Here is a 107,951-nt window from a genome sequence, read left to right on the forward strand (position 1 = left end):
TGGGAGACAGGTCTGGACTACAGGCAGGCCAGTCTAGTACCCGCACTCTTTTACTACTCTCGGGTAGGACAGGTCACGTGTTGGTAAAACGTTTTAAGTTTTGCCTCATTAAAGTCCCCAGCAACCACAATAGAAGCATCAACATGAGCTGTCTGGAGTTTATTTACCTGGTCGTAGAGCTCCGAAAGCGCGGTCTCAACGTTGGCCTGGGGTGGAATGTATACTCCGATGAGTATGACTGATGTTAGCTCCCTTGGTACGGCATTTGATGATGAGAAACTCCAGGTCCGGTGAGCAGTGTTCCCCTATCTTCTCCACACTGCTCTGTCCACACCAGTGTTTATTCACCATAAAACACACGCCTCCGCCTCTCGATTTCCCCGACGACTCGTTACTGTCGCTCCGGTACACGGAGAATGGCTCCAGGCTGATGGCGTGGTCTGGAACCTCCGGTGTGAGCCAGGTCTCCGTGAAACACAGGTCCTGATGTCCCGCTGGAACTTAATCCTCGCCCTGATGTCGTCCAGCTTGTTCTCAATTGACTGGACGTTGGAGAGCAGGATAGAAGGGAGAGGCGTCCGGCTCGCATGTCTTCTCACGCGGTTCCTTATTCCCCCTCGGCTGCCACAGTATCGATGGTGTGTCCGCCATTGTCCTTTGTTGTTGTTACCGGCATTAGGATGGACTCTCAATTCTGCCGGCAGTTCCTTCAAGAGGTCCGAGCTTCGTTGAAGTTGGTGAGTTGTTTTTGAATTTATGTCCAAAAGAGTCTGTCGGTCGTAAACGATTGTTGTGCCGTTGGTCGAAGTAAATCAAACAAAAAAAACCTACACAAATTAACCAAAATACGCAAATCTTGTGACGAGAGCATGGCGAGGCAGCCAAACGGAGCAGCGCCATCTATCAGATCTTGTTATTGTTTATGTGCCTGATGGCCTAGGGGAAAAACTGTTCAGGTGGCGGGAGGTGTGGGTCTGGATGGACCGTAGTCTCCTGCCTGAGGGGAGAGGGGAGAATAGTTTATGTCCAGGGTGAGAAGAGTCAGCTGTGATCCGACCCACACGCCTCCTGGTCCTGGAGGAGAACAGGTCCGGGAGGGATGGGAGCTTGCAGCCAATCACCTTCGCAGCAGCACGTACGATGCGCTGCAGTTGATGCTTATCCTGGAATGTGGCGCCGGGGAACTACACAGTGATGGAGGAGGTGAGGATGGACTCGATGATGGCTGAGTAAAACTGCACCAGCATCTCGGTCGGCACCTTAAGTTTCCTCATTTTCCGCAGGAAGGCACATCCTTTGCTGAGCCTTCTTGATGAGGAAGCTGATGGTCGCCTCCCACTTGAGGTCCTGGGTGATGGTGGTGCCCAAGAAACGGAAGGAGTCCACAATGGAGACGGAGGTGGGAGAGTCAATCAGGGTGAGGGGGGATGGTGGGGCTGTGACTTTCCCGAAGTCCATGATCATCTGCACTGTTTTCTGGGTGTTCATCTCCAGGTTGTTGAGGCTGCACCAGGACGCCCACCGGTCCACCTCTCTCCTGTAAGCGGACTCATCACCATCCGAGATGAGCCCGATGAGGGTTGTGTCATCCGTAAACTTGAGCAGCTTTATGGACTGATGAATGGAGGTACAGCAGTTTGTATAAAGGGAGAAGAGCCAGGGGGAAAGTACACAGCCCTGAGGGGTACCAGTGTTCGTAGTACGACTGTCCAAGACAATCTTCCCCAGCCGCACGTGCTGTCTTCGGTCTGTCAGGAAGTCATTGATCCAACTGCAGAGGGAGTCGGGCACGCTGAGCTGGTAGAGCTTGTCTCGTAGCAGTCAGGGGAGGATGGTGTTGAAGGCACAGCTGAAGTCCACAAACAGGATCCTAGCGTAGGTTCCTGGGGAGTCCAGATGCTCCAGGATGAAGTGGAGGGCCAGGTTCACTGCATCATCCACAGACCTGTTGGCTCTGTAGGCGAACTGCAGTGGGTCCAGGAGGGGGGCGGTGATGTCCTTGAGGTGGGGCAGGACCAAGCGCTCAAAAGACTTCATGACCACAGACGTCAGCGCAACCGGCCTGTAGTCATTAAGTCCTGTGATCCGTGCTTTCTTGGGGACAGGGACAATGGTGGAGGTCTTAAAGCAGGACAGCACGCGGCATAGCTCCAGAGAGGTGTTAAAAATGTCAGTGAAGATAGGAGCCAGCTGATTCGCGCAGTGTCTGAGGGTGGAGGGGGAGACACCATCCGGCCCGGGGGCCTTCCGCGTATTCAGCTTCAAAAACTGCTGGGGTACATCCTCCTCTCAGATGGAGAGGGCCTTTAAAGTCCTGTGATGTTCTTGGAGTCCTGTGATGTCCTTGGAGTCCTTTAAATCCTTTAATGTAGTGCTGGCGTTGGTGGGGAGGGTGATGAGCTTTGATTAGCTGAAGGCCGTTCATGACGACAGTAATGTATGTTGAAGCCCTGAGCGAGAGTCCTGTCATTCAGGGCCTGGGGGGGCTTTGGGCTTAGATTTCGTAAGGGCCCTTAGCCCTCTCCAAACGGCCGCAGAATCATTGGAGCGGAACTGTTCCTGTAGACGGTTAGAGTACACAGATTTTGCTTTCTCCACTTCCCTGTTGAAGTGGTACTTCGATTCTCTGTAGGTACTCCGGTCCCCGCTTCTCCACACAGTCTCCTTCTTCTTGCGCAGCTGTCGGAGCTTGGGTGTGAACCAGGGCTTGTCGTTGTTATAACAAGCGTTGGAATGATGCGCGCCTCATTGAACTGAATGTATGAGGTCACAGTGTCCGTATACTCGTCCAGATTGTCCGTGGCCGCTCCAATTGCCTCCCAGTCCTTTGTCTCCAAACATGCGCGCAGCTCTTCTACAGCCTCAGCGGTGAAACACTTTAATGGTCCTCATAACAGGTTTAGCCAGTTTCAGTCTCTGTCTGTATGAAGGGATTAAAGGCCTACTGAAACCCACTACTACTGACCACGCAGTCTGATAGTTTATATATCAATGATGAAATCTTAACATTGCAACACATGCCAATACGGCCGGCCGGGTTTGCTTACTAAAGTGCAATTTTAAATTTTGCGCAAAATATCCTGCTGAAAACGTCTCGGTATGATGACGCCTGCGCGTGACGTCACGGATTGTAGAGGACATTTTGGGACAGCATGGTGGCAAGCTATTAAGTCATCTGTTTTCATCGCAAAATTCCACAGTATTCTGGACATCTGTGTTGGTGAATCTTTTGCAATTTGTTCAATGAACAATGGAGACAGCAAAGAAGAAAGCTGTAGGTTAGAAGCGGTGTATTACGGCAGGTGTTGTGCCGGATAACGCACCCCCGCCGTAGAATGCACCCCCTGACTGTTATGCCGGATAACACAGCCAGTGTTTCATTGTTTACATTCCCGAAAGATGACGGTCAAGCTTTACTATTGGCCTGTGGAGAACTGGGACAACAGAGACTCTTACCAGGAGGACTTTGAGTTGGATACGCAGACGCGGTATCGTGAGTACGCATGCAGCTGCGGCTTCCAAACATTTGATCGCTTGCCCGTACGTGCGTGCCGCTATGTGCATGTCACGTACGTAACTTCGGGGAAGTTGGGGAAATATATGTGCTGTATGAACTTTGGGGAGGTGAACAGTACTTTGGGCTGTGGGATTGAGTGTGTTGTGCAGGTGTTTGAGTTGTATTGGCGGGTTATATGGACGGGAGGGGGGAGGTGTTTGTTATACGGGATTAATTTGTGGCATATTAAATATAAGCCTGGTTGTGTTGTGGCTAATAGAGTATATATATGTCTTGTGTTTATTTACTGTTTTAGTCATTCCCAGCTGAATATCAGGTCCCACCCGCCTCTCACAGCATCTTCCCTATCTGAATCGCTCCCACTGCCCTCTAGTCCTTCACTCTCACTTTCCTCATCCACAAATCTTTCATCCTCGCTCAAATTAATGGGAAAATCGTCGTTTTCTCGGTCCGAATCGCTCTCGCTGCTGGTGGCCATGATTGTAAACAATGTGCGGATGTGAGGAGCTCCACAGCCTGTGACGTCACGCGCATATCGTCTGCTACTTCTGGTACAGGCAAGGCTTTTTTATCAACGACCAAAAGTTGCGAACTTTATCGTCGATGTTCTCTACTAAATCCTTTCAGCAAAAATATGGCAATATCGCGAAATGATCAAATATGACACATAGAATGGACCTGCTATCCCCATTTAAATAAGAAAATTGCATTTCAGTAGGCCTTTAAGTGCACCATTCCTCAACTTTCTCAGTCTTTTTGCCACTTGTGCCAGCTATTTTGAAACATGTTGCAGGTATTAAATTCCAAGTGAGCCAACATTTGCACAAAAAAAAATGTCCAGTTCGAACGTTAAATATCTTGTCTTTGCAGTCTATTCTGTTGTGTTTTAGTGTGTTCCTGCCTTCTCTGTTGTCTGCACCTGTGTTTTAGTGATTCATCCTCGGCGAGGTGCGGACCTGGTGACACACCTGCTCGCAATTAGCCCGCCAGTACTTAAGCTCATCACCTACAGCTTGACCTTGCTGGTCATTGTTTCCTGAACTCCGCACGTGCATGCACCTACTTCGCCTCATGGTACGTTGCTTTCCCTTGTCCTGTTATTGCTAACTTCTTTGTGTTTGTTCCCTAGCCTCCTTGAGGCAACAAAGACTTTATGCAGTACTTGGTGCACCCTGGCCTCCCCCCTGCCAACCACTGAGGAACCTGTTTTGTTAATATACATGGTGTGCACTTTTTGCCCCATCGCTCTTTGTTACATTTTTGGACTTATTAAATATATTACTTTTTGTATTTCAAACTTGCCTCCCGTCTCTGCATCCCGGGATCACCCCCCCTTGACCAGTTCTTAACATAATGACCATCCACAACATGGATCCCGCAGAGACTGACCCAGTAAAGAGGGCGCTGCAACAGCAGGCCAAACGACTTGGTCAACAGGAGGAACAATTTGGCATGCTTGGGGCTTGCGTCAACACCATAGCGGAACGCCAAGCCGCCCGCCTTGATGCATTAGAGGGACAGTTTGGAAGTGTACTCACCGCGCTGCAGGCGATTTCTTCCCCTACTGTCGACCCAGCAGCCCAGCAGACACGTCCACGTTCCACAGATGTTCCGTTGCCTAACGACACCCCTCCTGCTCCTTGTCCACCACTCTCCAAGCCTGAGCGTTTCTCCGGCGAGTCAGGTGACGTGCGTCCCTTTCTCACCCAGTGTGAAATCTATTTTGAACTTATACCCACTTCTTTTTACACTGAAAGAGCTCGCGTGGCTTTTGTCATGTCCCACATGAGTGGCCCGGTGTCCGCCTGGGCCACCGCAGAATGGGCGCGTCAATCTCCGGTGTGTGCCTCGTACGCCGCTTTTTTCAAAGCCTCATAAATGATGTCTTGCGCGACATGCTTTACCGATTTGTGGTCGTCTACTTAGACGATATCCTCGTTTTCTCGCCTACTCCCGAACTTCACATCCAGCATGTTCGCCTAGTTCTCCAACGTCTTCTCGAGAATCGACTTTATGTCAAGGCCGAAAAGTGCGTGTTTCACTCAGAGTCTGTTCCGTTCTTGGGTTTTATTGTGGAGAAGGGTCAACTCCGAGCGGATCCCGCAAAAATCAAGTCGGTGGTTGATTGGCCCACACCCACTTCTAGAAAACACCTCCAAAGGTTTCTTGGTTTTGCTAATTTTTATCGCCGTTTTGTCCGAAATTTTAGTCAGGTAGCTGAACCACTTACGAGACTCACTTCCACTAAACTTCCCTTTTTGTGGACCTCTGAGACACAGACTTCCTTTGATAAGCTTAAATTGTTATTTACTTCTGCACCAGTTCTTGTCCACCCTAACGTTTCCTCTCAATTTTTTGTCGAGGTTGACGCGTCTGACTCCGGCGTGGGAGCTGTTCTCTCCCAGCGCTCCACCTCCGACCAGAGGCTGCACCCCTGTGCCTTCTTCTCACGCCGCCTGACCCCAGCGGAACGCAATTATGACATTGGTAATAGAGAACTACTTGCCGTTGTCTTGGCGCTACAAGAATGGAGGCACTGGCTGGAGGGCTCGGAGACACCATTTGTGGTATTCACGGACCACAAGAATCTGGCCTACATTCGGACTGCTTAACGGCTCAACCCAAGACAAGCTAGGTGGGCGCTATTCTTCGCCAGATTCAATTTTACCATGACCTTCCGACCCGGCTCCCAGAATGGTAAGCCAGACGCCTTGTCTAGAATGTACGCCTGCCCCGAGGAAGGGGTCAAGACCGAGACCATCATCCCTCCATCACAAGTGCTGGGAGCGCTACAGTGGGACATCGAGGGTCGCGTGACAGAAGGAATCAAGAATGTTCCCTCTCCCAAGAACTGTCCGCAGGGGCGCTTATTCGTTATCCCAGAACTCCGGCCGAAAGTCTTAAACTGGGCCCACAGCTCCAAGATCGCCTGCCACCCAGGTATCACCCGTACTACTTTCCTCCTAGCCCAGCGCTTCTGGTGGCCAACTTTCAGGGCTGACGTGAAAGAGTTTGTGTCTGCCTGTACCACCTGTGCCCGCAATAAGGCGTCACATCGGGCACCAGCTGGCCTTCTGCGGCCACTCCCCATCCCCTCCCGCCCGTGGTCCCATGTGGCATTGGATTTCGTCACAGGACTTCCACCATCAAAGGGCAACACTGTTATATTGACTTTGGTGGACCGCTTTTCAAAAATGGCTCACTTCATCCCTCTTCCAAAGTTGCCCTCTGCACTAGAGACTGCAGATCTGCTGGTACGTCACGTGTTCCGGCTGCATGGTATCCCGGTGGATGTGGTCTCGGACAGAGGGCCACAATTTTCTTCGGCGGTTTGGAAGGCCTTCTGCAAGGCGTTTGGGGCATCGCCGAGCCTTTCTTCTGGATACCACCCGCAGACAAACGGTCAGACTGAGCGCACAAACCAGGATCTGGAAGCTGCCATCCGCTGCGTTTGCCATCAGCAGCCGGCCTCCTGGGCACTTTGTTTACATTGGATTGAGTACGCTCACAACACACTCGTCAGCTCCGCTACAGGCATGTCTCCATTTCACTCCGCCTACGGGTACCAACCTCCCGCTTTTCCTTCCCTGGAATCAGAAGTCGCCGTCCCATCTGTTGCGGCCCACCCACACCGCGCACGGCAAGCATGGCAAAATACCCGGTCTGCTCTGTCACGCACCTCGGAGCGCAACCAGCGTATCGCTAACCGCCACCGCAGCACAGCACCGGATTACAGGCCCGGTCAGAAGGTATGGCTATCCTCTCGTGATTTACCTCTCCAGGTGGTCTCCAAAAAACTGCAGCCACGATTCATTGGACCTTACCCCATTGAGCGAGTCATCAATCCCTCATCGGTTCGACTACGCCTTCCGGACTCTCTCAAGATTCATCCCTCTTTCCACGTCTCCCTGCTCAAGCCTGTGTCCTCCAGTCCCTTGAGTCCTCCAGAGGTGCCTCCTCCACCTCCCAGACTTATTGATGGCCACCAGGCATTCACGGTCAAGGCCATTCTCGACGTGAGGAGAAGGGGCAGGGGTTTCCAGTATCTGGTCGACTGGGAGGGTTACGGCCCCGAGGACCGATCCTGGGTCCCGCGTTCACTTATTTTAGACCCTTCACTGTTAACTGCTTTTTATATTCGTTTTCCGGAGAAGCCAGGTAAGCCGCCAGGTGGCGTCCATTGAGGGGGGGGTACTGTTGTGTTTTAGTGTGTTCCTGCCTTCTCTGTTGTCTGCACCTGTGTTTTAGTGATTCATCCTCGGCGAGGTGCGGACCTGGTGACACACCTGCTCGCAATTAGCCCGCCAGTACTTAAGCTCATCACCTACAGCTTGACCTTGCTGGTCATTGTTTCCTGAACTCCGCACGTGCATGCACCTACTTCGCCTCATGGTACGTTGCTTTCCCTTGTACTGTTATTGCTAACTTCTTTGTGTTTGTTCCCTAGCCTCCTTGAGGCAACAAAGACTTTATGCAGTACTTGGTGCACCCTGGCCTCCCCCCTGCCAACCACTGAGGAACCTGTTTTGTTAATATACATGGTGTGCACTTTTTGCCCCATCGCTCTTTGTTACATTTTTGGACTTATTAAATATATTACTTTTTGTATTTCAAACTTGCCTCCCGTCTCTGCATCCCGGGATCACCCCCCCCCTGACCAGTTCTTAACACTATTCAATTGAATATAAGTTGAAAAGGATTTGCAAATCATTGTATTCTGTTTTTATTTACGACCTACACAACGTACCAACTTCACTGGTTTTGGGGTTTGTATTTATTTAGCTCCAAAAAAGCTGATTGTGGTAGCCATTTTTGTGTTATTTATATTTCTCTAGTCCTGCATATATTTTTAAGTTTAATTAATTATTCATTTGTTGAAAGATGTCCATTAAGGCCTGCTACGCTGCTACACTTTAGTGTTGGTCATTGTGGTGGTGCTTGATGAATGCTTGGGGCTACTGCGCTACTGCACTTTGATTTCGGTCATTGTGGTGGTGCTTGATGAATACTTGGGCCTTCTGTGCTACTGTACTTTCATTTTGCTCATTATGGTTGTCGTAGCCATTTTTGTGTTATTTATATTTTTCTAGTACTGCATATATTCATCCATCCATCCATCCATTTTCTACCGCTTATTCCCTTTGGGGTCGCGGGGGGCGCTGGAGCCTATCTCAGCTACAATCGGGCGGAAGGCGGGGTACACCCTGGACAAGTCGCCACCTCATCGCAGGGCCACTGCATATATTATTAAGTTAAATTAAATATGTATTTTTTGAACTGCCATGAAAATATATTTTGATATATTGCAAGTTAATTTATTGAATTAGAAACCATCGTTTACATTCTGTGTAATTAACAGCACCTGTTACCTGTAACAAAAGTTTGTCCAATCCATTTCATCTGTGCGCCCCTACATACTGGCTAAGCCCACAGATTTTGGTTTAGAACCTAGGAAATCATGGAAAGTCCAAAACTCTAATATTATTGAGAAAAGTGGTCCCGGTGCAACAGGACCGCACTTTAGTTCTGGTCTAAATTCATATTGTAAAGGAGTCTTGTATCATAATATGAATTAATCAAACATCTTAAATCCTTTTTTTTATGATAACGATTATTTATGTATTTAATATTTGTTTACTTACTATGGTATATTATTTATTTGTTCACTGTTCTGTTACAGAGAACAAGGAAATGGGATACAATTGCTATGGTATTAAAAAGGGTAGGATTAAATAAGCTTAGCTTCTTCCTACTCCTCTTCGGATGTGGTGGAATGGAACAACTGGAAATATGTGATGTATTACGTTGTATTGAATGCATGTTCCAAATAAACTGAAACTGAACTGAACTGAACTAAAGGTGCACAAGCAGCAACACACCAAATCCAGTCGAACTAAACATTATTCAACCTTTGATTGCAATCTTTAACATTGATATGTTTTTATTTCTGTGACTTTGCTGTTGACAGACGTGTAGAGAGTGTTGTTTTTGGACGCGCAGGATGTTTTAGAGGCAAAGTTACTTTTTCGGGTGAAATTAACTGGAACTTCTCAAAGTTTCTGTCATGAGCTCTGTGACGGTTGTTTTGTTTTTTCCAGTCCTGTCAAGTGCTCTTAATTTTTAGTTTCACTTCCCCTGTCTGCTACCGAGCCCTGGCTTCCGCACCACTCCCTGATTGGCGACCGGGACACATCTGTTCCTGGTTGCCAATCAGGCTTTTTTAAATGCCAGCCCTGTCTGTTTATCGGAGCTTGAACATTGTTGCTGTCAGATTTCACAGTCTATGCTGCTCTAGTCAGACTATGTAAGTTTCTTGTTTTGTGCACTTCCTAGTTGCACTCACCTTCTTTTGTTAACTAAATATCCTTTGACCTACATTCCGCATGCCATTCTTTGCATCCTATGCTACGCTTCCCAAACCTTAGAGTACAGTACTTTTTTTCTCAACTTGGTGCTTTCTAACCAGGAGCTAAAGAACAAATAAAATGAAATAAAACTGCTCCCACAGTGGAGTGTTTTAAGTCTCGTCTTGAGACCCACTTTTATTCTCTGGCTTTTAACACTTCGTGAGTTGTGTGGTCCTCTGTTTATAAATTTGTATTTCTATTTATTGTTTTAATTGGTTTTAACATTTAAAATAATTTTTAATCATATTTATTTTTATATTGTTTTTATATTGTTTTTATATTTATTCCATCCATCCATTTTCTACCGCTTGTCCCTTTTGGGGTCGCGGGGGGTGCTGGAGCCTATCTCAACTGCATTCGGGCGCAAGGCGGGGTACACCCTGGACAAGTCGCCACCTCATCACAGCATACTTGCCAACCTTGAGACCTTCGAATTCGGGAGATTGGGGGCGGGGTTGGCGGAGGTGGGGTTTGGTGGTAGCGAGGGTGTATATTGTAGCCAGGAAGAGTTAGGGATGCAAGGGATTCTGGGTATTTGTTCTGTTGTGTTTATGTTGTGTTACGGTGCGGACGTTCTCCCGAAATGTGTTTGTCATTCTTGTTTGGTGTGGGTTCACAGTGTGGCGCATATTTGTAACAGTGTTAAAGTTGTTTATACGGCCACCCTCAGTGTGACCTCTATGGCTGTTGATCAAGTATGTCTTGCAGTCACTTTCGTGTGTATGCAGAAGCCCCATACAACATGTGACTGGGCCGGCACGCTGTTTGTATGGTGAAAAAGCGGACGCATCAACAGATTGTAGAGGACGCTAAAAGCAGTGCCATCACGGCACACCCTTAATATTATTGTCCGGGTGAAAATCGGGAGAAATTCGGGAGAATGGTTTCCCCGGGAGATTTTCGGGAGGGGCACTGAAATCCGGGAGTCTCCCGGAAAAATCGGTAGGGTTGGCAAGTATGCATCACAGGGCCAACACAGATAGACGGACAACATTCACATTCACATTCACACACTAGGGCCAATTTAGTGTTGCCAATCAGCCTATCCCCAGGTGCATGTCTTTGGAGGTGGGAGGAAGCCGGAGTACCCGGAGGGAACCCACGCAGTCACGGGAGAACATGCAAACTCCACACAGAAAGATCCCGAGCCCGGTATTGAACTCAGGACTACTAAGGACCTTCGTATTGTGAGACGCATGCACTAACCTCTGTACCACCGTGCTGCCCTATTTTATATTTATTTATTTTGTTTTTATTCAGTCATTGGTGGAGCTAAGTATAGTATTTGAATCTTGTTTTTAATATTTTTGTGCAGCACTTTGGAAACATTTTTGTTGTTTAAATGTGCTATATAAATAAAGTGTATTGGATTGGATTGAAAAGTCCTGCTTCAATTTGAATTAGTATTCAGACGTCCTACTCATTGGGCTGTTCACGTTATGACACCATGACTAACAAAGGACTATAGAGTTAGGATTGACAGTATCGTTTTGGGGCGAAAGGCTTCACAAAATGTTGTGACGGTACAGACAACAGGGGGCATAATTTGGCTCTACGATTTAATATATATATATATATATATATATATATATATATATATATATATATATATATATATGTATGTATAATAACAAACAATAATAATATAAACTAGAGAATGTAGTGTGACAAATATCCAAGAGTGTGTCTGGTGTGTGACTAAGTGTGGGAATTAATTGTTGTGTGTTACCGGGAGTGTTGAGCGAGAGGAGGAAGTCCCGGAGGAGAAAGGCAGGCTTGAATGTCCGTGAGACAGGCAGGTAGTCGGGGGTATAGCGAGGCGTCAACAGGTCCGTGTCCAGGCGAGAGGTGGCGATCCAAGGGGGCAGCCAGAGAACCAGAGAGGAACAACGAGGAAGACGAGACGCACAGCTCGTCACGCAAGAAACGGGATTTGCTGCAGGAACGATACGATACAGAACAACGCACAATGAAACACGGAGGGGAAAACACAGAGAGAGCAGGATTGCATCAAGCATGAATACGGCTTACTGTACGCGAACAGAAGATTACGTTCTGTCCAAGAACGCAGGTCTGCACTGGCTTAAGAAGCCCAAGAAGCTCATCACTGACAGGTGCGCTAAGTGCTGATTGATTGCAACTGCTTGCTACCGCCGGAGTGACGCGGGCAGGAGATGAGCGGCCGTGGGCGTGTCCCGAGGTGCGCTCTGCGGGGCTCATTGATGAGTGCGCATTGGCATGCGCTCGGGCCGTGACACAAAATCTGCGATTCAGATTTTATTACAGTGTTGTGACAGTTTTCGGTCGAGTTTGGTGTACATTTGTGTTATTTTAACAGTATAGAATATCATATATCCCAATAATCCAGCATTATTTATCAGTAGTGGTTCTTACAAAAACGATCTCAAACTACAAGTAAAAAATGGCTCCTAAAGCGCTGACCCTTGATTTAAATGCAAAAGCGGATTGATACAGTACCCGATTGTCGGGCAAAATATTGTAAAAGAATAATAGTGAAACAATAAGTCCTTTAAGTTCATGTTGCACGTCATCCCGGTAGCTGTCGAGATCCCAAGATGTGGAGACATGAGACAACATGCAATCTATGACAATTCAAATCAGTGAAACAAATAATAATAATAATAATAATAATAATACCTGGGATTTATATAGCGCTTTTCTAAGTACCCAAAGTCGCTTTACATGTAGAACCAAACACAGTGTTTACCATTAACAACAATCCAGGCCCGACTGAAAGGCGAGCCTGATTGGCAACCCGGAACAGGTGTGCTCAGATTGCCAATCAGCAACAGGCGAGGGAGACAGCACTCAGGCCAGAGGAGCGGTGGAGCCGAAAAGGAAGTGAAATCAAGCGAAAAGTGCTGGAGAGGAACTAAACAAAGAAATTTGGAAATACAAAATTAAATCAGACCTTACATAAATAGGATAGACTTTATTCATCCCACACGGGGAAAATTACGTGGTTGCAGTGCTGATAATACGTGTGTATGTTAAAGTTAAGTTAAAGCACCAATGATTGTCACACACACTAGGTGTGGCGAAATGATTGTGTTTATGTTTGTGTGTGTGTGTGTGTGTGTGTGTGTAAAAATTTGCTTTTTAAAGTAAAACAAGCACACACAAAGATGCATCAGTTAATAATATAATGACAATAATACTAAAATATGCTATTTTGGTAGTAATTGCGTGTGAATGCTGTATGCACAAGCTGTGGACACCTGCGAGTCAAACTAACATGCTTGAATGTCCAGGGTGGGTGGAGTCTTTGGTTCCAATCATACTTGCCAACTTGAGACCTCCGAATTCAGGAGATGGGGGGTGGGGGGATATATTGTAGCCCGGAAGAGTTAGGGATGTGGTTCTGTTGTGTTTATGTTGTGTTACGGTGCGGATGTTCTCCCAAAATGTTCTTGTTTGGTGTATACTGTGGCGCATATTTGTAACAGTGTTTAACTTGTTTATACGGCCACCCTCAGTGTGACCTGTACGGCTGTTGATCAAGTATGTCTTGCAGTCACTTGTGTCTGTAGAAGCCGCATACGACATGTGGCTGGGCAGGCACGCTGTTTGTATGGAGAAAAAGCGGACTCGACGACAGGTTGTAGAGGCATGGCACGCCCTCAATATTGTTGTCCGGGTGAAAATCGGGAGAAATTCGGGAGAATGGTTTCCCCGGGAGATTTTCGGGAGTGGCACTGAAATTCGGGAGTCTCCCGGAAAAATCGGGAGGGTTGGCAAGTATGGTTCAAATAGCTTGACAAATGTGCGATGCGATATGGAGAGGTTTTTATTGCCCATCCATTTTCAATGGGGGAAAAATTCCTCATAATTCTGGGTAATTTAGGGAATTTAGGGAAGGGGGAAACTAGAATATCCAGGGTGAGTGGAGTGTGTGGATGTTGGAACAGTTTGAATCGAGTGAGAAATGTGGGAGTTGTTTAACTTTGAAAGTCCATACATATATATATATATATATATATATATATATGTACCGTATTTTCCGCACCATAAGGCGCCCTGGGTTATAAGCCGCGCCTTCAATGAACGGCATATTTCAAAACTTTGTCCACCTATAAGCCGCCCCGTGTTATAAGCCGCATCTAACTGCGCTAAAGGGAATGTCAAAAAAACAGTCAGATAGGTCAGTCAAACTTTAATAATATATTAAAAACCAGCGTTCTAACAACTCTGTTCACTCCCAAAATGTACGGTAATGTGCAAAATGTGCAATCAATAAGCATCAATAACTTAATGTTGCTCGAACGTTAATGTCACAACACACAAAATAAACATAACGCTCACTTTCTGAAGTTATTCTTCATTCATAAATCCCTCGAATTCTTCTCCTTCGGTGTCCGAATTAAAAAGTTGGGCGAATACGGGATCCAAAATGGCCGGCTCCGTCTCGTCGCAGTTCTGTGAATCCTGCCTTCCGGAAAGCTCGGACCACAGTTGTGACCGAAATATCCGCCCAGGCATTTACGATCCACTGGCAGATGTTGGCGTATGTCGTCCGGCGCTGTCTCCCTGTCTTAGTGAAGGTGTGTTCGCCTTCGGTCATCCATTGTTCCCACGCCGTTCGCAGTCGTGCTTTAAATGCCCTGTTGACACCAATATCGAGCGGTTGGAGTTCTTTGGTTAAATATTGCCTTAAGTTTAAATTCTGCGTTATACGCATGTCGCTTAGTAGGAGCCATTTTGTGGTCTTTACAGATGTAAACACACAAATGAAATGAAACGCAATATCCGGGGGCTTCTTCTTCTATGGGGGCGGGTGGTTGCTTACAGTAGAAGAAGAAGCGCTTCCTCTTCTATGGGGGCGGGTGCTTACCTTGGCGGTTGCTTACCATAGAAGAAGAAGCGCTTCCTCTTCTACGGGGAAAAAAGATGGCGGCTGTTTACCGTAGTTGCGAGACCGAAACTTTATGAAAATAAATATTTATATTAATCCATATATAAGGCGCACCGGGCTATAAGCCGCACTGCCAGCTTTTGTGAAAATTTGTGGTTTTTAGGTGCGGCTTATAGTGCGGAAAATACGGTATATATATATATATATATATATATATATATATATATATATATATATATATACGTACCGGTAATGGTGGCGTGGCTCAGTTGTTAGAGCTTCTGCCCCTCGAGTCACTGCAGTTGTGTCCTTGGGCAAGGCGCTTTACCCACCTGCTCCCAGTGCCACCCACACTGGTTTAAATGTAACTTAGATAATGGGTTTCACTATGTAAAGCGCTTTGAGTCACTAGAGAAAAAGCGCTATATAAATATAATTCACTTCACGTAAAGAGAATAAAATACTTACCTGGATTCAGAGGAGGAGCTACACTTCCATCTTTAGATGGCCGTTTCAGGCATTAATAACACAAAATGTGGATTGTTACAATCATGCTGTGATTGTCAAGTATGTTTGTTCATGTAATCTGTGATATTTAATATTCTGTAAATGACATGTTGTACAAGTTAATGGTCTTCATTTGCTGCATGACAATGTCTGAACTTTCTCTATTAATTAATCAAATGTCATATTCAGCCTGCTAATCATTCTGTAATTCAGGGTTTATACAATATTTAATCCAGCCAGAAACCATCCCTCCCCATCTCTCCCCGCCATTCCTCAACTGATGTATCACAGAAAAACATTACCAAACATCTTTGACATCGCAAGTTATAGTTAACGTATTATTATTGCATTAACTTTGACAGCCCGAATGTGTGATCCCGTGGGTGCTTCGGGGCCCGAGCACCCACTGACAATGCCGAGCACCCACGTGGGATTGATGGCAAATTCTTTCTCACCACCATGCAAAAACTGTGCATGCTCAGAAAAGTAGCGTCAGATTTACCGCCCGTCCGAGCACCCACTGGCAGAAATGTAGATCGGCGCCCATGTATATATACTGTATATATGTGTGTGTAATATGTATGCCTGGCAATCGAACCCAGTACCTTCTTTTATACATATTAATAATAATTAAAAATGATCAAGGTTAATTATAAAGTAATGATATACAATATACTAATATTATGCAATGTGCTAATAAGCGATATGACAATATAATATATTTTTTGTCGTGTACACACAATTTTTCCCCTCTGCTTGCTTTTTTCCCTTCTTTCTATCCCCTCCTGCTCCGACCAAACATTAAATAAAGTCAAATACAAAAAAAGGCAACAAGAGAAGTATCCCACATTCGTCTTTTGTAAAGTACTGTAAATGTGTACAACAGATATAGATCATCTACATCAAAAACATTAATTGTCTGAGTGGCAGGACAGGACAGATTTTATTCAAAATAATGTACAAACCCCGTTTCCATATGAGTTGGGAAATTGTGTTACATGTAAATATAAACGGAATACAATGATTTGCAAATCATTTTCAACCCATATTCAGTTGAATATGCTACAAAGACAACATATTTGATGTTCAAACTGATAAACATTTTTTTTTTGCAAATAATCATTAACTTTAGAATTTGATGCCAGCAACACGTGACAAAGAAGTTGGGAAAGGTGGCAATAAATACTGATAAAGTTGAGGAATGCTTATCAAACACTTATTTGGAACATCCCACAGGTGAACAGGCAAATTGGGAACAGGCGGGTGCCATGACTGGGTATAAAAGTAGATTCCATGAAATGCTCAGTCATTCACAAACAAGGATGGGACGAGGGTCACCACTTTGTCAACAAATGCGTGAGCAAATTGTTGAACAGTTTAAGAAAAACCTTTCTCAACCAGCTATTGCAAGGAATTTAGGGATTTCACCATCTACGGTCCGTAATATCATCAAAGGGTTCAGAGAATCTGGAGAAATCACTGCACGTACGCAGCTAAGCCCGTGACATTTGATCCCTCAAGCTGTACTGCATCAACAAGCGACATCAGTGTGTAAAGGATATCACCACATGGGCTCAGGAACACTTCAGAAACCCACTGTCAGTAACTACAGTTGGTCGCTACATCTGTAAGTGCAAGTTAAAACTCTCCTATGCAAGGCGAAAACCGTTTATCAACAACACCCAGAAACGCCGTCGGCTTTGCTGGGCCTGAGCTCATCTAAGATGGACTGATACAAAGTGGAAAAGGGTTCTGTGGTCTGACGAGTCCACATTTCAAATTGTTTTTGGAAACCGTGGACGTCGTGTCCTCCGGACCAAAGAGGAAAAGAACCATCCGGATTGTTATAGGAGCAAAGTTGAAAAGCCAGCATCTGTGTTGGTATGGGGGTGTATTAGTGCCCAAGACATGGGTAACTTACACATCTGTGAAGGCGCCATTAATGCTGAAAGGTACATACAGGTTTTGGAGCAACATATGTTGCCATCCAAGCAACGTTACCATGGATGCCCCTGCTTATTTCAGCAAGGCAATGCCAAGCCACGTGTTACATCAACGTGGCTTCATAGTAAAAGAGTGCGGGTACTAGACTGGCCTACCTGTAGTCCAGACCTGTCTCCCATTGAAAATGTGTGGCGCATTATGAAGCCTAAAATACCACAACGGAGACCCCCGGACTGTTGAACAACTTAAGCTGTACATCAAGCAAGAATGGGAAAGAATTCCACCTGAGAAGCTTAAAAAATGTGTCTCCTCAGTTCCCAAACGTTTACTGAGTGTTGTTAAAAGGAAAGGCCATGTAACACAGTGGTGAACATGCCCTTTCCCAACTACTTTGGCACGTGTTGCAGCCATGAAATTCTAAGTTAATTATTATTTGCAAAAAAAAATAAAGTTTATGAGTTTGAACATCAAATATGTTGTCTTTGTAGCATATTTAACTGAATATGGGTTAAAAAGGATTTGCAAATCATTGTATTTCGTTTATATTTACATCTAACACAATTTCCCAACTCATATGGAAACGGGGTTTGTATATCAAAGTCTTATTTTTTTTAACTTAGGACATCTCGCGGTCCGGATTGTGGTCATAGTTTAAGAATCCCTGATTTAGAGTCTCCAATGAACCTCAACATGAATATTTTTGGGGCGTAGGAGGGAGCTGTAGTACAGGGGAAACCCACACGCACAGGGAGAACCTGTAAATGCCACAGAGAGGTGTAAAAACTGAGGTTGGGAGACGCACGCGGCGTAAAGGTCGACGTCAATGTTGGTAGTAATGTCAAAATGAGGGCAGTTTTCACAGGCTTGATTAACGCCAAAGTTGGATGAGGTGCATGACCAGCTGTAGCGCTTATGCTAGCCAGGCCATTTGGATGCACCTTTTTAAAAATGAAGCATAGACATGTTTATGACGTTTGTGGTGACTATTTACAGCAAATCCGGTCATACACTCGTTCACTTTAGTTTGTTTTGTCATGGGGAAAAAAACTCACTTTTAAGGTGTGGCTGCTTTTATTTTGCCACGATGAACCCTAACCATGACAAAAATCCACAAATAGAAAGTGGGAGTCCAACAAGTAATTTTAGTGATTTCGCTGTAATTAGTGACTGAAGGAAGAAGGAACAAGGAAGTAGGTCCGCGCCTGATGACTCACTAATTGTCTGTGAGAAATGACAAACTTGTCAGACGAGTGTGTGATGCACACAGGTATTCTAAAGACACCTTTCATGTCTTTTCATACTTTCCTTTCTGCAGACACTCTCGCTGGAATAAGAGAACGTTATCGCTGACAGACAACACAAGGTAAATATGCACTTTTTGTAAGTGCTTTGGCTTCCAAAGAACGTTGTCGGATTGTAAATATATAAATATGAACTATTTGAAAACTATTTACAAATATCTATTCAACATTGGAAATAATGTAAATGGAAGACACTTTTTTCATCAAGATGTGCAAATACAAATGAGCATTTATGAAAATCGTAATTGTCATTCTCGATCTTGCAAGAATAAACACAAACGGCACATTAGCCTCGTTTGCTTGTCAGAACATTTACTATTTTACTTTCATCATTTTGCTAAAAACAGAAAGTCTACCCAAATACAAATAGAACGTGTGTTTATTTATCGTTATTCGATGTGACATCACAGGATCACATGGTTTATGTTCTCTGTGGTCAAGGCATTGTATTTGTTTGTGTTTTAATATGATCTAGACTACTATACTGTAACTATAAAGATCTATGGATGTTGTCAGTCATCAAGGTCATGGTATTCTCAAGACATTGGACTTGTTTATCTTTTTTTATATGATCTCGACCAGACCTGGGTAACTATTTTGTCTCAGGGGCCACATTGGTTGGTAAAAATATATTTTATGTGTTATGTGTATATGTATATATATATATATATATATATATATATATACATACATATACACACACATAGCAAAAAGACTCCGCAGCGGATCCCCCGCGGCGGTATTGTGCTTTCCGGAACGGACCCGCGAAACGGACCCGTATCGGAGTCCACTTGCTCTCAGGAACGGATCCGCTACGGAGACGGGTCGCGGACCCGCCGTGGCTCCGAGCTGGATCCGCTCCGCATCCATGATCAAAACCTAACCGCGGACCAGCAACGGACTCATAAAAACCCAGGCTCATCTTGGACCCGTTTATCTTATTTTCAAAATCCCTTCTGTTCTTGCTGTAGGATAAAATGGGAAACTAACACTATCACTAAAGGCCCTACTACAGCAATATAGGTTTAAATATGCATTGCCTTGTATTTTTAAACCAACAATATTGTCAATAGGCAGAAACAGAAAATGGTAAATTCACTCTATAAAGTAAATATATAATATATAAATATATATATATATATATATATATATATAAAAATAGTAAATATAGTATCCATCCATCCATCCATCCATCCATCTTCTTCCGCTTATCCGAGGTCGGGTCGCGGGGGCAGCAGCCTAAGCAGGGAAGCCCAGACTTCCCTCTCCCCAGCCACTTCGTCCAGCTCCTCCCGGGGGATCCCGAGGCGTTCCCAGGCCAGCCGGGAGACATAGTCTTCCCAGCGTGTCCTGGATCTTCCCCGTGGCCTCCTACCGGTCGGACGTGCCCTAAACACCTCCCGAGGGAGGCGATCGGGTGGCATCCTGACCAGATGCCCGAACCACCTCATCTGGCTCCTCTCGATGTGGAGGAGCAGCGGCTTTACTTTGAGCTCCCCCCGGATGACAGAGCTTCTCACCCTATCTCTAAGGGAGAGCCCTGCCACCCGGCGGAGGAAACTCATTTCGGCCGCTTGTACCCGTGATCTTGTCCTTTCGGTCATAACCCAAAGCTCATGACCATAGGTGAGGATGGGAACGTAGATCGACCGGTAAATTGAGAGCTTTGCCTTCCGGCTCAGCTCCTTCTTCACCACAACGGATCGATACAGCGTCCGCATTACTGAAGATGCCGCACCGATCCGCCTGTCGATCTCACGATCCACTCTTCCCTCACTCGTGAACAAGACTCCGAGGTACTTGAACTCCTCCACTTGGGGCAGGGTCTCCTCCCCAACCCGAAGATGGCATTCCACCCTTTTCCGGGCGAGAACTATGGACTCGGACTTGGAGGTGCTGATTCTCATCCCAGTCGCTTCACACTCGGCTGCGAACCGATCCAGCGAGAGCTGAAGATCCTGGCCAGATGAAGCCATCAGGACCACATCATCTGCAAAAAGCAGAGACCTAATCCTGCAGCCACCAAACCAGATCCCCTCAACGCCTTGACTGCGCCTAGAAATTCTGTCCATAAAAGTTATGAACAGAATCGGTGACAAAGGGCAGCCTTGGCGGAGTCCAACCCTCACTGGAAACGTGTCCGACTTACTGCCGGCAATGCGGACCAAGCTCTGACACTGATCATACAGGGAGCGGACCGCCAAAATCAGACAGTCCGATACCCCATACTCTCTGAGCACTCCCCACAGGACTTCCCGAGGGACACGGTCGAATGCCTTCTCCAAGTCCACAAAACACATGTAGACTGGTTGGGCAAACTCCCATGCACCCTCAAGGACCCTGCCGAGAGTATAGAGCTGGTCCACAGTTCCACGACCAGGACGAAAACCACACTGTTCCTCCTGAATCCGAGGTTCGACTATCCGGCGTAGCCTCCTCTCCAGTACACCTGAATAGACCTTACCGGGAAGGCTGAGGAGTGTGATCCCACGATAGTTAGAACACACCCTCCGGTTCCCCTTCTTAAAGAGAGGAACCACCACCCTGGTCTGCCAATCCAGAGGTACCGACCCCGATGTCCACGCGATGCTGCAGAGTCTTGTCAACCAAGACAGCCCCACAGCATCCAGAGCCTTAAGGAAGATCCGCCCGGAGTTCCACCACCCCGGCCTTGCCACCGAGGAGCTTTTTAACTACCTCAGCAACCTCAGCCCCAGAAATAGAAGAGCCCACCACAGATTCCCCAGGTACTGCTTCCTCATAGGAAGATGTGTTGGTGGGATTGAGGAGGTCTTCGAAGTATTCCCTCCACCGATCCACAACATCCGCAGTCGAGGTCAGCAGAACACCATCCTCACCATACACGGTGTTGATAGTGCACTGCTTCCCCTTCCCGAGGCGGCGGATGGTGGTCCAGAATCGCTTCGAAGCCGTCCGGAAGTCGTTTTCCATGGCTTCCCCGAACTCCTCCCATGTTCGAGTTTTTGCCTCCACAACCGCTGAAGCCGCACACCGCTTGGCCTGTCGGTACCTGTCCGCTGCCTCAGGAGTCCTATGAGACAAAAGAACCCGATAGGACTCCTTCTTCAGCTTGACGGCATCCCTTACCGCCGGTGTCCACCAACGGGTTATAGGATTACCGCCACGACAGGCACCAACTACCTTGCGGCCACAGCTCCAATCAGCTGCCTCGACAATAGAGGTGCGGAACATGGTCCACTCGGACTCAATGTCCAGCACCTCCCTCGTGACATGTTCAAAGTTCTTCCGGAGGTGGGAATTGAAACTCTCTCTGACAGGAGACTCTGCCAGACGTTCCCAGCAAACCCTCACAATGCGTTTGGGCCTGCCAGGTCTGTCCGGCATCCTCCCCCACCATCGCAGCCAACTCACCACCAGGTGGTGATCGGTTGAAAGCTCTGCCCCTCTCTTCACCCGAGTGTCCAAAACATGAGGCCGCAAATCCGATGACACAACTACAAAGTCGATCATGGAACTGCGGCCTAGGGTGTCCTGGTGCCAAGTGCACATATGGACACCCTTATGTTCGAACATGGTGTTCATTATGGACAATCTGTGACGGGCGCAAAAGTCCAATAACAGAACACCACTCGGGTTCAGATCCGGGCGGCCATTCTTCCCAATCACGCCTCTCCAGGTTTCACTGTCGCTGCCAACATGAGCATTGAAGTCCCCCAGTAGAACGAGGGAATCACCCGGGGGAGCACTCTCAAGTACTCCCTCGAGCGAATCCAAAAAGGGTGGGTACTCTGAGCTGCGGTTTGGCGCGTATGCGCAAACCACAGTCAGGACCCGTCCCCCCACCCGTAGGCGGAGGGAAGCTACCCTCTCGTCCACCGGGTTGAACTCCAACGTGCAGGCTCTGAGCCGGGGGGCAACAAGAATTGCCACCCCAGCCCGTCGCCTCTCATTGCCGGCAACGCCAGAGTGGAAGAGAGTCCAGCCCCTCTCGAGAGAACTGGTCCCAGAGCCCTTGCTGTGCGTCGAAGTGAGTCCGACTATATCTAGCCGGAACTTCTCAACCTCGCGCACTAGCTCAGGCTCCTTCCCCCCAGCGAGGTGACGTTCCACGTCCCAAGAGCTAGCTTCTGTAGCCGAGGATCGGACCGCCAAGTGCCATGCCGTCAGCTTCCGCCCAGCTCACAATGCACCCGACCTCTATGGCCCCTGCTATGGGTGGTGAGCCCATTGGAGGGGGGACCCACGTTGCCTCTTCGGGCTGTGCCCGGCCGGGCCCCATGGGGACAGGCCCGGCCACCAGGCGCTCGCCATCGTGCCCCACCTCCGGGCCTGGCTCCAGAGGGGGACCCCGGTGACCCGCGTCCGGGCGAGCGAAATCTGGGTCCTTTATTTTTATTCGTCATGGAGGTCTTCGAACTGCTCTTTGTCTGATCCCTCACCTAGGACCAGTTTGTCTTGGGAGACCCTACCAGGGGGCATAAAGCCCCCGGACAACATAGCTCCTAGGATCATTGGGACACGCAAACTCCTCTACCACGGTAAGGTGGCAGCTCAGAGAGGAGGTAAATATAGTAAATATAGTAAATATAAATATTTAATCTATTAGGCTACAACTTCAACAAAATGCCAAGACAAGACAAGAAGTTCAATAAAAGGTTGTTTATTGATACATTTCTATTCCTCCTGATCTGTCTGTGGAGGTGGAGGCGGTACTCGTCTCCTCGCTGCCCGATCCGCTGCCAGGTTGAACCACCTGATCGCGTGTTTGGTGACATCAGCGTCCGTGGCTGACCTTGTCACCACATTTTTTCTCACAGCACCTGTAATCAAACAAGATTACAAGACAGATACGTTTATGTTTATGGTATGTAGCATCCAAAGCCAAGTATGCTTACACAATACAAAATATGAGATAGGTATTAAGGAGATTACATTTGAAAAAGAAACATGACTTAAAGTTACAGGAGGTGGTTAAAATAAGAGGTGCGTTAACTATGAATTTGTGATCAGGGTATAGGTGTGCAAGACATCCAAAATGTTCAAACAATATCGTTATTTGGTTCCTTGATCAGAGTACTGTATGTGGATAGATCTGTGTGGTTTTGTCATGTTTGTTTGGCTCTGTTGGATGACGGTGGCGGGGGCGCATAAATAAATATCCATAACCCAACTTTGGGAAGTTGACATTGTTTTCTTATTATATTTGTACTATCATTCTATGATAGTACAAATGGCCCCATGAATATGCCAAGAGCTGCTAGAAAAATGTGTAAGCAACATTACATTTTAACAAACCAGCAAGTATCTTACTTGATTAAGCGAACGCAGCAGGAGCAATTGTAGGCAAAAATCCAGGCAATCCAGGCAATAGATGATGCTGCAAAACACACAAAATAGAAGATGGGACCAAGTTCCATACAGTAGCATAAGAAATTATGAACAGGCGCAAAATACATTAGTTGTCTGAACCGACGTAAACAGTGATTAAAATAATTAATTTCTAATTCATTAATTTTAATTATAAAGATTGCAGAGAGACACTTTACATTATACATTATATATGTAACAGTCACTGTTCTGCGTTGTGTCTTTTATAGTGATGCACACAAGAGTTGAGTCTTGGAGGCTTTATTCACCTTTTCTTTTTTTTGTGCTCACTCAACTCAATTATTTATGCTTACATGTGGAAATAATAATAATAATAATAATAAATAAAATAATAATAATAATAATAAAAGGTGCCCTGCGATGAGGTGGCGACTTGTCCAGGGTGTACCCCGCCTTCCGCCCGATTGTAGCTGAGATAGGCTCCAGCGCCCCCCGCGACTCCAAAGGGAATAAGCGGTAGAAAATGGATGGATGGATGGATAATAAAAGGTAAATAAAGCATACAATAGTCTCTAATAAATTAATTAAATAAAAAACAGTATATAAAATATATACGTCAGCAAATAACAAAAATATGTATTAAGAAAAATGATGTGCAGCAATATACCTCATTTTTCCCACTCACACCAACTCATTTGATATTTTTTTCTACAATTAACTATGCCAAAAAACTCATAACAGGCATACCTTCTTTTTTTTAATGGAAACAAAAACAGGGTGTCACACTAGTCCACAGTAAACAGGATCTCTCTCCACTAAAGAATAAAGAAATAAATAATACACACTCATATTAATACCACAACAGCGGCACACAAGATGTCCACACAGACAGAGTTTTTGGCCCGTGCGCAAACTCACGAGACCAGGAAACACCGTAATAACTGCCGCTAGAATTAAACTAATCCATGTGGATTAGTTTAATGCTAGCGGCAGCATTTAGCATATACAAGTCCGGTTTTTACAACAATTTAACAACGTGATTTACCAGCTCCGAGCGTCGCATCAAGAAAAATACACAGCAAAGAAACTTTACTTAACTACCATAACATATTCTGCCAAATTGCTATTCCATTTTAAATAAAATAGACTTTTTTTTAAAGAATATAAAGTTTTACTGCTAGTCCTAATATCAAACAATGTCATTACAATCATACATAAATGATGATGGAAATACAAAGGCCGGTCTTTAGCAATAAATCAATAAATCTATACTTACGTTCGCGTCCCAGCCAAGAAAATCCAGAAATGATCGATCTTGGCTCATGCGCGTACACACTAGTAGGCACGTCCACGTCCGAGGGTCAGACATTGGTCCGCTCAGTATCCGCGTAGGCAGAGCCTATACTCTAGGCGACGCGCGCCGGTTTAGTTTGCGCTTCCGCGTCCGCGAATCAGACACGGGTCCGCTCAGTACCCGCTGTCTGACCGTACAATTTTCAGAGGCGGAGCGGATCCTCTAGGCCAGCGTTTCTCAAAGTGTGGGGCACGCCCCACTGGTGGGGAATAGAGACATGACAGGTGGGGCGCGAGGAACGGGAGGAAATTTCACTTTAATTTTTATTTTTATTTTTATATAATCTTAGATTTTTTTTTACTTTGCTTTCATTTTCTATACACACTGTAAATCACTTTGTGATTCTGTCTGTGGAATCCGCTATATAAATAAATGTAAATTACTTTTTTTTCCTGTAGGCTTTAAATTTCTAGGTAGGAGCGAAAGTTTGACAGACATGTAACTAATGGGGGCGGGGCTAAGCGGAACAAACTTTCGCGCGGATGGGTAGCAGGCTAATGTGTGGACCACAATTACACAAAATGGATACATTTGTGACTCGCACCTCAAAGGTCGTCGAGCCAGAGCCAAAGCCTGCAGAGAAACACAAATCTGACGGGCCTAATCAACCATAAAGCCAACTGAAAAGAAAATATGATGAAGGATATCTTGCTCTTGGATTCACGGCAGCGGTAGTGGAGGCAGAGGAGAGACCCCTGTGTGTTCTGTGTCTAAACCCACTAGCAGCAGACAGCATGAGAGCCAACAAATGAAAGAGACACCTGGAGACCGCACACCCCAATCACGTCAAAAAGCCACTTGATTTCTTTCAAAGAAAACTGGCAGAGTAGCGTCAACAGGAGCAGCGCATGGTAAAAGCTGCATCAGTAAACAGTAACGCTCAAATGGCTTCATATAGAGTTGCATACACAATTGCACAATGCAAAAAACCACATGTTATGTCCTCGGTTTCACCTATGTGCTTATTTAGGTGTCTTCATTTAATAATAATCAGGCAACACGTTTCAACTCAATGCCTCGTATCGCTCCCCTTTATTAACAACTTCGAGAGTCCAAACTCCCTCCCTCCCGTGACGTCACACACTGAACACATGCTACGGTGGCTCGGACATGACAAAACAGTACATGACACCTCACACAATTGCTGAGCAGCTCATTCTCCCCGCTGCAATAGACATGGTGTCAGTCAGACATGGAACATATAATAGACATGATGTCAGTCAGACATGGAACATATAATAGACATGATGTCAGTCAGACATGGAACATATAATAGACATGATGTCAGTCAGACATGGAACATATAATAGACATGATGTCAGTCAGACATGGAACATATAATAGACATGGTGTCAGTCAGACATGGAACATATAATAGACATGGTGTCAGTCATGCTTGACGAGACAAAATGAAAAGCTGTCAAACGACACAGTTGCGAGACGTACGTATATGCGACATTGCAAGTGATCTTGAGGAACAACTCGTAGACAAATGAAAAAAACGTCGTTTTGCTTTACAAGTGGACGAAGCTACTGACAGTAATAAAGACTGCCTGTTCATCGCATACGTCCGCTTTGTGAATGGCGAGTCACTGTGCGAGCATTTGCTGTTTTGCAAATACATCAAAAATATAGCCACTGCTGATGAGCTGTTCAAGATAATGGACAGTTTCCTCAAAGAACACAACCTTAAATGTGTGGACTTTTGCTGTGATGGCGCACAGACCATGGCAGGGTCAAGAAACGGGCTGCAGGCTCTAATAAAGAGGGTTGGACGCACTGTGTCATTCACCGGGAAGCACTCGCGTCAAGGCAGCTCAGCTCCGAACTCAATGAGCTTTTAACAGATGTTGTGAGCGCGCTAAATGTGATCAAAACACGACCACTGAAAGTGCGACTGTTCTCTGCACTGTGTGAGGAAATGGGAGCTGATCATACAGCCGTGCTGTTTCACAGTGAAGCAAAGTGCTGTCACTTGCCCTGTCTTGCCAAATGCATTGCTCCTCCTTTTTTTTGCAAAGATTGCAAAGTGGCACTTTTATTTTATTTATTAATTAACTTGATGCAAGTTATTTGATTTATTATTGAACTTGATGCAAGTTATAACACTTTTTTTGATTTATTATTAAACTTGATGCAAGTTATAACACTTTTGTTTAATTTATTATTGAACTTACTGACAACAACTCGTGATCTGATTGGCTATCGCAACTGTCTGTCAAATGTTTGTGTCCGTTCACTTACAGTGCACAGATGCCTACATTAATGATTCTGAAGGCTTCGGGCAGATTTCGTACAGCATGGCAAACTTAAGATAGCTGAATTCTGATTGGATAAAAACTCTATAACCTAAAAACAACAGCGCTGGAAGGAGCACAATATGCCATTAAGAGAATATGAATACTTTTAGATATTTATCCATAATTCCATCCATCCATCTTCTTCCGCTTATCCGAGGTCGGGTCACGGGGGCAGCAGCCTAAGCAGGGAAGCCCAGACTTCTCTCCCCCCAGCCACTTCGTCCAGCTCCTCCAGGGGGATCCCAAGGCGTTCACAGGCCAGCCGGGAGAGATAGTCTTCCCAACGTGTCCTGGGTCTTCCCCGTGGCCTCCTACCGGTCGGACGTGCCTGAAACACCTCCCTAGGGAGGCGTTCGGGTGGCATCCTGACCAGATGCCCGAACCACCTCATCTGGCTCCTCTCGATTTGGAGGAGCAGCGGCTTTACTTTGAGCTCCTCCCGAATCACAGAGTTTCTCACCCTATCTCTAAGGGAAAGCCCCGCCACCCGGCGTAGGAAGCTCATTTTGGCCGCTTGTACCCGTGATCTTGTCCTTTCGGTCATGACCCAAAGCTCATGACCATAGGTGAGGATAGGAACGTAGATCGACCGGTAAATTGAGAGCTTTGCCTTCCGGCTCAGCTCCTTCTTCACCACAACGAATCGATACAGCGTCCGCATTACTGAAGACGCCGCACCGATCCGCCTGTCGATCTCACGATCCACTCTTCCTTCATTCATGAACAAGACTCCAAGGTACTTGAACTCCTGCACTTGGGGTAAGATCTCCTCCCCAACCCGGAGATGGCACTCCACCCTTTTCCGGGCGAAAACCATGCACTCTGACTTGGAGGTGCTGATTTCCATCCCAGTCGCTTCACACTCGGCTGCGAACCGATCCAGTGAGAGCTGAAGATCTTGGCCAGATGAAGCCATCAGGACCACATCATCTGCAAATAGCATATACCTAATCCTGCAGCCACCAAACCAGATACCCTCAACGCCCTGACTGCGTCTAGAAATTCTGTCCATAAAAGTTATGAATAGAATCGGTGACAAAGGGCAGCCTTGGCGGGGTCCAACCCTCACTGGAAATGGGTCCGACTTACTGCCGGCAATGCGGATCAAGCTCTGACACTGACTATACAGGGAGTGGACCGCCACAATCAGACAGTCCGTTACCCCAAACTCTCTGAGCACTCCCCACAGGACTTCCCGGGGTACACGGTCGAATGCCTTCTCCAAGTCCACAAAGCACATGTTGACTGTTTGGGCAAACTCCCATGCACCCTCAAGGACCCTGCCGAGAGTATAGAGCTGGTCCACAGTTCCACGACCAGGACGAAAATCACACTGTTCCTCCTGAATCCGAAGTTCGACTATCCGGCGTAGCCTCCTCTCCAGTACACCTGAATAGACCTTACCGGGAAGTCTGAGAAGTGTGATCTCACGATAGTTTGAACACACCCTCCGGTTCCCCTTCTTTAAGAGAGGAACCACCACCCCGGTCTGCCAATCCAGAGGTACCGCCCCGATGTCCACGCGATGTTGCAGAGTCTTGTCAACCAAGACAGCCCCACAGCATCCAGAGCCTTAAGGAACTCCGGGCAACTCTCATCCACCCCCGGGGCCTTGCCACCGAGGAGCGTTTTAACTACCTCGGCAACCTCAGCCCCAGAAATAGGAGAGCCCACCACAGATTCCCCAGGCACTGCTTTCTCATAGGAAGACGTGCTGGTAGGATTGAGGAGGTCTTCGAATTATTCCCTCCACCGATCCACAACATCCGCAGTCGAGGTCAGCAGAACACCATCCCCACCAAACACGGTGTTGATATTGCACTGCTTCCCTTTCCTAAGGCGGCGGTCCAGAATCGCTTCGAAGCCGTCCGGAAGTCGTTTTCCATGGCTTCCCCGAACTCCTCCCATGTCCGAGTTTTTGCCTCTGCGACCGCTGAAGCCGCACACCGCTTGGCCTGTCGGTACCTGTCTGCTGCCCCCGCAGTCCTATGAGCCAAATGAGCCCGATAAGACTCTTTCTTCAGCTTGACGTCATCCCTCACTGCTGGTGTCCACCAGCAGGTTCTAGGATTACCGCCACGACAGGCACCAACCACTTTGTGGCCACAGCTCCAATTGGCCGCCTCGACAATAGAGGTACGGAACATCGTCCACTCGGACTCAATGTCCAGCGCCTCCCCCGTGTCATGTTCAAAGTTCTTCTAGAGATGGGAATTGAAACTCTCTCTGACAATGCGTTTGGGCCTGCCAGGTCTGTCCGGCATCCTCCCCCACCATCGAAGCCAACTCACCACCAGGTGGTGATCGGTAGAAAGCTCCGCCCCTCTCTTCACCCGAGTGTCCAAAACATGAGACTGCTTTTAGATATTTAGGGAAAGTAAATAAAAAATTACTTTTATCTTTAATTATGATTATGATTTCGTGTTATGTTAGGCCAGCAGAGAAGGCCTTATTGGCCCTGACAGCACACCACTGCAAACTTAACCAGAGGACATTGGAATGGTAAAGCAAGTCCTGGTGGTCGGCGTCAGTCTCTTCAAGAAATTTAATAAACTGACGATGGTGAAGTGACCTCGCACGGATAAAGTTAACAAGCTTTATAACTACGTGGTCAAGCTGCAATACAGATTTGCACAGTGCCTCCTGGTGGATTTTGCAGTGTAAAAAAAGTACCTCAAGTTGGGGGGGTTGTCTTCTTTCACCCTCTCCTTGATTCTTTTTCGTAACTCAATGTTTTTTCCTGTGAGATTTGGCGACCCATCTGTGGTAACGTTAGCTAGCTTACTCCAAGGCAGTTTGTGCTTCATGACAACATCCGTCACGCTGTTAAATAAGTCCTCTCCTCGCGTTTTTCCTTTTAGGGATTCCATGGCCAAAAACTCCTCCGTTATCTCAAAATTGTTATTAATCCCTCTGATGAAAATCAAAAGTTGAGCGGCATCCGGAATGTCACCACTTTCATCCAGTGCCAATAAATATAATGTAAATGACTGTTTTGTTGTTGAACTTGCTTAGTTAAGTCTTATTAATTAGCTCCACACGGCGAGTCACTGTTGCTATTTGTTTGTATTTGTTTATTTGAAGGACAATGTGCAGTTACATTAAGAAGATGGCTGCACAAGATTTAGCACCATGCTAATTTCCATCTGTAGTCCTTTTATGGTGCATCTAACATCCACAATAAAATTACACAGCATTGAAAATACACAACAATAAATAAAATTACATAATGATAAACAATTTAAAATACAAGTACAATACATAGAGGGTATGTGAATTACAAATCAGTGGGTGGTCAAGTTACAGTATTTTAGCAGCTTCATTTAAAGTGCAGCAGTTTTTATCAAAGTCCACATACTGCAGTAGCCATCAGATGATACCCATAAAGGTATAATTCCGTAGCCATATACCCCATTGATATTGCATACATAAAAAGGTTTGCGATGTTACAAGATTGGATTGGTACTCTGGTGGCTATCAGACTGCTCCCGCTAGGGAATCATCTGATGGTCAACTACCTGCCTGGTATTGCTAATGTGAGCAGGACTGGTGGTCTAAAAGCCAGTCTTTGACTGCTTGTGAGAAGCTGTGAAAACTAGAGTTGTTCTTTAGATTGTCTGGGACACCATTCCATTCTTTGATGGCTTGATATGAAAAGGCTGATTGGGAGAAGGCAGACTTTATTTTTGGAACATTACAGTCACCCCTCGATACAGACCTTAACACTCTGCTTGCTAATTGAGAGCGTAGCTGTACGTATATTTTAAGGGAGGAGGAGCTGCATCATTTAAGATCTTATGTACCAGGCGGATATTGGAGAACCTGATCAGGTTTTCAAAGCTAAGTATACCGTATTTGTCAAGTATGTTACAATGGTGGTATCGCCTAGGCTTTTTATCGCGGATTTACAGTGCTTGATTATGTAATGATCTGAGAGAATTTAAAACAGTCTGTTTGGCTTGAGACCATGATGACATACAGTACAAGATATGTGATATGATCATTGCATTGAAAAACAATTTCACTGCTTCCAATGATAAAAAGCTCCTGATGTGCTGGAAGTTGGCAATGTTACATTTTAGAATATGACATACCTTTTTAACATGATTTTTAAAATTTAATGTGGGATCCAGTATCACGCTTAAGTATTTAACTTCCTCAGCATTACTGATCATGTAACTATTCACATAGATGCTTGGGAGAACACTTTGGTTTGGTTTGTTTGAAAAATACATTGTGACAGTTTTATCTGTGTTGAGCGTAAGGCAGGACTCGTTCAGCCACTTTGTTGCTTTGGTCATTGTCTCGGATACCTTAGCTGTAACCACATTTGCATCGGAGCCGTGAGTAAAGAGGACTGTGTCGTCAGCATACATTAAGATCTTCAAATCCTCACAGATGGAAGGTAGGTCATTAATAAACAAACTGAAGAGCAGTGGCCCCAGAATAGACCCTTGAGGTAACCCTGTATTACAGGAACTGAGCGGAGAAGTTTTGTTGTTTATTCTTACGCACTGGGAAAATTGAAACCACCTGATAGTGTTTGTGGAGAGATTGAAATTCTGTAATTTTGTTAGCAGCACTGAGTGATTAACTGTGTCAAACGCCTTACGTAGATCCAGGAAAACAGCCCCAATCACCCCTCCCCTGTCCAGGTTGGACTTGATCACCTCGAGGAAGTAACAGCATGCTGTGTCGATGGAATGTTTGGATCTGAAGCCAAACTGCATGGGATGTAACATATTTTTATTATCAAAGTTATCAAAGTTAGGCAACAATATTTTCAATAATCTTGGAAACAGCATGAAGCATACTGATTGGTCTGTAGTTCTTAAAGTCCTTTTTGTTTCCCGATTTGAAAATGAGTGTTTTAATTGCAGTTTTGAAGGAGGATGGGAATACACATTCTTTTAACGACTGGTTATTATGTAAGTTATTGGTCTTGCAAAAACCTCTTTGTATTTCTTTAGTAAAAGTGAACCAAGTCCCCATGAGTCTTTAGCTTTTGAGTGTGAGAGTGAGGAAATTATTGTATTGACCTTGCATTCACTCACACATTCCACATTCATCAGAGTGAGTTGTAGTCCTCCTGTGCCAACACTCATTTACACGCACATTCCAGGCAACACGCGTTTATTTCGAGAGCACGGTTTGTTCACAGAAATGACAAGAAGGCAAACATTAAATAAAATCACCCAAAATTATCACATTTTAAATACAAATGTGAGTGTAGACAAAATACTTTCAGTTGGATGTGAACATTGCCAACATTGAGGCCTGTCTCACTTCTTCTGGAAACCTTTGCCAAGTTTCCCCTACCTCCACCTTGTCCAAGTCTCTCCAGACTTTTGCCAATCCTTTGTGCTACGTTTGTGCTGCAAACGTGTCTGTTTTCTGCTGCAAAGCATTTTTGGTCTATAATCGTTTTTAAATTATTCTTGTTTTATGTTATTAATGTGTAACTACCGTGTAATTAACAAGTTATTAGCCATTAATTTGTGTGGCGTCGCGCGGGTTTCGCTTCCTGTTGGGTGGGGTCCGTGTCCATCTGTTTGGGCGTTGCGCTGTGGGGTTTGTGTGGATGGCAGCGAAGCCTTTTTGTTCCGTGTGGGTGCTGTGGCCCGGTGGTCATTGGCGTGTCCAGACTTTCTTTTCAGGGGTGGCACTTAGTTCTGCAGTGGTGGAACCCATGTAACAGTCGGCCTACCACAGGAGCAGCTGTAACTACTGTAGTAGTTTACCACGGTCATCAGCAGCAAGTATAGAGTCCATCTTCTTGTAATAGCTGGCATGAATTACTAAGTATTGAGCTATTACAGTACGTCAGACAACTTGCAACAGTTTGCACAAAATACAAATAATTTCCTCTTTATTAAGTAAAATTGTAACATTCATAAACCTTTATTTAAGTTTAAACAGATTAGGTCCTCATTCAAATGTACTACATTGCAGAATAAACAGAATCATTGAAATATTACACAGTGTGTCTTGAAGAGTGTTTGCACAACAAATCAAGTACCTGGACTGAGTAGAACGAGAACCACGATGGAAAAACACAATATGGTGCGACTGAGATAACGTTCAAAACAGACAAATGTTCATGTGTTGGCAGGCAAACACGCTTGTGTAAGAAATATAATGTAACTAAAATGATTCACGTTTAGTGAAGGACCACGGACATCTGGAACCTGGCTGCTCATAAATCAGAAGAGAATGCCCGCCACCCGGTATCAGATATGAGTTTGAAATGATTTAAGTCTTCTCATGTCCAAAAATTGAAAGAGTTGGCCATTTCTATGCTGTTAATCGTAAAAGATTGTCTTGGATCCAATGTTGATTTGCTTAAACCTCTTTCTTCTTTAGAAATTGCATTTAATATTAATGTTATTTGTTCATGCACATACAAATATTAATAAAGTGTTTGGATGTATTAATTAAATCAATGTATTCTTGGTTGCCAAAAAGGGATTTAAAAACCATTGCTGCTGGGTTTGTTGTGTCATAGTGGGACTGTAGGGTTGAACCGTACACTGCTACCAATAAGGTATCGTAGTACTAATGAATTAAAATAGTACTACTGCCTTTGGAAAATAAAGGTACTTTTTTTTCACCCACATACGTTGACGTGGGGCGGTGACGTTGCTTTGCAAGGCACATCCGTGTGTCAAAACGCACACATTGAGCGCATACAAGCAGAAACAGTGTGGAGAGGAAGAATGACAAAAAATGGGATTTCTACTGGTTAATAAAGAGGGTGCGTGAGGCGCAATATGGAGGTATTTGGGCTTCAAAACTATCGATTGAGATGATGCTTTAAACACGGAAGCACGGCGCTGCAGGTGCTACATTAAAATTTCAAATGTGTCAATACAGCCTTAGTACCTTTGCTTCAAACTTAGGTAAAAACAACAAACATCCAGATCTTCACAGGGAGTTTAAAGAGTGGCAGGTAATACAGTTAACAGTTCCCCCCGTGTACATATAGATACGTGGATGCGCACACAGCTGTTTTGCTTGTTGAAAAGGATTAGCCCAGTTCAAACCGTCCACGTAATGTAAACTAATGCAAGTGAATTGTCTGAATTTTGTAACAAATCCCCACTATTTAATAGCTCGGTTGGAAGAGTCGCCGTGCCATCAACTGGAGGGTTCCAGGTTCGATTCCGCCATCATAGTCACTGTCGTTGTGTCCTTGGGCAAGACACTTTACTCACCTGCTCCCAGTGTCGCCCAAACTGGTTTAAATGTAACTTAGATATTGGGTTTCACTATGTAAAAGCGCTTTGAGTCACTAGAGAAAAGCGCTATATAAATATAACTTTGACTTCACTAGGGCGGTGCTAAAGAGTCTAACCAATCAGACGTCTCCCTGTATCAGTGCGGGTGATTTTGCCGCAACTTTTAGAAAATGCTGTTGCAAAATCAGGCATTTTAGGGCGCAACAGTAACAAAACAAAATCCCGCAAAATTCATGAGGGACTATATGTTTTTTTTTACTTTTTTTTTTTTTTTACAAAAGTTCCCTTTCATTTGATTGCTATTGTTGTGTAGCAATAAATAAGAGAAACAAAGAGATATTTTGGTTCAGCGAGTGTAGAATTTAATTTAAAATGGCTTTCTGTCATGTCTGTGTGATCATGTTTTGTTTTGGTCATGTTTTGTTTTGTTTAGTTATTGGACTCTTTAGTTTCTGTTTACGCTCCATTGTTTTGTTTCCATGACTACCCATTAGTTTTCACATGTCCTGTCACGCACCTGTCTCACGCTTTGCACTCGCACACCTGTCACTAATCATGTCACTGCTATTTAAGCCTGTCTGTTTCTGTTGTTCCTCCTGGTGTCATTATCCTCTCATATCATGCTTCAAGCCATGTTCACAGTCCCATGCCACAGTAAGTGTTTTCGTTTTGTGTTCTTAGTTAATTGCCTTTGTGCTATAGACTTTTGGTTTCATAGTTTGTTCTCCGCCATTGTGCGCACCTTTTGTTTGCTTCTTTTTTTGTCCTTTGTTAGTGAAAAAATAAAAGATGTACTCACCTCCAAGCCATGTCCGGTCCAAGTTCACTTGCATCTCGGGAAAACAAAAACTCCAAAGTCCAGGTCTTGACACTTTCTGTCATGATCCGTGGTCCGGATCATGTTTTGTTTAGTTCTGTCCTGTTAGTTTTGGACTCCATAGTTCCTGTTTGTGCTTCCTTGTTTGTTTTGTCACCATGGCGACTCATTAGTTTCACCTGCCTCATTTGTTCGGATCACACCTGTCGCTAATCATGAGATCACTATTTAAGTCTGCCTTTGTTGATCACTCGTTCTGGCTTCATTGTTTGCGTCACGCCTATACCAAGTAAGTTTTGTTTATTCCATGCCATAGCCTACGCTAAGTCCTAGCTTCACGTGTTTTAGGCACGCTTGCCTTTTTTTTGTTCTTTGCGTGTGTTTTGGTAGTTGGGTGATTTATGTTTAATAAATCAAATCCTACCTTCACGCCCTGTCCGGAGCCGTCAGTTTGCATTAAGGAAACGGACCGTAGTGATCTGCGAACCCCCGCGTGACAGAATGAAGTCAGCTGTCAGTTTTCCCGCAACTGACCACAAGGAGATGGAGACGCGCTGGCGAAGACGGAAGCCAGCCAGAAAGGCTTTGTTTTGCCATCAGGACGCATCGTTCCCCCAAACTCCTCCTCCGAAACTCAGTACACCACAACCCGTCTCGACTGCGCCGATGTACGGTAATCCTCTCACTCATTTCGCCAAGCAGTATACCGATTGGTCTGTCAGTCAGCTGGAGACCCGCGCTGATGACATCACGCCGCCGCCTGCTGATGACATCATGGACCAGGATTTTTTTTTTCTGAATTATTATTTTGCCCCCCAAGATTCAAGCTCCGCCCACCCCTAAAGACGGTTCCAGACCGCAAAGAGCGCGTCTGGTATACGCTCCTTGAGGGGGGGGTCTAGGGCCCGGAGCTGTGCTAGTGGGGTGGCTCAGCTGCGCCCAGCCAGCCACAACCTCCAGCGAGGCCACCTCCGCCAAAGCTAAGGCTAGCGACCCTTTCTGCTCCCCGGCTAGCACCTGCACCTGCTCAAAGGCTAGCACCTGCTTCAAGGCTAGCACCCTTTCCTGCTTCAAGGCTAGCACCCCTTCCTGCTTCAAGGCTAGCACCTCTTCTGGCTCCAAGGCTAGCATCTGTCGCAGCTCCACGCCTAGCTCCTGTCGCAGCTCCCCGGCTAGTTCCTGTCGCAGCTCCCTGGCTAGCTCCTGTCGCAGCTCCACGGCTAGTTCCTGTCGCAGCTCCACGGCTAGTTCCTGTCGCAGCTCCACGCCAAGTGCCAGTCGCTGCTCCACGCCAAGTGCCAGTCGCTGCTCCACGCCAAGTGCCAGTCGCTTCTCCACGACAAGTGCCAGTCGCTTCTCCACGCCAAGTGCCAGTCGCTGCTCCACGCCAAGTGCCAGTCGCTGCTCCACGCCAAGTGCCAGTCGCTTCTCCACGCCAAGTGCCAGTCGCTTCTCCACGCCAAGTGCCAGTCGCTGCTCCACGCCAAGTGCCAGTCACTGCTCCACACCAAGTGCCACGCCAAGTGCCGCCGTCTGCCGCACCACGCCTGTTACGCCGACGATGCGTGCAGCTTCCACGCCTGCCACGACGACGACGCGCCCACCTCCTCGTCGGCCACAGATGTGGCCGTTCCCTGGTCGTCCGCCACGCCAAGTGCACCCACCTCCTCGTCGGCCAAGGATGTGGCCGTTCCCTGGTCACCCGCCTCGCCAAGTGCAGCGTCGCCGCCACCTGACCCTCCCTCGCTGGTTGCGGGGACACTTGGTCTGGCGACCCACCGTCAAGTCCCCATCCCGCCCTCCCATGACTCTTGATCTTGTTTTTTTTTGGTTTTGGACATCTGGAATCTGTCCCTAAGGGGGTTTGTTTTGTAACCATGGCGACTCATTAGTTCCACCTGCCTCATTTGTTCGGATCACACCTGTTGCTAATCACTATTTAAGTCTGCCTTTGTTGATCACTCGTTCTGGCTTCATTGTTTGCGTCACACCTATGCCAAGTAAGTTTTGTTTATTCCATGCCATAGCCTATGCTAAGTCCTAGCTTCACGTGTTTTGGGCACGCTTGCCGTTTTTTTGTTCTTTGCCTGTGTTTTGGTAGTTGGGTGATTTATGTTTAATAAATCAAATCTTACCTTCACGCCTTGTCTGGAGCCGTCAGTTTGCATTGGGAGAACGAACCGTAGTGAGCTGCGAACCTCGCGTGACACTTTCACTGGCAAAAAAATGAATAACATTGCTTGTTGCATCTAATAATGTTGAATTTAGAACATATTTTGCATGCATTCATTTTTTTGTTCTGTCAGAATTTAAATACAGTTATCAATATATAAGAAATAGCTCTCAGACACACAATATATTCAGGCTTTTGCAGGCCACATACAATGATGTGGCGGCACAGATGGGGCCCCTGGACCCTGGGTTTGACATCTGTTAATTCGGGAATTTAGGCAAACACGGAGCCTATTTTATGACATTTTAAGTGTTGGTTCTTACTTTGGGTTGAAACCTGTTGAGTAGTTTATGAGGATCATTTGCAAGAATGACTACATTAGTGTCATTTTCTGTTCCAGAAGAGTCCTTTTCAAGTGGCTTTCTCGTGGAGATGAACTCATCGAAGGCAGTCAAGCTCACCTTTGTTCTGCTTTTGGCCGAGTCCTTGTTGCATGACATCGGGTGGTCCCCGCAGTCTGCCATTACATTGTTCAAGGTAACATCACACATTTCATTTCATTCATAAACAAAACAATAACCCTTGATGAGTGAAAGCATGCACGTTTTTGATGGACGCACAGGTCACAGAATGAATTGTCAAGCCTTCGGGTTTGTCTGAAAGCTCATTGCAGTAAATATGATCGATTAATATTGACTCAAAGTTTTTGAAGACCTCCTAAAAGCCTTTTTTGCCTGCTGGGTCTAAGTCTTTTCAGTCGTGTTCATTACACTGCACACAGCCTAAAATCCGGATTATGCTCACTCATCCCCTTCCAAACTCACCTGTTTAGCTTGATGAGCACCTACAAAATATAACAACCTTGTCTCACGGACATGTGGATTTCCTGTTGCTATTCGACTTCAGCCCACTTTCAAACGCCTTCTCATCCGATTTGTAGTAGACAAATATATGCTTAACACTTGGATTACTTCCAGCTGCCATGATACTCCCTTTCTCCTAAATTAACATGAGCTCCCAAAAAAGGAAGCTAATGAGCCAAAAGGTCAACAAGAGTTGTAGTTGTTCACTGAGTAGTCTCTGGAAAACACTGCCTCTAGTGTTTGGACAGAGAATTATACAGGCTGATGAAGAGCTATACATTGAATAGAGTAAATTATATTTTTAAAGGGGAACTGCACTTTTTTGGAATCAAGCTTATGCTAGTGTTTATTTACAAGTTAGAATGCATACAAAAATAAAAACATATGTGATGGGACAAGCGGTAGAAAATGGACAAAATTCCAAAAAAAGTGCAGTTCCCCTTTAAGAATGGGGGGGGGGGGGGGGGGGGTGTCACTGTGTTAACGTAGTAGTATAACGCAGTCTTTATTAGTTCTTAATTTAGGAAGTATTGACTATTTTGCAAGTTATGTCCGACAGGTGTCACGATTTCGGTAAAGCTGCAAGCAAAGGATGTGATTCAACGTATTTACCCTTTTTTGATGTTTCAGTGGTGCACAGGATATTATTGCATCAAACAATTCCTTCATTAAAATCTAATATTTAAGGATTGTATTTTGAAAAAAATCCTTCTGTAATAATTGTAAGTGTGAATGCATGTTGTTTTCCAGGCGCTGACACGTAAACAACTTGACAGTCATGGCCGAGAGAAAAGAAGTGGTGAGAAATCTTTTTATGGCAACATACCTAAAATGAGACGAGTGAAGTCTAGTTCATTGCCTATTTTATTACATTGCTTATTATATTGTTGCCTTCTTTATTTCTAATTAATGTGTATATGAAGAGCAACGATAACGCTCCAATTTCCCCCCCTGGGGATTGATAAAGCATTTCTGATTCTGATCATGTTAGTATCATTAGTATCGTATCAACACAATCGATGTTGTATGGATTGGTCTGCCGGCGCCCATAAACTGTAGAGTAGAACAAATCTGTACATTTTTGATCATATTTACACGATAGCATGACATTTCTGTCTGTACATGGTGATGTGTTTACGTCTGCTCCCTTGACACATGCGGAGGAGCGATAGCACAAATCAAATGAACTGTTTTCTTTTTGACTTCATGGATTCGTTTGGATTCCTTCTATTATTTTCTATTATGATTAACTGTGGAGGAGCAATTGCAATACAGCACAATGCCTCTCAAGTCCCAATTGATAATGTAGAGAAGCGATTGAATTTAGCCTGTTTTTTTCTTTTGCGTTACGTTACTTGTGTAACTGACGCCATCTTACTCCCCCCCTGCATTCAATCTCGCAAACCCTGAATGTGACATTCTTTTTAACTTTTATTGCCAATCTTTTGCCAACAACAGGTTACATTTTGACACATATTCCTTCTCTTGCACACAACAATTCCTCAATCTCTGTCAATCATCTCTCAGGCACGGCGTGTTCATGAACATGGGAACTCTGAACATCAACAACACATGATCATAAACATTAACACCAGCAGGTCGTCACAATAGTTATTTAACAGTTTTGTAATTTACAATCATTTAGCGTTCTCTTGTCACATGTCCCAAACATTTTACTCTGGTTTATGAGTAAAACATCCATTAAAATCAGACCCTTCCTCACCATGGTAGGAGCAGGGGCAATGTGGAAAAGTAGGCCCAACTATGTCAGACAGGTCTGGCACTCAGCGGTATCAGGGCCGCAACCCCGGCTAACAGGGCTCTGGTGAAAACACAGAGACGTCAAACCTGTGTCTGTGGTAAATCTGTGGCAAGCAAGGTCGGAGTCATCGCAAATGGAGAAAGGATAACAACGTTGCTTTTGCACATGTGCAACTGCCATTCCTTAGCGTGGGATGAGCGAAACCTTTCCCTGATGTCATATGCAACCGGTGGGCCTTGCTGCTCTCGGTGTCAGGGGTTGACCTTTACTCCCGCAGATCTTACGGATTGCTACAGTCTACAAAGGGGACTTCAAACAGATAATCCTCGCTAGTCCTGAGCAGAGGTCCAGATCGCTTAACAACAACAACAATGACAGCAGCGGTTGCTCCTTCAGGAGACACTGCCCTAGTCTGTTGTCGCAGCTCCCACGCGAAGAAGCTGGACACTGCCCTCAATGACGCCTTACGGACTGTCTCTTACGGACGAGTCACTCCAATTTACCAACTACCTGTCCTAGCCGACATTGCCCCAGCAAAGGTCAGATGAGAAGGAGCTGGGCTGGCCCTTTCTCTGAAGGCACACATAAGATAATCCCACCTCCTTCACAAGACCATCACGGAGAGACCGCAGCGCAAGCGTATCAAGTTCCAGCGTCCTTGTGCAATACAGGCCCAGAAGTTGCTCAGTACAACACCAGCTGACATTAGCAAGGTTTCCAAGGCACAGGCACAGAAATAGTGGATAGCAGCAAAAGCATCTCAGCTTCACAAATACATCAAGAATCCCATAGATGTCCCTGGTCAGCACATGCCCCGTAAGCAGTGGACAACCCTCAACCACCTGAGGACAGGTGTGGGACATTTCGGTGAAACAATGCAACATTGAGGCCTCTCAAACGGTGCCCACTGTGAATGTGGAGACCTCCTAGAGACTGTGATCTAAACACCTTCCCAGGGAAGTGTTCGGGAGGCATCTTAACCAGATGCCCGAACCACCTCATCTGGCTCTTCTTAATGTGGAGGAGCAGCGGATTTACTCTGAGCTCCTCCCGAATGACAGTTTCTCACCCTATCTCTAAGGGAGAGCCTCCCTACTGTTAAAAATTGCTAAAATTGATAGCTTTGCCTTCCGGCATAGCTCCTTTTTCACCACGACAGATTGATGCAGGGTCCGCAACAATGCAGACACTGCACCGATCCGCCTGTCGAACTCATGATCCCCTTTTTCCTCACTCGTGAAACAAGACTTTGAGAGACTTGAACTCCTCCACTCGGGGCAGGATCTTCTCCCCAACCCGGCGATGGCACTACACCACTTTCCAGGCGAGAACCATGGACTTGGACTTGGAAGTGCTGATTTTCATTCCAATTCAATCTAATCCACTTTATTTATATAGCACATTACAAAAAACAGGGAGCCGTCCGAATATTAAGAGGGATATCGTTCCGAAGTTTTGGAGCCTCAACAGAAAATGCACAATCCCCTCAGGTGTTTAATCGTGTCTTTGGGACGACAAGAAGAAATTGATTTTCATCCCAGTCGCTTCACACTGAGCTGCGAACTGATCCAGTGAGAGCTGAAGATCCTGGCCAGATGAAGCCACCAGGACCACATCAAAAAGCAGACACCTAATCCTGCAGCCACCAAACTGGATGCCCTTCCACACCCTGACTGCACCTACAAATTCTTTGCATAAAAGTTATGAATATAATCTAAGACAAAGAGCAGCCCTGGCGGAGTCCAACCCTCACTAGAAACGGGTCCGACTTCCTGCCGGCAATGCGAACCAAGCTCTGACACTGATCATAAAGGGACTGGATGGCCACAATCAGACGGTCCGATACCCCCATAGTCTTTGACCACTCTCCAGAGGACTTTCTAAGGGACACGGTCGAATGCCTTCTCCAAGTCCACAAGACACATGTAGACCGGTTGGGCAAACTCCCATGCACCCTCAATGATCCTGCTGAGAGTATAGAGCTGGTCCACAGTTCAAGGACCAGGTTGAAAACCACAGTGCTCCTTCTGAATCCAAGGTTCGACTATACGGCATAGCCTCCTTTCCACTAAACCCGAATAGACCGGGAGGCTGAGAAGTGTGATCCCACTAAAGTTGGAACACACCCTCTGGTTCCCCTTTTTAAATAGAGGAATCACCACCCGAGTCTGCCAATCCACAGGCAGACTAGGTTGGTAATCACAATTTTATAAACATATAGTTTTTTTTTTAGTAACAAGTAGTGATAGATGTTACTATTTATCGTTACAGCTGTTACTTCATTTTATACTCATATATTAGACATATACAGTACATGTATTTTTTTGTACAAAAGAGGTACTTTTCCTGGTATTTATCACTCTAAAGTAACATGCCCATGGAGTCATGCGAGTCAACATTTTTGATGATCATTTGGAAGCTTACTTCAGACCGACGTCGCACTAAGCAACTCTATTAGTGTCAAGTCATTATTGTGATGAATTGTCTTCCTTCAATCCTTTTGTGTTCACGCATATATATATATATATATATATATATATATATATATATATATATATATATATATATATATATATATATATATATATATATATATATATATATATATATATATATATAATAAATCTGGTATTCTTGTTATCTGTTAGTTTATATGTAATTTATATGTAATGTTATATACTTATTGTCTGTTATTTTCTATCATTCTCCACTTTGTAAGACTGTTAAAAAGTGTTAAGGTGCACCTGCTTTTTTCTGATTGTAAATACAAATGTAATTTTCCTCCACAGGTGTCCAATGTCTGACCCCAATAGAAGGTATTTACATTCGTCCTTTCAAAATTATATTTACTCAAACACCTTTGTCACATAGTAAATATATGTACATGTAATATATAATAATACATTGTAATATTTATCCAATGAAAGGCTCGTATCTATTTGCTTAAAGTCTACTGCTGACTTTTTTTAGTTGAGTTGAGTTTGAGTTTATTTCAAACATGCATGTATACAACATGATACATCACAGTTTGCTTTGTGTATAATTTTAGCTGTTTGCAAATTCATTATGTCGTGAAATTTCAGTATTTTTGATTCAATAAATAAAGGGTTAGTATGTTCTCTATAGCCAACATTATATATTATTCTAACTATTCTTTTTTTTCCTCCTGGCATTCTTGTATGTACTTATCCATTATTTCAAATGACTCTAAAAGTTCACGACAAAGCCCTTAATATCGAGTGTGGTATTAAAAAAGATGTGTTTTAAGTCAAGGCTGGTCACATTGAATGCAAACTGATGTTCAGTCATAAAGAAAGTGTTGTCGTGTCCATTGTGTTCCTCCTCTGCTTCAGTGGACGTTGTCCTCAGTATGAATCTTCCAAGCAACACTGAGCCATCACAGATCATTGATCAACTAAGGATGTCCATGCAAGAAGTGGTTTTACCATCAAACTTCTCAAATGATGTCATGCTGACAAGACTCAATTTGACCACAGGTGACAATTGATTACCATTTATCTGTCACTCGAATATATCACCAAGGTGTTGTCAGTTCATGTTGAAACATCATTTTGTTTTCAGTCTGCCTCTCAAACTCTAATGAAGGACAGCAGTGTCAGTGTGAGGAACAATATGCATGGCCATGTTCATTCTGTGTTGAGTTTGGTGCATGCAACAATGAAACTACAGAAACATGCGACTGCATTAATGGACTTCCTTCAAACGGGCAATTCTGTGAGCTACAATCTCGTAAGTGCAGCTTGTAAGAAACTGTAATATCAGTTCATCTAGCAAGAGTCAATTGGACTGGATTTGATTCAACTCTTTTAAGTTGATAATTCATTTTGTTAATGGTTCATGGAGTCTGATGTCATTTTTAAATTTTGCTTCACAGTTTTCCCCTCATGTCAACCAACACCACCAACAACAACAGAAGGTATTGTATATGAGATGTATGACGGCTTGTACATAATTTCATCAGTTGAATTCTACAAACAGAAAGTGTTGTAATGTCCATTGTTCTTTCTCTACATCAGTGGACATAGTCCTCACTTTTCCAGACGACGCCGACCCATCAGATTTCATTACTCAACTGAGGATCTTTGTGATTACTCTGTCTTTACCAGAAAACATCACCAATGAAGTAGTGTTGGAAAGCCTAAATTTTACCACGAGTGAGCATTTTTTGGCACACTGATTTGTTCCTTCAACACTGGCTTATGTATTTGTATGTTTTTAAAAAATTGATTGATTAATTTGTTGAATTTGAATCCAGCCTGCCAGCCAAACTCTACTGAAGGACAGCAGTGTCAATGTGAGGAACAATATGCATGGCCATGTTTATTCTGTGAGGACTTTGGGGCATGCAATAATGAAACTACAGAAACATGCGACTGCATTAATGGACTTCCTTCAAATGGGCAATTCTGTGAGCTACAATCTCGTAAGTGCAGCTTGTATGAAACTGTAATATCAGTTCATCCAGCAATAGTCAATTGTATCATGTAGTGGACTGGATTTGATTCAACTCTTTTAAGTTGATAATTCATTTGTTAATGATTCATGGAATCTGATAAGTAATTTTAAAATTTTGCTTCACAGTTTTCCCCTCATGTCTAACACCAACACCAGAACCACCACCAACAACATCACCAGCACCACCACCAACACCACCAACAACAGAAGGTATTGTATTTGAGATGTATGACGGCTTGTACATAATTTCTTCAGTTGAATTCTACAAACAGTAAGTGTTGTAATGTCCATTGTTCTTTCTCTACATCAGTGGACATAGTCCTCACAGTGAATGTTCCAGACGACACCGATCCATCACAGTTCCTTAATCCACTGAGGATTGCTGTAGCTAATTTGTCGCTACCACAAAACATCCCAGATTCATTGATACGCTTAGATTTGACCACAAGTGAGCATTTTTTTGCCTACGAATTTGTCTCTTTGACGCCAGCTGGTCTAATTGTATCTTTTTATAAAGTGTATTGATCATTTTGGTGAATTTGGATACAGCATGCTTCATAACGACTGCTGGAGTTCAGCAATGTCGGTGTGAGGAACAATACACATGGCCATGCCAATTCTGTCAAAGTTTTGGTTCGTGCAGCAATGAACTCACAGCAATCTGCAACTGCATCGATACACTTCCTCCAGATGGGGATTTTTGTGAGCTACAAACAAGTAAGTGCAGCTTGTATGGAGTGTTTCTATACCTGTATGTAAACATTAAACACATTCAGGGCCTGAGTGTAGTAAGTTCCCAAAATAACAAGTGCTAAAAAGATAGCAGGGACTACAAGTGGGTGTGTTGCAGGTGATGTACTATGATTGGATGTGCAATTGATTAAAAATACAAAAGTGGTGCAGAAAATCAATCCATCCATCTTTTTTTCCGCTTACCCGGGATCAGGTCATGGGGGTAACAGCCTAAGCAGAGAAACCCGGACTTACCTCTCCCCAGCTACTTTGTTCAGCTCCTCCCAATGAATTCCAAGGCGTTGTTGTCTCTCCAACGTGTCCTGGGTCTTCCCCGTGGCCCCTTACCGGTCGGACATGCCCTGAACACTTCCACAGGGGGGCATCCTGGTTGTATCCTGACAAGATTCCCGAGCCATCTCATCTGGCTCCTCTCCATGTGCAGCGACTTTACACCGAGGCATTTACGAATGACAGAGCTCTTCACCCTATCTTTAAGGACGAGCCCTGTCACCCTACGAGGAAGCTCATTTCGGCCACTTAAATCCGCGATCTTGTCCTGTCATTCACAACCCAAAGCTCATGACCATAGATGAGGACAGGAAAGTAGACTGACTAGTAAAGTGAGAGCTTTGTCTTCCGGCTTACTACAACTCCTGCGCCTGGAACAAAATCTCATCCACAACCCGGAAATAACATTCCACCCTTTACCGAGCGAGAACCATGGACTGATTCTCACCCCAGTCACTTCACATTCAGGTGCAAATCGATGCAGTGATAGTTAAACATCACAGCTCAATGAATCCATCTGGACCATATCATCTGCTTCGTCATATTACAACATCCCTAGGAATGAAGGTTCAGACAGAGCCCCAGTGTGTCTTTTTTCCCTCACAAAATACTGCACGCCCCTACAACAAGCTCAATCTCCATGCCTCGCTATACCCGCGGAAAACTCACACAACCTTATACCCCGCAACACACGTCACTTCCCATCCATTCCCATCCCAGTCGCTCCCAGCTCAAAATGGGCGAAGTAGTGTTTGGAGGTTTTTATGCCTGAACTTTTCATATATTGACAGGCACATAGAAAAAATCTCTCTCTGACATCTGTCATTGCAGCGATTACCTCCTTTTCGCCAGATTGCACGTATCTTCCAAACGTGCTAAGTATATACGCAAATAGAACGGCCGCAAACTATAAATCACATTGTGAGTGCTAAATGATTATATTCGTATCCTCACAGTATTGTGTGTTGTAAAAATCAGCAACTATTTTCTGCATATACATGCATGCAAACACGCTGAATGATTATATTTACAGTTTTATGTTGTAATAATCAGCATATATTTTGCATACGAATGCATACAAACACGCTGAATAATTATATTTACAGTATTTTGTTGTAATAATCAGCATATATTCTGCATATACACGTATGCAAACACATAATGTCAATAGTGCCAAATGAGTCAACAAAACTATTAGTATCACTTTTGGGACTCATTCTGCCAATCCTTTGTCTTCTGGCTCCATAACCTTCCTGAGTCCAATAACTTATTTTGTCTGTCAACAATACAACTTATATGTAAATATAACAAAATCATTTGATGTGTAGAAAAAAAAAACGGTACACTTGATAGAGAATAGAACTGGAAAAAAAAACATAATGACCTGATACTTATACCACACTTGGTAGTGAAGTGAAGTGAATTACATTTATATAGCGCTTTTCTCTAGTGACTCAAAGCGCTTTACATAGTGAAACCCAATATCTAAGTTACATTTAAACCAGTGTGGGTGGCACTGGGAGCAGGTGGGTAAAGTGTCTTGCCCAAGGACACAACGGCAGTGACTATGATGGCGGAAGCGGGGATCGAACCTGCAACTCTCAAGTTGCTGGCACGGCCGCTCTACCAACCGAGCTATACCCCCCACTGTAATGGTACTATTAGGTGTACTAGTTTTTAAAATAAACACAAACACGAGTGTCATGTTTTTCCTTACAGGTGACTCTCTATGTCCAATCACTACAACATTCAGTACTCCATCAATCACGTCTACAACAACCTCTGGTATTGTATTTGTTCAACAATTCTTATTAGAATAAAGTCAATCTTTATAAATAATGCATATACAAGAAGTCCTCGGTATACACACAAGTTCTGTTCCTGGTTCAGTTTTGGTGAAGTTGGAATGTCGACCTAAACTTGTCCTAAATTCTCACCTAAAGTATCAGTAGAGTGTAAAATCAAATTGACTTTATATGCTTATTTGTGTTTTGTTGTATCCATTCAACCATATCTAGTTGTGTTTACAATCTGCAAAGTATGTGAAAATGTAACCCAAATGTCACAAAGTGACACACATTTAGTCGGCTTTTTTGAATATTCCACTCTGAAATTCCTTCGGTAATTTCCGTAAATTGACATCACAAGGGGAACGTTTCTGCACTCCGACCATATTATTAGATCAGTCATACTGGAAATACACAAAAATGTGAAAGAGATGTGCTGTTTATCATTCATAATCGTTATGTAAGACAAGAACACATTTGTTTGACTTTTTATGCATTCTAAATGGTAAATAAATATCTAACAATTGAGTCCTTTTCCATTTACATGTTGTGACCTGAAAATTAACCAAATATGAGAGATATTGTTATTATAAGTGCTAACGCAGACGGATTATTTTAGCCGCGCATTGATAGCAGTGAGCTAATGTTAGCTTATGCTGCTATTGTTGACACACTGAGCTTCTGCTTGGTCTCAAACTTACTAAAAGCATATTCTAAATTAAAGTTCATGCATCTCTCACCTGCTAGTAGACAAATGTGGCCACGGACCGACAGGCTGGTCCACTTTCACAGATGTCGAAAAAGACAGAACTAGTTGCCACACCTTTTTTTAACCCTTTGTGAGGATCGTGATTGATTCTTCATTTAAACGGAATTGTGTGAGCGTCCCGTTGGTCGGCATCCCCGCGAGAGTGGAAATATTACAGTGTTTGTTTTATTATGGTTTATTTGTTAGTTTGCATGTTTAGCACATAGCACTTCTACTAATGCTACATCGTCACAATGAAACTGCATTCATCACTTGGCTTCTAAAACTTATTGCTCATCCTCTTTGTGTTCGGTCTCAAAAATATAAGGTCCTGGATCATAATTGTTCCCAAAGTAATTGTTGTTGGCTCTCACAAAGTCTGCTTGATTAGCATTGTTGTTGATAGGGAAGGGATCTGTGGTTCCTCCTCTACGTCACGCAAGCGTGTGACTGGCTTCTCCATTATCTCTCAAAATGGCTTGGGAATCTCTGTAAGATTGAGCCTATTTTAATCATATCTATTTATTTGCAAACTTTGGAATTCTTTTGGTGTCATGAATCAAATATGTATGATAATAGCTTCAATATAGAGGCAACTTGTTTTCCCATTCTACTGGTACTTAAAGTCATTCACATTGTTCACAAAACGCACAAAGGACATATTAAATATGTGTATTACATTATATTTGAAACTGATTATTCAACGTTTGCCCTGCAGATTCTTTCCCAAATCCAACACCCACTTCATTATTTGGTAGGTATTTTACACCGTGACTTCATCTCACGAGACTCGATGTACACGTTTGTACTGAGAAGCTCTCTCTGTTTTTTAGTCCTGCCGGTGTCGTTCACCATCGACATGAACTTCGACCCAGAGTTCAACAACATAAACAACTTTGTTTACATGACGGTTAATGACTCAGTAAGTACATATGTCTCCATCACTTGACACGGACATGTTTGTTGAGTAAACATGTTTCTTATACTCACCGTCTCCAACAGATAACGAGACAAGCTCCAGAGCACATCGACAACCTTGTGTCAGCAGAGCTCATTAACTTCAGGTATTCTTCATTCTTGTCTTTGGAATATCCAGCCCTTTGTTAAATGAGTGATCCATTTGCCTGATGCTTTAAGTTTGTGTGCATGAACATAACACCTTGCTAATGTATTCAAAGATGACTTGAGTCCTGAGAAAAGTGTGTTGTTCCACTGAAGCTCTTCAGTGTGTCTACTATTGTATTTATGTTTTTATATATGTTTTATTGCCTAGGCATGTAATGTGTCTTTGGAAAGCTTGTTTGTTGACATTCTTATTATTTTGACCCACATGCTACCGTAGACTTTCAGAATTTATCAGTTGCAAATATTTTCCATTGGTTATTGATTGTAAATGAATTTGACCTGAATGCATTAGCTACACCGTATGATAGAAACAACTCTGAACTTAGAGCTTTGACTGACACCTCACTTGAGCTGATAGAAACGGTTCGCTTCAATAGCCACGATAGCCAATCAAATTCCATGATTGAAACATCCGAGTCTAAAGACCCAAGACGATTGTCCATTTTTTTCTGACTTATAAAAGTTGTTACAATGTTGGATAATCGTGTTAAAAAATGCCAAATCATCAACAAAAACGCATGCCTGGGTGTGAGCTTGTTGAGAGAGAGGAAGCAGATGATGCCATTTGGTGCCAGGCCCAAGACCGGAGGCCAGGGTATCTGAAACAGAAATCCAAGTGAGAATGACAATATGAGATTACATGTAAAAAAGGTGAAATCAATGAAACAAAAATCAACAAATAAAACAGATGGAACAATGAGAAGGGGTTAAAAGCAGCATTTGCTATCTTCAAGTTATTCTAATATAATGAATCTGATTTGTCTGTTTTCAATAGTTCTGGTAGCACCATCGTTAACTTCATCCTCACTGCAAGTGAGCCAATTGAAGACTCGGATGTTGAGGCCCTTTTGACCGGAATATTTAATGACCTGCGGGTCTTGTTTCCTTTAGTGCTCGACAGTAAGTCATTTTTCATCAAACTATTCTTTCAGCTGCAGTAGAACAAATCCATACCCTGTTCTCTTTTCTTTTGAAGGTGATGAGCCCTTAACTTTTCAGCCAGCTGAACTATTCATTGAGCAGACTCTGACTGTGATCTGTGGGCCACCACCAGATGATGCAAACTTTGCTGAGCCTATTACAGCTGAGTGGAGTCTCAATGGTGAAATAATAGCAGAAGACGCCCAACATATCATTTCAACAGTTGGTAGAAATTCAACGCTTACTATCTTGAACTTCTTTTTTACTGACAATGGTAAGAACAACTCCACGCTTTCAAAATAAGTCATCACATGACACCTAAATGCATCGCATATTTATTTAGCGGATCTGACTGGTGAATATGTGCTTTAAACACAAACATCCTTTATTTCAGGATTCTATGAATGTCAGCTGAGGGATAGCATTGCTATTTTCCGGCAGCGTTCTTCCGAATTCATGCTTAATGAAACACCACGAATCCAGGTACGGCCGCTTGATACGAGTAACTTGTGTCAGGTCGGGCAGACAGTGTCAGTGACGTGCTCAGTCCAGGACCCCTACATCGTGGAGTTTGACGTTGCAACCAGTTTCGGTAAAAGTCAAAAGTCTGCAAATGATTATCATGTATGTGTACTCTTATGACAAAATATTTTCCCTGGGCAAATATATATATATTTTTGTCCTGTCTAGCTACTCAGGCAAATCATATTGTTGATGTAGATGCTGTACAGATTTACTTTACAAAAGAGAAGTGTAGGATACTTCTCTTGTTGTCTTATTTGTCTTTGAATTTTATTAAATGGATTTATATTATACTTTGGCAAAGCCGGACTGGAGCAGGAGGGGATAGAAAGAGAAAAAAAACGAAGACAGAGGGGGAAATTGCGGGTGCAAGAGGGGGGTAAGATAAAGAGACAACAACAAAAACAACACCAACAACAACGACCACAACAAACACAACAACAACAACAGAACAGCATCAGCAAATAGGATATGTACAAATATGATAATAAAAGTGATAGCAAAGAAGCAGTTAGTGAAATAAATATTAATAACACAGAAATGACAATGAGCATTATTACACAACAACTGGAGCACGAAAAATACCAATAGAAATAGCACTATTGATAACGAACAATGATATTGATAATTACCTCAATTATCAACAATACAATTCTTTCAATTACAACAATACATACTGTATATGTAATGATAACTTGATATACAAAACAAAGCAGATAAATGGAGGGGAAGAAAGACAAGCAAACTGTATTAACCTTGTAGATTGTTATAGTAACAATCGGTTAAGCATTGTCAGTGTGCCATGTGTTACCCAGTTTCCCTAGGGGAACAACGTTAATATATGTTTGATGAAACGTGATTATATGCATGAGTGTATGTATGCATATGTGCTTTCATATGTACAGTATGTGTGTAAGTATGTTTGTACAGTGAATGTGTGTGTTGGATGTATGAACTTTGAGTGTGTAGGTATGTACTGTATTTGTGTATGTATGTGGGAGTGAAGCACGTGTGTATGTATAAATATATGAATAATTGTGTGTATGTGAGTATATATGTGTATTTGTATGTACAATATATTTGACTTCCGTTATGTGCGGGAGCCAGAGTATGGCCCCAGCCACACACAGAGCCAACCTCAAAACATCAGGTGTGGTGCCCAGGGAACAAGGGACCATATATATATATATATATATATATATATATATATATATATATATATACATACAAACCCCGTTTCCATATGAGTTGGGAAATTGTGTTAGATGTAAATATAAACAGAATACAATGATTTGCAAATCCTTTTCAACCCATATTCAATTGAATGCACTACAAAGACAAGATACAGTATTTGATGTTCAAACTCATAAACTTTATTTTTTTTTGCAAATAATAATTAACTTAGAATTTCATGGCTGCAACACGTGCCAAAGTAGTTGGGAAAGGGCATGTTCACCACTGTGTTACATCACCTTTTCTTTTAACAACACGCAATAAACGATTGGGAACTGAGGAAACTAATTGTTGAAGCTTTGAAAGTGGATTTTTTTCCCATTCTTGTTTTATGTAGAGCTTCAGTCGTTCAACAGTCCGGGGTCTCCGCTGTCGTATTTTACGCTTCATAATGCGCCACACATTTTCGATGGGAGACAGGTTTGGACTACAGGCGGGCCAGGAAAGTACCCGCACTCTTTTTTTACGAAGCCACACTGTTATAACACGTGCTGAATGTGGCTTGGCATTGTCTTGCTGAAATAAGCAGGGGCGTCCATGAAAAAGACGCCGCTTAAATCGCAGCATATGTTGTTCCGAAACCTGTATGTACCTTTCAGCATTAATGGTGCCTTCACAGATGTGTAAGTTACCCATGCCTTGGGCACTAATGCACCCCCATACCATCACAGATGCTGGCTTTTGAACTTTGCGTCGAAAACAGTCTGGATGGTTCGCTTCCTCTTTGATCCGGATGACACGATGTCGAATATTTCAAAAAACAATTTGAAATGTGGACTCGTCAGACCACAGAACACTTTTCCACTTTGCATCAGTCCATCTTAGATGATCTCGGGCCCAGAGAAGCGGGCGGCGTTTTTGAATGTTGTTGATAAATGGCTTTCGCTTTGCATAGTAGAGCTTTAACTTGCACTTACAGATGTAGCGACGAACTGTAGTGACAGTGGTTTTCTGAAGTGTTCCTGAGCCCATGTGGTGATATCCTTTAGAGATTGATGTCGGTTGTTGATACAGTGCCGTCTGAGGGATCGAAGGTCACGGTCATTCAATGTTGGTTTCAGGCCATGCCGCTTACGTGGAGTGATTTCTCCAGATTCTCTGAACCTTTTGCTTATATTATGGACCGTAGATGTTGAAATCCCTAAATTTCTTGCAATTGCACTTTGAGAAACGTTGTTCTTAAACTGTTTGACTATTTGCTCACGCAGTTGTAGACAAAGGGGTGTACCTCGCCCCATCCTTTCTTGTGAAAGACTGAGCATTTTTTGGGAAGCTGTTTTTATACTCAATCATGGCACCCACCATGCACCTGGGGATAAGTTGATTGGCAACACTAAATTGGCCCTAGTGTGTGGATGTGAGTGTGAATGTTGTCTGTCTATCTGTGTTGGCCCTGCGATGAGGTGGCGACTTGTCCAGGGTGTACCCCGCCTTCCGCCCGATTGTAGCTGAGATAGGCTCCAGCGCCCCCCGCGACCCCAAAGGGAATAAGCGGTAGAAAATGGATGGATGGATGGATGGCACCCACCTGTTCCCAATTAGCCTGCACACCTGTGGGATGTTCCAAATAAGTGTTTGATGAGCATTCCTCAACTTTATCAGTATTTATTGCCACCTTTCCAACTTCTTTGTCACGTGTTGCTGGCATCAAATTCTAAAGTTAATGATTATTTGCAAAAAAACTATTTTTTATCAGTTTGGACACTGAATATGGGTTGAAAATGATTTGCAAATCATTGTATTCTGTTTATATTTACATCTAACACAATTTCCCAACTCTTATGGAAACAGGGTTTGTATATATGTATATATATATATATATATATATATATATATATATATATATACACACGCATATACATACATACACATACACACATATACATATACACATATACATACATATACATATATACATACACACATTTACATACCTACATCCATACACACACACGCACGCACGCACGCACGCACGCACGCACGCACGCACGCACGCACGCACGCACACACGCACACACACACACACAGTTACAGACTCCGGAGACCAGCCAGTGCAGCTCGCCAGTCAGCCCAAATGCCAACACGCAAACAAGAGACATCAACACCTCCCCCACCAAAAGACTCCCTCTCCCCCAACCCAAATCCGCACAAACACACCACCACCCAAACAACTGAGACACAACACCCACACCAGACAAGAGGGCCGGGCTCCCATCGCATCAAGTCACCAACACAGGCAAATGGGCAAATATGTAATTAAAGTTTCCCTTGTTGGTGCCTAAACATCCATCCATCCATCCATCTTCTTCCGCTTATCCAAGGTTGGGTCGCGGGGGAAGCAGCCTAAGCAGGGAAGCCCAAACTTCCCTCTCCCCAGCCACTTCGTCCAGCTCTTCCCGGGGAATCCCGAGGCGTTCCCAGGCCAGCCGGGAGACATAATCTTCCCAACGTGTCCTGGGTCTTCTCCGTGGCCTAGGGTCGGACGTGCCCTAAACACCTCCCTAGGGAGGCGCTCGGGTGGCATCCTGACCAGATGCCCGAACCACCTCATCTGGCTCCTCTCGATGTGGAGGAGCAGCGGCTTTCCTTTGAGCTCCCCCCGGATGACAGAGCTTCTCACCCTATCTCTAAGGGAGAGACCCGCCACCCGGCGGAGGAAACTCATTTTGGCCGCTTGTACCCGTGATCTTGTCCTTTCGGTCATAACCCAAAGCTCATGACCATAGGTGAGGATAGGAACGTAAATCAACCGGTAAATTGAGAGCTTTGCCTTCCGGCTCAGCTCCTTCTTCACCACAACGGATCGATACAGCGTCCGCATTACTGAAGATGCTGCACCGAGCCGCCTGTCGATCTCACGCTCCACTCTTCCCTCACTCGTGAACAAGACTCTGAGGTACTTGAACTCCTCCACTTGGGGCAGGGTCTCCTCCGCAACCCGGAGATGGCACGCCACCCTTTTCCAGGTGAGAACCATGGACTCGGCTTCTGCATACACACAAAAGTGACTGCAAGACATACTTGATCAACAGCCATACAGGTCACACTGAGGGTAGCCGTATAAACAACTTTAACACTGTTACAAATATGCGCCACACTGTGAACAAGAATGACAAACACATTTCGAGGTAACATCCGCACCGTAACACAACATAAACACAACAGAACAAATACCCAGAATCCCTTGCATCCCTAACTCTTCCGGGCTACAATATAAACCCCCGCTACTACCAAACCCCGCCACCCCGCCACCCCAGCCCCCCCTCCCCAATCTCCCGAATTCGAAGGTCTCAAGGTTGGCAAGTATGAACTAGGATGATTTCCTTCGCTCTTCAACCAAATAAAAGCACGGCAAAAAATTTTCAAACAAGCTGGCGAACCGCGAAGAGGGCGGTCGGTTGATAAAGCGCGGTAGAGGCGGTCGTGAGTTAAGTGGTGTTCACTTGAAACTGTATAACTCTTATTAGCGTGCGTGACTTTTGAAGATTAATTGCTGTTACAAACGTTTGTGTTGTGTTGCTTCTTATTTGTCATTATTACAAGCTGATTTTTAAATTTTAATGTGGAGCAGCGGCAGCTGAACCAAATATGACAGTTTGTCACAATTTCCACTGTCAGATGGATAGTAAAGTACCGATAGCAGTATCATTAGTCCAAAATCTCCACGGTCCAGGAGGACCAACCCAATTAGGAACCGGTACTAGCAAATACTGGTACTCGCTATAAATCCCCACTGGTGAATGTTAAAGCCCTTCCAATTCACCTTCAATTTAAAGATGACCCTTCACAGTTTAGGTCTGGAGACATGGCGATTAAATGGGTTATACTTGTATAGCGCTTTTCTACCTTGATGGTACTCAAAGCGCTTTGACACTATTACATATTCACACAATGATGGCGGGAGCTGCCATGCAAGGCCCTAACTAGGACCCATCAGGAGCAAGGGTGAAGTGTCTTGCTCAAGGACACAACGGACGTGACTAGTATGGCGAAAGCTGGGGATCGAACCAGGAATCCTCAAGTTGCTGGCACGGCCGCTTTACTAACCGAGCCACGCTGTCCCCTAGGTCCCCAGTCAGTCCATCAGCTGGTTCCGACAATTAATTATATGTGGTCTGCCGCCTCATTTAAAGTGGTCCGCCACGCCATTTTATACGTTCCGCCACATCATTTAACGTCACCTACGACAACATTTTAACTGGTCCGCAACGTTATTGCATGCGGCCCGCCACACCTTTTTGTGTGTCCGCCAATGTTATTTTATGTGGACCGCCACAACATATAACATCACCCACCGCAACATTTTAATTGGCAATGTGGCGGGTCACTGATTAACAACAACTTTGTATTTCACACAACTTGCAAGACCACAACAATGGCGACCTTCATCCAAAACAGTATCAGTCGGAGAACAGACTGTCTTTTCCTTTGGAAAAACTCCTTCCATCAATCCACACAGCCTTTTGAATTAACTCCCACACATTCAAAAGTTTTGTTTCCATGATTCTCTGATTGATATATATATATATATATATATATATATATATATATATATATATATATATATATATATATATATATATTATAACAAAACAATAATAATATAATCAACTAGAGAAATGGAGTGTGACAAAAATCCAAGAGGCAGTCCGGGAAGCAATGACATGAGGAATGACGAGACACACAGCTCATCAACACGGGAACGAAGGCAGACTGCTTGGAGGACGATAAGAAAGACATGGGACCAATCAAACACGAAGGGAAAGAAAACACAGAAAGAGAGAGAGCAAGGTTGCAAAGAGCAAAAGGATCGCTTACGGTACAGGAACGGATGGTTACGTTCTGGCCCGGAACGCTGGTCTGCATTGGCTTAAGAAGCCCAGGGAGATCATCAACCAAAGGTGCGCTGAGTGCTGATTGCTTGCAGCTGCTTGCTGCCGCCGGAGTGACACGTGCAGGAGAAAATCGGCCGTGGGCGTGTCCCGAGGTGCGCTTCGCGGGGCTCTTTGATGAATGCGCTTTGGCATGCGCCCAGGCGGTGACAGTACCCACCCTCCTTATGGACCGATCCCAGATGTCATAAAAGTAGGGCAAAGTCAAGGGAGGGTGGAGGGGTGAACTGGAGGTGGGTCGCCGGCCCAAGTGTCCTCGAATCCACCGGGGATGAGTCTGGTGGCTGCGGCGACTAGAACGCAGCAGCAGCCGGCGAGGCAGATGACCAAGAAACGGCCACCTTCTTGGCCGTCAGCCATGGTGCTGAAACTTGGGTCTGCCATTGAGCAGAAGCGGACGCTGGCCATGGTGCTGAAGCATGGGTTGGCCGTTGAGCAGGAGTGGGCGCTGGCCATGGTGCTGAAGCATGGGTTGGCTGTTGAGCAGAAGCGAGTGCTGGCCATGGTGCTGAAGCAGGCGCTGCTGACACGGGGGCCAGTCTGGCTGATGGTGCTGACAAGGGGACCAGTCTGGGTGCTGGTGTTGGCTCGGGGACAAGTCTGGGTGCTGGTGCTGGCTTGGGGACCAGTCTGGGTGCTGGTGCTGGCTCGGGGACCAGTCTACGTGCTGGGACTGGCTCGGAGACCAGCCTTGGAGTGGGTGATGGCTCGGGGACCAGCCTTGGAGCGGGTGCTGACTCGGGGACCAGCCTTGGAGGGGGTGCTGGCCCGGGGACCAGCCTTGGAGTGGGTGTTGGCTCGGGGACCAGCCTTGGAGCGGGTGCTGGTACAGGAACCAGCCTTAGAGTGGGTGCTGGTACAGGAACCAGCCTTGGAGCGGGTGCTGGTACAGGAACCAGCCTTGGAGCGGGTGCTGGTGTGAGAACCAGCCTTGGAGTGGGTGCTGGTAGAGGAACCAGCTTTGGAGCGGGTGCTGGTACAGGAACAAAGCCTAGGAGCGGGTGCTGCTGTGGGAACCAGCCCTGGAGTGGGTTCTAGTGTAGGAACCAGCCTTGGCGCAGGTAGTGGTGGTCTGGCTGGGGGCTGCGGTTTGGTCTGTTGGAAAACAGGTGGTGGTGGTCTAGCAGGGGGTAGCCTGGCTGGGCACTGCTGTGCTACCACACCAGCACTGCCACCAGTACTATCTCCCCCTCCAAAAGCGGATGCCAGACGCTTCCTGCCGACTGAGGAACAGTCACTAAGGGTGGAAGGCAGGAGGCCAGGCAGCGGGTAAATTCTTCCATCCCAATATTACTGCTAAACAGTCCAAGATAATGTTGAGGAGGGCTAGAAAAAATTTCCAGGACGGTGTTCGAAAAAAAAAAGACATAGTAAGTGGGTCTAGTATCACTGGGGTTGGAGCTAGAGTCACTGGGGGCAAAGCTACAGTCACTGGGGACGGGGCTACAGTCACTGGGGAACGGTGCTAAGGAAACTGTGCCGTCTGGTCCCTAATTAATTGGCCAGAGCGTACTGTTATGTTTGCAGGAGGAGTGTAGATGGCACAGACCACAAGGGGGGGTAGTTAAGCTCTGTGTTTTATTGTATGTATATATATATATATATATATATATATATATATATATATATATATATATATATATATATATATATATATATATATATATATATATACAAACCCCGTTTCCATATGAGTTGGGAAATTGTGTTCGATGTTAATACAAACGGAATACAATGATTTGCAAATCATTTTCAACCCATATTCAATTGAATGCACTACAAAGACAAGATATTTGATGTTCAAACTCATAAACTTTATTTTTTTTTGCAAATAATAATTAACTTTCCTGGCTGCAACACGTGCCAAAGTAGTTGGGAAAGGGCATGTTCACCACTGTGTTACATGGCCTTTCCTTTTAACAACACTCAGTAAACGTTTGGGAACTGAGGAGACACATTTTTTAAGCTTCTCAGGTGAAATTATTTCCCATTGTTGCTTGATGTACAGCTTAAGCTGTTCAACAGTCCGGGGGTCTCCGTTGTGGTATTTTAGGCTTCATAATGCGTCACACATTTGCAATGGGAGACAGGTCTGGACTACAGGCAGGCCAGTCTAGTACCCGCACCCTTTTACTATGAAGCCACGTTGATGTATCACGTGGCTTGGCATTGTCTTGCTGAAATAAGCAGGGTAACGTTGCTTGGATGGCAACATATGTTGCTCCAAAACCTGTATGTACCTTTCAGCATTAATGGCGCCTTCACAGATGTGTAATTTACCCATGTCTTGCGCACTAATACACCCCCATACCATCACAGATGCTGACTTTTCAACTTTGCGCCTATAACAATCCGCATGTTTCTTTTCCTCTTTGGTCCGGAGGACACGACGTCCACAGTTTCTAAAAACAATTTGAACACTTTTCTACTTTGTATCAGTCCATCTTAGATGAGCTCAGGCCCAGCGAAGCCGACGGAGTTTCTGGGTGTTGTTGATAAATGGTTTTTGCCTTGCATAGGAGAGTTTTAACTTGCACTTACAGATGTAGCGACCAACTGTAGTTACTGACAGTGGGTTTCTGAAGTGTTCCTGAGCCCATGTGGTGATATCCTTTACACACTGATGTTGCTTGTTGATGCAGTACAACCTGAGGGATCGAAGGTGACGGGCTAAGCTGCTTACGTGCAGCGATTTCTCCAGATTCTCTGAACCCTTAGATGATATTACAGACCGTAGATGGTGAAATCCCTAAATTCCTTGCAATAGCTGGTTGAGAAAGGTTTTTCTTAAACTGTTCAACAATTTGTTCACGCATTTGTTGACAAAGTGGTGACCCTCGTCCCATCCTTGTTTGTGAATGACTGAGCATTTCATGGAATCTACTTTTATACCCAATCATGGCACCCACCTGTTCCCAATTTGCCTGTTCACCTGTGGGATGTTCCAAATATGTGTTTGATGAGCATTCCTCAACTTTATCAGTATTTATTGCCATCTTTCCCAACTTCTTTGTCACGTGTTGCTGGCATCAGATTCTAAAATTAATAATTATTTGCGAAAAAAAAAATGTTTATCAGTTTGAACATCAAATATGTTGTCTTTGTAGCATATTCAACTGAATATGGGTTGAAAATGATTTTCAAATCATTGTATTCCGTTTATATTTACATCTAACAAATTTCCCAACTCATATGGAAACGGGGTTTGTATAATAACGAAACATTAATAATATAATCAACTAGAGAAATGTAGTGTGACACAAATCCAAGAGTGTGTGTGTGAGTAAGACTATGTGTGGAGATTAGCTGCTGAGTGTTACCGTAGTGTTGAACGAGAGGCGGAAGATCAGGAGGGACAAGGCAGAGCTCGGAAGTCTGTGAGCAGGCAGGAAGTCGGGGGGGCTATAGCGGGGCGAAGAAGGTCGAAGTCCATGCGGGAGGTCGAGATCCAAGAGGCAGTCCGGGAAGCAAAAGAATGAGGAATGACAAGACACACAGCTCATCAACACGGGAACGAAGGCAGATTGCTGGGAGGATGACAAGAAAGACACGGGACCAATCAAACACGAAGGGAGAGAAAACACAGAGAGAGAGAGAGCAAGGTTGCATAGAGCTAAAGGATCGCTTACGGTAAAGGAACGGATGGTTACGTTCTGGCCCGGAACACAGGTAAGCCCAGGGAGATCATCAACCACAGGTGCGCTGAGTGCTGATTGCTTGCAGCTGCTTGCTGCCGCCGGAGTGACGCGTGCAGGAGAAGAGCGGCCGTGGGTGTGTCGCGGGTCTCATTGATTAATGCGCTTTGGCATGCGCCCGGACCGTGACACTTTCTTTGCTTGGAACCTGGATCTGCCCCGATACGTTCTTGGTATAGCGTCATGTTTGTAACGCAATCCAAGATAAGTTATTGATACTGTCTGCTATTTAACATCAGCATAGCCATTAGAAACCTAATATTTGTGCCAATATTACAGCAGACATCAATTACAACAGAACTAAACGGTGTGCCAGCAACTTGAGGGTTCCGGGGTCAATCCCAGCTTCTGACCTCCTAGACACTGCCGTTGTGTCCTTGGACATGACACTTTACCCACCTGCTTCCAGTACCACCCACACTGGTTTAAATGTAACTTAGATAATGGCTTTCACTATGTAAAGCACTTTGAGTCACTAGAAAAAAAGTGCTATATAAATATAATTCACTTCACACTAAACTGCTGTGACTTTAGCCACAGATGCCTGGTGGGACGTCATAGGTTGAACAGAAATACAAAACATTTATCCGCGCTAAAAGGAAATAAGTGTAGGGAGGCACACAGCGTGTGACCAATAGTCACATTCGAGAGAGTGCGTGGACACTTGGACTTCACACATAGGTGTGAAAATACAGAAAAACAAACGTTTTGAGAAATCAGACTAATTTAGTGCATGGAAACAAAGTGAAATTTGTTTGAAACATTTGGGCTTTTGTCCAAAGTGTCCAACAGTCCTTAAGTCAGTAAAGGGTGAATTCATGAGAGTCACTTGAGTCCTTAGGGTCCATTTCCCCTGTAAATAAAAATTCATAATTAAATGTCAGTGTTTATCACAAGCACATTAGATTTAGCGTTAGCCTCTTAGCCTTAGGTATTCTCGGGGTGAGGCGAATACCTACACAAATGGCATGCCACTCATTACTTTGAGTCTGTAACAAATTAAATAGTGAATGTTTGAGGCGATATACCCTCGTTCCACTTGTTTACTGCCTATTTTTTTGCACATTTATTTACTTTTATTTCATATTTTTTACAACGTGGAGTCTCTGTAAGCAGCTCCAGTTGCTGCTTTGAAGGCCCGCTGAATACTTTGTATTCCTCTGTGACTACGCTTGAGTCAGTCACTTCTTGTAACTTTGCGTATCAAAATGAAGTTTGAAAAAAAAAAGAATAAACAACATAAAACTGCATATTTTTTCAAAGCCATATCTGAGTAAAATAAACTGCAAGATAGTTCCACTCATCAGCGTTCTTCAGCACACAAAAGTTTAAGTCATATGTTTTTTTTGTTCTTCTTTCTCTGTCAAGTAAGAAATAAGAAAAAAAAAACGTTGTATGGTACTGGCAGCGACAATCAATGTTTGAAAACCCCCCTGTGTTCAACCAATCAGCGTTGGCCAGCACAGCCCAACGTCTAAAGCTCCTGTAGAAACTTTGGAAAGTCCCAACTCGCTATTAGGAACTAAAAGAGTTCCTGTGGAACTTTATTTTACCCGGGTAGTTTTTTGGTAGTAACCAGGTAAATGGGAAAGTTCCTGTAGAAGTTCCTGCAGTGTAAAAGGGCCTGGTCTGAACCAAATAGGTGTATCTTGCTTTCATCAGACCCCATGACATGGTTTCAGTAATCCAGGTCCATAGTCTGATTGACTTCAGCAAACGGTTTGCAGGTGTAATGCAATGAATCTACTCGGACAAGAACAATGTATCCAGAAATTACTGAAGTTAAAGTAACAGAGTAAATGTAGCACGTTACTACTCACCTCTGCTCAAAGATGATCATTCAACATTTGCCGGGTTTTGAAGATGTAAATAATCAGTTTTGCTTTGTCTATTCCATGTTTAGACCAAGGACCTTCAATCCAATACCAGCATGTTATCACAAACTGCAGCGAAACAGATTTTAGGGTGAATTGTCAAGTGATTAACTTCACTGATTTTTCACGAGAGATCAGACTGAGGTTTCTCACAAACGGTAAGCATTGATCCAGAAGTGCAAAGATAATCTCCTCAAAGATTCATGTTTTTTGTTCCATAACTAAGGTATTTTCTCCCCAGTTTCATTCACGTGTGTTAATGATCCGATATTTGGAAATGGGCTTTTAAACGACACGGGTAGCGCTGTCTGTCAAGACGAAGGCGATGTTGGACAGATGACAGCAATTTGCAGGGAAAGTGGAGAGTGGGAAGATGAAGAAGACAACTGTACCAACCACAGGATTGAGGAGTTACTCCGTCAGTCATCGGTGAGCACTGAGTTTAAACGGACATATAAGTTTTACTTACATGGCGACTGAGTCCTCATAAGTTGGTCTGTAACTAATACCTGCACGTACAGTTTAAAATAGGGGAGCAATGCTTCATTTTTAAGAACAATCATCTTTTTCCATGATTGTGATTCAGTTCAAGAATGATATTCAAGGACTATGAAAAGACAGTGTAGTGAAAATTAATCTTAAAGGTAACTGCTTTCTTGTAAAATGAGTTGAAATGCCAATGCAAAAACAAGCACAAGGCATTGAAACAACGTTGAGAACTTGTTGAATTAGGTCCTGACGTTGAGCAACTCAAACCTAATGTTGAAACAACATGCTTTTTGACGACGTTAAATCAATGTCAAGTTCTGACGTTGATTTGACCGTTGAATTTTGGTCATTTCCCGACCAACATTCTACAACACAAATACAACATTGAAACAACATGCTTTTTGACTACGTTTATTAAATGTCAGGTTGTGACGTTGATTGAATTTCGGTCCTTTCCCAACAAATAACATGGATCTAACATTAGACATCAACGTTGTCTATTTTTACGTATACAACTATTTTGAAACATAGTTTCAAAGTCAGTTTTAAAGGACATGTATGTATAATCAACATTGTATTGATGTCTTGTGCCTGCTGGGTAATTAGTTACACGGGAAAGGATTTACTGAGAAATGTTTGATGAGAGGAATGACTTCATGTGGACGTCACATATACAGTATGTTCTTGCCTTGTACATCAATCACGTCAAAGTCTGTACTTCTATCCGGAGAACGGCAGTTTTAGAGCAGAACAGCACACTTTGGCGCCCCTGCTTGATGCTACAATAATGTAGCGACCTGGCAGTGATGTGTAGTGCTAGGAGTTGAGGTGTCCGACCATCTGTGAGGCCGTACAGTGGCTGAGGAGTTTGTTCAAAGAGATTGTTGATGGACCTTACAATAATAGCGTGGTAACAGCATTTAAAAAAGTCTGTTACTGGAAAACAATACCCAACACTGTGCATCGGTACCTCAAATTACGAGTGCTCCAGCGCACAAATTTGTGCTAGCAAAAATTTGGGCTACCCAATTGCAAACGTAACATAGCTTGTTAGCATTACTCGCTAGCTTATAGCTAGAAATACACAGCTTTGTTTTTCCAAGCATGGTTGTGAAGAACATGAGTGTGAATGACAGTGCTGAAAAGAAAAAGAAGCGGATGATATTCATTGAATAAAATAAATAAATCATCGAAAAACACAGAGGTATAGCTGAGTTGGTGAAGCAGTACGAGGGTAGCACTGCTACTGTAGCCTGCGCCATACTGATGCAGGACGCCTTTAAACTTAAAAAAAAAGATGTAGATTTTATTCTGAGGTGAGGAAAATGATCGAATCTTTCATGCATCACGATTGGACCTTGGACGATTCTGAATCGATGGACACATTTCTAAATATCGATTATGTATGTTGAAATGAAGTCACACGGACCATTTAGTGCAGACAAACACGGGAGAAGGAGAGGAAGACAAGATATGCTAGCTTTAACGCTGAACTCCCTTGAATGTGAAGTTTTGAAATAAGAAAAGAATAAATACTTTTAACAAAAGTTTAACTGGAACTGCAATACAGCAGAGAGTAACCAGCTAAAAAGAGGAAATTTGCAAGTCGATGAATAATTCATGAGAGACAATAATATCCACACGTGTCACAATACACCTACATTTATATGTGTATGTACATGTTTATATATATATATATATATATATATATATATATATATATATATATATATATATATATATATATATATTTAACGGGAATATGTCCTGTAATTTACCGTCATTAACGAAAAAGTAAGCAACAAACAAACAGGTGAAAACTTGACAACTTGCCTCAGTAATTATGACAGCAGATTAATGATCACAATTCCTACTCAGCAAAATGAGATCGTATAAGTTGGATGATTTCAAAGTGGTTTTGTTTGTAACACCATTTCCTCCCCTGAACTGTCACAGCAATTGACTGAAAGTGGTTTGGAAGCTTTCCTGGATGGACTCAACAGCACCGTTGTGGAACTCGCTCTGGAGGTTGCCGAGTCTCCTAACGACATTGAGGCCATTGTTAGGATTCTCGACAATGTTGGAATCTTTGTAACAACACCGGTGTCAGATGTAATGACTATTGCCCTTAATCCATCTTCTATTGAGGTATGTATATTCATCCCAAGTAACCGAGCCATACTGTAGATATTAACATGAATATTTATTTCCCTTTTGATTTAGGATATTCTATCAACTACAAGTGTCCTCACCATAGATCAGGCTCAGGAATCATGGGACTTTCTTAACGCTCGAGCTGTCACTGAGGTCCTGGGAACAAGAATTATCAGACCCAGAAACGAAAGTATTAGTTCCTTATTATTGTTCTCCCTGGAGTCAGTAACAAGTCGGTTTATTAATGAAACTTTGAACATCGCGACACCTTTGGTTCTCCTGAACAAAACAATGTTCCTCAGCAATTTCGGTGGGGATTTTAACTCCACAGTGGAGATAGACGTATCAGACACTAATGCAATCACGACTCTAACTGTGCTGACCTTTGAGTCCATGGATAATGTACTTCCCCCAAGAGACGAGGACAACTCCACAGGCAGGGCGATTAATGGGAGAGTGGTACTTGTGCAGTCTGATACCACAGTTAACAACATCACGTTCGTCTTTGACATTATTAACCAGACGCTACGGAGGCCTCAGTGTGTGTTCTGGAACTTTACCCTCTTCGAAGGTCTTGGAGGATGGGATGATGAAGGATGCAAGTTGATTGCAATGGATAGTGAAACCGTCACATGTCGCTGTGACCATGTGACCTCCTTCTCGATGCTTATGTCACCCTTTGTTCCAGCGTTTCCTGCCTTGGCCTTCATAACCTACATTGGCGTCGCTGTTTCCTTGGCATCTTTAGTCATATGCCTTATTATAGAAGCAGTCGTATGGAAAAAAATGAAAAGGAATGAAATTGCGTACTTGCGCCATATTTCTATCGTAAACATTGCATTGTCTCTCTTGATTGCAAACATTTGGTTCATCATCGGTGCCGCTATCGCTGCTCAACAACGAAGAAATTTAGATGCATGCGTTGCTGCTACCTTTTTCATCCATTTTTTCTACCTAGCCCTTTTTTTCTGGATGCTAGCATCTGCCCTGTTGCTGTTGTACCACGCGGTCAACGTCTTTGGCACACTTACAAAACAGAAACGGTTGGCCATTGGATTTTGTCTTGGCTATGGGGGCCCTCTGATTATTGCATCCATTACGATAGCTGTAACTGCACCAACCAATACTTACATCCAAATAACCGGGGCCTGCTGGCTCAACTGGACCCAGTCCAGAGCTCTGCTGGCATTTGCCGTTCCGGCACTCCTTATAGTGTTCATAAACATTTTGATCCTAATTGTTGTGGCTACAAAACTCATTCAGAGTAACATTTCGACAAACGATGTATCGGAAGATACGAGGCAAAGCTTGAAGGTCATCATTCGGAGCTTGACTGTCCTCACACCCTTTTTTGGAATAACCTGGAGTCTTGGAGTAGGAACCCTCATAGACCCAAGAAACCTTGGAATCCACGTCACCTTTGCACTCTTCAATTCCCTGCAGGTATGTTGCTTGTGCTATTTTTTTTAATTTATATGTATAATACATGTATTTACATTGTTTCAGTGTTGTTTATTTTTACTTCCTTCAACCGTGTGAAAGAAAAAAATTATGAAAATAAAAATGAAAAATAAATACACTTTAATATAATTAATTAAATTATATATATATTTATATATATATATATAAATATATATAAACCCAACTGACTTTCAGGTCAAGTTCATCCAACCTGTTGTACAAATGTTGGCGTGGACATGAATGATTGCGAAAGGAGCAGAAACGATATTGAAAAGATGATGTTTTTAAAATAAAAGAGGACTTATGTCAACGTCACTCCACTCCTCGGTACAGATGTCACACAAATGATCAGCGCTATGATTCTCACCCCCTTCCTAAATCTCCTATGCGGAATAATGGATGTAGACTCTGGACTGACACCAATACCATGTGGGACAATGTTTACTTGTTTAGACCCTGGACTCTGGACTGACACCAACACCATGTTGGACAATGTTAACTTGTGTAGACCCTGGACTCTGGACTGACACCAACATAATGTGGGGCCATGTTTACTTGTGTAGACCCTGGACTCTGGACTGACACCAACATAATGTGGGGCCATGTTTACTTGTTTAGACCCTGGACTCTGGACTGACACCAACACAATGTGGGGCCATGTTTACTTGTGTAGACCCTGGACTCTGGACTGACACCAACTCCATGTGGGGCTATGTTTACTTGTGTAAACCCCGGACTCTGGACTAACACCAACACCATGTGGGACAATGTTTACTTGTGTAGACCCTGGACACTGAACTGACACCAACACAATGCGGGGCCATGTTTACTTGTGTAGACCCTTGACTCTGGACTGACACCAACATCATTTGGGACAATGTTTACTTGTGTAGACCCTGAATGTGGACTCACACCAACACATTCATTGCACAAATAATGTGATTTCAATGAACCATTTCCATGTATTGCAACTGTTATGTGGGGGCTATGTTTACTTGTGTAGACCCTGGACTCTGGACTGACACCAACATAATGTGGGGCCATGTTTACTTGTTTAGACCCTGGACTCTGGACTGACACCAACACCATGTGGGGCCATGTTTACTTGTGTAGACCCTGGACTCTGGACTGACACCAACTCCATGTGGGGCTATGTTTACTTGTGTAAACCCCGGACTCTGGACTAACACCAACACCATGTGGGACAATGTTTACTTGTGTAGACCCTGGACACTGAACTGACACCAACACAATGCGGGGCCATGTTTACTTGTGTAGACCCTTGACTCTGGACTGACACCAACATCATTTGGGACAATGTTTACTTGTGTAGACCCTGAATGTGGACTCACACCAACACATTCATTGCACAAATAATGTGATTTCAATGAACCATTTCCATGTATTGCAACTGTTATGTGGGGGCTATGTTTACTTGTGTAGGCACTGGATTCTGGACTGACACCAACACCATGTGGGACAATGTTTACTTGTGTAGACCCTGGACTCTGGACTAACACCAACACCATGGGGGACAATGTTTATTTGTGTAGACCCTGGACTCTGGACTGACACCAACACAATGTGGGGCCATGTTTACTTGTGTAGACCCTGGACTCTGGACTGACACCAACACCATTTGGAACAATGTTTACTTGTGTAGACCCTGCACTATGGACTGACACCAACACCATGTGGGGCCATGTTTACTTGTGTAGACCCTGGACTCTGGAATAACACCAACACCATGTGGGACAATGTTTACTTGTGAAGACCCTGGATGTGGACTCACACCAACACATTCATTGCACAAATAATGTGATTTCAATGAACCATTTCCATGTATTGCAATCGTTTCAAGATATTTATAGTCAACAAAAATGTTCTCCACTTCTCAACTATCCACTTCTTGTGCTGCATCGCTCACCGTGGCGGCCAAAAACAAAAAAAACAAAAAAAATATTTTTTTAGTTTTGAATAAAATAACGATATCGAGACATTATGTTGTTTGAAAACGTATCATGAGATGTTACCATATTTACCGTTTTTCCCCAGCCCAGACATAAATAACAAGTAAAGTAAATCAAGTAAGGAAATATTTTTAAAACATTCTGACTCCAGGTGGTGATTCCCTAAATAAAATCACTTGTTCCTTAGCCCATTTCGGACTTTCTTTGAACGTTTCATTAAAATTCACCCATAACTTCCTGACTCATGCTGCCGACTGCCTGGCGAACTCACCTGGTCAAAATACATTTCCCCTTGAAGGGAAAAAAAGACGACAAGTCCAAATCAGTTAACCCTTGGATGATCATTTATTCCTGAACAAGCCTGAAGGTGTAAACAGACAGGATCAGAGTTCTGCATGAAAATGTGTGTTTTGCAACACACACACACACACACGCACGCACCCACACACACGCAAGCTTTCATAAAGTGTATGATCAAACGGACTAATATTGATTTCTGGTGTCCTTGCTTCCGACTGCAGGGCTTCTTCATATTAGTATTTGGAACCCTGTTGGACAGAAAGGTATGTTCCTTTTGTTTTTTCTCCCATGATGCACTTATTTGACATATTTGGGAATAGTTCAATAATCATCACAATGTCCACAAAATAATCCCTAACGAACTCATCTGCATCACCCTTTTTACCTGAACATTTCAGGTGCGCGACGCCATCACAGAAATAACTAGATTTGGAACAACGGTGAGTCAACGTCTCTCATTGGGGACCTTTGTCTTTCTGGAATGATGTGTTGAAGTATGATTTTGTCACTGGTTTCAGAGCAACGATACCCGACCCGGTAGGAAGATCAATTCACAGGGACAAAAAGGTAAACCTACGTTTAGTGGATTACATGAAGTACATGATAACATGAAGTACATGGAATACATGTCCTGCTATCGAAACCCTGTTTTTTTAACATTTGGCTACTGTGACCACACCAATCTATGCCTAGATATACTAGATACTACTAAAAATATTACCCTTCATATACTCATATACTAGATACTAATAGATATACATCCCCTCATATGCTCATGTACTAAGTACTACATGTACTCCCCCTCATATAATCATACACTAAATACTAGATATACTCCCCCCTCATATAGTAGACATACTAGATGCTAGATTGTAACCCTCTTCTTGTACCAGATGTATGGATACTAGATGCACTCCCATCATGTAAAAGATATACTACAGACTAGATGTATTCCCATCATATACTAGATATAATACATACTATTATATCTATATCATACACAAGATACTTAATGTTCTCACCCTCAATACTAGATATACTGGATACTAGATGTACTCCCCCTCATATACTACACATATGAGAATCTACGTATATTCCCCCCATACACTAGATATACTAAATACTATATGTATTCCTAGATTCCTAGATACTCCATATGTGTTTATATATATATATATATATATATATATATATATATATATATATATATACACACACACACACACACACACACAAACTGTACATTAAGACATTGTATAAATGTATCAAGATGAAATAACATAACCCTACATATGTGATATCTACATGTGATATCTACATGTGATATCAACATGTGATATCAACATGTAATATGTACATGTGATATCAACATGTGATATCAATATGTGATATGTACATGTGATAACAATTTGTGATATCAACATGTGATAAAAATTTGTGATATCTGCATGTGATATCTACATGCGATATCATCCACCTTTAAGTGTTGTCAATGCTCCAGTGTGGTCATCATTTCTCTGGTGTTGTTTTTTGTAGTCGATACCGAGACAACACAACCCACGGATTTCACAAATAGCACAACTGGGATTCATAGTAACTTTCTGTCAACGACCGACGCTGAGGCCAGCAGTATGGGGTCATCAAGAGAACCTTCTGAAGGCGGCGATACATGACAGGCGACACAGAGATGCCTGGACGTGCGGGCCAAGCCACAAACTTATTACTGCTGCGCTTTTGTCCGCCATCTTGTTTCACTTGGAACAGTAGTCGTACTTATCACAAATGTGTGTATTCAAACTTGGAACGGTAGTATTACTGATCACAAATGTCTGTATTCAAACTTGGAACATTAGTAGTACTGTTCACAAATGTGTGTATTGAAGTACTCTGTAGCTCAAGGGGGGATTTGAAGTAGTCAATGCTTGTAATTATGCTGCAAATGCACAGATATTCAAACATCACATTTATGAATGTTGTGTATATGATGTAATAAGTATATGTATATACATACATTTACTCTTGTGTAATTATCACTGCACTTAGGTGTTATTTAAGGTGTTGATACTTTGGTCTGATCATGGAGATCTGGTGCAATCAAGCACTTTATGTTCATGTTATTAATTTGTCACGTGTGTCTTTACAGTAGCACAGGTAGTACAATGCATTTCATAATGTAACTATAATATTTTGTGTGTGTACTGTATATATCATTAATACACAATGTAATATAATTACACATGCAGTTAATGTGCATAACACTTGATTTGTTGTGTGTGTGTGTGTGTGTGTGTGTGTGTGTGTGTGTGTGTGTGTGTGTGTGTGTGTGTGTGTGTGTGTGTGTCAGAATGACACACTTAAAATGTATTTGTAAATTGTGTATGTGGGATTAATTTTATTAAATCTTAAATGTCAATATTGTGTGCTTGGAAATTGTTTTGTCTTCAAAAAACGCAACATGAAATTGACTTTTTTCTAACTGCTGCTACACACACAAACACGCACGCACGGACGCAAGCACGCACGCACGCACACACACACACACACACACACACACCATTCAAATAACATATTGCAAAGTAAACATAGTAACTAAGAGTCATAAAAAAAAGAGGAAGAGACAAATGTGTTGGGAGGAGGCATTGTGAGTAATGAGACCACTACTCTGCTGAGTTCATGTCACAGTTTTGCTTTCAGGTGTTAAAAAGCCGTGATGATGACCCAGCATGTTGTTCACATCACTTCTCACTTTACTTGTCTTTCACACACTGCCATCAGTAACTAGTAGTTCCAGTAACTCTTTTTTTGCACCGTAATAGTTGATGTGAGCGCACATAGCTACTTGTAATTACCTAGTATTTAGTACTGTTAGTAACTCGTTGTTGGGCGCAGTTATAATTGATAAGAGCATGCTCAACTAGTACTTAACAAGTAGCTAGTAGTTCTAAAATACTAGTTTTAAAAAAGTAATAATTGATTAGTTCTTCACTAATTGTAATTAACTAGTAAGTAGTAGTTCCACTAACTAGTTTTTTGCACATTAACACTTGATGAGAGAGCACATAACTAGTTGTAATTAACTAGAAACTAGACATTTGGTGGCAGCTCCTCTCTCTGAGCTGCCACCTTAACGTGGTAGAGGAGTTTGCGTGTCCCAATGATCCTAGGAGCTATGTTGTCCGGGGGATTTATGCCCCCTGGTAGGGTCTCCCAAGACAAACTGGTCCTAGGTGAGGGATCAGACAAAGAGCAGCTCGAAGACCTCCATGAATAATAAAAAAAAAAGGACCCAGATTTCCCTCGCCCGGACGCGGGTCACCGGGGCCCCCCTCTGAAGCCAGGTGGGGCGCGATGGCGAGCGCCTGGTGGCCGGGCCTGTCCCCATGGGCACAGCCCAAAGAGGCAACGTGGGTCCCCCCTCCAATGGGCTCACCACCCATAGCAGGGGTCATAGAGGTCGGGTGCGATGTGAGCTGGGCGGGAGCCGAAGGCAGGGCACTTGGTGGTCCGATCCTCGGCTACAGAAGCTAGCTTTTGGGATGTGGAACGTCACCTCGCTGGGGGGAAGGAGCCTGAGTTAGTGCGCGAAGTGGAGAAGTTCCGGCTCGATATAGTCGGACTCACTTCGACGCACAGCAAGGGCTCTGGAACCAGTTCTCTCGAGAGGGGCTGGACTCTCTTCCACTCTGGCGTTGCCGGCAGTGAGAGGCGACGGGCTGGGGTGGCAATTTTTGTTTCCCCCCGGCTCAGAGCCTGTACGTTGGAGTTCAACCCGGTGGACGAGAGGGTAGCTTCCCTCCGCCTTCGGGTGGGGGAACGGGTCCTGACTGTGGTTTGCGCTTACGCGCCAAACCGCAGTTCAGAGTACCCACCCTTTTTGGATTCACTCGAGGGAGTACTTGAGAGTGCTCCCCCGGGTGATTCCCTCGTGCTACTGGGGGACTTCAATGCTCATGTTGGCAACGACAGTGAAACCTGGAGAGGCGTGATTGGGAAGAATGGCTGCCCGGATCTGAACCCGAGCGGTGTTTTGTTATTGGACTTTTGTGCCCGACACAGATTGTCCATAACGAACACCATGTTCAAACATAAGGGTGTCCATATGTGCACTTGGCACCAGGACACCCTAGGCCGCAGTTCCATGATCGACTTTGTAGTTGAGTCATCGGATTTGCGGCCTCATATTTTGGACACTCGGGTGAAGAGAGGGGCGGAGCTTTCTACCGATCACCACCTGGTGGTGAGTTGGCTGCGATGGTGGGGGAGGATGCCGGACAGACCTGGCAGGCCCAAACGCATTGTGAGGGTTTGCTGGGAACGTCTGGCAGAGTCTCCTGTCAGAGAGAGTTTCAATTCCCACCTCCGGAACGACTTTGAACATGTCACGAGGGAGGTGCTGGACATTGAGTCCGAATGGACCATGTTCCGCGCCTCTATTGTCGAGGCGGCTGATTGGAGCTGTGGCCGCAAGGTAGTTGGTGCTTGTCGTGGCGGTAATCCTAGAACCCGTTGGTGGACACCGGCGGTGAGGGATGCCGTCAAGCTGAAGAAGGAGTCCTATCGGGTTCTTTTGGCTCATAGGACTCCTGAGGCAGCGGACAGGTACAGACAGGCCAAGCGGTCTGCGACTTCAGCGGTCGCAGAGGCAAAAACTCGGACATGGGAGGAGTTCGGGGAAGCCATGGAAAACGACTTCCGGACGGCTTTGAAGCAATTCTGGACCACCATCCGCCGCCTCAGGAAGGGGAAGCAGTGCAGTGTCAACACCGTGTATGGTGGGGATGGTGCTCTGCTGACCTCGACTGCGGATGTTGTGGATCGGTGGAGAGAATACTTCGAAGACCTCCTCAATCCTACCAGCACGTCTTCCTATGAGGAAGCAGGGCCTGTGGAATCTGAGGTGGGCTCTCCTATTTCTGGGGCTGAGGTTGCCGAGGTAGTTAAAAAGCTTCTCGGTGGCAAGGCCCCGGGGGTGGATGAGATCCGCCCGGAGTTCCTTAAGGCTCTGGATGTTGTGGGGCTGTCTTGGTTGACAAGACTCTGCAACATCGCGTGGACATCGGGGGCGGTACCTCTGGATTGGCAGACCGGGGTGGTGGTTCCTCTCTTTAAGAAGGGGAACCGGAGGGTGTGTTCCAACTATCGTGGGATCACACTCCTCAGCCTTCCCGGTAAGGTCTATTCAGGTGTACTGGAGAGGAGGCTACGCCGGATAGTCGAACCTCGGATTCAGGAGGAACAGTGTGGTTTTTGTCCTGGTTGTGGAACTGTGGACCAGCTCTATACTCTTGGCAGGGTCCTTGAGGGTGCATGGGAGTTTGCCCAACCAGTCTACATGTGCTTTGTGGACTTGGAGAAGGCATTCGACCGTGTACCTCGGGAAGTCCTGTGGGGAGTGCTCAGAGAGTATGGGGTAACGGACTGTCTTATTGTGGCAGTTCGCTCCCTGTATAATCAGTGTCAGAGCTTGGTCCGCATTGCCGGCAGTAAGTCGGACACGTTTCCAGTGAGGGTTGGACTCCGCCAAGGCTGCCCTTTGTCACCGATTCTGTTCATAACCTTTATGGACAGAATTTCTAGGCGCAGTCAGGGCGTTGAGGGTATCTGGTTTGGTGGCTGCAGGATTAGGTCTCTGCTATTTGCAGATGATGTGGTCCTGATGGCTTCCTCCGGCCAAGATCTTCAGCTCTCACTGGATCGGTTCGCAGCCGAGTGTGAAGCGACTGGGATGGGAATCAGCACCTCCAAGTCCAAGTCCATGGTTCTCGCCCGGAAAAGGGTGGAGTGCCATCTCCGGGTTGGGGAGGAGATCTTGCCCCAAGTGGAGGAGTTCAAGTACCTCGGAGTCTTGTTCACGAGTGGGGGAAGAGTGGATCGTGAGATCGACAGGCGGATCGGTGCGGCGTCTTCAGTAATGCGGACACTGTATCGATCCGTTGTAGTGAAGAAGGAGCTGAGCCGGAAGGCAAAGCTCTCGATTTACCGGTCGATCTACGTTCCCATCCTCACCTATGGTCATGAGCTTTGGGTCATGACCGAAAGGACAAGATCACGGGTACAAGCGGCCGAAATGAGTTTCCTCCGCCGAGTGGCGGGGCTCTCCCTTAGAGATAGGGTGAGAAGCTCTGTCATTCGGGGGGAGCTCAAAGTAAAGCCGCTACTCCTCCACATCGAGAGGAGCCAGATGAGGTGGTTCGGGCATCTGGTCAGGATGCCACCCGAACGCCTCCCTAGGAAGGTGTTTCGGGTACGTCCGACCGGTAGGAGGCCACGGGGAAGACCCAGGACACGCTGGGAAGACTATCTCTCCCGGCTGGCCTGGGAACGCCTCGGGATCCCCCGGGAGGAGCTGGACGAAGTGGCTGGGGAGAGGGAAGTCTGGGCTTCCCTGCTTAAGCTGCTGCCCCCGCGACCCGACCTCGGATAAGCGGAAGAAGATGGATGGATGGATGGATAGACATTTTGCTAACAATTTTTTTCACAGTTATAATTGATGAGGGTGTACATAACTCGTTCTAAATAACTGGTAACTAGTAGTTCCAGTAACTAGTCTTGGCATGGGCATAATGAATAACGAATAGTCATAGTAACTACTTTTGTGCAAAGTAATAAATGATGAGGCTGACACATAGTAATAATTAACTAGTAATTGTAGTAACTACTTTTGTGCGCTGTTTTAATGGATGATAATGTGCATAACTAGTTCTAATTAAGTAGTAATTAGTATTTCCAGTAACTAGTTTTTGCATGGTAATATTGCATGAGAACACACATAACTAGAGATCATTAACTAGTAACTAGTAGTGTAATTTGTTTTTGCAGTTATAATTTATGAAAGTGCACATAACTAACGAGTAGTCATAGTAACTATTTTTGTGCAGAGTAATAAATAATGAGGCTGACATAAATAGTTTGAATTAACTAGTAGTTGTAGTAACTACTTTTGTGCGCTGTTTTAATTTATGAGGGCGTGCATAATTAGCTCTAATTAACTAGTAACTAGTAGTTCCAGTAACTAGTTTTTGCATTGTAATAATTAATGAGAACACTCATAACTAGTGATAATTAACTAGTAACTAGTAGTGTAATTAGTTTTTGCAGTTATAGTTGATGAAAAAACACATAACCAACAAGTAGTCATAGTAACTACTTTTGTGCAGAGAATACAATTATGAGGCTGACGTGAATAGTTCTAATTAACTAATAGTTGTAGTAACTACATTTGTTCACTGTTTTAATGAATGATAATGAGAGTGTTTAAAACTAGTTCAAATTAACTAGTAGTCCCAGTAGGTAGTTTTGCATGGTAATACTGAATGATAACACACATAATTAGTGATAATTAACTAGTAACTAGTAGTGTAACTAGTTTTTGCACAGTTATAATTGATGAAAGTGTACATAACTAACAAGTAATCATACTAACTACTTTTGTGCAGAGTAATACATAATGAGGCTGACATGCATATTTCTAATTAACTAGTAGTTGTAGTAACTACTTTTGTGCGTAATTATAATTGATGAAAGTGTGCACAACTCGTTCTAATTAACTAGTAACTAGTAGTTCTAGTAACTGTTTTTTGCACAGTATTTATTAATTAGAGCGCTTATAATTAGTTCTAATAAACTTGAAACTAGTAGTCCCAGTAACTATTTTTCAGTTATAATTGATGAGCGTGGTTATAGCTAGTTCTAATTAACTATAAACTGGTAGTTCCAGTAACTACTTCTAATTGACAAGGGTGCACATAACTAGTTATAATTAACTAGTAACTAGTAGTCCCAGTAACATTGTTTACACAGTAATAAGTGATGAGAACACACCTAACTAATTTCAATTAACTAGTAACTAGTAGTTCTAGTGACAATTCTTTTCACAGTTGCAATTGATGAGAGCGCACATAACTAGTTCTAATTAACTAGTAGTTACAGCATCTGTTTTTTACAGAGTAATAATTGCTGAAAGCGCACATACCTAGTTCTAATAAACTAGTAACGAGTAGTTCCAGTAACTAGTTTTTGAAAAGTAATAAATAATGAGGGTGTACATGACAATTTAAAATTAACTAGTAACTAGTAGTTTTTTTAGTGTAGATAACAAGTTCAATTGAACTAGTAACTAACTAGTAACTAGTGCCATACCGTCTCAACAAAATGTTGCCTGCATTGCAGTTTAGTTTGTTCTGACTTTGGATTTATGATTGCACGTTTCTTGTTTATTGTCAAACCTGCCAGAGAGTTTGCTTGTTAGCTTGCATGGCTAAGAATGACCCATAATAAAAATAATTATAATAATAATGATAATAATAATAATAATGGTGAAATAATATCAATACATAGTATAAATGCAATAACACATCAGCCGTCTTTAGAGTACAGAGTGCAGAGTCATATAACTTCATATTTGACACTTGTTAACTGTTAGCATGATACTAATATGAACATGCTACCTTTTTAGCTAACTTTACGTTTTTTTCTGTAATTAGACAGCCATACACATTACAGTCATATAACTTGGTATGTGACACATGCTAACTGATAGCATGCTACCGTTAACTAGCTCACTTTTTGAGCTAGTTTTGCAACCGTTTACCCAAGTGTCATATAACTTGGTATGTGACACATGTTAACTTTTAGCATGCAAACGATAGCATTCTTTAACCTACTCAGTGGCCTTGTGGTTAGAGTGTCTGCCCTGAGATCGGTAGGTTGTGAGTTCAAACCCCGGCCGAGTCATACCAAAGATTATAAAAATTGGAGCCATTACCTCCCTGCTTGGCACTCAACATCAAGGGTTGGAATTGGGGGTTAAATCACCAAAAATGATTCCCGGGCACGGCACCGCTGCTGCCCACTGCTCCCCTCACTTCCCAGGTGGTGAGCAAGGGGATGGGTCAAATGCAGAGGACAAATGTCACCACACCTAGTGTGTGTGTGACTATCATTGGTACTTTAACTTTTATTCTAGCTAGCTTACTTAAGCATGCTAAGTTTTTCATCTAATTTTACACTTTTTTCTCACTTCCAAAGCCATACACCTTAATGAATTAATTGACATGTAAGACATGCTAACTGTTACCATGCCATCGTTAGCACATTTGCTAAGTGTTAGCATTGTAATGTGCGCATGCTAATGTTTTAGGCTAGCTCTGTGTTATGGATCAAACTACTGCTGTTTCTCTTCCTGCTGTACGTCCTGACAAGCGCACCACGGACCACGCCCACAGACGCATTCCCTCCGCTGCGGGCGCGCCTCCTCGCGCCTGCTGCCAATCTGTAATCTACACACCTGCCCGTGATGAGCGATCTGCCTTCAAGAGCCAACACAACCTGAGATCCGACGCCAGAACGTAGCTTCTCGTACCCAGTACAGTAAGCCCACACGTATCTCGCTCACCCACTTGTGCATTTTCTCTCCCTGTGCTTCCTCCCCGTCGTTCTCATCGTCTCTTGTGTTGTGTCGTTCTCCAGCTCCCCGTCATCCTTCCTCGTCGTCAAGCTGTGTGTCTTGTCACATTGGACCTCCCTGTGGATTCCCCCTTGCCTTCCTGGATTTCGACCTCACGCCTGCCCACTTACTACGACGCCGCGCTCCTGTCCTCGACCACCCGCCTGTCCTCCAACACTCGAGCCTGCCTTGCCCTTATTTGGACTTCCGCCTGGATCAACACGCACTCTCAACACCCTCTGGCAACCATACTCAGATAAGTTCCACATTTAGTCACACTTCATCTCTTTGGTTTAATTACACATCTCATTCACACACCAAGCTGTCAATAAAACACGCTGACAGCTAAACGACGTCATCGTCTCCCTGTCGTCTTCTTCTCTCGCTATCACGTCACAGTACGTTCTGGCCATGTCAGAACCAGACGGCAAAGACATGACGCGTACCCCGCTCACTTCCAGAACCTCCCCTGTATCCAACATCACAGGCGTGCACTCGGCACTCCAGCAGCACCAAGAGCGTTTTTGTGTACTAGAAAACAAGTTAGATGCTGCTTTTGCTGACATTTTAGCTCAACTTGAATTGATTTCTCCAGGCTCTTCCGCTCCATCGGTGCCCGAGCAAGCCGCCTCTGCCGCTGCAGCCCCCATACTGCCCCCTGCTTCCTGCGAGCCGAAGATCGCTAGTCCCAGAGCCTTCGAAGGGAATTTTGAACTTTGCCGTGGCTTCTTGGTCCAATGTGACATGGTTTTTCGTCACCAGCCCTCTCGTTACACTTCTGACGGAGCCAAAATAGCCTTTATTTTTTCTTTATTATCAGGAAGGGCCCTCCAGTGGGCCACGGCAGCAGTTGACCACAACATTGGCCTCAGCACTAACTTTGCCGCTTTTCGCTCTGAGTTCCAGGCAGTTTTTGATCACCCCACGGATGGAGGAGACGCCGCCTTACGTCTTCACTCCCTCCAGCAAGGTTCTCGGTCTGTTGCAGACTACACCCTCGAGTTCCGCACCCTGGCCGCTGACAGTGGGTGGGATAATAAGGCCTTGTTGAGCGCTTACCGTCGGGGCCTCTCCGACGAAATCAAGGACGGATTGTTGCGAGACCGCCCGGCCACCTACCATGACCTCATCCAGTTGGCCCTGCTCATGGACCAGAGGCTAAAGGAACGGGCAGCGGAACGAAGACTCGCAGCCCGCGAGAGGACCAGACGACCGGCGTGGGAGAATCGGACCGCGTCCTATTCCCCTACTGCTCCCAGATATCGGGCTGAAGGCGCCCCTTTGGTGGACCAGTCTGGGTTTCTTCCCGCACCTTCCATTGGGGTGGAACCCATGCAGTTGGGCAGAACTCGACTTGCCACGGAGGAACGGGAGAGGAGGTTCCGGCTGCGCCTCTGCCTCTACTGTGGTTGTGCGGGTCACATGATCCAGACCTGCCCCACACGACCAAAAGATCAGGCTCACTAGTAAGGGGAGTACTAGTGAGCCATACCACCTTTCCCCAGGGTCGCAGTGACCCTGGCAGTCTCTTCCCTGCTACTTTATCTTGGGAGTCAAAGAGTCTGAGGGTGGGAGCATATTTGGACTCAGGTGCAGATGAGAGCTTCCTGGACCATGATTTTGCCTGTCAAGCCGGGATTGAACTTCTTCCCCTGGAGAAGTCCTTACCAGCTCAGGCCTTGGATGGACACCCCTTGGGACCCATCACCCACCGTACAGCACTGGTCACACTAACTCTGTCAGGTAACCACACAGAACAAATCAGTTTTTTGATCCTCAACGCCCCCGTAGCTCCTCTTGTCCTCGGCCGCTCATGGCTTCGCCAGCACGACCCCCATATTTCCTGGGTCTCAGGAAGAATCTTGGCCTGGAGCATGGCATGCCATGCTAACTGCCTCAAGGCAGCAGCCCCCGTCTCGGAGAACCCCAAGCCCGAGTCATCCCCGTCCGACCTGTCCGGGGTTCCTGCTGTCTACCATGACCTTGCAGCCGTATTCAGTAAGGCCCGGGCACTATCCCTACCCCCGCACAGACCGTACGATTGTGCCATCGATCTCGTACCCGACGCAGTACTCCCTTCTAGCCGCCTGTACAACCTGTCCATACCAGAGAAGAAGGCCATGTCTGACTATATCACAGACTCACTCGCTTCAGGAATCATCACTCCCTCCAAGTCACCAGTAGCCGCTGGATTTTTCTTTGTCGGCAAGAAGGATGGCTCCCTACGCCCTTGCATCGATTACCGAAGACTCAACGCCATCACAGTCAAGAACAGGTATCCTCTTCCACTCATGAGCTCCTCCTTCGAACCTCTGGCCCCTGCAACAGTCTTCACCAAACTTGACCTCCGCAATGCTTACCATCTCGTCCGCATTAGGAAGGGGGACGAGTGGAAGACAGCCTTTAACACACACCTAGGCCATTTCGAGTATCGGGTCATGCCCTTCGGCCTGACCAACGCCCCAGCCGTCTTCCAAGCTCTGGTCAATGATGTTTTAAGAGACATGCTCGAGAAATTTGTTGTTGTTTACCTGGACGATATTCTGATCTTCTCTCACAACAGGCAGGAACATCAGCAGCACGTCCGTCTGGTTCTACAGCGCCTCCTGGAGAACCGCTTGTTCATCAAGGCAGAGAAATGTGAGTTCCATTCTTCTTCCGTAAACTTCCTGGGCCACATTATCGAAAGGGGTAACATCCGAGCCGACCCCAAGAAAGTCAAGGCAGTGGTGGAGTGGCCTCAACCAACCTCTCGTACTGAACTGAGGAGATTCCTAGGCTTTGCTGGATTTTACCGTCGATTCATACTCAACTTCAGTAAGGTAGCTGCACCTCGCCACGCACTTACATCTACACTTACTGCTTTTGTTTGGAACAAGGAGGCAGACATGGCGTTCCAGAGACTCAAGAGGAGCTTCAGTTCCGCCCCCGTTCTCGTACCCCCTGACCCGGACGTGCCGTTCACGGTTGAAGTGGACGCTTCTGACTCTGGGATTGGGGCAGTTTTGTCCCAACGTTCCAGTGGGAATAATGTGTTGCACCCGTGTGCATTTTTTTCTAGACGCCTCTCTCCAGCCGAGAGGAACTACGATGCCGGGAACCGAGAACTGTTGGCAGTCCACGAGGCACTGGTTGAATGGAGACACTGGTTGGAGGGGGCCAAGCATCCGTTCCTGGTCCTGACCGACCATCGCAACCTCATACACATCCGATCCGCTAAAAGACTGAATGACAGGCAAGCTCGCTGGGCACAATTTTTTTGTCGATTTAACTACACCCTCACCTACAGACTTGGTTCACGTAACGGCAAGGCGGACGCTCTTTCTCGGATCTTCTCAGAGGAACCCACCATTAAATCCACTCCTGAGACCATCCTTCCCCCTAACCGCATCATCGGGATAGTAACTTGGGAAATCGAGGGCTTGGTCAAGACGGCCCTACGTTTCGACCCTGGTCCCGGAAACGGACCGCCTGATAGACTGTTCGTTCCTGAACTTTTAAGGGCCAAGGTACTTGACTGGGCTCACTCAAGTTTGTTTACCTGTCATCCCGGTGTCCATAGGTCTCAAAGTTTTATTCAACGCCGTTTTTGGTGGCCTTCCATAGAGGCAGACACCCGTGAGTTCGTCGCCGCCTGCAGCGTCTGCGCCCGGAACAAGGCAGGCCACAGGCCTCCTGCCGGTCTCTTACACCCCCTTCCCATCCCCAGTCGACCTTGGTCCCACATTGCTGTTGATTTCATCACAGGGCTTCCCCCCTCTAGAGGTAACACCACAATCCTCACCATCATCGACAGGCTTTCCAAGGCGGCACATTTTATTCCATTGCCCAAACTCCCATCCTCTGCTGAGACGACAGACCTGCTGGTCCAGCATGTTATCAGGATCCACGGGATCCCCTCCGACATTGTCTCTGATCGTGGCCCCCAATTCATTTCTCGGGTCTGGCAGGCCTTCTGTAAGGGGGTTGGGGCCATGGTTAGTCTGACTTCCGGCTACCACCCCCAAAGCAATGGTCAAGCAGAGAGGGCTAACCAGGGGGTGGAGACCATGCTGCGCTGTATGGCTGCGCAACAGCCCAACTCCTGGAGCAAGTTTATTCCATGGGTGGAATACTCTTTTAACTCCATGACCTGCGCAGCTACTGGTATGTCCCCGTTTGAGTGCTGGCTGGGGTTTCAACCTCCCTTGTTTCCCTCCCAGGAGATCGAGGTGGCAGTTCCTTCCACCCGGGCCCACCTGAGACGATGTCGCAGAGTGTGGAGGTCCGCCCGTGCTGCCCTACTAAAGGCATCTGAAAGGATGTGTCGCAATGCCAACCGGCGGCGCATTCCGGCTCCCGACTACCAGCCCGGACAGCAGGTGCTGCTTCGGGCCAAGGACCTCCATCTCCCGATCTCCTCCCAGAAACTTGCACCACGTTTTGTTGGACCGTATACGGTAAAATCCAAGATCAACCCTGCTGCAGTACATTTGGATCTTCCACAATCCATGAGATCTCACCCTGTCTTTCATGTATCCCAAATCAAACCAGTAGTTAGCAGTTCCCTGTCCTCCCCCACCCCTGCTCCTCCCCCTCCTAGGGTCCTCGAGGATGGGGACCAAGTCTGGACAGTCAAGGAGATTCTCAGGGTCCGGCGACAGGGGAGGGGATGGGTCTACCTTGTGGACTGGGAGGGTTATGGTCCTGAGGATAGGTCCTGGGTACCGACTTCTTACATCGCCGACCCCTCCCTTATCGAAGACTTTTACAGAGCTCACCCTGAGGCACCCCGAAGCTCGCCGGGAGTCTCGCATAAGGGGGGGGGGGTCCTGTTATGGATCAAACTACTGCTGTTTCTCTTCCTGCTGTACGTCCTGACAAGCGCACCACGGACCACGCCCACAGACGCATTCCCTCCGCTGTGGGCGCGCCTCCTCGCGCCTGCTGCCAATCTGTAATCTACACACCTGCCCGTGATGAGCGATCTGCCTTCAAGAGCCAACACAACCTGAGATCCGACGCCAGAACGTAGCTTCTCGTACCCAGTACAGTAAGCCCACACGTATCTCGCTCACCCACTTGTGCATTTTCTCTCCCTGTGCTTCCTCCCCGTCGTTCTCATCGTCTCTTGTGTTGTGTCGTTCTCCAGCTCCCCGTCATCCTTCCTCGTCGTCAAGCTGTGTGTCTTGTCACATTGGACCTCCCTGTGGATTCCCCCTTGCCTTCCTGGATTTCGACCTCACGCCTGCCCACTTACTACGACGCCGCGCTCCTGTCCTCGACCACCCGCCTGTCCTCCAACACTCGAGCCTGCCTTGCCCTTATTTGGACTTCCGCCTGGATCAACACGCACTCTCAACACCCTCTGGCAACCATACTCAGATAAGTTCCACATTTAGTCACACTTCATCTCTTTGGTTTAATTACACATCTCATTCACACACCAAGCTGTCAATAAAACACGCTGACAGCTAAACGACGTCATCGTCTCCCTGTCGTCTTCTTCTCTCGCTATCACGTCACACTCTGTAGCTCATTTTGTACAGTTACACCTAAAACTGATGGATTTAGTTCACAGTACGGAGGCTTGCGGCAACCCCCGGCCACAGGTCCAGGGCACAGATAGCAGGTCCATCAAAATGTCCGCGTTTTCTAGTTTATATTATTTTTATAATTATTATTATTATTAATATGCTCTGTAGATTTTTTCGTTTGAGTTATGACACAATATTTCTAGCGATACTGACAGGGGCACGTGTGTCAGGCAAACACAAAAATCGGTTTGAATATTTGTGAACAATAATGACACAAATATGAAGCAATGCAACAACATCACAAATGTTGATACAAAAATCAAACATCTTGTGGATGTTGGGATGGACCCTGCAGCGAGCACATAGAAATGCAAATGAAGTTGTCAAAGAAGTGATGGCATCGCATGAACATGAAAATGAACGTGAACGTGAACATGAACGTGGACATGAAGATGAACGTGAACATGAACATGAAGATGAATGTGAACATGAAGATGAACGTGAACATGAAGATGAACGTGGACATAAACGTGAACATGAACATGAACATGAACATAAATATGAACATAAACGTGAACGTGGACTTGAAGATGAACGTGGACGTTGACGTGGACGTGGACGTGGTCGTGAACGTGAACATGAATATGAATATGAATATGAACATGAACATGAACGTGAACGTGAACGTGGATTTGAAGATGAACGTGGACGCGGACGTGGGCATGGGCGTGGACGTGGACATCATGACTATGATTATAACAGTGACGTGCGGTCACTGCCATCATGGAAAGAAAAAAAAAGTAAAAAGAAAAAAAAAATTAAATTGTTATATGATTATACTATAAAGTTATTTTCCATTTAACTTCACCAGTTTTAGATTATTTTTATTCAAAATTGCTGAATTTTCACATTTGCCGTTCAAATACTGAGAAGAGACGGTGCTGTGATCAGCAGCCAGTTGAGGCACGTCACTCAGTGCCTCAACATGGATTGCGGACTCGGCTAACTGCTGGCCTGCTGTGCAGTGAGACCGTATTGCTATATGAATTATATTATACATTTCCATAGTTTAGTTAGCTGAGGTATATAATGTACAGTGTACTTTGTCAACAACTGTATGTGTGTAACGTATTTCTTGTGCTGAGCAATCATAAAACTGCTGCGAAGACGCACTGGCTGAGGCTCGCGTAATCCCGCCTCCTGGTGCCGGTTAATGCACCCCCCGACGGGAGCGCCACACCAACCAAAGCCCACACCCAAACCCTCCACGTGCAAGACCGAATCCACCCAAAAAAAGTCACTTAACAAGAAGCCAAAAAGTGCAAAAACAACATTGCTCGCGCCGGAGGAGCCGTGAACGACTGCAGGGACACAACATTAGGTACACCTGCAGACTGCAGCACGGATTTCATATTTCATTCATTCACAACTCCTCCAACATGAACACCACTGTTCCCGCACTTATAAGTAAAGGTAAGACCATAATAACGTTATTTTTTATTAAATGTGCTTTTTTGTGTGCTACAGTTTGTATGTGTAAAGTTAAAGTTAAGTTAAAGTACCACTGATTGTCACACACACACTAGGTGTGGTGAAATTTGTCCTCTGCATTTGACCCATCCCCTTGATCACCCCCTGGGATGTGAGGGGAGCAGTGGGCAGCAGCGGCGCCGAGCCCGGGAATAATTGTTGGTGATTTAACCCCCAATTCCAACCCTTGATGCTGAGTGCCAAGCAGGGAAGAATGCTGGTATGAGCTTTTAAACATAACCCGTTAACTGCTGCCAATCAAATGGTGAATATGATACTCTTTAGGGTTCATATGTTTGTAAATCTGACTGTGATGAAGTCAGTGCCTCACCAGTCATGAACCTCACCGCACGTCACTGGGTTATAAATATATGAAGGACAAATTAAAGACATTTAAATGTTGAGAAAGTTCAAAACTACTTATTTTTTAATACAAAGTACTTTTTAAGCAGGTACTTTCAGCTGGCTCATCTTACCAAGTATGTGATCATTATATTGTAATACTCGTACAAGTACAGTAAAGTACATGTGAGAAACAATTGTAGTTGATTGAGTGTTTTTGAAGTAATATAATTTTCCAATTATCATGTTAGTCAGAAATATTGTTTAAGATTTCAGGTATGATTTTCACTTTTTGCTGCGTACAGTAGAATAATCCAAATAGCAATGATATCGATAGTATCAGAAACAGTATTAGCATTGCAAAGAGATAACAGTTTCCATCGCCATTGAAGTGAAATAATTAACTAATTATGTTTTTCATATGGTGAATGTTTATAATTATCTTGGAGAAAGCAAACCACCAATTTAAATGGTAGGTATTTCAGTTAATTGGATTAGTTCTCGCGGAAGAAAAGGCAATAAAATTGGACCTCGGTATGCAAAGGTGAATGTCCTATCCGTAAGAAAAGACTACATGTTTAGCTTAATGTCAACATCTAAGTTACGACCGGCATCTGTTGTTTTTCAGTCACTTATACACAAACCTCTCCTTTATGGTCAGGATGGCTCTCCTGGCCCAGCGCACACACACACACACACACACTGACAGGAGGTAGGAATATAAAAGCTGATGGTTTGGCTTCGCCAAGTTAGGAGTGCCTCATTTTTTGACCTGACCTCCTCCAGGAAATGCAGTCCTGTATAATGACGCTTGCTTGTAATAGAGCAACTTTTAGTTGAGTACAGCGTCTGCGATTTCTCTTTTGATCCAGCCGCACTGGCGTGTCATCTTTCTGTCCGGTCGAGGATGACAAGACCAGAAATACACATCACCATACTATTTGTATTAAACATGATCAATATTCATCCTATTTTTATTAAACACGATCAATATTCATTCTATTTTTATGAAACATGATCAATATTCATTCTATTTTTATGAAACATTATCAATAATCATTCTATTTTTATGAAACATGATCAATAATCATTCTATTTTTATGAAACATGATCAATATTCATCCTATTTTTTAAACATTATCAATATTCATCCTGTTTTTATTAAACATGATCAATTTTCATCCTATTTTTATGAAACATGATCAATATTCATCCTATTTTTTAAACATTATCAATATTCATCCTGTTTTTATTAAACATGATCAATATTCATACTATTTTTTAAACATGATCAATATAAATAAATGATAAATGGGTTATACTTGTATAGCGCTTTTCTACCTTCAAGGTACTCAAAGCGCTTTGACAGTAATATTCATCCTATTTTTATGAAACATGATCAATATTCATGCTATTTTTTAAACATTATCAATATTCATCCTGCTTTTATTAAACATGATCAATATTCATCCTATTTTTTAAACATCATCAATATTCATCCTGTTTTTATTAAACATGATCAAATTCATCCTATTTTTTAAACATCAATCAATCAATCAATCTTTATTTATATAGCCCTAAATCACAAGTGTCTCAAAGGGCTGCACAAGCCACAACGACATCCTCGGTACAAAAGCCCACATCATCAATATCCATCCTGTTTTCATTAAACATGATTAATATTCATCCTATTTGTATTAAAGACAATTAATATTCATCCTATTTGTATTAAAGACAATTAATATTCATCCTATTTTTATCAAACATGATCAATATTCATTCTATTTTTATATAACATGATCAATATTCTTTCTATTTTATCAAACATGATCAATATTCATCCTATTTCTATCAAACATGATCAATATTTATTCTATATTTATGAAACATGATCAATATTATTACTATTTTAATAAATATGATCAATATTCATCCTATTTTTATGAAACATGGTCAATATTCATCCTATTTTTTAAACACTATTAATATTCATCCTGTTTTTATTAAAGTGAAGTGAATTATATTTATATAGCGCTTTTCTCTAGTGACTCAAAGCGCTTTACATAGTGAAACCCAATATCTAAGTTACATTTAAACCAGTGTGGGTGGCACTGGGAGCAGGTGGGTAAAGTGTCTTGCCCAAGGACACAAAGGCAGTGACTAGGATGGCGGAAGCGGGGATTGAACCTGCAACCCTCAAGTTGCTGGCACGGCCGCTCTACCAACCGAGCTATACCGCCCACATGATCAACATTCATCCTATTTTTTTTAAACATCATCAATATTCATTCTGTTTTCATTAAAAATGATTAATATTCATCCTATTTGTATTAAACACAATTAATATTCATCCTGTTTTTATCAAACACGATTAACATTCATCCTATTGTTATCAAACATGATCAATATTCATCCTATTATAATTTTACACGATCAATAGTCTTCCTATTTTATTAAACATGATCAATATTCATCCTATTTTATCAAACATGATCAATATTCATCCTATTTCTATTAAACACGATCAATATTCATCCTACTTTTATTTTACATGATCAATATTCATACTATTTTTTAAACATGATCAATATTCTTTCTATTTTTATGTAATATGATCAATATTCTTCCTATTTTATTAAACATGATCAATATTCATCCTATTTTATTAAACATTATCAATATTGATCATATTTTTATTACACATGATCAATATGCATCCTATTTCTATCAAACATGATCAATATTCATTCTATTTTTATGTAACATGATCAATATTCTTTCTATTTTATTAAACATGATCAATATTCATCCCATTTTATTAAACATTATCAATATTCATTCTATTTTTATTACACATGATCAATATGCATCCTATTTCTATCAAACATGATCAATATTCATTTTATTTTCATGAAACATGATCAATATCCATACTATTTTTTAAACATGATCAATATTCATCCTATTTTTATAAAACATGGTCAATATTCATCCTATTTTTTAAACATTATCAATGTTCATCCTGTAAAAATAAAAATAAAAAAATAAAATAAATAAATAAATAAATAAATAAAAAAAATCCAAGATGGCGGCGCGCACAGATGCAGCGGCTTACGGCTCTCCATTTCAGTGCTCTTTCTTCCTTCTTTTCTTCATGTTTTTTTTCCTTTTGTGCACCACCTGTACTGCAAACACCCGGTACACCCGCCAGTCACTCTTGGATATCGGTAACTCGCACCAGATATCTGTTTCGAGCGACTTTCACCACGAGCACAACATCCCAGATGACATAGCGAGAGCACAGGGCTCTCCGTGGTTTGTTGTCGGGTCTGGGAGACGGCGCAGACGGAGGAGGGAGAGGAAGCAGAAGCGTGGCCGCAGGTCCGGCGTCTTGCTCAGGCTTAGGAAACAACCCCACAAGCCACCTCTACCGAGCCTGTTCCTCTCTAATGCCAGATCCCTTGTACAGAAGATGGACGACCTGGAGTTACAACTTGCTGGAAACCGCTATGTTCGGGACTGTTGTGCTATGATTGTCACCGAAACCTGGCTTCACCCGGAAATACCCGATGCTAGCATGCAGCTAGCCGGACGCACTCTGCTCCGCCGGGACAGAACTAAGGACTCCGGTAAGAGCAGAGGAGGGGGGCTCTGTATCTACGTGCATGAGAACTGGTGCAACAACGGGACAATCACTGAACAGCACTGTTGCCCGGACGTGGAGTACATGTCTGTTAGATGTCGGCCTTTTTTTCTCCCGAGAGAGCTGTCTGTTGTTATCATCACGGCTGTGTATATTCCACCGGACGCCAAAGTAAACACAGCGCTCTCTCTTCTGCTGAACACCGTCAACGAACAGCAGCGGGCCCACCCCGACGGTGTTCATATCATAGCAGGGGATTTTAATAAGGCCAATCTGAAGACTGTACTCCCTAAGTTCTACCAGCACGTGAAGTGTTCTACAAGGGGCAAGAACACCCTGGACCACGTGTATACCAACATAAAGCACGCGTACAGAGCTACACCCCTCCCCCAGCTTGGACAGTCAGACCATCTTTCCCTCCTGCTCTCTCCTACCTACACCCCCATCAGACGCCAGGCCAGGCCTATCACAAAGACTGTTATGACCTGGCCTGACGATGCACTCCCCAAACTTCAGGACTGCTTCCAACACACAGACTGGGACCTCTTCCAACAACAGGAGCTGGAGACAGCCACAGGAACGGTGCTGGACTACATAAAGTTCTGCATCGGGAATGTGACTGTGGAAAAAACCATCCGGGTTTACCCCAACAAGAAACCCTGGATGACCAGCCAGGTCCGCACACTCCTCAGGGCCCGCGATGCAGCCTTCAGGTCAGGGGACAGGGCACTGTACAGTGTTGCTAGAGCCGACCTGAAGAGAGGGATTAAAAAAGCAAAGGCGGACCACAGGAGGTGCATAGAGTCCCATCTGTCCAGCAAAAACTCACGGGAGGTGTGGCGGGGCATTCATGACATCACGAACTTCAGAGGCTGCAATATGACAACTGCGGATCAGAGTGCGACACTGGGAGAGGAGCTTAACTGTTTCTTTGCCCGTTTCGAAACCCCCCAGCGACACTCATCTGCTCCAGCCCTGCCCCCGCCCCCACCGGGCTCCGGCGCCACTCCACTCACTGTACAGGAGCACAGTGTCAGACGAGTGCTCCTGGCTGTGAACCCCAGGAAGGCTACCGGACCAGACGGAGTACCTGGAAAGGTGCTCAGGACGTGCGCCCACCAGCTCGCTCCCCCCCTCACCAGGATCTTCAACCTCTCCCTGGCTCAGGCAGTCATCCCATCCTGCCTGAAGTCATCTACAATAATCCCGGTGCCGAAGAAGTCTCCCATCATCAGCCTGAATGATTACCGACCAGTGGCCCTCACTCCGGTAATCATGAAGTGCTTCGAGCGACTTGTTCTCCAGCACATCAAGGACCATATCCCTCCAGACCTCGACCCCCACCAGTTCGCATACCGGGCGAACAGGTCCACAGAGGACACCATCGCTGTTGCTCTCCACTCTGCTCTGAACCACCTGGAGCAGCAGCAGAGCTACGTCCGGATGCTCTCTGTGGACTATAGCTCTGCCTTCAATACAATAATCCCGGACAGACTCTGCAATAAACTGGACACTCTTGGCCTCCCCCCTCTCACAAACGCCTGGATAAGGGACTTCCTAACGGACCGACCCCAGAATGTGAGACTTGGCCCGCACCTCTCATCCTCCCGCACGCTGAGCATCGGCTCCCCACAGGGCTGTGTGCTGAGCCCCCTCCTCTACTGCCTTTACACCCATGACTGCAGTCCGGCCCACAGTGACAACCTTACCGTCAAGTTCGCCGACGATACCACAGTGGTCGGGCTCATCTCCAGGGGTGACGAGGCTGCCTACAGAGAGGAGGTCCTGAAGCTGACAGCCTGGTCTTCGGAGAACAACCTCGCTCTCAACACCAGCAAGACCAGAGAGATCATCGTCGACTTCAGAAGGAGCAGCACCGACCCTGCCCCCCTCTACATCAACGGCGAGCGTGTAGAGAGGGTCCACACCTTTAGGTACCTTGGAGTCCACATCTCTAATGACTTCTCCTGGACAGTCAACACCACATCAATCATCAAGAAGGCTCAGCAGCGGCTACACTTCCTTAGAGTCCTCGGGAAGTACAACCTGAAGCCTGACCTGCTGCTGACCTTCTACCGCTCGTCCATCGAGAGCCTGCTGACCTACTGTATTACGGTATGGTACGGCAGCTGCACTGCAGCAGACAGGGAGAGGCTGCAAAGAGTGGTCAAGACGGCTCAGAAGATCATCGGCCGCCCTCTCCCCTCTCTGACGGACATCTACACCTCCCGCTGCCTCAACAGAGCCAGTGCCATCATCAAGGACAGCACCCACCCTGGCTCTGACCTGTTCCACCTGCTGCCCTCTGGGAAGCGCTACAGGTGCATTAAAACCAAAACAAACAGGCTAAAGAACAGCTTCTTCCCCAGGGCCATAACCATCCTGAACGGACTGCCCCATTGTCCCTCATAACTGCCTTCTCTTCGGTGCAATAACCCATTCCACCAACCACCCTGTTTTTTTTTTTGTTTTTTTTTCATGTATATATTCATTTCACACCATATTCATTGCACTTCTACATTTTTTATATTTTTATATATTTGCACATTGTTTTTCTAGCATGCACACATCGCACTGTATGGAATGGCCTCAATCTCGTTACCTTGCGTAATGACAATAAAGCTGATTCTGATTCTGATTTATTAAACATGATCAATATTCATGCTATTTTTTTAAACATCATCAATATTCATCCTGTTTTCATTGAACATGACTAATATTTATCCTATTTGTATTAAACACAATTAATATTCATCCTCTTTTTATTAAACACGATTAATATTCATCCTTTTGTTATCAAACATGATCAATATTCATTCTATTTTTATGTAACATGATCAATATTCTTCCTATTTTATTAAATATGATCAATATTCATCCTATTTTATTAAACATGATCAATATTCATCCTATTTCTATCAAACACGATCAATATTCATCCTATTTTTATTTGACATGATCAATATTCATCCTATTTTTATTAAACAAAATTAATATTCATTTTATTTTTATCAAAGATGGTCAATGTTCATCTTATTTATATTAAACGTTATCTATATTCATCCTATTTTTATTAAACATGATCAATATTTGTGGACCAGCTCTATACTCTCGGCAGGGTCCTTGAGGGTGCATGGGAGTTTGCCCAACCAGTCTACATGTGCTTTGTGGACTTGGAGAAGGCATTTGACCGTGTACCCCGGGAAGTCCTGTGGGGAGTGCTCAGAGAGTATGGGGTAACGGACTGTCTTATTGTGGCAGTTCGCTCCCTGTATAATCAGTGTCAGAGCTTGGTCCGCATTGCCGGCAGTAAGTCGGACACGTTTCCAGTGAGGGTTGGACTCCGCCAAGGCTGCCCTTTGTCACCGATTCTGTTCATAACCTTTATGGACAGAATTTCTAGGCGCAGTCAGGGCGTTGAGGGGATCTGGTTTGGTGGCTGCAGGATTAGGTCACTGCTATTTGCAGATGATGTGGTCCTGATGGCTTCCGCCGGCCAAGATCTTCAGCTCTCACTGGATCGGTTCGCAGCCGAGTGTGAAGCGACTGGGATGGGAATCATCACCTCCAAGTCCGAGTCCATGGTTCTCTCCCGGAAAAGGGTGGAGTGCCATCTCCGGGTTTGGGAGGAGATCTTGCCCCAAGTGGAGGAGTTCAAGTACCTCGGAGTCTTGTTCACGAGTGGGGGAAGAGTGGATCGTGAGATCGACAGGCGGATCGGTGCGGCGTCTTCAGTAATGCGGACGCTGTATCGATCCGTTGTGGTGAAGAAGGAGCTGAGCCGGAAGGCAAAGCTCTCGATTTACCGGTCGATCTACGTTCCCATCCTCACCTATGGTCATGAGCTTTGGGTCATGACCGAAAGGACAAGATCACGGGTACAGTTTCCTCCGCCGAGTGGCGGGGCTCTCCCTTAGAGATAGGGTGAGAAGCTCTGTCATTCGGGGGGAGCTCAAAGTAAAGCCGCTGCTCCTCCACATCGAGAGGAGCCAGATGAGGTGGTTCGGGCATCTGGTCAGGATGCCACCCGAACGCCTCCCTAGGAAGGTGTTTCGGGTACGTCCGACCGGTAGGAGGCCACGGGGAAGACCCAGGACACGCTGGGAAGACTATCTCTCCCGGCTGGCCTGGGAACGCCTCGGGATCCCCCGGGAGGAGCTGGACGAAGTGGCTGGGGAGAGGGAAGTCTGGGCTTCCCTGCTTAAGCTGCTGCCCCCGCGACCCGACCTCGGATAAGCGGAAGAAGATGGATGGATGGATGGATGGATGATCAATATTTATCCTATTTTTACTAAACATGATCAATATTCATCCTATTTTTATCAAACACGATCATTATTCATCCTATTTTATTAAACCTGCACGCTGTGTCTAGCTACTTTCTGCATCTTGACTTACAATCATCGCTATCTTGCCACCCAAACGTGAGAGAATTTTCCGACCACAAAGTGATTTAGTGGAAGTGTATGACAAGGAGAAAATGGAGGAGTCTGAGAGGAGATTGTTTGAGGGCATGGAGGCAGAGGCACGACTCTTCTCACCAGAGGTACATCCCTCCACTCCAACTGTGGTCGAATGTGGTAATTCCATTTCCCAATTTGCGTCACAATTCACGGCTTTTACTATTAGCCAATACAGCTCAAGCACGGCTTAGACGGGTGACGCCAAGCCACTAGCGCAAGGGTTCAATCGAGGGCACACACAGGGAAGCGCGTGCAGCAGGGAAACACGGCTGCTACATCCGGCGCTCCGCCCAGCCCGGCCGCCGCCTCCAGCGCTGTACCCAGCCCAACCGCCGCCTCCAGGGCTGTGCCCAGCCCAACCGCCGCCTCTAGCGCTCCGCCTAGCCCGGCCACTGCCTCCAGCGCCCTGCTTCGCACGGCCGCCGTCTCCAGCGCTCCGACCAGACCGGCCGCCGATTCCAGCAACTCCAGGGGGTCTGCCGCAGGTGCCACCCGCAACACCGGTGGGTCTGCGCTGCCGCTGCCAGTACTGGAGTTGTCATGTACGTGTTTGAAGGATGAGGCTGTTGATAGCAAGCAACTTAGTTTTTAATGACTCACGTTCTCATTCACATACATGTGTCTCTATGCAGTCTTGCTCTACCACCTTATGTGGCACGGTAAGCTGAATACTAACCAGTACTGCCCCCTAGCGGTCATACATGTAATAACATCTGATCATAACATCTCCCTTTTTCTAAGACAAAATGTATTGACATACCTTATCACATTAGCTGGGTCAGTTATTTTAACAACTTCACATATGTGCAGTATGAACAATTTCAAATTGCATAGGCTATCTCAAATCATAACACTTTCACAACAATCAATATACATTTTGTTCAACATATTTAACATGCATATTGACTTTTCTTTGTTTACAAGTTCAGTCTATCAGGCCTTTTGATTTATCTTGTGGACCTTCTTAACTCTGGTTCATTTGGAGTAGGTGTGTTACAGTCAGCGTTACAGTCCATAACAGGTGTGGGTATTACCTGAGATTCACCACAGGTTACACTGAGCTCACCAACAGTCCCTTGAGGAGTCTTTAACATACTGCGACAATTGCGTCTGAGGATTTGTCCATCATCAGTTCTCACCGTGTACGATCGTGGAGCAACTTCTTGCAGGACTGTTGCTTTTGTACTCCATCCATCTGTATCCTCAATCCTGACTGTGTTGTTGGTAGTCAGTGGAGGAAGACACTTGGTTGTTTTGTCATAGAATGACTTTTGCATTATCTTCAGTTGTCGTATCTTATATTCAATGTTTGAGGGATTATTTTGCTTTATTTTGTTGTTTGAATGACTCGGCAAGGTTGTTCGTAGCTTCCTCTTCATCAGCAGTTCAGCTGGTGATAGACCGCACTGAAGAGGTGATGCTCTGTAGCTTAATAAAGCCAGATACGGATCCGAGTCACTGTCAGCTGCTTTCTTTAGGAGTTGCTTGAGAATGTGAACTCCTTTTTCCGCTTGCCCGTTTGATTGTGCATAATGTGGGCTTGACGTCACATGCTGGAAATCATATTGCACGGCAAACTTCTGCCATTCTTTGCTGCTGAAGCATGTGCCGTTGTCGCTCACTACAGTGTGTGGAATGCCATGCCTGGCGAAGATAGATTTAGCATGTGTTATTACACAAGTTGACATTAAGCTTGCTAGTAGCGCCATCTCAAGGAAGTTTGAGTAGTAATCCACTACCACTAAATAGTCTTTACCTCTGAGATGAAACAAGTCCATTCCTACTTTGTGCCATGGTGCGGTTGGCACCTCAGCAACCACCATAGGTTCTTTGCTCTGCTTGTTCCTGTGTTTCTGGCATGTTTCACATTTATTCATGAGTGTTTCAATGTCTTTGTTCAGTCCGGGCCAGAAAACCGACTCTCTCGCCCTCCTTTTGTATTTTTCGATGCCAAGATGGCCTTCATGTATCTTGTGCAAAATGTCCATTCTCAAAGCCTGTGGAATAACAATCCTGCCCTTCTTTAACAGCAGTCCATCCACAGTACTGAGCTCACCTCTGACGTGGTAAAATTGTGGACATGAGCCAGCTGGCCATCCCTCATCCATGTTCCTCATGACATGCTGTAGTTCAGCATCCGTTGCTGTAACCTCAGCTTTTTGTCTTGACTTTGTGTCTGACACAGGCAGTGTAGCAGACACCCTGTTCACATGACACAGTATGTCCTCATCTGTTGCACTCACACTGTTGCCTGTAGTTGCTCTGGATAGGGCATCAGCAAGGACTAGGTGTTTACCTGGAGTATATATCAGTTCAAAATAATACCTTTGCATCTTCATCATTAACCGTTGAATCTGCGGTGACATTTCATTCAGATTCTTTTTGATGCTGGCAACCAGCGGTCGGTGATCAGTTTCAACTGTGAAGGACGGCAGGCCGTACACATAGCTATGAAACCGCTCCAAACCATATGCCGGTCCCAAATATTATTTTTCGATCTGAGCGTACCGACATTCAGATTTTGTCATAGCTCGAGATGCATAGGCTACCGGTTTCCAGTGCTCACCCTCAGGCTGGAGTAGAACGGCACCAATACCATCTTTGGAAGCATCTGTTGACTTTTTTATTCTCTTTGTGTGGTCATAAAATGACAACACAGGTGCTGTAGTCAGTGTGTTCTTGAGTTTTTGCCACTCATGCTCATGTTTCACTGTTTGAACTCCAGAGGTGGGTAGTAACGCGCTACATTTACTCCGTTACATCTACTTGAGTAACTTTTGGGATAAATTGTACTTCTAAGAGTAGTTTTAATGCAACTTACTTTTACTTTTACTTGAGTATATTTATAGAGAAGAAACGCTACTTTTACTCCGCTACTTTTATCTACATTCAGCTCGCTACTCGCTACTAATTTTTATCGATCTGTTAATGCACGCTTTGTTTGTTTTGGTCTGTCAGACAGACCTTCAAAGTGCCTGCCTTACTGGTGACGTTTCACTCCGTTCCACCAATAAAATGCAGTCACTAGTGACGTTTGACTCCGTTCCACCAATCAAATGCAGTCACTGGTGACGTTGGACCAATCAAACAGAGCCAGGCGGTCACATGACCTGACTTAAACAAGTTGAAAAACTTATTTGGGTGTTACCATTTAGTGGTCAATTGTACGGAATAAGTACTGTACTGTGCAATCTACTAATACAAGTTTCAATCAATCAATCAAAAGTGTGAAGGAAAAAAGACACGTTTTTATTTCAACCGTACATCCCGTCAAAAGCCTAAAGACTGACTGCACAGTTCCTGTCTTCACAATAAAAGTGCCGCTCTATCGCGCCTGCACTTACAAAATAAGAGTCTCCGAAAGCCAGCGCAAACAAGCTAGCAAGCTACGGAATTTGCCGCCAATGTATTTCTTGTAAAGTGTGTGAAAACGAATATGGAAGCTGGACAAATAAAATGCCAAAAACCAACCACTTTCATGTGGTATTAGACAGAAAGGAGGAACTTTTCTTCTCCTCCATTTGAAAACGTGGACGTTACCAGCACTACTGTCTGATTACAATCAATGCAAGTCATCAGAATCAGGTAACACACCAACTTATATTCTTGTCTTCATGAAAGAAAGGAATCCGTATGTTAAACATGCATGTATATTCATTAAAACACCTTTAACATGTAAACAAAAACGGCAAACTAAATAAATATAAATGATATACTGTATATATCAATTTATGTGTATATATATATATATATATATATATATATATATATATATATACATATATATATATATATATATATATATATATATATATATATATATATATACATATATATAAATACATACACATATATATATATATATATATATATGATATGTGTGTGTATGTTACTCATCAGTTACTCAGTACTTGAGTAGTTTTTTCACAACATACTTTTTACTTTTACTCAAGTAAATATTTGGGTGACTACTCATTACTTTTACTTGAGTAATAAATCTCTAAAGTAACAGTACTCTTACTTGAGTACAATTTCTGGCTACTCTACCCACCTCTGTTGAACTCACAGTCCCTGTGCAGAAGCTCTCGTATGCAAGATGTCATTGCTGTCAGATTGGGAATGAATTTACCTATACAATTTACCATCCCCATGATGCGTAGCACACCAGTTTTGTCTGTGGGCCTTGGCATGTTCTGTATTGCACGTATTTTTTCTTGATCTGGTTGGACACCACGTGCAGACAGATTGTCTACCTTTCTCGCCTCCGGCTTTGTCTCGTGTCCCATAGCTGCAACGTACAGGTGAAACTGCTGTTTGAAGGTGCGCCAGTTCTCGTCGACATTCCCCGTTAGTTTCAAACATTCCGATGGTTGTAAATCCATGTCGTCAAGTCGAGTTTACTCCTGGTACCATGTCATGTTCATGTTTGAAGGATGAGGCTGTTGATAGCAAGCAACTTAGTTTTTAATGACTCACGTTCTCATTCACATACATGTGTCTCCATGCAGTCTTGCTCTACCACCTTATGTGGCATGGTAAGCTGAATACTAACCAGTACTGCCCCCTGTAATGTAATAACATCTGATCATAACAGGAGTCAGCTCCAGCGTCATCGCATCCAATCCTGGAGTCCGCTCCAGCATTGTCACAGCATCCTGTCCTGGAGTCAGCTCCAGCGTCGTTGTCGCAACTTGTCCTGCAGTCAGTTTCAGCGTCGTTGTCGCATCCTGTCGCCTCCGTGACCTCCTGTCGCACAAGCATACTTGCCAACCCTCCCGATTTTTCCGGGAGACTCCCGAATTTCAGTGCCCCTCTCGAAAATCTCCCGGGGCAACCATTCTCCCGAGTTTCTCCCGATTTTCACCCGGCCAACATTATTAAGGGCGCCTTTAGCGTCCTCTACAACCTGTCGACGCGTCACTAAAAGTGACTGCAAGACATACTTGATCCACAGCCATACAGATCACACTGAGGGTGGCCGTATAAACAACTTTAACACTGTTACAAATATGCGCATCGTAACACAACATTAACACAACAGAACAAATACCCAGAATCCCTTGCATCCCTAACTCTTCCGGGCTACAATATACACCCCCGCCCCACGCCCCCCCAACCCCGCAACCCCGAATTTCAGTGCCCCTCTCGAAAATCTCCCGGGGCAACCATTCTCCCGAGTTTCTCCCGATTTTCACCCGGCCAACATTATTAAGGGCGCCTTTAGCGTCCTCTACAACCTGTCGACGCGTCACAAAAAGTGACTGCAAGACATACTTGATCCACAGCCATACAGATCACACTGAGGGTGGCCGTATAAACAACTTTAACACTGTTACAAATATGCGTCACACTGTGAACCCACACCAAACAAGAATGACAAACACATTTCGGGAGAACATTCGCATCGTAACACAACATTAACACAACAGAACAAATACCCAGAATCCCTTGCATCCCTAACTCTTCCGGGCTACAATATACACCCCCGCCCCACGCCCCCCCAACCCCGCCCACCTCAACCCCGCCCCCCCACACCTCAAACCCCCCCCCAATCTCTCGAATTCGATGGTCTCAAGGTTGGCAATTATGCGCGCAAGTGGCCATCAGACGCCCACACACGGCCCCATCGTCGTCCAAGAGTGTGGCTGTTTCATGGACGCCCTCCACGCTATCAGCAGCTATGCTCAGGACCTGGGCATGGACTGTTGCAGCTGTTACGAATTCTGTCACGGCCTTATTTTGAGTTTGTTAGTGTTTTTCCATGTTTAATGTTGACTTCCTGTCCTGCACACTTATTTTGTCGTTCCACTTCCTTTGTGAGTGTCCTGCAGCGGCTTTATTTTGTCTTCCAGCGCACCTTTTTTGAGTTTAGTCCAGCTGGTGCTGCGGTCTTTGTCGGGAGCTTGTTATCTGTGTGGATGCTGTTGAACGCTGTTCCCTTGTCCGAGGCTTCCAAGTAAGTTTGTTTAGTCCGAAGTTTGTCTGCGCGTTCCCTAAAGCATTAGTCTTTGGTTGGCGTGCACCTCGCTGCACATGTGCCTTCGTGCTTTTGCTTCTATGTAATATCTCCTACCTGCACGTCGTATCCTGCTACCTTCTGCATCTTCAATCACAATCATCGCTATCATGCCTGTATTGTTATTAGTACAAGTAATATTTATTATTTATTGATTAATATTTGTTGTATTGCTACTAACACAAGTAATATTTATTGATAAATATGTGTTGGATTGTTATTACTACAGGTAATTATTATTTATGGAATAGTATTTGTTGTATCTTTATTAGTACAGGTAATATGTATTATGTATTGATTATATGTTGTGTTGTTATTAGTACAGGTAATATTTATTATTTATGTATTACTATTTGTTGTATTGTTATTACTACAGGTAAAATGTATTATTTATTGATTGTGTTTTATTGTTCTTAGTACAAGTAATATGTATTATTTATTGATTAATATTTGTTGTATTGTTATTAGTACAAGTAATGTTTATTTTGTCTTTATCAATATGTGTTGTATTGTTATTAGTACAAGTAATATTTATTATTTATTGATTAATATTTGTTGTATTGGTATTACTACAGGTAATATTTATTATTTATTGTTTAGGTTTTATTGTTCTTAGTACAAGTAATAATTATTATTTATTGATTAATACTTGTTGTATTGTTCTTAGCACGGGTAATATTTATTATTTATTGATTAATATTTGTTGTATTGTTACGAGTACAAGTAATATTTATTGATGAATATTTGTCCTCTTGTTAATACTACAGGTAATATTTATTATTCATTGATGAATATTTGTCCTTTTGTTAATACTACAGGTAATATTTATTATTTATTGACTAATATGTGTTGTATTGTTATTAGTACAATATTTATTATTTATTGATTAATATTTGCAGTAATATGCAGATTCAAAGCTCACCTGATGCGTATTATGGTTATTATGATTGTGTGTGTGTGTGTGTGTGTGTGTGTGTGTGTGTGTGTGTGTGTGTGTGTGTGTGTGTGTGTGTGTGTGTGTGTGTGTTTCAACAGAGAGCTTTGACTAAGTTGTCATGCTCACACTGTCCGTCTTTGATACATGTAGAAAAGAGCAGAATAAAATTCAAATTCACCAACGTTGTAAAATTCAAATATGTCGTCACAACTGAAGCAACACTTTCATGCGCAGCAACAACACAATACATATCAGCTTAATTGTGGTCTTACTTGTTGTGTTGTTTGTTGTCTTACCTTCATACGCATCAACAATACAACACATCAGCTTAATTGTTGTGTTACTTGTTATGTTGATTGTTGTTGTTTTTTTTTACTTTCATATGCATCAACAATACAACAGATCAGCTTAATTGTTGTGTTACTTGTTGTGTTGATTGTTGTCTTACTCGTTGTCTTACTTGTGTTGTCTGTTGGGTTACTTGTTGTGTTGATTGTTGTGTTGATGGTCTCACATGTTGTGTCGTTTGTTGTATTACTTCTTGTGTTGCTGTGTTGCATTACTTGTGTTGTTGTTACTTGTTTTTTGTTGTGTTACTTGTTGTGTTGTCTTACCTGTTGTGTTGTTTGTTGTCTTACTTGTTGCGTTACTTGTTACATTTTGTGTTGCTATGTTGTTTGTTTTGTTACTTGTTGCCTTACTTGTTGTGTTACTTGTAGTGTTGTTTGTTGTCTTACATGTTGTGTTGTTTGTCTTACTTGTTGTGTTACTTGTCTTACTTGTTGTGTTGCTATGTTTTGTTACTTTTTGTGTTGCTACGTTGTTTGTTGTGTTATTGGGTTACTTGTGTTGTTCGTTGTTACTTGTTGTGTTATCTTACTTGTTACTTGTTTGTTGTCTTACTTGTTGTTACTTGTTGTCTTACTTGTTGTGTTACTTGTGTGTTTGTTGTCTTACTTTCATGCGGATCAATAGTACAATACATCAGCTTAATTGTTGTTACTTGTTGTGTTGCTGTGTTGTGTTACTTGTATTGCTGTGTTGTTGTTTTTTGTTTGTTTACTTGTTGTGTTGTCTTACTTGTGTTGTTGTCTTACTTGTTGTGTTACATGTTCTTACTTTTTGTGTTGCTATGTTGTTACTTTTGGTGTTGCTGTGTTGTGTTACTTGTGTTGTTCGTTGTGTTACTTGTTTCTTGTGTTACTTGTTTGTTGTGTTACTTGTAGTTTTGTTTTGTTGTCTTTCTTGTTGTGTTGTTTGTTGTCGTAATTGTTGTCTTACTTGCTGTGTTGCTATGGTGTGTAACTTTTTGTGTTGCTATAATGTTTGTTGTGTTTGTTGTGTTACTTGTTGTGTTGTTTGTTGTTATTTGTTGTGTTGTTGTCTTACTTGTTGTTTTACTTGTGTTACTTGTTGTCTTACTTGTTGGGTTACTTGCTGTCTGACTTGTTGTGTTACTTGGTTTGTTGCATGTTGTGTTGCAGTCATCCTCATTTTGTTACATATAAGTACACAACAGATGTGTTGCATTGATTGATTGCTACTTAGTCGCAATTATTCAAAACAAAAGCGTACATTAAAAATATTGATGTGCTAATAAACTCCTCCCTAAAAGGCCTAATTGCCAAGTGGCTACAGGTGAGTCTCCTGGCTCCGCCTCTCATCTGCAAGCAGGTAAGTGAAAAACAAGATGGATGACAACCTTCAACCCTTCTTCTCTTCTTCCTTGATGATGGTCCAAGCATTTGAGCAGCCACTAATATCTTGGAGGATTTGCCCCTTTTTCCAATTTCCCTTGCCTTTTCTTTGACGCACTGCCATCAGAAGACTCGGTAGACTAAAAAGCAAATTAAAAGAATGTAGTTTTTACACACACAGACGACTGTATACTTGTACACAAAATAGTCAAAAGGGATTGAAGATTGATATCATTGGAGTACAGTCAAAACACTGCACTTGTCCTTTTCTAAAACAAATATTACCCAAAATAATTATATACCACAAATATCACCCACAAATATCTTTTATACCACAAATATTACCACAAACATTGTATACAACAAATATTACCACTAACATTTTATACCACAAATATTACACATAAATATTTCTATACCACAAATGTTACCCACAAATATTTTTATACCACAAATATTGCAAGCATTTCTATAACACAAATATCACCCATATTTTTTATACCACTAATATTACCCACAAATATTTGTATACCATAAATATTACAAAAAATATTTCTTACCACAAATATTACCACAAACATTTTTATACCACAAATGTTACCAAAATATTTACAGTATATACCACTAATATTACCCCCAAATATTTCTAGACAAATATTACACACAAATATTACACACAAATATTGCTATACCACAAATATTACCCAAAAATATGTATATACCACATATATTACCCACATATATTTCTATGCCACAAATTTTACCCACAAATATTTATACACCACAAATATTACCCACAAACATTTGTATACCATAAATATTACAAAAAATATTTCTTACCACAAATATTACCACAAACATTTTTATACCACAAATTTTACCAAAATATTTACAGTATATACCATTAATATTACCCCCAAATTTTTCTAGATAAATATTACACACAAATATTGCTATACCACAAATATTACCCACAAATATGTATATGCCACAAATATTACCCACATATATTTCTATGCCACAAATTTTACACACACATATTTATGCACCACAAATATTACCCACAAATATTTCTATGCCACAAATATTACCCACAAATATTTCTATGCCACAAATATTTCTGTACCACAAATATTTCTATACCACAAATATTTATACAACACAAATATTACTAACAAATATTTATATTACCAACAAATATTTCTATGCCACAAATTTTACCCACAAAAGTTTCTATGCCACAAATATTACCCACAAGTATTTCTATACCACTAATATAACCCACACATTTTATAGCACAAATCTTACCTACAAGTATTTTTAAACCACAAATATTTTTATACAACAAATATTTTTATACCACAAATATTACCCACAAGTATTTTTACACCACAGATATTACCCACAATTATTACCCACAAATATTTCTATATCACAAATATTACCCACAAATATTTCTATACCACAAATATGACCACAAGTATTTATATACCACAAATATTTATACAACACAAATATTACCAACAAATATTTATATTACCAACAAGTATATATATATATATATATATATATATATATATATATATATATATGTACCAACACATTTTTTATACCATAAATATTACCCAAAAATATTTATATACCACTAATATTATGGCAAATGTTTCTATATCACAAATATTACCACAAGTTTTTCTGTACCACCATTATTATCCACAGATATTTTTATACCACAAATATTACCACAAACATTTTTATACCATACAATTATACCAAAGATATTTCTATACCACAAATATTACCCACAAATATATTTATACCTCAAATATTACCACAATGATTTATACACCAAAAATATTACCATAAATATTTTATACCCCAAATATTACCACAAATGTTTGTATATCACAAATACTACCCACAAATACTTCTATACCATAATTACCCACAATTATTTCTATACCTCAAATATTACCCATCCATATTTTTATACCACACATATTACCCACAAATATTTCTACACCACAAATATTACGCCAAAGTTTCTATATCACAAATATTATCACAAGTATTTCTATACCACAAATATTACGCCAAATGTTTCGACACCACAAATATTAGGCCAAATGTTTCTATACCACAAATATTACCACAATTATTTTCATATCGCAAGTATTACCACAAATATTTTATACCGCAAATTGTTGTATACCACAAATATTACACACCAAAATTTCTATACCATGAATATTACCCACAAATATTTCTCTACCACAAATCTTACCCACAACCATTTGTATACCACATATATTACCCACAAATACTCTTATATCACAAATATTACCCACAAATATTACCCACAAATATTACCCACAAATATTTATATACCACAAATATTACCCACAAATATTTCTATACCACAAATACTCCTATATCACAAATATTACCCACAAATATTACCCACAAATATTTCTATACCACAAATATTACCTACACATATATCTATACCACAAATATTACCCACAAATATTTCTGTACCACAATAATTACCCACAGATATTTTTATACCACAAACATTACCCACAAATATTTCTATTCCACAAATATTTTATACCACAAATCTTACCCCAAATATTTGTATACCACAAATATTACCCACAAATATATTTTATACCACAAATATTACCACTAACCTTTTTATACCACAAATATTACCAAAATATTTCTATACCACAAATACTACCAAAAATATGTATTTACCATAAGTATTACACATACATTTCTTTTATACCACAAATATTTCTATACCACAAATATTACCACAAAGATTTCTATACCACATATATTACCCACAAATCCTGTCCAGGAAGAGGAATCCTACTCGCCCAGATCTCTTCTTCGGGGCCCACTAAAATCGGACTCTGTGAGCAGATAGAGGTTCTGAGTCTTTGTATTGACTCCAAACTAACTTGGACCAGCCACCTGTCCAACATCTGCAAACATGCTGGTCAACGTCTCGGAGCGCTATGCAAGCTGGCCAACAAGCTTGACCCTAAAGGCAAAGCCAACATCTGCAAGAGCCAGGTCAGGAGCATTATAGAGTACTCCTGCCTAGCCAAAATATGGCTCTAAAGATCTTTGGCGTGGATGAGGAATTTTCCCTACAGCAGTTCGCCATCAGCAAGCAACAACTGCACACGCCCAGCTGTCCTGCGGACCTTAAAGCACTGCGACCCCCAGCCCACATCTCCAGTCGTATCACTTGGAGGGTACTACCAATCCCAAAGTCAAACACCAAAAGCCTCGACAGGAGCTTTTGCCACTTTATTACAATAAGGAACAGCCTGCCCCCTGTGGTTGATGGAGACATTACATCAAGCAGTATTCATGCTTTTAAGAAGCCTCCTCAGTTTGTGACTGTAATCCCTCAAGGACTTGTAATCATCAAACATTTAGTTCCTCTGAGTAGATGCAGATCAGTGATAGGTTGTTGGAATTAATTGTATTAAACCTGAATCTGTATTAAAAATAACACAAATATTATTTTTACACCACAAATAGTACCCACAAATATTTTGATACCACCAATATTACCCAGATATCCTTTTTTGCAGATTTTCCAAGTATTGTTTTGTGTCAAGAAGTACAATGCTTGCCACGGTGTTGCTGTACCTGATTGCAGCTTTCAAGTACTCACAGGTACTCTTTCTTCTAGTGTGTACCAAGTACTACAGTAGGAAGAATACAACAACTAGACAGTAATATTTGTTAATACAGTAAACAATCTGTGTCAAAATATTTCATGTTTTCAATTTCTTCTCTTTTCTTTTCTTTGCAGGTTCTTGCTGCTGGTATGTACCAACATTACTAGTATTACTATTACTAATACTAGTCTCATTAGTTGTATCATTCTTATTAGTATTACTACTATAACTGTTAATCCTATTACTATTGCTAGTATTACCATTACTAGTACAACTTTTACTCATAACACTATTTCTTGTATTACTATTACTAATACTATTATTAGCATTATTATTACTACTAAAACTATTGGTCATAGTACTATTACTAGTATTACTATTACACCTTTTACTACTACTAGAATTACTATTACTCATGCTATTGTTAGTATTACTATTGCTGGTGCTATTACCACTACTACTACTATTGCTGATATTAGTATTAGTATTACTAATTCTAGTTCTATTATTATTACTAGTATTACAAATTACTAATACTAGTGCTACTATTATTACTAGTATTACAAATATTACTATAGTTTGTATTACTATTACTAATCTTATTATTAATTATATTACGAGTATTTCTATTACTAGTACTATTACTATTCCTAATAGGATTACAAGTGTTACTTTTGCAAATAGTATTGCCAGTATTGCTATTCTTAATAGTATTACTAGTATTACAGTTACTCTTTAGCTATTACTCCTATTACTAGTATTACTATTACTAATCCTATTACTACTATGACTGTTACTCTTATTAGTATCACTATTGGCTAGTGTGTGTGTGACAATCATGGGTACTTTAACTTTTACTACTACAACTAATACCACTAATAGTATTGCTATGACTAGTATTATGACTAGAAAACAACATAATATTTGTGTTTCAGGATGTCAACTTTCTCATTTTCTACACTTTGATGTATTGTGTCCCTAATAAACCTTCAAATCAGACGTGCTATTATTATACAGCATATGCAAATATGACTGGTTATTACTATAATTATTATTATTATTTTTGTCTTTATTATTATCATAGTTTTTCTATTTTTTTATAGCTTTCGGTTTGTCTTGCACTCTTGAAACTTTTTGATGATTTAGTGTTCCTGCGTTTGGCGTTGTTTTTATTCTCTTGTAATTAAACAATTGTAAAATGTGATGTTAAAACTGAAGATAAAAAATCAAAAACTCATTCAAACTCAACTTTCAATCCATTGTGGGGCGGTATGACATAGTGGGTAAAGCAGCTGTGCCAGAAACCTGAGGGTTGCAGGTTCGCTCCCCGCCTCTTGACATCCAAATCGCTGCCGTTGTGTCCTCGGGCAGGACACTTCACCCTTGTCCCCGGTGCCGCTCACACTGGTGAATGAATGATGAATAATAGGTGGTGGTCAGAGGGGCCGCAGGTGCAAACTGGCAGCCACGCTTCCGTCAGTCTACCCCAGGGCAGCTGTGGCTACGAAAGTAGCTTACCACCACCAGGTGTGAATGAATGATGGGTTCTCACTTCTCTGTGAAGCACTTTGAGTGTCTAAATCTAATCCATTACTATTATTATTATTATTATAAAGTACATT

The 107,951-nt window shown here is 43.6% G+C and overlaps 1 protein-coding gene across 3 annotated transcripts; it reads left to right on the forward strand.

Annotated features, from left to right (window-relative positions):
• Nucleotides 1-18,318: 18,318 nt before the first annotated feature.
• LOC133572254 (adhesion G protein-coupled receptor F5-like) lies at nt 18,319-71,449 on the forward strand. 3 transcript variants are annotated; one of them, XM_061925093.1, is made up of 28 exons: nt 18,319-18,438; nt 18,564-18,611; nt 38,142-38,278; nt 39,355-39,403; nt 43,156-43,182; nt 43,720-43,863; nt 43,949-44,116; nt 44,262-44,303; nt 44,404-44,541; nt 44,643-44,810; nt 44,969-45,052; nt 45,153-45,290; nt 45,392-45,559; nt 47,585-47,650; nt 49,119-49,154; nt 49,234-49,322; nt 49,403-49,464; nt 50,301-50,425; nt 50,502-50,720; nt 50,841-51,038; nt 62,692-62,820; nt 62,904-63,091; nt 65,108-65,299; nt 65,375-66,748; nt 69,258-69,299; nt 69,435-69,476; nt 69,555-69,603; nt 70,573-71,449. In XM_061925093.1, exons 3-28 carry the CDS (start codon nt 38,174-38,176, stop codon nt 70,707-70,709), a joined length of 4,179 nt encoding a protein of 1,392 aa, XP_061781077.1. In that variant the 5' UTR covers nt 18,319-18,438; nt 18,564-18,611; nt 38,142-38,173; the 3' UTR covers nt 70,710-71,449. The 3 variants fall into 3 exon arrangements, with proteins under 3 accessions (XP_061781077.1, XP_061781076.1, XP_061781078.1); XM_061925092.1 differs by lacking the exon at nt 18,319-18,438 and having other exon boundaries at nt 18,497-18,611; XM_061925094.1 differs by lacking the exons at nt 18,319-18,438; nt 47,585-47,650 and having other exon boundaries at nt 18,497-18,611.
• Nucleotides 71,450-107,951: the final 36,502 nt, after the last annotated feature.

Source organism: Nerophis lumbriciformis, linkage group LG29 (assembly GCF_033978685.3).
Source record: "Nerophis lumbriciformis linkage group LG29, RoL_Nlum_v2.1, whole genome shotgun sequence".
NCBI classification, from domain to species: domain Eukaryota; kingdom Metazoa; phylum Chordata; class Actinopteri; order Syngnathiformes; family Syngnathidae; genus Nerophis; species Nerophis lumbriciformis.

Bases quoted from the DNA above. Each gene is read 5' to 3' on its own strand.
- LOC133572254 (XM_061925093.1), top strand. From the start codon at position 38,174: ATGAACTCATCGAAGGCAGTCAAGCTCACCTTTGTTCTGCTTTTGGCC. The intron at 44,811-44,968 runs GTAAGTGCAGCT...TTTGCTTCACAG, and splicing joins ATTCTGTGAGCTACAATCTC to TTTTCCCCTCATGTCTAACA. The intron at 62,821-62,903 runs GTAAGCATTGAT...TTTTCTCCCCAG, and splicing joins ACTGAGGTTTCTCACAAACG to TTTCATTCACGTGTGTTAAT.